General features: G+C 34.4%; 9 protein-coding genes and 1 non-coding gene across 18 annotated transcripts; 8 read left to right on the plus strand and 2 right to left on the minus strand.

The window, feature by feature from the left end:
- Positions 1–14,293: 14,293 nt before the first annotated feature.
- On the plus strand, positions 14,294–18,317 carry LOC132312059 (probable serine/threonine-protein kinase PBL10). 2 transcript variants are annotated; one of them, XM_059810291.1, is made up of 7 exons: positions 14,294–14,481; positions 15,983–16,077; positions 16,581–16,840; positions 17,156–17,294; positions 17,382–17,524; positions 17,626–17,773; positions 17,891–18,317. In XM_059810291.1, exons 2-7 carry the CDS (start codon positions 16,026–16,028, stop codon positions 18,208–18,210), a joined length of 1,062 nt encoding a protein of 353 aa, XP_059666274.1. In that variant the 5' UTR covers positions 14,294–14,481; positions 15,983–16,025; the 3' UTR covers positions 18,211–18,317. The 2 variants fall into 2 exon arrangements, with proteins under 2 accessions (XP_059666274.1, XP_059666275.1); XM_059810292.1 differs by lacking the exon at positions 14,294–14,481 and adding an exon at positions 14,500–14,778.
- A 4,271-nt stretch (positions 18,318–22,588) lies between these two features.
- Positions 22,589–30,161, plus strand: LOC132312060 (uncharacterized). The gene is made up of 10 exons (XM_059810293.1): positions 22,589–22,823; positions 23,125–23,200; positions 23,330–23,427; positions 26,672–26,773; positions 26,946–27,032; positions 27,539–27,655; positions 28,180–28,283; positions 28,913–29,052; positions 29,141–29,277; positions 29,403–30,161. The coding sequence occupies exons 1-10, from the start codon at positions 22,641–22,643 to the stop codon at positions 29,712–29,714; spliced, it is 1,356 nt and encodes a 451-aa protein (XP_059666276.1). The 5' UTR covers positions 22,589–22,640; the 3' UTR covers positions 29,715–30,161.
- Positions 30,162–31,858: 1,697 nt separating this feature from the next.
- On the plus strand, positions 31,859–37,533 carry LOC132312061 (serine/arginine-rich SC35-like splicing factor SCL30). Of its 2 annotated transcripts, none has more exons than XM_059810294.1 (9): positions 31,859–31,977; positions 32,657–32,855; positions 33,028–33,105; positions 34,779–34,943; positions 35,030–35,070; positions 36,080–36,158; positions 36,241–36,426; positions 37,010–37,141; positions 37,242–37,533. In XM_059810294.1, the coding sequence occupies exons 2-8, from the start codon at positions 32,665–32,667 to the stop codon at positions 37,131–37,133; spliced, it is 864 nt and encodes a 287-aa protein (XP_059666277.1). In that variant the 5' UTR covers positions 31,859–31,977; positions 32,657–32,664; the 3' UTR covers positions 37,134–37,141; positions 37,242–37,533. The 2 variants fall into 2 exon arrangements, with proteins under 2 accessions (XP_059666277.1, XP_059666278.1); XM_059810295.1 differs by having other exon boundaries at positions 37,222–37,438.
- Positions 37,534–41,364: 3,831 nt separating this feature from the next.
- Positions 41,365–58,842, minus strand: LOC132312062 (AP3-complex subunit beta-A). Its single transcript, XM_059810296.1, has 11 exons — positions 58,375–58,842; positions 57,896–57,972; positions 57,192–57,441; positions 53,468–54,097; positions 50,781–50,954; positions 50,085–50,211; positions 49,897–50,003; positions 48,051–48,251; positions 44,653–45,689; positions 43,563–43,832; positions 41,365–42,047 (listed from the first exon to the last, which is right to left on the minus strand). Exons 1-11 carry the CDS (start codon positions 58,588–58,590, stop codon positions 41,678–41,680), a joined length of 3,459 nt encoding a protein of 1,152 aa, XP_059666279.1. The 5' UTR covers positions 58,591–58,842; the 3' UTR covers positions 41,365–41,677.
- Positions 58,843–60,431: 1,589 nt separating this feature from the next.
- On the plus strand, positions 60,432–69,267 carry LOC132312063 (protein INVOLVED IN DE NOVO 2-like). Of its 3 annotated transcripts, none has more exons than XM_059810299.1 (7): positions 60,432–60,667; positions 63,941–64,879; positions 65,355–65,536; positions 66,687–66,776; positions 66,877–67,164; positions 67,683–67,892; positions 68,726–69,267. In XM_059810299.1, exons 2-7 carry the CDS (start codon positions 63,961–63,963, stop codon positions 68,960–68,962), a joined length of 1,926 nt encoding a protein of 641 aa, XP_059666282.1. In that variant the 5' UTR covers positions 60,432–60,667; positions 63,941–63,960; the 3' UTR covers positions 68,963–69,267. The 3 variants fall into 3 exon arrangements, with proteins under 3 accessions (XP_059666282.1, XP_059666280.1, XP_059666281.1); XM_059810297.1 differs by lacking the exon at positions 60,432–60,667 and adding an exon at positions 60,980–61,572; XM_059810298.1 differs by lacking the exon at positions 60,432–60,667 and adding an exon at positions 60,980–61,267.
- Positions 69,268–70,445: 1,178 nt separating this feature from the next.
- LOC132312065 (factor of DNA methylation 5-like) lies at positions 70,446–77,657 on the plus strand. 3 transcript variants are annotated; one of them, XM_059810300.1, is made up of 9 exons: positions 70,446–71,166; positions 72,341–72,532; positions 72,664–72,855; positions 72,984–73,175; positions 73,305–73,496; positions 75,171–75,307; positions 75,969–76,163; positions 76,307–76,510; positions 77,085–77,657. In XM_059810300.1, the coding sequence occupies exons 1-9, from the start codon at positions 71,013–71,015 to the stop codon at positions 77,322–77,324; spliced, it is 1,698 nt and encodes a 565-aa protein (XP_059666283.1). In that variant the 5' UTR covers positions 70,446–71,012; the 3' UTR covers positions 77,325–77,657. The 3 variants fall into 3 exon arrangements, with proteins under 3 accessions (XP_059666283.1, XP_059666284.1, XP_059666287.1); XM_059810301.1 differs by having other exon boundaries at positions 77,091–77,657; XM_059810304.1 differs by lacking the exon at positions 77,085–77,657 and adding an exon at positions 76,798–77,067.
- Positions 77,658–79,464: 1,807 nt separating this feature from the next.
- On the plus strand, positions 79,465–79,616 carry LOC132315536 (small nucleolar RNA snoR143). Its single transcript, XR_009483719.1, has one exon. It is a non-coding gene; the product is annotated as a small nucleolar RNA snoR143 (small nucleolar RNA).
- A 21,854-nt stretch (positions 79,617–101,470) lies between these two features.
- LOC132312067 (telomere repeat-binding protein 2-like) lies at positions 101,471–108,541 on the plus strand. Of its 2 annotated transcripts, none has more exons than XM_059810305.1 (10): positions 101,471–101,704; positions 103,450–103,598; positions 103,694–104,528; positions 104,647–104,856; positions 104,942–105,004; positions 105,109–105,188; positions 105,896–106,134; positions 106,762–107,082; positions 107,271–107,334; positions 108,104–108,541. In XM_059810305.1, the coding sequence occupies exons 2-10, from the start codon at positions 103,518–103,520 to the stop codon at positions 108,305–108,307; spliced, it is 2,097 nt and encodes a 698-aa protein (XP_059666288.1). In that variant the 5' UTR covers positions 101,471–101,704; positions 103,450–103,517; the 3' UTR covers positions 108,308–108,541. The 2 variants fall into 2 exon arrangements, with proteins under 2 accessions (XP_059666288.1, XP_059666289.1); XM_059810306.1 differs by having other exon boundaries at positions 103,454–103,598.
- A 3,167-nt stretch (positions 108,542–111,708) lies between these two features.
- Positions 111,709–115,535, plus strand: LOC132312068 (uncharacterized). 2 transcript variants are annotated; one of them, XM_059810308.1, is made up of 6 exons: positions 111,709–111,894; positions 112,025–112,111; positions 112,214–112,276; positions 112,391–112,492; positions 114,870–115,125; positions 115,210–115,535. In XM_059810308.1, exons 1-6 carry the CDS (start codon positions 111,811–111,813, stop codon positions 115,320–115,322), a joined length of 705 nt encoding a protein of 234 aa, XP_059666291.1. In that variant the 5' UTR covers positions 111,709–111,810; the 3' UTR covers positions 115,323–115,535. The 2 variants fall into 2 exon arrangements, with proteins under 2 accessions (XP_059666291.1, XP_059666290.1); XM_059810307.1 differs by having other exon boundaries at positions 111,716–111,894; positions 114,867–115,125.
- A 452-nt stretch (positions 115,536–115,987) lies between these two features.
- Positions 115,988–119,589, minus strand: LOC132312069 (protein FIZZY-RELATED 3). The gene is made up of 10 exons (XM_059810309.1): positions 118,892–119,589; positions 118,211–118,333; positions 117,968–118,072; positions 117,672–117,851; positions 117,516–117,578; positions 117,220–117,414; positions 116,929–117,030; positions 116,712–116,774; positions 116,523–116,591; positions 115,988–116,402 (listed from the first exon to the last, which is right to left on the minus strand). The coding sequence occupies exons 1-10, from the start codon at positions 119,402–119,404 to the stop codon at positions 116,349–116,351; spliced, it is 1,467 nt and encodes a 488-aa protein (XP_059666292.1). The 5' UTR covers positions 119,405–119,589; the 3' UTR covers positions 115,988–116,348.
- Between the last annotated feature and the right edge of the window lie 24,590 nt (positions 119,590–144,179).

Consider the following 144,179-nt stretch of genomic DNA (forward strand, 5'->3'; position numbering starts at 1 on the left):
GATGTATTAAAACCATTAAGATGCATGTGCTAAGGATCTTGAATAGTATAGAAGATTAAGAACAAGTCGTATACTGTTAACGAACGGAGAGAATTTAATTGCTTAATTTGATGTAGCAATGTAAATGACTGATTTATGATTTAAAAATCTATTTTTGGATGTATAATAGGGTCATGTATTTGTTATACCTTATTTGTGCATAGGTTGGTTCTTAATTAAGGAACTAATAAATTAGGTTTCATTAATTAAATGGAGGTTGTTATTTTAATTGTTGAACTGTTCTGCCTGTTCCATCAATTATTGGTTAGAGCTGTGGATTTTCTGAGTTATATTTTATCATTCTCAGATTTAAAATTGACACTTTACTATTGTTAATATTGTCAACTGTTGGACTGTATTAGGGGTTAGTTGAACTTTAAGTTAAATAAATTAAAGTATCAATGATATGGATGGATTCTGGATTTTAACTTGATGAAACATTAAACTTTGTCTCGTTAATTACATGGATGGATTCTGGGTGTTTAGTTGATGAATTGTTTAAATTCTGTATTTATCAACTATATGGATAATGTGGATTTATTTGATGTACTGTATAAATGTTGCATCGTTTACGGATCATTTGCATGTATGTACCGGTATGGGACGGTGGCATATGGAGGGAGGAATTAGATCAAAACGCTAAATCCTACCCATTCATACATATGGAATGGATTAATTAAAACAGTAAAATCCTACATGGTTTCATATCCTGTCAACTAAAACAGTTGAACTACATATTGGATGGTTGTTTATATTTTATGTTAATAGGAAGGATAGGGATTTAATTAAAACATTTAAATCCTGATTTTATGTCGTGTCTTGGCAACGAACAGTTGAGCGGCACTACATTGGTTTGGATGGGAATTTATATATATAAATTATGGTACCGCGATCTGAGCTTGAGTCTCATAGTCGACGGTTAGGGAGCGTATATGCAGTAGGATGCGTAGCTAGCTATGTTGGTTGAGGTATACCCTGTTAGGCTTAGGTAGTCATGCCCACTCAGGTGCGTTTTGCATGTTGCCTTCTATTCAGGTTGAGACCCTCAGCATAGTCTAGTGAGTGTCCTGTAGTGTGGTTATATATGTATATCTATTTACGGACTATATAGATATGGTTGAGACATCTAGGATGTATCTGCGTATCGGGTCTCTGTTTAGATTGCAGTTAGGATAGAACTTTTTCGTGGGTCTGACCCACTCTTATTTGTCAGGTAACGGATGGTTCCAGGTCTTAGAGCTTGTTCATGCTGAGCAGAGACGGATCTCATTCTTCCGACGACGTAGGAGTTTCTTCGAGATTTAGCATTGGAGTTCTTCAGTTGTTGATTTCGGTATTGGAGTTTATTAGGGGTCCATCAGATGGATTCCCGAGTTGTATTAGAAATGGGGAATTTGGATGTATCGGAATAATACTTTATTTATAAAATTTTATTATGAGGTTTTCAGTTTTGGATTATCATTCCAGTTTCTTTCAGCAGTTTTATTTATTCTTGTTTATCTTATCTGTATTCTGTGTTCGTTTATTACTAATTTGTTTGATATCTTCGGGTAATCGGGCGTGGGTCTGGCCAACCCGCATCTGGAAATTTGGGGGTATCACACCTGGGAACAGTACCCGCGGGTACATATGAACAGTAACAATTTTTTTTTTTTTTTGTACTCTTTCCTTGGGTAATGGTCCCCGGGGGTACTATTTTTGGTACCCTTAGGTACTCTGCCTCTAGGTACTATTTTTAGTATCCTTGGGTACTTTGCCCTTGGGTACTATTTTTGGTACCCTTGGGTAATCTTCCCTTGGGTACTCTGCCCCTGGGTACTATTTTTGGTATCCTTGGGTAATCTTCCCTTGGGTAATAGTTTTAGTACTCTTGGGTAATCTTTCCCTTGGGTGCTCTGCCCTTGGGTACTATTTTTAGTACCCCTGGGTAATCTTCCTTGGGGTATTATTTTTGGTATCCTTGGGTACTATTTTTGGTACCCCTGGGTAATCTTTCCTTGGACCCTTGGGTACTCTTCCCATGGGTAATCTTCCCTTGGTAAGGGAATAAATTGTACGATTTTCACTCAGCTCGTCACTCATTTAATAAGGGAATTAAATTTTACGAGTTTTACTCAGCCCAACCCTTTAGTAAGGGAGTAGGTTTTACGAGCTTCACTCAGCCCGTCCCTTTAGTAAGGGAATCATGATTTACAAGCTTCACTCAGTGTGATACCCCTCGGATCCGAGACACGGGTTGATCAGGCCCAAACCCGAGGGAATATCAAACAATTAAAGTATTTTAAAGCGAACACAGAATATTAAATGAAATAAGAAACAGAATAAAGATAACAAAAATATCTAATATCAAATCTTCCAAACTATAATGAATAAAGTGAATCTAAATCTCCAAAACCTCCAAGAGTACAACTCGAGAATCCATCTAGTGGACCCCTAAATAAAATCCCAACTAAACTGAAATAACTGAAAGTAAATTAAACTAAAACATCGAGAGAAGTCCTACGTAATCTGATGAATGGGAAACTGTCCTCGAACAGCACGATCAAGCCCTAAGGCTGGAACCATCCTATACTTGAAAAGAATAAAATAGTGGGTCAGGCCTACTAGCAAGTTCTAATCTAACTGCAATCCATATAGTGACCCGATACGCAGATACACCATCGATACCTCACAATATCTATTTAGTCCATACATATCCACACTAAGGACATTCACTGGACTATAATCAGGGTCTCAACCTGAATAGAAGGCAACATGCGAAAACGCACCCAAAGGTGGGCATGAGTACCTAGACCTAACAAGGTACACCTACTTACTATATCCAGCTACGCATCCACTGCATATACGCACCCTAACCAATGAGCCTGAGACTCAAGTTCATCTTGTGGTGCCATAATCATATATTTAAAGTCCGTCCGAAACTAGAGTATGTCATTCAATTATTCATTGAGGAGACATACAAAACACAGTCCAGATAGTCAATCAACTTATTCAGCTGATATGACTTAACTACAACCAACTAATCTAGGAAATCATTCAACTTAGCCAGTTGGTCAGACTTAAACACAAATAGGATTCAATATTTTACAATCCATTCCTTTAATCCGGTAGGCTAGGTCTTAGCGTTTTGAGCTAAACCATCCCTGGTATGCCACCGTCCTATACCGGTGCATACAATCCTCCATAACCATGTAAATTACAATATATAAATAATAATCTAGTAATTTACAGCCCAAACCATTATCCAAATATTTGCAGAAAAAGATTTACAATTCTAGCAATTGAAATCCAAACCATAATCCATCTAATTGCAGAAAAATATTAAGATTTCAACAATTAGCATCCACATCATGCATAGATCAAAACTATTAAATAGATGACCCTATCATGCATTTAGACTAAGTTTTCTAAACATATTAGATCCCACTAAATTGCCAAAATTAAGCTTAAGCAATTAAGTTTCTTTCTTCTGTTAACAGCATGCACAATTGTATATTTTTCTACTGTTCCATCCTCTAGCACAGAGACTTACACTATGTATTAAGAGGTTTTAATAACCCTTGAAATTGAAATTTAGAATCCCAGTATACTCCTAACACAGCCCAGACAGAAATAAATTCATCTAAACGACGCCCAGACAAGTCCAGAAAACACCAACGTGAGAAAGCCTGCTCTTAAACTTGTAGAGCAGGCTCCAAAACTAAAAGAGCAGGCTCCAAGATTTCTTGGAGCCGCCTCAAAGTGGGTAGAGCTGGCTCTACCTCTCCTAGAGCCGGCTCTATAATGGGGGGGAGCCGGCTCCCTCCTCCTGGAGCCGGCTTTCTCCCTCTCTGAGAGTTGTCTGCTGTGTCTACAATTCCCGCGACCTTCTTCTTTGTCTCCGGCCGTTGCCAACCCTTTCTGTTTATTTTAAAGCTGAACCTAAATGTCCTAAGTGTGTCCAGTATCATCCACATTCATTACTCAGTCCAATTTACGTCATTAAATTCCTTTATCGCTTACCGATTAAAACATGCTTAAAAAAACAATTACTATAACCAAACTTGCAGAAACCATCACCAAATTTATTTAGAGTATACATATGATTAAATTGACATATAAAAACATGCATGATTCAGTTATTGATCCATTAAACCCTAGAGCACATCTAGGTGCACAAAACACAAGCTAATGGGAATGAGGAAGAAAAGAACTTGCTTGTGATTTCAGTTATGAAATCTCGGCGTCGTGTCTACTGTTCCGGCAACACTCAACCACTGTCAAGCCTCCTCTGGCTCTAGATAGTCCACCACCACACCCCCTTGGTCCTCTCTATTCTTCTCCTTGACAAACCTTACAGTTCTATGTTCTCAACCCTCTGTTTTTACAGAACTCAGTTTACGTCTATGAGCTAAGTGTTTGATCGTAAACCCTAGACTTAAAGTATAATGGTTGCATTTATAGGCTTAATTCTAAAACCCTAATCCTTGTAATATTAGAGACAGAGCCCTAATCTTAATCCTAGTCAGCCCATACAACAAAACTACGTTTAAAATCTATGTCGGCTACACTTAGGTGACGTCCAAAAGAATCGTAAGTAAATTAATGTATTTAAAAAAAACTCGCGTAACTTAATTACACTAATTTAATAACCTAATCTTAAAACAGTGAAATACAAATAGAATAATACAACTAATAATTTACGAAAATAGCACACGACAATTAATAATTTAAATAAACCAAACAATGCACAGAAAACCATTAAATATCAATTTAAGTCAAATATCAATTAATAAACGCAAATAACTAATTAAACAACCAAAAATTAGCAATTAACCAAATAAACAAACAATAAAATTAAAATTAAAATGCCGAGACTATCCTTTTAAAATTAGGGGTATTACACTCAGTTCGTCCCTTTAGTAAGGGAATTAGGTTTTACGAGCTTCACTCAGCTCATCCCTTTAGTAAGAGAATTAGGTTTTTTTGTTACTCCTTTGGTAAGGAGTTTGTAATATGTTCAAGCTTCACTCAGCATGCCCTATTGATAAGGGAAATAATAATACAGGACACTTGTTATCATCCCCTGTAATACGGGGATATTGATTACGGGATTTTTTCGGCTCGGGTCCTTATAATACAGGACACTCATTATCATCCCTTGTAATACGAGGATATTGCAACTTTAATAAACGGTTATTTTTTACAAGCCTTACCCAGCTCGCCCCTTTAATAAGGGGATATTTTGCCCAAGCTTTATATGCTTGCCCTTTAATAAGGGAGTCAAAGTTTTTTACTTTCGTGGACTTATCCTTTATGCTTGCCTTGCTTTGTGGCTATGGTGGTAGTGACCTGTCAAATTTGAAGTTCACGTGACTAGGCTTGGTTCCAGGTTGAAAAGACCATCATTGGTGCTTGATGGTTAAAAACCTTATAGGACCACCTTGGACATGGTGGACTCATTGATTGTAGAAACTTTACTGGACTTAGAGTCCTTCCCGGTGTGTAGAGACTTACCAGGCTATGGTTTCAGAAGATCGGGCACTGGTCTTAGACGACGAGTTCCCCCGAGGGGTCGCTGAAGGAGAGAAGCTAGAAACCTAACTAACTCGATGTACCAAGGTTGGTACGTCGATCTTCTAAACCTTGTCATCATATGTAGATCGACGATTGATATCGTGTGATCCACTATTCTGCTCTCGATGGTGGGATCTTGGGTGATGACCTATTCTATAGACGTTTATACAGCGGACGGGGTGCCTGGTGCTGCAACAATTTATAGTTGTCTAAAAATATTAAATTGTGTTAGAAATGATTACTGAAAATTAACCTGCCATGGATTATCAATCCAAAATTCTGTATAATCTGAAGTCAATAGACAATTCCTACAAAGGAAGAGAGGTGACGACTGTCGTCTGGTAGGTGGAGGCTTTACTAGTAGGTAGAAATCCCCTTGTTGGTAGTGATCTTCTTGATAGGTGGAGACCAACTCACTTATGTAGGCGCAGAAGGACCAGGCCTTAGTCTTCAACAATCAGGCCTTAGTAGTGGGCTGCTGATAGATATGAGTTAAAGTTTGGTCTTAGACGACCAAACCTTAGTACTGAGGGGACTAAGCATTGCTAGATGGAAAACACCTCATTGGACTGCCTGGGCCGACGTGCCAAATTTTGATTATTATCAGCATAAACTGGGTGGTATCATGCAACCCACCGTTTTGCCCCCAATATGGTGGATAGGTAATCATGATGTAGAGACCCGTCCTTATATAAGAACATGGAAACCCATTGTCAACTGATGACTTGGAATGGTTTCCATGATCAGAAACTTTCGTCTCGCCGTCCGAGCCAAGTCGCGTTATGATTATTATTTCTTCAGAGATCTAATCGTTCCCACAGACGGCGCCAGCTGTTGATGCGAAAATCCTTACGACTCGGAACGACGGCGTTTATCTGAAAAATAAAGGGACGTCACCTCGAATGGCACTGGCGGGGTGCCAGCCGAGGACCCTCCGACGATCAAGTTAGTACTTGTAATTGTATTACATAATAATTATATATATTCTCTTTAGGGGTTTTTTTCTCGTACCTTCTTTAACGGCTTGGTGCCTATTTATGGCTGTCGATTGGAATCAAATTGATCCCATGGGAGATCCGCTTGTGCGAGATCAGAGGAGATCGTTTGTTGCCAGATTTATCGGGATAAGATTTACTCCTTTAACTTCCTCAAATTGTGCCAAGGTTATCCTCTCCCTGTTGAACCATGTCGTCATTCATTATCCTGGATAAGAAATGTCATCATTCTTATCCAAGGAAAATCTTATCTCTGATAACGAAATATGTCGAAGAGGTCTGGTGGATGGTCAAGGTAGGTTATTTTTCCCTATCATTAGTGAACCAAGTTTGGTCCAATTAAATAATTTAACTAAACATTAGACCCATATTTGATGGGTCAATTTGTCAAAACAAAAGTCCATGAAATTTTAATGTCTACACTATGCAATGCCTCGAAAAAAATCACAGGTTGAGGCCAAACATGAAAGAGGTGGTGGATGCATTGGAGTTGCTTTAGGAGCTCGAATCTTCCGAGTACAACTCCTCGCCGAAAACAGGAGGCTGTTGGTCATGCTAAGCTTGTTCGGACTCCAAAGTGTTCTTTTATTTAAAGTTAAAACGTTTAAGTGTATATATTATACAATTATGGTAAGTGATCGTGGGATCAATTTCTTTTGTATTTGTTTCACTAAATTTCACATTCCTTACCTACATTATTATTATTATATTATCTATTATTGAATAATACTCTTGAGAATTGCTAGTAGGGAAATAAATATATACGTGTGTATGTGTGTTATATGATGAAAGTCAGGCTATTGTGTTGAAAATTAAAGCGCTCAAACAATTTTTAATCAGTTAACATTTTTTGAAGAAATTATGACTGTCTTAAAAAGTTCAACTAAAATAAATTCATTTAAGTACCATATTAATCAAATGAATATAGTAAGATATATGCTCTTACTAAGGTATGTATCCTCTTCTTTCAAAAAAAAAGTGGAAGAAGTCCCGTGTGTTGCGACAGAGGTACATACCACATAAATGTGAAAATTAATTTATAAAATTTAGAAGAATACAAAAGCCCAAATGCAAGAAAAAAAAAAGGTACCTAGACCAATAAGGGCTTGAGTATTATTTACTTGTAGGACGGTCTCATTTATAGAAAATAATCGAAAAAATCTCATTTATAGAAAATAATTGAAAAACTAGGAAGAGTTGGTTTGGGATTGCTTTTAAACAATTTAAATTCGCTTTTATTTTGAAATTTTGTGTTAGGTGTTTGGTAACAATTAAAATTTGTGATTTTGTTTTGACCCGAAGTACCACGTAAATTTGTTGCAAAATATTTGAAAGCAAAAACATGAAAGCATGTTTGGTAAAAAGTGTTGCACATTTGAAAATTTTAATGGCTAGTTAAAAATGTCACTTTAGAAAAGAAAATTTTTTTGAACAAATACTTTTACTACAATGCGGGGAAGTAACCAAAAACATCATTTTTGTACTTTCAATTTTGGCCTCTTTTTTTAAAGCATTTCAGTATTATTCAAATTACAGCAGACATTACCAAACAAGTAAAAACAGTTACCAAACAGGCCTAGAGCTTTTGAATAGAGCTAAAATTTGAAACTTTTTTTTTTAATCTTCTTTTTTTTCCTTTTTTTTTTTTTTTTTTTTTTTTTTTTTTGTCATTGGCAAGAAACTCACACCCCCACTTTTTTCCTTTGGAAATTTGAACCCTCACCATCCAGTTTGGAAGGTGGAGGAGATATTAGTAGGCCATAAGACCCTTGGTCCTTTCTTATATTAAGTTACTGTTATCAACTATAGTAACAAATTAAAGTATATAATTGTAAAATTAGCACTAGAATTGTTTTTTAAAATATTATTAACAAAATGATTTAAAAAATAATTTAATTGTGAAAAGTACTTTTATAATGGGCTCAAATTGGTCCCTTTTTTTATTTATTTTTTTAACAACAACATCAAATTGGCTTGAGAAAAAAAAAAAAGACCGTGAAATAGGTGATTTATTATTATTATTTTAAATGTGATATGAGAAAGAGAAAGATAGTAAAGAAGGAGGAGGTGGAAAAAAGGTAAGAGTACAAAAAGACAGATGAAGAAAGGGAAAATGTAAAAGTATGGTATAGTTTATAAAAACAGTTTCAAGAAGTTAGAAAGTAGAAAAATGTTTTCAAAATATTGTAAAAGACAATTGTCTGAAACAAAGATTTTTTAGTAACCGAGCCTTTACAAAATAGTTTTCAAGCTATTACAATCAAACAAGTTTATACAAATTTTTTATTTACACCTCTTTAAAAATAGAATATTATTCTAAAAAAATTTGAACCAATCTAGGTGTCTTGGTGAAAAAGCTTGGTAGCTTTTAAGAGTATCTCCAACCGTTGTGTATATTTTTTGTATAAATCTGATGTATTTACACGAAAATTTTGGATTATTTATTTTTTGTTCTAGTGGTTGTTTTTATACATTTTGTGTAAAAATATATCCCCCAATAACAATCAACTAGTATCATGTCTAGACCCTACATAATTTTTATAAACCTACTTAATATAGGATTGATTCGTTAATGGAATGAGAAATAGGGAGAAGAAAGGAAATATGCCGATGTGGTTGTGTAAAATACACAACAATTATACACATTGGTGACATGGCAGTGTATCTTAACATATGGCTGAAGATAAAAAATTAAAAAAAAAAAAAAAAAATTATACATTTTACGTGACAGTATATATTTTACACAAAAGAATATTTTAACAGACTGCTGAAGATGATCTAAGTCTTGGAGGGACTAGTTAGCTAAAAGCACCCCTTAATTGATGGTAGTCAGTGTGTTACCATGTATGATAAGTGTAGTTCTTTACATATCAAAAACATATATGCTGCGGTTGGTGTGTATGAAAGGAATGTCCATTCCAACCATTTTTTTGTTTGGTATGCAATTTAAAGTGGGAATGGCCATTCCATTGGAATGAAAATCCATTCCACAACTAAACCTATTGAATAACCATTCAATTCCCAAGTAAATTTTTTTAAAAAAATCAATTTCCCAAAAAACCCTCATGTTCTAAGTCCAAAAATCACCACTATCTTCTACCACAACCACCTTTGCCTTTCACCACTACGAACTTTCACCATCACCCACCGCTTTCCACCATCACCATCGCCATCCCTTTTTGCCACCAACATCGTCTTCCTTTACGTCAGCCACCACCACCGCCACTACCTTCCACAGCCACCACAGCCACAATTTTCCACCATCTTTCGTCATCGTAACCTTCCACCACTGCTGCCACCATCGCCTTTCTCCACCCCCACCGCTTTATACCACCTTCACCTCCACCACCATTCACCATAGCTACCGCTTTCCACCGCCACTGCCACTACCACCGCCCCCATATTTCACCACCACTGTCGCCTTCCACCACCGTCACCGCCTTCTACCACCGCCACCGCCTTTTACCACCGCCACCGCTGTTTTCCACCACTACCATATATCACGGTTTTTCACCATCGCCGCCGCCGTCTTCCCCCACCACCATCATTTCCTTTCACCACCATTGCCTTCCACCACTACCACCACCACCGTCACTGCCTTTCATCACCACCACTACCATCGCTTTCCACCACCACCACTGTCATTGCCTTTCACCACTACCACTGCCACCGCCTTGCACCACCGCCACGACATTCCACCATTACCGCCACCACCGCCTTCCACCACACCACCGCTACCGCTACCGCTGCTACCACTGCTGCCACAGCCTTCCACCGCTACCACCACCTCCTCCACAACCTTCCACCACTACTACCACCACTGCCTTCCCCCATTGCCGCCGCCACCACCACCACCACCACATACAGTCTTCCACTACTACTACCACTACTAACACCATTGCCTTACCCCACTGCCACTACTACCATCGCCACTACCTTCCACTACTACCACCACCTTCTACCATTGCCACCTCCACTGTCTTCCATCACCACCTTCATTGGCTTCCACCATGGCCACATACACCACTATCTCTTTCCACCACATTACTGCCACCACATTCCACTAACATCACTACCATCTTCTGTCGCCGCCGCCTTCCAACACCACCATCTACACCACTACCGCTTTCCTCCTCCACCACCATCCACTACCACCACTGCCACCATTTATTTTTTAAAAATTATACAAGAATACTATTTTGTTAATTTAATTTATTTGTTACTAGGAGGGATATTTTAGAGAACTCAATTTGAAATTTATTTCATTCTAAATTTTAAATTGATACCAACCAAACAATAAAATGGTTATTATTATTTCATTCCTACACATTTCTCATTCTATTCCCACTTGCATTCTTTTCTATTCTTTTCATGCACATCAAACTCAGCAATAGAGTAATAAATATAGTGTATGTTTATTTTTTTTAGAGCTAAATCTGCTTCTATTTGTTATTTATTTTTTTCAAAAATTCATCAACCTTAGAATTCATAAGACAAAAGGAATAACAAATCGAATTAATGGTTGACAATGACATTTACCTATGCTTTGAATCTTATTGATCTTCTTCCTGTTGTTGTGATCTTCATTCTTCAAGAAATCCAACAGTGAGTCTTGCAAAGGTAATTTGTTTATTTTGTTGTGGTCTTTATTTATATCTAGTTTGGGAGAGAATCCATCCCCTTCTTTTTGAGAAAAGGGAGGTCATAGACTCATAGCATTAGTAAGGTTGGCAAAGGGGTGGGATGAGGATTTCATTTCCCATCTTCATATTTGGTGAATTTTTTTATTCCCATTCCCATTTAAAATTTCACCCCATCCCCATAACAAACCCCCCCCCCCCCCCCCCCCAAACTGATTAACACAACACTAATTTTTTTTTTTCTCAAATTTCAAAATTCAGCGCAACCAAGTTATAATTTTTCTTAACTTAGTTTATCTATATTTAATCTAATTCAGTAATATACATAATATATAAGGGTATTATAGTAAATGAACACCCTAAACAGGATGGGGTGGGGGGGTTTAACCTATCCCCGCCCCGCCGAGGTTTCAAAAACTACATTAATTCCCATTCCCAGGTTTGGGGATTTTGCCATCCCTAAACGTTTTTTTTTTTTCTTTCTTAGAACACGTATATCGACCTCACAATATACGCATCATTCAAGTCAATAGTGCGGTTCAAAAGCGAGACTTCAAGGACTTACCTCCCGAATCCCTCTCAACGCCACTATGACATACTCAATAATAGTAAAAAAAAAAATTATAATTTCACCAATTACATGACCACAATTTTTTTCTTAAACAATATTAGCTTTCTGAAAAAAAAAAAAAAAAAAAAAAAAAAAAAAAAAAAAAAGGGAAAAAGAACCCCTAAGCCACTCAGTAATTGAGTATCAGCATAAATTTTTTTAGCTAGGTCATATTGGAGAACAAAAAATTGTCAACAAGAATAAACATTATTCAACCATCCAATAATAAAAATACCAACATTGCATTATTGGTCAGTCCCAATCATTCAACCATTCAATTGATACCAATGGATGAATTATTTAGCCGTTCTAGTTATACCTATTAATGGAGCGGATCCTGATTCGAATTCGATCCAAATTCGATCCGATTAATTAGATATGGATTGAACAAAAAATTCGATAATCCGATTACAATCCGAATCCGATAATTTATTAGCTTAACAAATCGGATATGGATTATGCTAATCTGATCCGATCCGTTAATAATCCGATTCGATCCGATTAAAATTATATATATAAATAATTATTTATTCTCCTCTTCATCTAACTTTATAATTATATATGTTAGTAAATATGATTTTAATCCGAATTCGAATCCGATTCGATCCGAGTCCGAGCTAAATAGGATATGGATTGGGGTATTTAGTCCGGAAACCCGTTAGTAATTCAAATTCGATAATTCGTTTGCTTAACAAATCATATATGGATTTGATTGATCTGATCTAAATCCGATTCGTTGATAGGCCTAGTTCTAGTAAGGCAAAAAAAGGGTGTACCTTTGAGGCAATAAAAAGGGTCATTTATGTTTTCATGTATATTGGAGTAAAAGGAAAGAATAAATATGTTGATGAATGATTTCTAACACTTTTCCTGAAAACAAGGGCCGAAAAAGCATTTGAATTTTTGAACGACCATGGAGGTTGTGATTGTGGGGACCATGTAGGGTGTCTTGAATGGGTGCATGAGGCATTGTCAAGTTATCACATTGGAAGCGATATGGGTGCACAATTTTACATCACTTGAGTGTGAAAAGGGAAAATATTATATATATGTAAAAATTGTATGCTCCAATTGGTATGAAATATTTTGGGGTTAAACCCAAGAGCAAAACCTTGCAGGTTTGGATCTAAAGTGAACAATATTATACAATGTAAGGATGGTCACGGATCGTATCGGATTAGACATCAATCCTAATTCGACCTGCTCCCAACGGATTAAAAAAATTTTAATCCGCACCGATTCGTGGGATAACGGATCGAATTGAATCCGCAAATTGGGATTTTTTTTTTTAAAATTGTCCAATATTATTATTATTTCTTAAAATTAATATTGTTTATTTTTTAACCATAACCCAATAGATAAAATTTCAATTTATATAAATTAATTCATATATTTAAATGATCATTAACTAATACAGAGTCTATTAAATGATCATTAACTAATTAAATTAATTAATACATTCTTTGAATATATATATATATATAAATCTCACGGATTGAACCGGACTCGCGGATTCGATTGAATTTTAACAGTCCAATCCGTGATATATATATAAATCTCACGGATTGAACTGGACTCGTGGATTCGATTGAATTTTAACAGTCCAATCCGTGAGCTACGAATTCAATTTTTTTGAATCCGACACCTATCCGTGGGTGTAGCAATCCAATCCGATTCGCACGGATCAGATCGGATTCATGAATTATTTGCCCATCCTTAATACCATGTGGTGGAATGGCCTAAAGTGTGACCAATGAGGACATTGGCCCCTAAGAAAGGGTGATTATGACAGTTTTATGGGTGAGTAAAAGATACCGTACTGGACGAGTTACAAATGTACTAACATTATATTATGAATAATGCTTACCTACTCACTGGTGAGTATGGTGAAGTTACTCACTCCTTATATGACCTAATAATAAAATAACGCATCACATTTAAAAATTAAATAGTCCATACCTAAAAACACTATATACGATTTATTCAATGATTAATTCGAAAAAATAAAAAAATACGTAAATTATTTTATTATTAAAAATAATATGTTAGTTTATTATTAGATCACGTAAAAATGAGTAATTTTACCCTACTCATTGGTGGGTATTTACGCATTCTCCTTGTATCATTGGTATCCATGTTAAACAAATCCAATTTGCTTACATGATTGATGAGAATCATGAAATAGCTTTTGGTTCGTAGACCCGGCTTTGGTCAGTTTGACCTCTCTGAGACCATGGGATCTGTTGAATTCCTCATTTCCAATTGGTCCCAAGTCGCTTTAGTCTTTAAACAACCACTGCCTTAGTCCAACTCCAAAATTATGGGTTACTTTGAAATGTCACTTTAAAGAACCACGCCTTTGTCCAATTGAAGCGTTCGAAACACACAACACGTATATTATATATACATATATCTATCTACGCACTAGTACGTGTCTATATATATATATTCCACACTCGGTTTTGATCAATTAATGCTGCTACATTCAATTTTCTCAAATTATAATTTGACCCATCACATCATTTACATGAAATGCAACGGCCTGTACAGGCTTAACCCTTCCTTCCAACTCCAGAGTCTTCACGGTTGAGAGAGAGAGTCTAGCAAAGAGAGAGAGAGAGCCGCACTATATAAGCCCAAGGTTAGTTCTGGACTTGCTCGCTACAATCCTCCTCTTCTCTCTCTATATCTCCTCTACTTTGTCTCTCTGAAACTTTGGAGCTGGAGACCTTCCTCTCTCTCTCTCTCTCTCTCTCTCTCTCTCTATATATATATATATATATATATATATCTCCTTTACTTTCTCTGTCTCTGAAACTTTGGAGCTGTAGTAGTAATTAACAATTAACCAAAGGTGTAGATAGATTCTCTCTCTCTTCAAAAACTTAAGAGCGCTAGGCAACTTCCAATCAAAGCCAACCTATTGAATAAGGAGCAGGTCAGCTTATGCATTCGTTTTTTATCAAGAACACCAAGACTTTAGAGTTAATATGTATGAGCATTAATTAGTGACTTATATATATATATTTATATATTGGACACAGCTTTCAGATTTTCCTCTTTTTTGGCTGGCTTGAGAAACAGATACATAACAAAATACAGCTTTCAGATTTTCTTCTCTTACGATCATTGTTGAGAATCAAAAATAGATATTTTTGACACCCGGCCCAGATCTGCTTTGGTTGGTTCTTTTTCTAGATCTGTGCAGCTGATAAGCCCTAATTTTTGGTGATCATGAAGGGTCATAGAGGTCTGATGAAAAAATAAATAAATGAGATAAAATAAAATAAAATAGTTTGTGTTCGATCTCTTTCTCCAAGTTATATTTCTTGACAAAGAAAGAACCAAAAAAAATTGTATTCCAATTTCTGTCTTCCCAAAACTTCTGACCAGAATTGCATCTTTATAGCATTATATATCCAAATTGTACTGATTTGTGTATCATACTAGACAGTTAATTAAATAAAAAATATTAGTATAGTTAATTTGCTGGTTTGTTTGTTCACTTTTCTTACATTCAGACGTCACTTTTGGTCCCATCATGGCTAGCTGGCTAGGTCTCATTTTCGTCCGTACAATAATGATATGCCTTATCACATGTTATTTCATATCTTTACCAGTGTTATCCTTTTTCAGTTTCCCAAGGTCATCATACTCTTTATGTATATGTGTATGGGTATGTGTATGTGTATGTTGTGTGTGTGTATAGGGCCGAGTTAGTGTCGACGAGGCACATGTCTCCCGCATTAGCTCTGTCCAATATAAAATATAATAATTTTATTTATTTATTTGTTTATTATATTTATAAAAAAAAATTATAATATCCTTTCCTTTTTCTTTTTTTTCTTAATATTCATTTGATTTCTTTAAAAATGTAAATGACTCAAACTCTTTTTTTTTTTATCCTTTAAAAGTTTTTCTTCCCTTTTTTTAATTCTATCTATTCCTTTTGTATATGTAGCACCCCCCCAAAAAATTAAAAAAAAATTCTTTTTCCGGTAAGTCCAAAAAAATATTTTTCGGAGCCTTAAAGTAATAGCACCTTTGGAAACACGCAAAAAATATAAAATAAATCCTACCATTTATGATATAAATTGCAATTGATCCGAAACTCTGCTCGGTTGGGTCTGCTCTCTGTGCAGGTGAAAGGGAAAAGGGGGGCGTGAGTGCAGTTTTGAGTACTTAATGGGTTCTTGTATGAGTTCTAAAAGCAAAGCCGAGACTCCTCGTCACCCAGGTTCACACAACTTTTTCTCAAACTTTTTACTCAATTTTCTAGAACACGTGTCATATTTGTATTGGCCTGCATCACCTATCAAGAACCAACTTGATTATGATAGGGCAGGACCGCAATGAAATCAACACAATCTCGATAACCAGACCTTTTCAGTCTTTGGTATCAAGTGGAGCTCATAATTATGGTGCAGCAAAATTTGCTATCATATCACCAAAATTCAATGAATTCACATGGATATATTTAGTGCAAACTGCAAACACTATATATATATATATATGATACATATGTATATGTTCATGCATGAACCTAAATTTTCTATGAGCATAGCAATTCAATTCAATACGTCTTTTCACCTGAAAATTGAATTGCTCGTGGTTAACTCATAATCAGAGATTATGTAAATTTAAAAGTGATTTGAGTTTTGTTTGTTGAGAATTTCCATTTTCTGCCCAGCATTGTCGGGTGAATTAATGGATGTTTTTGGTATTGATATGCATGTGTAGGGGTGAATTCAATCTACGCACAATTGACTCCTCCGATGGAGGGTGAGATTGTAGAATCCCCTAATTTGAAGAGCTTTGCCATTAGCGAACTCAAAAGAGCCACCAAGAACTTCCGATCAGAAGGTAGTTCTGGTCTTGTCTTTAAAGGCTGGATTGATAAGAATACATTTAGAGCTACCAAACCAGGGACCGGCATGGTTGTAGCTGTGGAGAGACTAAACCCGCCACATAGTTTTCACAGTAGTCACCAGGAATGGTTGGTATGTACAATCTCTATTATTTAACATTTTTAGAAAGTTTACGGGGTAGTTATACGTGGTACCCCTAGACAAACATATAAATTCTCAATTTTTCATATATCAAGACAAATTGATTGAGAGTTTTCATGACTGTCCATTAGATAAGATACCACATAAATCCTAAAATTAGTAGTACATCTTAATTTGACCGCTTCTAGGTTATTAATTTCACATATGGTCAGAATCCTTAAATGAATTTTCCTAATCATTTTGGCTCTGAGTGTTGGAATTTGACCACTTCTAGGTTATTAATTTGTTACTCCTTTTCAAATACAGGCAGAAATTAATTATTTAGGGCAGCTGTCTCATCCCAATCTTGTGAAACTGGTAGGGTACTGTTTAGAGGACGAACATCGGCTTCTGGTATATGATGACTTCATGATTCGGGGTAGCCTGAAAAATCATCTATTTTCGAGTAAGTTCTTACTCCCTCTGCACCATATTAGTCATCCACTTCGAATGTGTCTGATTAAGAGACCCCAGTACTTGTTGGGATTAACAGGGGCTTCTTATGTTGAACCACTTTCTTGGAACCTCCGTATGAAGGTTGCTCTTGGCGCTGCAAAGGGACTTGCATATCTTCACAGCCCAGAAGCAAAAGTCATTTATCGCGTTTTCGAATCCTCTAATATCCTGCTTGATTCTGTATGTGAAACATTTCAATTTTTTTTTTTTCAATGCTTCTTCTGAAAGTTCAACAATATATATCTGTGGACGCTCATAAGAGTGTCATTGTTAATTGACAGGACTTCAATGTAAAGCTTTCTATTTCTGAGTCGACCAAGGTTGGGCCACTAGATAATGAAATCCATGTCATTGGTTATAAACCTCCTGAAGCGGCCATATGTACGGATGATGAACTGGCTTATGTATCGCCCGAGTATGTAGACACAGGTATTCTAAATACTCGGTGTTATTCTAATTCTCTAAAAATAGTTTTCTGTTTTCTGAATGGCAAACCTAATGTTCATTTCCTCTTTGATGCTTAATTCATTCTCTTCTCTTGTGAAGGCCGTGCAACTGCCAAAAGTGATGTATATAGTTTTGGGGTTGCTCTCCTCGAGATTTTGACCGGTGGACAAGCATTTGACAAGAACCGTCCACCGGGGGAATGCAGGCTTGTCGAATGGATTAAGCCTTACCTAGCCGGCAAAGGCAAAACAGTAGTCCGTGTGATGGATGCTCGCATCGAAGGCCAGTACTCAGTAGATGCAGCACTAAGAGCAGCTACAATTGTTAGAGAATGCCTAGAAACAAAACCGATGTTGAGGCCAAACATGGATGAGGTGGTCAAAGCATTGGAGCAGCTTCAGGAGCCTCACACAACGTGATCATTCCACACAGGATATGCAATTGTTTGGTGCGATCTAATGATTGTTGCCATTTTTGTAAAGTACACAAAGAATTACTTTTATATTTAAACACGATTTCTTCCAAATTTCTCTTTTACTTCACATTAAATTAAAAGTTACCTAAATTAAATTAAATTATCTGTGTCTAATTTTGTTTTGGTGTCTCTAGGTATTAACTTACAAGTTACATCTAATATTTCTCTAAACTATATGAATGTTGAGAGAGAATTACTTTTATATTTTGACAAGCTTCCCTCCAAAATTCCTTTTCTACTCCATTTACATTTACTTTAGCTTTTGATCTTTAACTTACGAGTCACAATTATTCTTTAAATTAAAGTATACGTTATTGTTGATGAAGAAGTACTTTTTATATTCAAACACGTCTTCTACCAATTTCCTCCCTTCTGATTTCTATATATTTGATAAGACTAATGATAGACCGTCTGACTTAAATGTCTTGCTTTTGATCGGGTCTCGTTCATCAATTCTTTCCCTCTCTCCGATTATGACTCTCTCTCTCTCTTTCTCTTTGATTTTGCATCTCTCTTGCAAATACAAACCCTAATCTTCAATCTGTATCTCAATCTTAATTATAAGTCCTAATAATTAGGGGTGACACGGATCTGATCGGATTAGATTAGGCATCAATCCTAATTTGATCCGCTCTCAACGAATTAGACAAGTCTTAATCTCCTCTCTCAACGAATTAGACAAGTCTTAATCCGCCACCAATTCATTATCCCACGGATCAGATCGAAACCGTATAATAACGAATCGGATCGAATTGAATCCACTCACTGATTGAATTTTATCTAAATTATCTATTATTATTATTTTTTTATTTTTATTTTTATAATTAATATTATTTATTATTTATTTGTCTTTTAACCATAACCCACTAGGTGTGGTCACGGATCGGATTAAGCATTAATCCTAATCCGATCCGCTCCCAACGGATTAGAAATTTTTTAATCCGCCACCGATCCGTTATCCCACGGATCGGATCTGATTGAATCCGCGGATTAAGTTTTATCTAAATTATCTATTATTATTATTTTTTAAATTTTTATAAGTAATATTATTTATTACTTATTTATCTTTTAACCTTAACCCAATACATAAAATTTTAATTTATTAATATTAATTCATATATTTAAATAATTATTAACTAATACATCATTAGAATACATGAGATTATCATTAACTAATTAAATTAACTAATATATTTTTTGAAAAAATATATATAAATTTCACGGATCGAATTTTTAACAGCCCAATCCGTGATCCGATCCGTGAGCTACGGATTTGATTTTTTTGAATCCGCCACCAATCCGTGGATGTAGCAATCCGATCCGATCGGCACGGATTGGACTGGATCGGATTTGCGGATTATTTGCTCACCTCCTATAACCCACTATATAAAATTTTAACTTTTTTATATTAATTCATGTATTTAAATAATTATTAACTAATACATCTTTAGAATCCATTAAATTATCATTAATTTATTAAATTAACAAATATATTATTTGAAAATATTCACGGATCGGATCGGATTTTTAATCATCCAATCCGTGATCCGATTCGTGAATTACGGATTTGATTTTTTTGAATCCGTCACCGATCCGTGGGTGTAGTAATTCGATCCGATTGTATCGGGTCGGATTAAATTCGCGGATTCAGGGATTATTTGCCCACCCCTACTAATTATGTCTTCTTCTTTTCTTTTCTTTCTTTTTTTTTTTTTTTTTTGTGTAAGTTAAAAAAATAAAGGCTTGCTGGAATAACAAACTTGAATGGAATCCTTATACTATATTTGGTTGGAGGGATGGATGAAAGGGGGGATAAAATAAGTTTTTTTGTGTTTGGTGAAAGGAAAGGGAAAGAGGGAGGAATCATTCATTTGTAATTTTGTATCCCCCAAAATTGGGAGGAAGAGTAGACAAAAAGCAGGATAATAACCAACAAGTTTTTAATTTTCATTTTTAACCTTATTACATAATTTGGAATGAATATATAATTTTAGGAAAATAATTGTGAGTGGAAAGTTCATATTCTTATGTGTCGTAAAGATAAAATGACAAGTGTCCAACGTTACAAAATAATAAAAATAAAAAATTTGAGAAGTTATTCGGGTTAAACCCAATAACATCCAAATCAAATCCTATTATAATTCTTACTGCAGCTCTATCTTTCTCACCCTACCAAAACCCTAATCGATCTCTCCCTCTCTATCTCACGCTACTTGCCCAATTCTATTATGTCTCTCACTCTCGGCTGCTTAACCTTCCATCCAATACCTCGGTTTTTGTCCATCACCGTATAGCCCTATAGAAGAGCATACAAAACATCAATTTGTGGCAACAAAAAACATTATATTAGGGGAATCATATTGGGGTGAATCGGATTAGGATAGGGGAAGTAAATGCTGGTTAATGAAGAGAAGCCTCATGGAGAAAGAAACATTGCTATGCAGTCTTCATCCCCGTGCATATTAACTGTTATATCAAATTTCAGAACAAAAAACTTTTGGGATTTACAATAATTTAAGAAATTAAGAATCAAGAAGACTTTGTTTGAGAAAATGCAATCAATCATTCGAGTAAGGTTGGGACATGGGAGGAGAGATGTTTAACAAATCAATAATTTATATTGGAAATTCCAATTCGTGGCCAGAGGTTGACTGCAACATTCAGAGGGATTGTGAAAGGTTGAGGCCCATTTGCAAACCCCTTACATTTATTTATTTATTTTCATATGATGTTTATACTGCTCATTGAAAACATCTTATTAAGATTTGATTTTGATCATATTGTTTCTTAAGAAAACATCATAATAATATCATATTACCATGAAAGTAATTGAGAAGTGTTTTTGCAAGCATGAGAGAGAGGGAGAGGATTACAGTTTGATTTGAATCATGTTGGGTTTATACCGAATATCATTTTGAATCTTTATTTTTTATTATTATTTTTATCATAGGACACTTGTCACTCTGTTTTTGCGACACATAGTATGAACTTTCTATTCACCAATAAGTAGGCAAGTATATTATCTATAATTTTATATAATTAAGGTATATTAGTAAAAATAATATAAAACTATATTTCTCTTCCTTTCAATCAAACAAAAATAATGTGTCACTACATCCATCATTTCTATTATTTATTCCCTCTACATTCTCCTCCTTACGAATGTCTCATTCAACTTCTCCTTCCATTTTTCTATCCCTACAACTAAATGAAGTATTAGAGCTTATTTGGAGTTGCTGTTATAATAGTAAAAGCGTTTTTATCAATAGAGCTGTCATAAAAAGTTCTACAAGTAAAAAGCGTGTTAGGCGGTGATACATTATGTCAAGCATTTTTTATACTTAAAAGCTATTTTAAAATTTGTTTGGTAACACTATTACTTAAAACACTTTTATTACTAATTTTACAATATTATCCAAACACTAATAAATGTGTGAATTACCCAAACATAATTTCAAGATAGGGCAGAGAAATTCCAATAAATCAATAATTCGAGAAACAATTTGAGAAGTATTCTTTATTAAACGGTTAAAGGTGCACTTTTATAGAGAATTTTTAACCAAAATCTTGAAATACTATTGAATGTGAATGAAAAATCTAAGTTGTAATTTTTTAGATAAATGTAATGGATAAAATATTTAGAATCTAGAATATTAAGAGTTATGTGTAAAAATTGTGAAATTGAACTATAAAAATTCAAGGGAATTGAACATCAAACCTGGTTAGCAATAACAATCCTCACAATATTACAATATTCATTTCTACTCTTAAAGATTTAACAACTCAATGTTCAGTAGAAAGCATTTTTTTTATACAATCCCTACTCCAGTATTCCTTAAAAGCACGTTTTTTTCTACCAAACATAAAATGTTAAATTAAACGCACTTTTGAATGCTACAAACGAAATCCCAAACATGCACTATTAGTATTTTTTTTTTTCTCGTATTATTAATTAGAGGTTTTAATTAGGACAATACTTGCTTAGATCATATTAGAAGGAAGTATGTGAAAAATGAATTTTTGGGGTTATAAAAAAAGATTTGGAGTATAAATTTTTCTCTCCTCCCATAATTTTTTCTTTTGCGGTTTTTAAATTTTTTTTTTTTTTCGGTCAGTCACATGATTGTTCCTCTCAACGGCTTGTGATACATCTTTAAATTTTAGAATGCCACCGGGATTTTAAACAAACAAATTTTGCTGTTAATTCCTACTTACCTGTCATATAAATAGTAAATGCGTACTAATACTTAAACTAAACACCAAATAAATATCTAGACCTATTTTCGTCTTTTCAGAGGAGATGAGGTTTAAGTAAACCTTGTTCTTCTGCTTCTTGTTCCTGGTTTCGCTCGCGACTGTGGAGTACAATCACCAATGGCGTTGCTTCAGTACGTGTGCTACGTGCCCTTCGCACGTGCGGTACGGTCTCGTGCCCTAACAATACCATCACGCGCCGTCGCTGTCCCTTCTCTGAAGAAGGTCTCGCAAGGGGACTCGCAGGTGCTCCTCGGCATGTCTGAGCAAGAGCTTCAGCAACTTGCTCTCGAATTCGGTCAGGTAACTTCAGAAAATGAAAATTGAATCAATATGCTCCGTTTGAATGCTGAGAAAATGCAGGTACAGAAAAGAAAATTAGTACCCAAATTTTCATTGCTTTGAACCCCTTACACAACAACATCCATTTTATTTCGCCCAATACATCTCATTGGCTTTGCTGAGCCGTATCTTTTGGTTTCAGAAACAAACAACAATTCTATTGTTTTTCTTTTTCCAACACACACACATTCAATTTTTACACACACTGTCTCATTTCAATTTTTACAGGTTTGCATTAAGTTTTTTATTTGTTTGATTTTAGCAAAGCTATAGAGGGAAACAACTTCATCATCTGTTATACAAGAGAAAGGTCAAAGAAATTCAGGATTTCAGTCAAAGTGAGCACTCTTTGTTTCTTTGGTCTGTTTTTTTTTTTTTTTTTCCCCCTTGTTTGGTCTGGTTTTGCTTTCCTCATTGAGAATTATGTGTGATAGTTTTAATTGTTTGTACTTAATTTTGGTGAACAGTACCTCAGGCATTCAGGAATGATCTTCAGGAAGCCGGATGGAGAGTTGGGCGGTCTCCCGTTCATGAGAAGGTCACTGCAGCTGATGGCACTATCAAGGTAAAATGGTTTTGTTATCTGATATTGGTCGAGGCGGTGACCAAGGATGATTTTATGTTTCTTGTTATTCATTTCAAGTAAGCTCAAGTATTTCTTTAGATATGATATTGTCATTGGGCTTCAAGCACCACTTTGAAATGAATGATGCAATTTTAGCTTTTGATAAATTTTCAATCACTTAATTTTGTTGTGAAATGAAGCCAATAATTAAACTTGGATTAAATAAGAGTCAAAGAAATGGTGGTTTGGTACCATTGTTTTTTAGTGTTTGAACACTGAAGAACAACATAGACTCATTACTGAGCTGCAAAGGATTTGATTGTAGTTAATTGATTGCCATGTTGCATCACTTTTGCTTTGAGATGTATTGGGAAGTCCAAGGTTGCTATATTCAAGGAAATTGAATCGGTTAAGACTTTAAATTAACCTTAAGCTGTGAGTGATTGCAAGGTTTTCAGCTTGCAAGTAAAACTTTACGTCCCAAGTATAATTCCATTGTTTTGAATCTTTAAATGCTTTATTATGAATGAAATCCATATCAATTTTTGGAATAAATTCCTGAAGCTACACAAACAGTTTCACATTAAAAGCAATAATCTTGAATTCCACTGAAATGGGATCTTGAATGAGATTCAGTTCTGCTCCATCAAATATTAAATCAATGAAATCTAGTTTGCTCAACATAAATTGGCTAGATAATGACTTGATTGATAACTATGGAGATGATGGAGCATTAAAGGCTGTCATGAGGGGTCTGGTGCTCAAGTGGCAATGAAGTTGTGGTGGGAAAGATGGTTGTGGATTTACTGATTGTGCTGGTGAGGGAAGGGGCGATTGCAAAAAACGGAGGTTGTTGATTCGACTGTTATACCATTTCATAACTAAAAAGAAGCTTTTTTGAGAGGGTACAAATGTAGAAAAAGAGAGAAATGTTTCCTGCCTTTTGGAATAAAAATGTTTCCATCCCCATTTTCTTCCACTTCTGGAAGAAAGGGATATGGTGGAGCTTGAAGGATGGGGCATTTCTCCTATAATCCTTCCCTCCTTTTCTCTTCTACCAAACAAAGTAAGGGCCTTCCATCCCTCCCCCTTTCCTTCTTCCCTCTTCCTTCCTTCCATTTTCCTCACTACCGAATGGGCCAATAACTAAATCATCATCATCATCATCATCCTTGCCTTTATCCATTAGGAATGGGGTTGGCCACATGAATTCTCTTTTTCCACTCTTTTCTATTATACACCATGTCTTATCTTAGATTTAATTTTTTGCAATCATTTTTAGTTGCTTCAGCCCATGTAAGCTTTGAAAGTTAGTAATTGAACTTCATTTTCTTCCCTCAAAATGGGTTTGTTTTTGTTCATTAAATTCAGGAACATAATCTTTTTTCTTCTTCGTACTTCTTCCCATACCAAACAACTCCCCTGTAGCCATTACCTAGTGCTTAAAGGGGTAAATAGGGTACAAACTTATTGTACTATTATGTGTACAAAGTGATTGTCTTCATATTCAAACCGATTCTCATGCTTGACAAGTTGAACTTTTAGCATTGTATTGAGCAATAATCCCCTGATGCTCCACTATAAAACATGAAATTTCTTTTTCTTTTAGGGCATTTTGAAGATCGAAAACCATCCTCTATAACAGAGCATTACTTAATATTGAGCCATCACCATATGCGGTAGTAAAAAAATAAAATTGTTTGGAGATTGTTAAAGTAATTCTATACATGACCTTGCAGATACCATGGAATGAGTTTTATACATATAACAAATAGCCTTACTTGAAATGACATTACAATTAGAATGGTATTATGTAAGAAAAAATGTGTTATAAATAAAAGTTCCATGTGGGGCACAGACCATGTACATGTGCAGTACTAAGATAAATCTTCCAAAAGAAATAGAGAAAATAATGTAATTAATATAGAAAATACCTAGACATCCAAAAATGAAGAAGTATATATCAAACTTTTTGATCCCATGGATAGTTAACTCAATGTGCAGTTATTCTCCTTTGCCATATGCTTCACGGACCCAAATGCTCTCCATTGAACCTGTATTATCCAGTGCTCATCTAAGAGTGGTGATTGCACCACTGTATAAAGGTGATGGGGTGGTGCAATGACCACCCTTATATGTGCACCGGAGAGGATCCTCTTCCATGCTCCACATGAGACAGCCTTCGAAACTTGATGGTTATTTTCCTAACACATATTACAAAACCTCTAGCCCTGCAACGAAGAAGATCATCCACAAGGCAAGGGACAATCCACTGCATGCCAAACAAATTGAGAGCACCATGCGAACAATTTATGCACCAGCTCACAATTACATGTTCTTACTATTGTACTTTTAGTGGTTGACATGGATGAGGGATTACTGGAGAAAATTTCAGTCTGTTGCATGGACTTCTTTTGTTCACATAAACTGGGACCGCCCTTTATTGAGTTTGCGAGCCCGCGAAGGTGGGTATTGTATACATAGGATTGCAATTTTAAATTTCATCAAGATATTGCTATACGTTGTGATGTTTTAATAACAGATTGACCAAACAAACACATCACTTCAATATATTTGAGAATTGAGATTATAACAGATGATTTAAAATGGGATAACGGGAAATATTGTCTGATATATTGCTATCTTTACATAAAAAAAGTATTCTCCTTTTAAGAATTGTTTTTATAATTTCCAAATAAAGTTTGATTAAGTTGCACATGTAACTTAATGGATTAAGTTGTCACTTAAATTTGTCCTTGTACACTTACCAAAATTTGTAAGAACATATGTAAAGATGCGTTTTAAAAATGATTAAAAAAAAAAAAGAGGAGAGAAACATACCAGCTGAGATACCGGATATATCTACTGAGATATCAGGAAATAACCGAAAATATAATGGAAATTATTGGTCAACTAGAATAGTAAATGTAGTCATTTATTCTGATCATATTCTTGTTGCTAAAAAGAAAATGACAAAGTGAAATTGTATGCACAACATCCATTACGACACTGTCACAATTCTGAAGCAATAAAAATTTTGTGGAAGGATTGTAAATATATTTCAATTTTCAATTATCCAGTCTCATGCAGATATAAATGGTTTTTTAAACTGGGAATATTTCTGTTTTACATGATCGTTAGTAACATTTCATTTACTATCAATCTGGTCTAGAAAATCTCCTGTGGGTTTTCTCTATATGATTTTATTGTCTTTTTCTCACAGTCTTACTATTTGACCTTGCAGTTATTAATAAAACTGGAGGACAACAGACTGGTTGAAACAGTTGGCATACCAGTTGAAGAAGATAAAGGTTCAGGTCGCCTTACTGCATGTATATCATCACAGGTGATATTATAACTGGATAATCGGCCTGTGACATTTTTTTTTTCCTTTGCTGGGTGTTCTTAAATTGAGTTAAATTTGTATATTTGCCCTTCATTGGCATACTTCTCATTTGTGTGATTTTTGAGTTATGTTTTTAGAAATATCTGGTCTTCCCTTTGCTTTTAATATCCAGGTGGGCTGCCCATTGCGTTGCTCGTTCTGTGCTACTGGCAAGGGGGGATTTTCAAGGAACCTTAAAAGGCATGAAATTGTTGAGCAGGTCTGTTTTACATCTTTTCTATGTTCTTTTTCTGAAGTCCATTATATGTTGGGGCTATTCAAATATCTCGATTTTTTCATGAGTTGGGAACAAATTTTGGTTAAGTTTAATTTAGATTGGAATTAAATCATGTCTTCAACATAAATAAACTTAGGGCTGCCATTTTGTTTAATTAAATTTAGTAGGATGCATGCCCCCGGTATTTGAATCCTGCACCTCCTTAGTGGCTAGAGATACCACTCAAGCTAACAGTTAGTGGTCAAAGGTAGTCCTGTTATTATCAGACTCTCATTGGGTCTCAGTTGTCCTTTCTGGTGATTTGTTTTACTTTCTGAAATGGGAGAAATGATAGTCAACTGTAATTATATAGCTTTAAATAGTCACCATCACTGTCCCACCATCGGTGGTAATGCTTTACTTCAAAATTGTGTCCTTTCTAACAAGCTTTTGAGTATTGTGACAATTATATAACTAAAACTTTGTGCTACTACATTTTATTTATGTAGGTGTTGGCAATAGAGGATCTTTTCAAGCATAGGGTCACAAATGTAGTGTTCATGGGGATGGGTGAGCCCATGTTGAACCTGAAAACAGTTCTTGAAGCTCACCAATGCTTGAATAAGGTGCGCTTACAATTATTTCATGAACATCATCTAGTTGTTGGTTGTAATTTATAGTGTGCTTTGTTTTTCTTTATTTAAAGAAAACAAAATTGAACCACAGTTATTAAAAATCTGTTTCTTTTTTTTTTTTCAACAATTACCTACACACACAATAAACATGAAATACTGTTGCTCTGATTCTTTTAAAGGTTTGAGAAGTGTTTTCTTCGATTTTTTTATATCTATTAAGAGATGCATATGTCATCCTACATGATACAACCTGGGATTGGAAATGTGGTAATAAAATCTCTTTGTCAATCATCCATGATAGGAAACTGAATGTGTTAAACTAATTGATTTAAATTGGAATTAGCCTGGGTACAATTTCATAATATACTGAATTGTCAAACTGGTTTGTCTTTCTATAATTACTAGGCATATTTCTCACTAAGCATACCTCCTATATGTTGTTAAGCTGGTGCAACAACTTTTAGCATTTGGGTTCTAGTCTCAGCTCATATGCAATATGTTCTCTTTGTTTCAAGGATGTGCAAATTGGACAAAGAATGATGACAATTTCTACTGTTGGCGTTCCGAACACAATAAAAAGACTGGCTTCACACAAACTTCAGTCCACATTGGCCGTCAGGTATGCCTTAATAATAGGTGATCAAAGTTATGTTGGTTGTGAGTAATCATGCTGTTTTTAACCACCTATTATATTTGTATTTTGACTTAATTATAGATTAATTACTATTATTTTTATTGTTACCATTGTTATTGTTTTCTCAATGTTTTGATCAATTTCAAGCTAAAGCAAGTAACATCTTGCTTAAAGGAACTACCTGATTGGGTGATTTCCCATTTGTACTGTTGGAGAGTCCACATAAATAGATAGAGAGCGCGGCAGAGATTTCCTCTCTTCCCTATGTGTCTTTTATGGAAGGGAAGGAGCTATGGGGAGCCAGTGTGTGGCAACTGGTTCAGCAGTGCTATTGAAAACAGCCGCCTGTGCACTCTCATCCCTTTTCCGTTTCTTTCAGTCAGAGTCTTAATGAATCATTTTGAATTACTGGGTATCACTGCCATCTTTCCTTCAAATGCTGTTCTCATATGCAAACTTCAGGGGGTTGTATTTGTAATTTTCTCTAACCATATATTAAACTAACAGAAGTGGTACATTTCCTTTAATGCTTTCCTGATGTGTTTTACGACTGCCTTGTTTATTTATTTATTTAGTTAGTTATTTATTTTTCCCTTTTCTTTCTTGTACATCAGCTTACATGCTCCAAACCAGAAACTAAGGGAAAAAATTGTGCCTAGTGCAAAATCCTACCCCTTGGATGCAATTCTGAAGGATTGCAGGGACTACTTCCTTGAAACCAGTCGACGGGTTTCTTTTGAGTACACACTTTTAGGTAGTGAAATTTTAGTTGCAAAATTTCTTGCCGCCTCCTTTCTCACAAGTAATAACAACATGAAAGTGACTGCTCTCTTTTATGGCAGCTGGTGTCAATGATCAAGTAGAGCATGCTATAGAACTTGCAGAGCTACTCCATGAGTGGGGCCGTGGTTATCATGTGAATCTGATACCTTTCAATCCAATAGAAGGTTCTGAATACCGGCGCCCATATAAGAAAGCTGTATGTTATTTTTTTCATCAAGCAAAACATACCTTTGGATAACGCTGTGCTTTGTTCCCTATCTTATTCTTGTCTCTTTGACATGTGCAAAAATTTTGAAGCTTCAATCTCATTATACAATGCAGGTGCTTGCATTTGCAGCTGCTCTAGAGTCCAAGAAAGTAACTACCAGTGTACGTCAAACACGAGGCCTTGATGCTAGTGCAGCTTGTGGACAGCTAAGAAATGAGTTTCAGAAGAGCCCTTTGGTTGCAGGCTTGGATAATCTGCAATCTCAAATTGACGTCCCTTTGGTTGCAGGCTCTGATGATCTGCAACCTCAAATTGAAGTCCCTTTGGTTGCAGGCTCTGATGATATGCAATCTCAAGTTGACGTCCCTTTGGTTGCAGGCTCTGATAATCTACAATCTCAAATTGACGTCCAAGTTGCTTGTTGATCTTGCAAAATTTTCTGCACGGGCTTGATGCCTTTGCTCAACTTGTGTAGGCTTTATTGTTTCATCTCCCTTCGTACGTAGTCGTGTTGATGAGAGTTTATACCTTGCTGGCGATGCATGGGAGACATAGATGGTGGAGGAGAGAGGGAAGGTGCTCTTTGGTTACTTGCTTGCGATGTCGGGTTCTTGATCTCATACAGTTTTAACAGGAAAATCATCATTATAAATGATAGTTTTTGTAAAATTCTTGAGCTTCTATTTGTATATCAATAGTAGTTGTTTCATTTGTAATGAAAGCAGTACTATCTGAAATTATTAGTAAATTATGTGGCACTGTCGTGTGAAAATTGAAGAATTCCTTTTTGGGCGCTAGAAATTATGTACATGAAACAGGAGATTTTTGTAAACCATGAGTTATACATGAGCATCTACTGTTTGTTCATTGTATTTGTACTGTAGTAATTCATTCAAAAGAAGTTAGGTAGATAGTAACAAATTTTGGGAAAAAAAAAAAAAAAAAAAAAACCCCTTTGAAGAGCACACAATGATAGCATAAAGTAAAAAGAACTTGAAAGGTATACAATGACAGAAAAAAGTCTACTGTTCTAAATGATTTTTTAACACTAATCAATGATTACTGAATTGATGATAGAGAAAGTAGGATTTATGTAATTGATTTTCAGGAATTGGAAAAATGTTTTGTTGAGTTGTAAATAAGTCTGAAAAGAAACTTGTATAGAGAATGGATTTTTTCAAAGTTATTTAGAAGGTTTTTATATATTATTATTATTATTATTATTATTATTATTATTACTATTATTTTCTAAAAAGGTTCTTCAACTTCTTCTCAATGAGCTTTTCCAAAGCTTTCAACACATTTTCAAAAATTGCCAAATGATTTTCCTATATTTCTTAAGAATTCTGTACAAACTTTGAGAATGGTTTTGGGGATGTAGGTAGTTATATAAATAAAATAAATTATTACAGGATTCTAGTCCATTGATACTTGATAGACCAAGTTAATTCAGACTTTTCAATTAAAAAAATGACCTCACAAGAGTATATTAATATATTATAAAGAAATCTAACAACGATCTAGATTGAACTAGTCTATTATGTGTCAAATGGTCCAAAATTATCTAATAATTTCTTATATAAATGTAGACAACAGGTCATCACCATTTATGCCATTTACACCACATATGTGACACAATTTTGTTATTGTTATTGTTATGATACATTGTCTTTGATTGTCAATTAAAAAAAAAAAAAAAAAAAAAGAAAGAATGAAAGTCAAGTGGGCCATTTCATCTCTAAATGACATTAATGTAGATCATTACCGAAGTACTGTTGTATAAATATAAACGGAATATTATTGTATTGAATATATATAGCTATGATTGGAAGCATTTAAACTGAATATTTTTGTGATTTATCATCTCAAGTCTCAAGTGAAAAGGAGATCCTAAAGAACAAATCAAACACACTAATATCTCCCAAAAAAAATTAATGAAAGTCTATTATCTAAAACATTATCCATATTGAAATGTAAAGCCAAGGTTAATTATACATCCCCAATCTATATAAATATAAACTGTGTTTATGTTTGGAATGATGAGATTTGGAATTTAAAATGAAATTTCTAGTGTTTGGAATCAAAGGAATTAAAAATGAAATTGAGTTTCATGAAATTTGAAATTCGTAAAGGTTATGTTTGGCAGTATTGAGTCGATATTTTGAAATTGGAATTTGAGAAAATTAAGTATAAATTTTGAACAAAACTTTCTCAAATCCCAAATCTAAGACACCGATTTAGTGCTTCCAAACATAACATAAGCATAATGTCCTCAAATTTTATAAAAAAAATGGTAGAATTTAGTTCAATTTGTGTACTCTATATATATATATATATATATATATATTTTATAATTAAATTCCAACTTATTCTAAATTATCAATTCAAGAATTTGGTATCAAACAAAGTGAATTTTAAACTTGTACCAAAAATCTTATAAAATTTTAATTATACACAAATAAATAGTCAAAATAAAAAATAAAAAAATTAACAAATAAACGGATGGGCTCGGCCCGGTCCGGCCCAATCAGAATTTGTGTGTCGACCTACCTAGGGCTTATACATGGTAGTTTGTGGAGTCCTTATAAGCCGGTTTGTGAAGACTTTGAAACGAAAGTTCGATGCTTTGAGACTCTTGTCGAATTTATCTTCTCTTGTCGTTGATTCTTAGGATCTATTGTTCTACAGGTAATCTAATGGATTCTTATATATATATATGTATGTATGTATATTTATATAATTGTTCTAGATGCATTTTTTAACCTTAATCTGAACGAGCGGAAGGTACCCTTTGATTTTTATCCGTTTGGTTGCTGAGAAATTGAAGGAAAATAAAAGACGGAATGTGTAACTGGATCCCTCATATTTTCACTTTATATTTGTTTATCCACAAACCCCAATTATAAGTCTATTTTACATTTTTCTCTGTAGCCAAATAGAGCCCTAGGGTTTGTTTTCTGTTGCATGGGACGAAGTTAGGTTCCAATGAACGATGCGTTCTTGGTGTTGTAGTAAAGATTGTTCTTTATGTAGTTAGAACCAAGAAGATTATTTCTTATGCCTGTTCAGCTTGTTGTCGTCTTGATGAAACATTTACTTGAAAAATACTTTTAAGCTTTTAAAATTCTTTGTTTGCTCTAGCTCATCTAAACCTGCTCATTCTAAAGCATATTTTTCTTGGTTTTTGTAATTATTCAAAATAATAATAATTATTGTACTTGGTTTTTTGTTTTTGGATAGTTTAATGTGATGTTTAGATCATAAACTTTTACTAGCTGTGTAGCAAGTAGCGATCTTTATTCATTATATTGTGTAATTATACCATGGAAGTCATTTTATTGGATGTTTGATGGTCGTTTTTGTTAAGGCTGAGCCATGCGGAGATACAGTCCTCCATACTACAGTCCTCCAAGGAGAGCATATGGAGGTCGAGGAAGAAGCCCCCCTAGAAGGGGTTATGGCGGCGGTGGTGGTGGTGGCGGCGGTGGCGGTGGTGGTGGATATGGAAGACGCAAGGAGCAGAATAATGGTAGCCTTCTAGTTCGAAACATTCCTATGGATTGCAGGTATTATTTTGTGATAGTTACTAAGCTATTATTGGAGTTTGATATTTATTAGTTCTATGTAAAGTGGATTCTCCGTTTGTTCTTTATTTTTTCTATGTAAAGTGGATTCTCCATCTGTTTTTGTTTATTTGTATATCTAGCAATCCACTTTAAACCTTATCGGTGCTTGCAGACCAGAAGAACTTAGAGTTCCATTTGAAAGATTTGGGCTAGTCAGGGATGTTTATCTTCCAAAGGACTATTACTCAGGGTGAGTATTTTCTACCAATGATTTTCTAACCTTGTATAGTCTTTTGTTGCTTCAGAAAAATTTGCCATTATTACGTGTTGCAACATCTATGTTAGTTCATATCATTGAAAATTATGGCTTGCTTGTTTTAAAGTGGATTGGAAGGAGACTTATCAAAAAAAAAAAAATTGTGGATTGGAAGGAGGGTGCAAGCAAGGCAAGCTGAACCAAGTTTTAATTATTGGACTATTCAAGCTTGATTTGGTTCAATATGGCTGAAACTCAAGTTTGATCTAGATCGGCTACCCTTGTTCAATCTCGGTTCATGTAGGTTTTGCTGAGTTGAGCTTGTTCACAACTCACAAGCCCTTGTTCACAACTCACAAGCCAGATGGATCCTTCCACCTTTAACGGTGCAAATTAGCAATCAAAAGATGTTTCAAAAGCTCTGTTAATCCTATTCCTGACTCATTTGCATATTACTTCACATAAGGATGTATGCTATTACTACTTATAAAAAAAAAGGATGTATGCTATTACAAATAAATAATGCTTCCAATGCTATTACAACTATATAATGCTTGCCTCAACTCTTTGTAATCCTAATTGAACCAGCTTAGTACTTATTGTGTGGTGAACTAGCCTGAATAAGGTTCCCAACAGGCTGTTTTAGATCTGTACGGAGTAGATTTATTTTTAGCAGCTTTAAATATGTGTGTAAGTTATAACTCCTCTTAACTAGCTTATTTTGACTTCAAAAGAAATTATAAATAATATGTTGCCATAGCTGCATCCATATAGAAGGTATTCCATTATTTTGCTAGTTTTCATGGGTTTGGTACTGTTATTCCAAATTTTCTCAATGGGTCTGAATGTCTCATTAAAAAATTATCACCGGGTAGGATAAATTAACACCGCAGAAGGGTTATCTTTTATTCCCTTTTATTTGCTAATTATTGTAGGTTTTTTGCTGTATTCTACTTCAGTATAATACTGGCATTCTTGATTGCCATATTTAAGTAGCATACACTGAAATAGGGAAGTTAGATATGGAAAATTTCTAAGTTACATTTTGAAATAAAGGTTTTAATCCTTCTTTTTCATAGCGAGTTTATGTTTTGAACTGGTTTCTCAGGGGGTCTGTTGGTTTGAAGTTAAAACAAGCCCAAGCCCCACATTTGATGAAGGCCTACTGTTTGTCATTGCTTAACATTATTGATCCTTCAAGGTGTTAAAGTAATGTTTCATAATGAAGAATCTTCCTTTTTGAAGAGAAAATTATTTAATTTCACAATCAATAGAAGTTTGAGGAAGAAGGTGGTTGACCAAAAGAAGACTACATGAGGAGATTTAACTTCCCGACAACATTGATTTGAAGTGCTTCATATATTTACGAGATTTTGAAGAATTTTCAAGTCACTTGCATCATTTGAAGTTGCCTTTCATACTTGATTTAGAAGAAAAGGTCAGCCACTAAGCTTGTGCTCTGGCTGCTTTTATGTAAACTCAGTTTCCACTTCAGTGTAGAAGTGCTCTGAAGCTGATATTTATGTATTTAATGAAAGGTATGCTAAGTAATAACATTGTTGCCGTACCTTTATATGCTATTATATTTGTGTGCTTCTGCAATGAGTGAATGCTCATATGCAAACTTAAAAGTACTTTTGATGAATCATTGTCAAATCTCCTATCAGGGAACCTCGTGGATTCGCATTTGTGCAGTTTGTTGATCCTTATGAGGCAGCAGAAGCTCAGTATCACATGAACGGGCAGATATTTGCTGGTAGGGAGATATCTGTTGTGGTTGCTGCAGAGACAAGGAAAAGGCCTGAAGAGATGCGCCAAAGAACTGGGGTCAGGTAATATCTGCAGTAGTTTTTCATTCCCAATGACCATACTGTCAATCCAGTATTGACATTCTTGTGTTCTATTCTACATTAAGCAGGGGGCCATCAGGCTATGGAGGACGGAGATCATCTTATTACGGTAAGTTTTTAAATATTTCAAATGTGCCTTTCTTAGACAACTTCCCCCACCACAAGGAGGAAAAAAAAGTGCAGAATACAGCGCTGAATTTCTTTCTTTGCAGAGTTTACACCTACTTTATTATAAACTAGGATCTGATTTCTTTGATAACTTTTATATGCATAGAGCAATTAATGTATAGAGCCCTTGTATTGATAGCTCACCAGTTTAGAAGCTTTACTTGATTGACTAGTTTCATTCACATTATCATGTACCATTACAGAATAGCTCTGGTCTCCTTTTCTTTTCTGGGCTGAAAGATTGTGAATAGTGGAGAATCATCTTTTATGATGAATATCCTCTTGGGGTTGTTACAATGTTCTTAGCAGTACTCTATGAGTTCAACTAATGATAGGATCACATGTAACTGAATTAGAAAAAAGTGATTGATTTAATTCATCTCAGGCTTAAAGGCATGGCTAGAGATGCTGCTACATGTCCTGACGTCCAAAATATCAAATATGTCATGGAAAACCTGCAAATGACTAATGATAGGATCACATGTAACTGGATTAGAAAAAAAGTGATTGATTTAATTCATCTCAGGCTTAAAGGCATGGCTAGAGATGCTGCTACATGTCCTGACTTCCAAAATATCAAATATGTCATGGAAAACCTGCAAATGTCTATGCCTACAAGATTGCCTTGGTCTTAAAATCCTTGTGTTGTACAAGGATATGATGGTAAATACTTGTTTAAAAAAGAAACTGAAAAAAAAAAAAAAAAATAGAAAAGGAAAAAAAAGTTAATTTAATTGTTTTTGTTTGAGTCCCATGTTTACTTGTTATACTAATAAACTTGATTAGAGTAATAGTTTGCCTTCATATAAGTGGGCCAGTTTTGTTGCTATTCTTGGTAGAGTTATATTTATGTTGTGAGGTTTAATGGAATCGTAATTCTGGGAGGAGCTTTTGCATTTGGAAAGTGATAATACTAAATTTCATTTTGCTTTGTATCCGATGTGCTTCAGCGCGCTCTCGGTCTCGCTCAGTATCACGTTCACGCTCCCCCCGGTATCCTTCTAGTTCTAGAAGGCGACATCGCTCAAGGTACACTCTTGAGGTTATAGACTACATGTCTCCTTTCTATGAAGTTGTTGAATGTGCTTGTTTAACAATTGTTACTTGGCAGGTCCTATTCTCCTGCTCCCAGAAGGCGAGCTGAGTCAGGTGATTACTCTGTTTCCCCAAGTAGAAGGCATGCAGACCACCCAAGATCACCAAGAAATCTTTCACAAGAACGAGATGGTGGCCACAGTCGTAGGTCATATTCTCCAGGTTATAATGGTGCTGCTGATCAAAAGCAAAATGGCAATGGGTATGACTAGTAAATTGAACTTTTTAGAGTTATAAAGTTTAATTCTATTTGTACTGCAATAGTTGTTGATTGAACTGTGCCCCACATATAGAATGGGTGCATGCTCATTTTGTACATTCTAAAAAATCTGTTGGATCCACTAAATGAAGCATGGTTTTCTTGTAATGACTTTCGATATCAAACCAACAATAGAACTTTCAGCCTTTAAATTATTATTATGGAAGAAAGAAGGCATCCTGAAAGTGTTGAATCAATTATACAATCAATTGCTATCCTACTTGTTGCATGATGTTTCAAAAATTCCACACCCCATCTCCTCAACACAAGTTACGGTTTAATTTCATCCCCGGCTTCTTGTGTGGCTGGACCTGCGACCTAGAAGCAGGGTTGTGAAATACTATCCAGTCTAGGGGAAAACCTAGATTGATGTTTTATTCTGCTTCTGTCTGTTGCCATACCTAATGAAAACTGTCTGGAATTGGTGTTAAATATGAATTTATGTGCTGCCTGCTTTTATTCTCTCTTCCTCTTTTTTCAGTGTTATGTGATCAGTGCACGTGCATTATTGACTATGTTTTTGTAGGAAATCTGCGTACGTGTCTGATGAAGAACAAGCTCACAGGAGGTCACCACCAGGACCAGCGTCAAGATCGCCTTCTGGATCAAGATCAAGGTCTGCTGATATGTCACCTAGGTACAAAAGATAAAAATCAAGGTAAAGTGAGAAGACCTTAATAGTCTCTGATTTATTTATTACTTGTGCATCTGATTGGGTAGATCGGCTTTTCTTATTAGTGACTCGAGACATCTTGCAGGTGGAGACTACAGTTGTGGTGATGTGCAATTGTGGAAAGAAGCTGAAATGTCTTGTATATCTTAAATACTTTCAGGATTTAGATTCGAATTGGTTTGAATTTTAGTTTTCAACCATATTTTGGTTTTAACTTTGCCATTTAAATGCTGTAGAGTTCTAATCTTTAACTTGAATCGGCGAAAGTATCCGGTTTGCTGATGTGGTGTTTTGGTCAGGATCGATACATGGTTCTGCAGTCTGCTCTGTTTTGAACATTTTCTTAGTAATTGGATAATTGTGGAACTTTTGAGAAATTCTTATATCTCCATGAATATATAGTATTATACGAACTTGTTAGGAGCCCTAAAAAAAATTTTTGAAGGCGGCGTTTCAGCTAGAGGCTCGTTCCATCTTGGTCAAAATAGCTCTTTTGTATTGAAGTTTAATTGGAGTTGGAACTAAAACATGGTTAAGATCTGACTTTCAGGGTACAGGAAGTTTGTGGAATTTGTTTGAAGTCAATAGGAGGAGTTGTGTGAAACAAACATATGCGTTTTAGATCGGATAAAAGCCAATCTCTACATGAAACTGTTCAATAAGCTAATGGATTGAACTCATCCACTGTTCAAACTGGATTCAGTATTAGCTAAACTCATTTAATATGCTAATGGATTGAACTCGTCTCTTTGTTAGGCAAATTTTTAGATGGTAAGGTAACCATCTGTATCCATCAGTGTCTACGGCTTAAAGTTCTCTAATATTGTTTACTTTGGAACTGAGCCATTGTCTCATGTTAATTAGAGTATACCAATCACTTATCCTCACTGGTACCCAACAAATTAAATTTATCCCGATGAGTTTGCTAATGAAATAGATGGCTCTCTCTGAAGTAAATTCTTCAAGTCCAACTGTCATTTATTACATATATCCATAGTTCCGTACAAATGTATATATAGAATTTATAAGCCGATAAATTGATGAAGCCAAAATGTTAACTAGCCAAGCCTAAGCAGCTTGCAAGCTAATCAAACTGTTAGAAAGCTGAGCTTGAGCTCAAGCATAGGCAAACTTGACAGCTTCCATTTCAACTCAAACTGACACATAAGTCTTGGATCGATGCAATTCATTTGAGGGTCTATCCTAGTAGTAGGAGTAGGATATTACACCTAAGTCACATAAAGCGAGAATGTAAATATGTTAAAGTCTAAACATTTTGAGAGCAGAGGAGCGTCCCGAGAGGGTCTAAACATTTATTTATGAGTAATTATGTTTAATAAATTTTTATTTTATTTTATTTTTTGTTGATTCTTATAATATAATATTATTTAAAAATAATCAGATATTTATCAATAATCTCATTTACTAATTAAATATATGAAATAGTTATATTTTTTTTATTTGTGCCAACTAGTAAAGGAGCAATAACGCAACTAAGTGGCAAGTATTTTTTAATTTCCAACAACCATTGGCGTGCCATTCCTTCACTACGCGTTGTTTACTTGGATTCTTACCCTAAAACAATTGTTTTTGCTTTGTGTGGAATAATTCGCACATAATGCGCGAATCACTAAACTGAAATCGCGAATTCTAAAATTTGAATTCGCGAATCCGTTCCCAAGTCGTCGATTCGCGAGCATAGCTTGGGAGCGACTATCTATTAAGCGAATTATGTGACTTAGATTATACCCTGTGAATCGGGAGAAAAGGTTGCGAGTGTGGAGTATTTCTACCACACATGGAGAGTTGAATTTGAGTGTCTTCTAGAAAATTATGAAGCATCATTAGAATATTCTAAAAAATGGGATAGTTTATAAAAAATTGGAGATTAGAGTGTTAAAGTGAGATTTGTAAATATTCGAAATATTTTGCAAGAAGATTCTACAGAATAAATGTTAGTCATTAATTATAACACATCCTACTACTAAATACTTGTATAAATAATTGGAGTCTGATTATCAAGTCCTAGCAACGAGGGAAAGTGATTGCCTTGTACAAAATGCTTAGTTTGTAAGCGAATGAGTAGTAGTCACGAGCACAGGATTCCAAAAGTATCTGTCAATAAAAATGCTATTATAGACCCATGAGGGTTCAAATAGTAAAAAAAAATTCATGTTTAGTATATACCATATCAAATATAGATTCCTGTAATTTTATTTAATTTTTAGTTGGTTAATATTTTTTGCTTCAAACCTAACGTTATTAGAAACGCTAATGTCGTGTTTAGAATCATCCAATCAGCACTTTAAATTTCAAATTAAAAGAAATTCAGTTAAAAATTTAAACTAAATTTTACTCGTATTCAATTATAATTTCAAATCCAATTACTTAATCCGTGTTTCCAAACATAACATAAGCCAATTTTAATGAATAATCATTTAAAATCTAAATTCATTATCCAACTCCATTATTAATTTGATTCTTTTCACATATACTATGTGAAAACGATAAAAATTAGTTTTGAAGTGAATGTTTGGCTCTGTCACCGACGAAAAATAGCATAAATTCATTATATATATTTATATATATATTATTAATGAGTAGTGATACACCGACAGTGAATTGTCTAACCGAATAATTTTTAATTAACTATTTATACCAAATACAATTAAGTGGAGGGCTTTACTTTCTTATTTATTGCCTAATTGACCAATTAAAGAAATAGTTTTAGCAATTCACTGCAAAAAATCATTTTCCATCATCAATTCAAGGGAGTTGATATTGTAGCCATTTTACTCTCTTTAACTAAAATTATCAAAAAATATCTCAAAATCACACCATGTTTGGCTTCTAAAATTTTCAATTTCATAATTGATCTCTCTTATCGTCTCCTCCCACCACTCCTCATACTAAGAATTGTAGCACAGCAAGACACGATTTTCCTTGTTAGTTATCTTTTTCATTTTGTTGATTTCATTATCCGACACATTATAAGTAATATCTTGATATTCAAGTTTATGAGCACTCAAGCTGCTGACGATGAAGACTAATAAGGAAAAGGATGATGAAAGGAGGAGAGCTCTCTAAATTTATTCAGAAGCATTTGAAATTTCAAACCTAATTTCAACAAATTACAAGAACCAATGTGTAAGAATAGATGAAAAAACAGAGATAGAAAATCAAATGGAAGAAATCAAGATGAAACGAAATGGAGACCGAAACCGAAATAATATTTATCCTTCGAACGCATCCAATCAATCCCACTTTCAACATAACCATAACATCTAACACAAGACCCACAAAATTTCTGGAATCTAAGAGTGACAGAGATGTGATGACAGTGATCTGGTAAGCTTTTAAGTCTTGAAGAGAAAAAAAAAAATAAAGAATGTTGGGAAAGAAGCTTTGATGACGTAAAGAATACAAAAGAGTGTTGATCGAAGGATGAGGTTTTGTTTGGTCAAGATGGGGACAGAGAATCTGGTTGTGATGACCTCTGTGGTTACAGAGTATTATGATCCCACGTTGTCTGGGAATGTGAAGTGTCATATATAAAGTTCAACACTTTTATATGACACAATGCGTTTTAAAGCTGTGATGATCAAGAACCCATCAAAACTCCAAAGTTAAACGTGATTACTCTGGAGTACCAGAATGGGTAACCTCTTGAAATGTCTCTGGTCCGAGGGAACCAAAAGCAAACAATATTATATCTAAATAAGATGTAATTTAAGAACTTTTTTTTATTTTATTTTAAGAGATTTGGAGAGTGCAGCGATGGAGGATTTGTTGGAGGGCGAATAAACGCTTGTCTGAATTCTGCTATCTGCTAGTCCCTGCCTTTGTAAAGGTAACACACACACAAGAATATTAATTAGAAAAACAAAAACAAATTGAAACTTGAAACATATTGAAACAAATACTTGATGAGAAAAAATAAACTATAACTCTTTTCCAGACATATTGTGATAAAATTTGAATTTAATGCCAATTATTTTTTTTCTGTGTTTCATAATACGGTCATCAACCAACAAGTCAATTAATCTAAATGTTCACCGTTGACAATAACAAAACAATTACAAAAAAAATGCAACTTGGTAAAATTTTCGGAAAGCGTACCAGTTGATGCAACATTAGAAAAGCAATTTCTTTTACCTGTCATTTTTCTCAGGAATATCATTATTGCCACATAAAAAACAAGCAGTATATCCACATCAAAATGCCACTCAATTTTATTTCAAATGCCATTAAGTATTTCAAAGTTCGAATACAAGAATACTCATCACAAAAATTCCCAAATTTGCCTATAATGTGTTAAAATACACCTCCCAGGCAGCTATGATGTCTAAATAAGAGAACTTCGATCCTGAACACCAAGGAAAGCTATGCTACAATAAGACAATTCTTATCCAAAAATAATAATACAATAAGACTATATACATGCGTGACATTTTCACTCGTATGAAACCACAATTACAATTCACTCTCAAATTTCGTAATTAAACAGTCACCCTTCCCGGATCATAAGTGGGTGAGAGAAGGCTGGATTAAGAAATTCACAATCCTGTTCAACAGATTCAAGCAAAATACGGTTTCTTCACAGTTGATTTTCACCGACACATTCAGTGGTTCAGAGCACTTACCTTCAACAATAACAGTAATTAAGCAGGGGATGGAGTTACTCAATATCTCACTGCTAAACCGGAGGCGCAAACCTGATGCATCGTCAAAGCCGGTACCAACGGGCATGTCCACAGATACGAGAAAGAGATTCGCATTACTGAGCATCTTTAGTGCTAGGCACTCGCAAATTACGAGAAATTTGTCTTTTACCAGTGAGCTATCACCCTGGTCATTGTTCTGTACCTCAATGTGATCAGTGAAGACACACCTGTTGCAAAGGATAGAACAAAAGTCAACCAAGATTCCAAATTCAGAAAGAGAAATAACGAGGGAGAGAGTACTTTAGAAATATGATTTTCCACTATATATATATACCAAGAGAAGGAAGATGTTCATCCCTTTAATTTCAACACTCAGGCTTTTTAGAAACAAGATGATTCCATGGATGAATTACCGTCTCCGACAATTCCCATGAGGTTATTATAACATATATCTTGCTTCATCCCTTTCTCCCAGCCAAGGGCTAGCAGTATAACTACTATACACAGAATTTTACATTATAACTCACATACAAGGTAATTTATAGGCCATAGTCTAAAATATAAAATGAGAACTTTGTATTTTTTAATTGAAGAAAATGGTCTACAACTTAACTTGATAAATCAAATTTGATCGAGTATACACAAAAACAACCAGACAACCTTTTTTTAGACCTGAAATTTAAGTTCCATTTTCCAAACGCTTCAAGCTAAAACTCGAGGCATTTGAAGTGTGAACAATACAAAGTGACATTAAATTAAAATGTGTCAATTCAAGTTGAATGAAAATTGGAAATGATAGGCCATTTAGATGAAAAAATAAGGACGGTCAAATCCATGCCATGTACACAGGTAACACAGCACTTGATGATAGTAATGTTTTAAACCTGGTCAGGTCCCTAGACCAGAGAAACGAATCCAAGGAGAAGATTTGAAGCTTGAGGTTCGGAAGATCTACCAACTCAGATACTAACCCAGTAACCTGGATACAAAATGTGGTTTTGGCCAGGACGGAATATTTATAGGGCTTAAGAAAATCAATTTTTTTTTTTTTTTTTTTTTTTTCGGAAAGTAAGGTTAAGAAAATCAAATTTTCTTTCAACTAAAAATCTAGTTCCATTATTGATTCATTGTTTCTTTACTAATTCATAAAATCTTTCATTTTCTTTACTATGATTCAATGCCAAGACAAGATAAAGAAAAACTACGTAGGTAAAAAATGTCTCATCAACATTCGACCTAAAGACCCATTTTAGACCTGCATGTATCATTCATATTTGAGCTGCTTTTTTTAGGGTAAATTATTTGAGATGCTTCTCTAACATTGATCCCCAATATTTTATTGAGAAAACACCTCCATCTCAAAAGCGAAGGCACAGCAAATGATTTTACCTAAAAGAATAATGAAAAGAAAACCTAGTATATATTTAAGAATTATTTGTTGGGATTAACTTATCAAACAACAGAAAGGAAAGAAAAAGTCTACAGCATTATATGTCACAACAAAACGAAAATGAAAAACTCACTAATTAAAATGAGAATTTGGCAAATTGTTTCTTCTAAAATTTTAGCTATAGATTTCAGCAGTCCTTCAAGAAAATTACAGGAATATATAAATTACAATGGGCACTACTTCAGGGGTTTAGCTACCAACTGGTCTTAAAATTTTCTCAAAGGAAGCGGTAGTGATAAAAAGGAAGGGAGGGAGAGAGAACTTAACTATTAATTCAGAGAAAATAACTGACCTCCTTGTATATTCAAACATCCCAGGGAGCTGAGATTCTTTGTTCACAAACACTTCCATGTCCATTGGAAGAGGTTTTACAAAATATCCAATGTCAGGCCGCAATTTTACAGGATGCTTCTTGTCATTGCACCGCAAGACCAGCTTTAGAGGTAACAGATGGTGATGGAAGCGAACCTGGAGAATTCTTTTTATGGTCTGACCAGCTTCCAGGGAAGTTATCTCTTCCATTGGAACTAGATTTGGCACATCACTCTGAGATGGCAAGGGACTGCATTACCAAGATGACCAAGTGTGGCATTAATAAGCCTCTAAGGAACCGAAATGTAAGATACTAGTAAGAAAAGTGACATTAGAACCACCTGAGTCACATATTGGACTCGAACAAATACTTGAGAATGCATCAAATCACTTCACAAAAATCTAATAATCCCCATCAGAGTAGGGGCATAGTATGGCAAATGAGAAAATCACACTTAAAAATAACAAGCTGATGCAGTATTTGGTTCAACAAGTGATATTTTAGAACTATCATGATGTGCGTTGTTGTGAGTGTAATCAGATTAAAAACTGTGACAATATTGAAACTAGCAACAATGATACTTAGAAACTCTTAAAATTGACATGAAATTTGAAACTCAGCCACATGTTTGTAATTCAATCAACAAGACCAACTCAAAAGAAAGACATTAGATTTATGCAAAATATATTTAACCTCAAGTTTCTAACATTTCCACCTAAAATATAATGAAGTCTAAATGAATAAAATTTTGTCAACTCGTAAGTTGTGGAGCACTGATATTTAGTACGAAGTTATCCAACCTTGCACCACAGTGACAATATTTCAGAAAAAACTCATGATTGAACCTTTATGGTCACCAGTTATAGTATTTGTATGTATGGACCATCAAAGAGGTCTTGCTACAAACTTTTTTGAGAATGAGTCAACATAGCAGACAACTGACGGATGATAAAATTAATTTTTATAGGAACATCATATCTAATTTGCTCACAAATACTTTACAATTCAGCCAAGAAATCAGAAAAAGAAAACCTGTGAATTTCTTATTTTAACTGTAGCATGAAATCACCTCTCAGTCGTTCCTGATGATTGGTCTGCAGAATCTAGAACTTTGTTAGGTTCCTCATCCAGCAATAATAGTTTTGACAAAGGCTCGGTGGAACAGTTCTTGAAGGAAACTTCTATACATACAAGCAGTGGAGATATATTCGAAATGTCAGATGAAAATGTATAATCCACACTCAAGCCATTTCCATTTGCAGGTTCTAAGAGAGTGTAAGATTTAGGTTTAACTCTACAACCAATATCCCCGACAGATATTCTTGCAGAAGATCGCTGGGTATGGTTTAGTTCAGACGAACTCTGACTCAACAAACCAGGGCTCTCATCCAGCCAAGATTCTAAAGTTCTATTAGACATCAATTCTCCAAAATTATCAGAGCCACAATGAGCATTATTCTCCACTGAACCTCCATTCTGATTTTTATAAGCATTACCAACATCTGAAAAGTGAATCAAAGGATCAGTATTGCAATCACCTGCGCTTGCAGCAACACCCTCATTACCACCACCACTGCCACTTGAGCCGGTTACAGAATCTTGAGAACTATAATCAGAAGTGCTTTCATCATCCAAAGATCCAGATACATTGTCAGGGTCATCTATTCCACCATATGAGTCACTATTGGTGGCTACCTCCCCTGATGCTGGTATTTGTCGAACAACGCTAGAGCAGTAGTGACTGAGCTCATCGTAAACCAAACTACAAGGCATTGGGAGAGGTTCATAACCTGGAGCTGCATGAAGAACTATTTGTGAAAGAGATGCAGGCAGATAAAAACGGTAATTAGTGGGTTCAGGTGGTGTTGGTTTGGTTTGTTGCCTAAATATGCATTCTGCAAGTATATGCGGCAGGTCCTTTTTTTGTGGTAGACATTTTGCTTCTTCCTCCAAATCATGGGAGACAATATAGCACAACAATAATTTCTTTATTATACGAGCCCGGTCACGGACATCATAATTCGAGTCACATTTGGCAAGTTCAAGCACATAGTTTAAGATTCGTCCAAATGTCTGCAGATCTTCCCCTTCCGCACATAACAGGACCTAAAAAAGAGAAGAAAAACAAAACAGTTGATGAAGTAAGGCAGAGGTGGCTTTCAAACCATCAGATTCAGAGGTGAAAAATATTTATTTTCAAGTCAATGACACGGTGAACAAGATATTTTTTTTAATTAAAAAAAAAGAAAGAAAAAGATAATGATTCACTATTAATTTAGCATTTACTAACACCACCACAACTTAACCAAATAAAGAAATTAGCACATCGAACCCTGCAGCTGAATGACAGGAAACTAATAATGAATTTGTAACACAAAAATAAATAACTCAAAGTTCCTAGTTTATTATTGATCCATACAAATTTAAGGAATAAGTAAGAGATTTTTGCTTTATCAGATCCAATTGTTGAAAATTCCAAGCTTAAATTAGCAATAGTGAAATCTAATCCAGATGAAAACTTAAAATCACTGGGCAACAAAACATGCCTATGAGGCTGCCAGGAACCCATCCGCGCTAACGTCACAGCGTCGCATGAAGAATATATGGCCCTCGAGAATATATTACTCAAGGAATTCCAACAATTTGTTTAATCAATACAAACTATGACCCCAATGTCACACATTTACTGTCAAATTCTAACCCTGTTCATAAACACTAAAAATTGATTATCAATCAAAAAAAAAAAAAATTCAAAAGTTCAAGCAAACACACACTCACTATATATATATTTTTCCCCCACCGGAACTCAAACACTCAACCTCCCCAAAGTGGGAAGAGAGCTTATACCATCTAGGCTAGAGCCCATTGGTATTGTCACTCAAAATTTTAATAGAACACAATTTTATCTTTTCCCTATGGGTAGGCAAACCATCACAGTCCCATCGTTGCCTTGTAATAGTTTCCAATTTCCCTGCACTCAAAGCTAATTTTCCATGAATTATCACCAGAATAAGAGCAAACAAGCAGAAAATTCCTACTATTCACTGAAAAGGGATTAGAGCTAAGGATCGCCAGAAAGCATCTCAAGGAGTTGAGGGAGCATCAAAGTCGACGGGAATTAAGTACCATGAAGCATTATGACTAAAAAATTGCACTACAGTCTACTGCCAATTAATCCATGCAAGTGATAAGCCTAACCAACTCAGTGTAATCTCGATATCTGTAAATATCAAAAACAATTGGCTAACCAATCTTAACAAAATTATCATCCCCAAGTTAAAAGGTTGTGCTTCCGATAATCGAAGGGACTAGCATCCCCCTGAACCAAGTTCCTACTGCACAAACCGTCACCAATGACTAAAATTGGTGACTAAGATTTACTTAGGGCCTGTTTACTAACGCTAAATATGAAGTAAAAGTAAAAATTATGTTTATTAATGTAATTTTACTTTTCACCTTTTAGAAAGTACTTTCAGATTTAATGAAGGAAAGAGAAAGAAAAGGATACTTTCTGTGATTTCTCCACTGTGTATAGGAATTACTTTTTCTACCGTAGCTTTACTGTAGCACTGTTTATCCCCCAAAAAAAAAATATCCCAAAATTATCGCATCATCTCCACCCACACTGCAGCCTCCTCCCACCATGGCCGCCGCCTCCTCCCCACCTCATCCCCACCATAGCCATTGCCCACAACCATCTCCCTCCTCTCTCATACACAAAGATTCTTCAAAAACCCATCAACAATATACCCAAATCAGCAAATCAACTTGAACCAGTCACAGAAAATAAAAAATCGAAAGCGCAAACCCTCGCTGCCGCATTCGTTGTCGTTGCTGCAGATCCGGCCACCACCATCCCTGTCGCACAATCGCCACCACCGCCCCTTTAGTCGATAACCAGTAGTAACACCAACAACAATGGGACCAGATTGATAGATATACATACACCATATACTTGAAAAAATGTCTACGACTTCTTTCCTAGCCAAATCCATCTCACCTTTTCTCACAAGCCCACCTTCAATCCCTCCAACCCACTTCACCAATTTCTCTTTGTGGCAACTTATCAAGCGGCCATGGAAGGTAAGCCACAGAGAGCCTTTTTTTGAGAGAGAAAGTTGACCATCAAAAATAAAATTAAAAATTATAATTACTAAACTTCTTATTTTTTTTGCTTTCAAAATATTGAAAGTAGAAAAAATTATTGAACACGATTCTGCTTTTTATTTCGGTTTAGGAAACCAAAATCATGATTTTACTTTCTTAGAAAGTAAAAATAAGAAAGTAAAAGCGTTAGTAAACGGGCCCTTGTAAAAATAAAATAAAATAAAATAAAAATAAATTGGTGACTATCTTGTAAGTCGAAACTGATAAAGAAAGTGGCAATGGGTTTTTAATTTTCCCTATTCTAATACATATGAAAATAGAAAACAAGGCAAAGTGAAAATAGTTCACAGTCTGAATCACCTTGACAGCAGTATTAAGAATCTGTAGCTTTGTTTCAAGTGCTTCCGAAGCAAAGCACCATGCAAGATACTTAAGTACTGTGGTTAACATCCTTGGAATAATGGGCCCAACAGAGTTGTACTCGCCTACCATCCAAATAATCATTGCGCGCGCTGCAGGCAACTTGATTGATTCCAAACTTCGAACCAACTGAATAATTACCTTCATAAAAATAAAGTATTGGACCATCATGAACAGCGCAAATATATCATCTAAAGTGTCATGGCGATAATACAAATTTGCCACTGATTAATCTGCTGTTGTGACCAAATCAAACCAACAATAAAAGAACTTGAGTCATTAAATTTATGATACAGACACAAATAAGGCAATGATACATGTTGCAAAGATGAAAGTGATAGTAATATTTTCCAAAAAAGAATTAAGAGTTAAAATGCAATGAAAAGGACAAAACTCCATAGATAGCATCAGCAAGGACACAAACAGAAACATGATGTCTTTCAACAACAGCCTCGAAAGAACCAATGAGTCGCTGAATGGCATATTCACTTGAAATTTCTGCAAAGACCTGTTGAAAGTCTCATTTAACAAAGGTATTATTACCAGTTTCATCATCTACGATGATGGTTCAACCAAAGTTTGTATCACTTATTGGTTTGATAAAATGGGAGCATTCCTGGCAAAATTTACAAAATTTATTCGAAGAAGACCAGAGCTAATTTTACAGAATATACAGCATATCAACCAGGAAGGCAAAACGCTGAGAAAAAAAATGCTAGTCAGAAGCAGGAAGCATAAGCAGCAGCTGTAAGAGCAAGAGACCAAATCCCATATTTGGTACCATCTCTGGTGTCGATTGTTCCCAAGTCTAAAGCCGTCCATTTTATATTTTTGTTTATTTAGCAGAGATTACTCTATTCAATATTTTTTGTTTAAACATGTTCATTAAGCATGGTGTTTCTCTAAATGATCCTAGAAGAAAACATTTTCATTTTTAATGTTGTTTGGTGATGAGTGAAAACCTATGACAACTTGGAATGAGACTTTTGCTTCTCATGGTTAATGGAATTAAATTGAAAATAAGTTTCTGCATATTTTATAACAACGCCATATGATGCTGTTTGGTATAAAACTTGCTTTACAGAAGTGCAATATTTATCATTTTGCATTTTGCATTTTGCATACATCACAGAATTTTTTTCTTTTTTTTAAAAATTGTGTTTGGAGGAGGAGGGTGGTGGGGTGCAAGGATACTGCACAAAAGTTGCTCACCTTTCATAAAAACCATAAGCAGAAACATTAACAATTGTTAAAGATGTAAAAGTCACAACTAGTAAGCAAGAATCTGAAAAGGAAAATATTATATATGCACAGTATCGTTATAGCTGCATTAATTTGCAAAAATGTACAGGAGTGCATCCAATAAAGAGTAAAAATGTGAAACAACACCCCAAAAGGACCACTAACAATGAAAGGACTCAAACTATAACTCAGCAAAGCTATAAAGGAGAAATGTATAATCTCCAAGAAAGAAAAAATAAAGAAAATAAATAAGAACAGAACCTGAAAAAAATTCTAAAAGTTTATTATCATATTAAAATGCAAACCAAATGTGCATTTATAGACACAAAACCATAACGCCATCAGAATAAAACTATTATGCTGAGGTCCACGTTAAGGTTAAAGAAAAAATAATGGCATTGAGTACACCTAAGTTCCACCAGACTTGGTAGAGACATATACACAAATAATCAAAAACGTATTACACCCTCGTTTTATAAACCCTTGCTTAATGAACCACCACAGTCAAATGAGCTTAAAAATAGAAGATAAATGAGAAAAGCACCTTCTCATGATCAGGCGGATCTAGCTTTATGATTGTTTTGATGGATATCATTGCTTGAATTAAAACACCCCCTTCTTCATCCACAGACCCAACATCACTGCTAAATTCTGCATTCATCGGAAGTTACTTTAAAGGATATAACAATTTTTTTTAAAAGATCCTATACAATATTATAGTTGGCCACTTACCCTGTCTAGTCAGAGCCAATAACCCTTCCAAGCATGTGTTTGCTACTTCTGGAAGGCGTTGTGCACATAACCCAATCGCAGCAACAGTATCAGCAGCAAATCTCCTGTCTGGATCTCTAATATAATCCTAGCAATGAACTAAAAGATAAGCATCAAGTCATTCACATCAATCCCAAGGAGATATATAATTGTAACTGACTGAAGTGAAAGTTGAGAACTAGAATTGTGAGATCCCTAATCAGATAATGAATGGAACTTAGTTGGATATATCATGCATTAAAGGACACCATCAACAACAAGATGTGAAGTAAATTAGCACAAGTTGAAGTAGGCAGGGCCAAATAATTGAATAAGTAACTAGAACGCTGATGAGAGTGGGAATGTTAATTCCCAACACACATACGAGTCGCAAAGTAATTTACAGAACTAAAAGAACTTGGCTTGTCATTGAACACACAACTGGCACTTTGCTTCCCAGATCCCAAATAAACAACATTTGAGGCAAAGGATTAAAAATAACATGCAAGGTTCTCAAAAAATTTGACTGTCTATAGTCTATATACTTAACTAGAAACTTATTTAGACAAGAAAAAGAAAATGTCCCCATTAAAAGCAATTACTTTGTCATGGCAGGTGATGGAAGATAATATAACCACACAAAAAAAAAAAAGGAAAAAGGAAAAAAAAAAAAGATACCTGGAATTCTTGAAAAATGGACAAGATTGATGAATCTGTGGCAATGGAAGAGAGAATTTCGAGTTTCAGAGCTTTTATATGATATGAATCTGAAGAACATATAAAGAAGTCCTCGAAGTATGGAGCAAAGAGAGAAGGCATTGCTTTTGCAAATACTTGAATGTTGCAAAGAACCTGCATAGGTAAATATATATATATATATAAGAAAATACACCAAAACCAATATTATTGGTATTGGAAACACAAATATGCATGACCTGTATCACCCAAGAACATTCCTTGTCAATTCTCAATGGTAATACAGAACCTTGAAATATTGCAGTTGGTATAATGCAAACCATTTGCAAAGCATAGGAATTAAAATAGAACTTACCGTGGGCAATATCTGAATGCATATCACAGCCATATAATGCAAACCATCTGAGTGTATTCTATCGGCAATATCCGACCCATATAATCCAAACAAGTCATAACATGTACAAAAAAGGGCCTGGCTTGGATTGGATCAAGGGTTAACCTAGTCCATTTCATGCCTACTCATATCCAAATCCAACTGGATCCATGACGGATTCTTCTTAACCCATTTTAAAATTATGATTTAAAATTAAAATCCAAACCTAATAAAATGGATTTTGGCTTGAATCTCAAATCAAACGCGGCCCACTTAATGCCCAACAGCCAATACCAATTCTAGTGATGCCATGATCCATACCAATACATAAAGTGAAAACAAGTGCAAAAACACTCCCATTATTTAAATTAAAAAATAAAGCAATGAACTACCAATGAGAACCATAAATACAAATTACCCAAAAAAATAACCAAATACGTGTATGCGAGTGTGTGTACCTGTGTCTGTTTATTAAAAAAATACAAAGAGGTGCTAAGCCACTTAGCCCATGCTTGTCAGCATGCTGTTTAGAAAGCTTTTTAAAAAGTCTAAGAGCATGCATAGAAATTGAATCACCAAGACATACGTACAAGTTCCATGCACTTATCAAATGTATAAGAAGGAAGCATAAAAATTACAGATTAAGAATGCCAAATTGAACAATTTAAAAATAAATAAATAAAAGAATTTTTGGAGTAAGCTCATAAAGTAGTTCCACAGAAAGCCAACAGACTATTTCTATGTAAATTCCAACTATTTAACATTTGCGTTGATTCTCTGAAGTTTTCTTAGGTAGAATATTAAAATATATATTAAGCAAAAATATAATGGCTAGTATTCACTTAGCAAGTTTTTAATTCTATTTTGCTGCTGCATTTTTTTAGTAAAGGGGAGTTGGGAAAGGAACCCTCAATAATATAAAATCTTAAAAAATAAGTGAGGGGGATGACTCCAAAGAAATAGATGGAAGTATTAAAAGTATTGGAGCTTTGTTTGATACTTTGATGTGAATCTAAAGAACATATGAAGAAATCTTCAGAGTGCAAAGTATTAACAACCATCTACTCTATAAGCTTAAGCTGTTAGACAGGGGGTACCTTTAATATTTATATCCTCTAACGCGCCCCCTCACATGTGACCTTCTTTTGGTCCAACACGTGCTTTTAAATTTTAATGATCAGGGTGACAGTGAGGTTTGAACTCGAGACCTTTGAATCTGATACCATGTTATCCTCTAACACAAAGCAAATAGAGAAGGCATAAGACATTAACAGTTCATTTCATATATGTGAGTTAAAACCCCCAAGCATTAAGCTCCTATAAAACCTATCTAACCAAGCAAACTTGTTTTATACATAGACTGTGTTGAAGGATTTAAATAATAAATTCAACCCTCTCTAACAACTTAAGCTTTTAGAGCAGATTGTGTTAACATGGTATCCGAGCAGGTAAGGTCTTGTGTTCAAACCTCACCACCACCCTTATAATTAAAATTGAAATACGTGTTGGACCAAAAGGCTGCCACGCGTAAGGGGGTGTGTTGAAGGATTTAAATATTGAAGTTAACCCTCTCTAACAACTTAAGTTTTTAGAGTAGATAGTTGTTAACAGACAGCATCTTCAGTCCACATTTTTCAACAATATTCAGCTCCATCTTTGTCAATCTTTACCTACTCTCAAGTGGTAATTGTATGCTCAATTGCCACAGAATTCTCAAATCACTAAATTGTGCTTCATATCTGGCTACAATTATTTTGCATTGCATGAAATAGCAGGAGAGTGTCAAACGTAAGGAATTGGCTGAAGGCCTGTTCTTGAACCATTATGGCAGAACAGAATGGACAAATTCATAGAATATAAAAGCCAGTGGTAAAAGGACCAGATCTACAGTATATAGATCATGAGTTATATTTAGAAAAAAGCCTGAAGTCTTAATTATTCCCAGCAGAATTACAAATGAGTTTACTATTAAAGCAATCCCTTTCAGTTCAAAAGTTTTTGCAGCCTTCATCCCTTTAGGGTAGGTGTTGTTGTTGGCTCGTTCACAGTCAAAAGGCTACCTATATGTGAATCATGTTTCTCAATTCCGATCACTTTGGAGGTTCTTTTCTTGTTTCCTTTGGAGTACACACTTTAGGCCACACATTTTCTCACTACCTAAACCCACACATTTCTTAATCAAAGTTAAAAGTATAAATCCAAAACTAATAAAATGAAATAGGATACAGTATATATATATGGGTGCAAAGGTTGAACGCCACATCAAACCAATGTTGAGGAAGGAAGTGCAACATACCACATATTTTGAGGGAATAGATGATCTCATGACAAACAGAAGTGGTTTAACAATTCTTTTGACATCCTCCCTTGGTGCCATAATCCAATGTACCCCAGCAGCAGCAAGTACCACTGCACTATTGCGACTCCATAATAAAGGCGAAGTACACTGCAGCAGGATCTTCACATCATCATTACTTTTGGCAGACGTACAACATGAAGAATCAAATCCAAAATAACTCCTATCTGGGTAGGTTGACCGTGATAAATATTTATCTGGCCCTTCAAGGTAACTCCTGGAGAGCATATCAATTAATTCAGACTCGTAGATCCCACTGCCCATGTCATCAGTATTTTCTTTTAATGCAAAGTTTGTATCTGAACCATCCTTTTCAGAATGGGAACTCTCGGTAGAACAGGAAGGTAACATAATGGATTCTCTTACAAGCCCATGCCTGGCAATTAAATAGCGCAAAAGTATCCCGATTAAGACAATCTGACCCCACTCTTCCGCATCAACTAGAGTCTCGCATAACCTTTTATAATTTCTTCCGATCAAAGACAAATTATTTGGACAAACAGAAGCAAATGCTGCAGAAGCCGCTCCAACTACAACAGGAGAGTTATCATTTAACAATACCCCAACAATCTGCATAAGGTACATGCATCTATTAGTAGATGTCATCAAGGCCTTTCATATATTATAACAAATATACAGACATAAATGACAATTTTCTGAAGGTCAAAGCACTGAGACTGCGGATGATAAACATAACAAGCCCGCCTCTTTCAAATTTAAATTTTCAAAAGAAAATGGAAATAGCCGTTACCATCAAATATTAGATTTTCATAAAACTTGACAGATGCGTAAATACTAAAAGCGCCAACATATGTTGAAGTGAAGAAAAAGTAATTAGTCAGTACATGCATGAATGAACAAAAAGTAGAAGTGAAAAATGGGGTGTGCAATGTGCCGTGCTGTGAATGTGAGGTGTACATGAGTTGTATTACAATGCCAAGATGTTTCAATTGTGAAGACGGTTTGTCAAGTCAGCAACAGTGGCAATATATATGGAGTTTAAGGCATTGATTGAACTGTAAAGAGCCAAATAAAGAAAAGAGTGAAAACACAGCGAAGAAAAGATAAAGAGAGAAGGAAAAATAGAGAGAAGTAGTTAGTGAGGGCCATGAGTGATTGTTATTCCTTTAGAAGAGTGTGTCTTCTTCTTAGCGAGTGAGCGTGGAATACCTCTCTTGGTAATTCTTTAAGAGTTGTAATATTCTCTTTTTTTGCGTAAAAGTTAGTGTGTGTGATTTTCATCATATTCTTCCGTTGTTGCCATTGTATATTCGTTGTGTCTGATCTTGGGCAGATCAATTCCTAACAAGTGGTATCAGAGTTGATACAAAAGGGATTAATTCGTAACACAAACACGTGCAAAATACAAAAGTATGAAATTTGATGCTTAGAGGGTTACGCTCATTTGCTTGTGGTGGGTTTGTGGTGGCAGAGAAATGCGAGATCCTTTGATGTTGTGGAGGCTCCAATTTTGGGCACTTAAGTTCTCTATTCTTCATTCTTTATTCTTTAGGGTCCATGGGAAAAATTGTAATTTTGAGCAGTATTTTGTGCATAGTTTGAAGCTATAGTGGACTTTTTTGGCTTTTGTGTAGTTGTTTTTGGATACAATCTGCTCTTGAGCCCTCTTAAATGAAATTTTCTTATAAAAAAATAAAAAATAAAAAATAAATAAAAAAAAACCTAGATCTATAGTGGTCTTTAAGTATCCAATGGACTGCATATCCATAATTATTGAAGGCACAAGGTGCACTAAGGTATTAAGGTCCCTTGGAAACTAAATGCTAGGCGTGCAACTTGAGCGGGCCACCCTGAACCCAACCTGAGCCGAACCTAATTTTTCACGGTGTTTGGCAACAATTTTTACAATTACGATTGGGCCTGGGGTTGAAAAATATCAACCCGAACCTAATTACGGTTGGGCTTAGGTTGTGGTGCCACCAATCCCAACCCAATCCAAACCCAAATTCTAATATTATATTTACATAATTTTTATTTTAGATATATTATATATAACATTCAAATTATGATCACTTTTTTCATTTCAACTTCCTTTGTTTAAATCTTAATTTATTGCATGCTAATACTTTGGAGAATTAATTTTCTAAGAATTATTTTGTAATTTTTAAAAAATTTGCATTAAGTTTTTAAAACCAAATTAACCCGACTTTCTAATGTGAAATCTCAGCTAAGTTGCAAACCTGAGTTTAAAAATTTAAGGATGGGTTGGGCTCGGGTTGATTAGTTAGGTTGGAGGTCGGGTTAGGGTCGGGTTAGGGTTGGGTTAGGTTGAATATTTCATATGTCAGGTTAGGCCTAAGTTGTACCTCCAACCTGCCTGACTTGCAGCCCTAGTAAATGCTAGACACAAAGGAGCGAGCCTCAGAGGATTAATCCGCGTGTACAATGAAAATGCATATTAAATACACGTATAACAATATATGTGTGCGTGTGCGTGTGCGTGTGCGTGCGCGCGCGCAACACAAGCCAGTTAAAATTAAAATGAGAAAATATTAAGATGGTTATCTAAATTAATGTGTGTGTGTGTGTATAAATATATATATATACTTTCAATTTGAAACGAATTATATCAATAAATGATTAAAACCATTTAAATATGCAACATAAAACTAGTCAAAAAAATTTAAAAATGGACTTTTTGGCATTTCACTAGAGACTAAATCAATGTGAATGTATCTTCTTAATATGCAAATGCAATACATAAATCAAATACCATTGTAAATGTGAAATAATAGAAGACTACAACCATATAGATCTTAACATATATCACTGTAAATATTCAGCATCAAAAGTAGTTCATAAACCCATTAACTCCAACAGCCCAATTTCAAATAACATTAAACAATATAATCTATTGAATACTACCACAATATAAAGCATGCCAATCGACGACTATTAGGGAAAAAACACACACACACACACACATATAATTAATGATAAAAAAATTAATAAAAAAAAGGAGTAAAGTGTGCTTTTTTAGCCTGTAACCTACTAAAAAGTGTGTTAACTAGTTTGGGGCTTTTTTGGGGCATAGGTACACCTTTGACAACTATATTCAAGTTGCAACCAACTTGTATAAATAAACAAGAGACCAATGTTTCCAAATCCTTTCAATAACTAAATTGGTAATCCATGAGAAAAAATGCACACAATTTCACTGACTACCTCTTCTCCACGACAAACACAGTAACACACACACAAATATTCAAGTCAAAACTAAAGATGGGACATGTTCACGACACTTTACAACATGAGTATCAAGAGCAACTAGTTGATGTTTTAAGTAACCATGTACTGTGAAGTGTAAGTCCGTGATAGACTGGGTTATTCAGGGAAATGTAAATTATATTCCATGAGCTGATCCACATGGATGGCACTTGTGGAATAAAGTTCTCAACTCAAAAATCAACCCAACTGGACGACCATGACTGTTCAAAGTTCTGAACCACATATTGTTTGAGTGTTAATCTCTATATTCCAACTCATGTGAAAGAACTTTGGAAGATAAGGAATGATACAGGAAACTAGATGAACTTATAACTATTCTATTTGTTTTGCCTGCCGTTACAAAAGATCTATGCCCTAATGATGACAATAATTTTAAAAACAAAAAACAAAAAAGACTTGGAATATATTAGCTGACCTCTTCAATTGTTGCACTATTTTCCTCTAGACGTAAATCGTGCAACTTGGGAAGAGCATTGGCAGCACATTTTCTAACATATACAGACGGATCTCTAGCACACTTTCCCACCGCCACCAGAACAAGAGGTGCTATTACATGGAGACGGATCCCTGCCATGGCACGTAGAGCCCATGCCCGAACTAATGGATTTGGATCTCCTAAATCCTTCTGGAAGCAATTAATTGATAGCAATGCTTCATTTGGACGCCTAGAATATAAAGTACCACAGAAGTAAGTCATATCAATACACCTTGCATGCCAATTTCTAATACACCATCATTTACAGTCTGGGTTTAACTAACTCAACAAAAAAATTATTTCCATTTTAAAATAAAATATAAAAACAATTTGTTTAATTCAACTGGGAGATGAGAGAATTCATGTCTCATTAATTGACATTGCATGATTGAAGATCGGGTCAGGAATGGTAATACAACCTATGCATTTATCGGGACCAATAAGAGACCAAAGAATGTTTTAATCAAATTAAGTCTCCCCTCATAAACTAAGGAATAACGTAGATTCAAACTAATAACGTACATAATCCATTATCAACAAGACTGTGTGTATACACATAAGTGCGTGTCTGAGTTATATAGGGTGACTACCGGAAGATCTAATTTTAAGAAGAGATGGTTCTGAGTTTACAGTGTGCCGCGTACTTTTCAGCATAATGCAGTAGGTACAAGTAAACTAGCTTCTTTACTTCCAGTGACTGAGATGCCACATTTTTAACAACCTGCAGTAAACAAAAAGTGGCTTCAAGACAACTTCAATGTTCTCAACAATCCCAAAATCAATTCAATTCATGAGATGAACTAGCACTTGATCTAATGCAGTGTTAATGGCATAGACAATAGTATCAAAAAACTCTCGCATTTTAGTTTCCATTTTCCAAATTTAATTAATGCATCCATATAGACTACCAAAACTCACTATTTTCTATCTAGATAACTTCAATTGTTTAGTTATTACAAAATTAAACTTCGGTTGATTGATTAAAAGTGAATCTTAGTTTAGTTGAATTGAAGAATTCTCATCTTGTGGAAACGAATACAGCCTAGAAACATAACATTCCATATTTTCTTTCTACTTTTCTTTTGAATTCTCAGTAACCAAACGTGGGATGATAGTATAAGACCTGAGGGAAGAAATTGGAGACGTCGAAGCCCTGGGCGATGAGAGCAAGCAATCGCTTGAGAGCTTCGCATTTCTCGGAGTCGAATTTGCTGTCGAGGAGTGGAGCGATGTTGACGTCATCGGGATCGTCGTAGAGGTGAGCGTCCGTACCGATCCGAAACACCATTGTCGTTGCTTTGCTCAGTGTCTCTGCCGTAGCACCGAATTGGTTGAACATTATTTAGGGTTTCGGGTTACCTGATGTATCAGGATTCTGATCTTCAACTTTTAGAGAGAGAGAGAGAGAGGGCTCATGAAGACGAAGTGAAAGCCGAAAGGAGATGAATCCAATAGGGTCTGTTTGGCATTTAGGATAACTATGTTCCAATCGCGGACTCCTTTTATCTAGCAACAGTTTGGGAAACCTTGCTCCTGGTTAGGGTGCAACTCTAGCGAATTGGGCTGCTGCAAGGTGGCGGGTACAAGGATTCAATTTGCAACTATGTCAAAGTTTGGTTACAGTAAATAATAGTAATAAATAAATATTGAATATTGGAGTATATAAATATATTAAAATTCTGAGAAAAATATTTTTATAAGAATTGCTGAGACCCGTTTATTAATGTTTTTACTTTTTACTTTTATTTTCTTCAAAAATAAAATCATAATTTTTTTCTAAATCAATTTTACTGTATATATGAGATGTATATATATATATTATCGCTGGACGCCGGAACGGACCACCACCAGGCATGGGAAGAAATTGGTGATGCAATTGACGCCGGAATGGACCACCACCAGGTATGGGAAGCAATTGACGCCGGAATGGACCACCATCAGGCATGGGAAGAAATTGGTGATACAATTGACGCCAGAATGGACGACCACCAAGCAAGGGAAGAAATTGGTGAAGAATCATGTTCACACACTCTCTCTCTCTCTCTCTATATATATATATATATCATCGCTCTGCAAATTTTTTTAGAGAGAGAGTGTTTAGATGAGGCCAAAGAACCTCTGAGGGTCAACTCTGTATATAGGTGTCATTCTCTAGATCAATTGCATTCACTCCACCCAACTTTAGGCAAATCAAAAGCCCATTTTACGCGCTTCTTACAATTGAACTTTAGGAAGCCCCTAGATCACTTAACGGATGAGGATTTCACTGACTTGGCTTGGTTGGTGCAAGATGGGATCCTGATGCTATTCCCATGGGCATATAGAAAAAGTATAGAGAGAGATTGAGGCTACTGATATTCACCTCTTAGAGACCATTAGAGAGAGAAACTAGAGAGAGAAAGTGTTTGTCTTCTCTCTCCTCTCATCGGATGTGACTCCAACTCCATCATCGGCGGTGGCGGTTTGTGGTGGTAGAGAGAAGAAGAGCAGAAAAAGATGGTTTGCGGCCGCCGGGTAGAGATGGGTGTTGATTTTAGAAAGTTTTTTTATTTTATTAATAATGCTACAGTGAAGTGAAGGAAGTAATTTATGTGAACAGTAGATAAATTAGAGAAAGCACCGGATTCTCACTTTCCCTTCCCTTCACAAAAATAGAAAGTACTTTCTTAAAATTAAAAAGTAAAAATATTTTATTAAACATAATTTTTACTTTTGATTCTCAATTTTAAGAATTGACAGTTAAAATCAGGAATCATTCATGTTACTACACAGGCCCTAAAGGAACAAACAATTGATCACAAATTTAAATATATATATAACATAATGTATATAAATTAGGTTAAAATATGAACTAAGATATAATTATCACATCTCTCGTAGATAAGTAGGCCTGCAAATGAATAGTGCTATTTAGGCTCGACTCAGCTTAAGTCTGAGTCGAGCCCGAGTCCGAGTCGACTTCATGAACAGTTCATTGCTTGATTCGGGCTTGCTCGTTAAACAAACAAGTTGAACTTGAGCTCAGTTTTTGGACTCGTTAATGAGTTCGGACTAAGCTCAACAAGATCACGAACAAGTTCGTTTAGTAAAATTTTATTTGATTTATTCTTAGTCAGTATAAATAATTATCCATTAAAATTATACTTAAGCCCATATCATAATGTTAGCCCTAACTTATATCATTCTTGCCGGCACATTGCATCCCCAATCTCTCGGTCCTAACTTATCTCATTCTTGCCGCCACGCTTCGTTCCCAAGCTCATATCTCATTTTTCATCTCTCTTCCTCTGGTGTAGCTAATCCACGCTACATCTTCATTAGTCGTGATTTGTGAGGAGATGGTCAGCAATTGCAATGGAGACAGAAAGAGAAGATCGATGAACAAGGTCTGAAGTCACTTAGCTTATAAAGTCAAGGTCTGAACTATATACATGGATTTATTTATATATACATGGATTTATTTATAAATCTGGTATTGTATATTTATCTAAGGATAAGATATATATAAACACACGAAAATGAGATGGATGTGTTTGGCCAAACGAGCCGAGCCCTAGCATGACAATACCAAGTTCGCCCGAGCACCCTTCTGTTTTTGACGACCCGAGCCGAACTTTGGCATGCTCGGCTCGGCTCGGCTCGGCTCGGCTCGGCTCGGCTCGGCTCATTTGCACTTTTTCTTTCCCGTTTGCCGTGTAACCAAACGCACTGTCAAAAGTTAATTGTCGTTTCTGGTAAGTTCGAGCGTGGAATGTATCGATCACAAAACAAAATTTCTACCACTAGGGTTTTTTACGGCCGTCATTTCTGAGTAAAAGCAAGCAATCCATCAATTTGGACGTAACCACTCTCTGTCAGGTGTTTTTGCTATTCTATTCCACCATTTTCTCAGCCGGCACAATTTCAAGGTTCGATTATGTTTTTACCCTCAGTTTGGTAGCTGAGAAAATGGTGGAAAAGAAAGCGACTTGCAATCTGAATATCTGTTCAGTCAGCGTGTTTGCATCTAATTAGAAGTATGTAATATCTCTCTCATGTAGTTGTTTATGTATATGTCACACGTTTTATCCCCTTTTGCACATGCATTCGAGTTCTTTCAAGCCATGCATTATTGTGTTCTCATCACTTGAACTCGCGGGAGTTGCATTTGGAGTGTTCGATTGTGTTTTTACCCTCAGTTTGGCTGCTGAGAAAATGGTGGAATAGAAAAGCAATTGCGAATCTGAATATCTGTTCCACTGTTGCGGCTTCAGGAAAAAAAAATTATGATCACCCAACTAGTCGATTTGTTGTGATCAGTGCAGGGTCTCTGTTTTTCCGGGTATAAACCAATAATTTCTGATATATGAAGCTTTATATTTCTTTTTTCTCTTCTGCATTTTCTGACTTACCAAACAGAAAATTTTGTTAAGTACAGACTCATGATATTGTAGTCTTACTCACACTTGCACTGTTTATTACAGTTTGAGGTCATCTATTGAACTTTGAAAATATATTTAATTTTGTTTAAAATGCTAGATATTGCATGATTTCTGTTTGTGGAGCAAGCACAGTTACGGTTCATTTTTCTTTGTTTTATTTATTTATTTTTTCAGTTTATTGTTCTCTTGATTGAAAGACAATGCCAGAGCATGATCATTTTGGAATTTTGAAGTACGATTCATTTTTCTTTGTCCTTATTTATAGATTTAACCTTCTAATAGTTAATGATCTTCGGAGACCAGTAATCTTTAATTAATAGAAATATTGATTATTAGTTTTCTTTATAATTTTTAGGGTTGAGTGAGAAAAATACCCCTAATGTTTACATTTTGGGCATATAACACTCATATCCTTTATTTTGGGTATACAAATCCGTTAAGTTTGAAAAATGTGGCAAAGAAGGGCTTAATGTCTATATTCCGTCAAAAGTAATGTGCGTTGTTTACTTATCAAAAAAAGAAGAAGAAGTAATGTGCGTTGTACATGACTATTTTTTTTTTTTTTGTTTTTTTGATAAGTAATAATGAATTAAAAAAGACGTTCAATAGAAGACGCGTCCCAGAAACATTAGAGAAAGTGGGGTCTAAGGCCCCAAAGAATCTAAAAAAGTAATTAAGTCATCAGAAGAGGAACAAAAACTCATCTTCACATAACTAAAGAGAGAACGAATAATAAAAAGTTTCAGTGTCGCTGTAGACGACTCCTTCCCTTCAAACATTCTACTATTTCTCTCCTTCCAACTACACCACCAAACACAATGTGGGACAGATCTCCAATAATTACGAACACTCCTACTCACACGGCAACCTCTCAAGGCATGAATCAACTCCTTAGTAGGACGTGCCATTACCCAACATATGCCAAACAGGCCAAAAATAAGATTCCAGCAATCGTGCGCTACAGAGCAATGCATTAGGAGATGATCAATTGACTCCCCGTCCTGCTTGCATAGGCAACATCGATTAACAAAACAATTTCCCCTTTTCCTCAAATTATCGATCGTCAGAATCTTACCCCAAACAGCGGTCCATACAAAGAATGTCACCCTAGTAGGAGCCATAGAGCGCCATATGGTCTTCCATGGGAAATCATAGGATACAAAATTAGACAAATATAAGAATAAGGATCTTACTTCAAAGCGACCGTGAGAAGAGGGAATCCATGTCAAATTGTCAAACTCCCAGTCCTGAAATGAACGCCGAAAATGAACATTCCACATAATCCCACTATTATCAAGCCGATAACAGTCAGCTACGATGGCATGTTTATCAACTGCAATACTGTATAGTCTAGGAAATGTACGACATAAAGGCTGATCCCCACACCAAAGATCTTCCCAAAAACGAACGCAACGTTGTTGTACATGACTATTTTAAGTTATAAAATTCCTAAAACACTCTTTTGCTCTCCCCAAAATGCCCTTTATACCATTTTATATATAAATCACATTTCCCTCTCATTTTGCAAACCCATAGGGGCACTTTAGTCTTTTTACACTCACTTAGTTTTTCACCTTTTTTTTTCAATTACATAAGGGCGCTTTAGTCTTCTAATCTCTCCACTGATAACAGGCCCTTGTTTGCACCAATAGTAAAGTTTAGGGACTCTTAAGAACCTATAGGGGGTTATATACCCTATATGCATACTATAAGAGTGTTTATTGCCCACAACCCTGATTTTATTTTGGAAAATTGTCTCAAAAATATTTTCAGCTTGAGAATAGAACATGCACACATCTAAAGTTGTGAACTTTTATATGAAGAAAAAAAAGTGTATTACAATTTTTACTCAGATCAGTCATTCTTGGAAGTCTCTATTTATATCTAGTTTGAAATATAAGAAAGCTCCTAATCTCATTCTTGATCAGTAATAAGATACCGTTACTTATAGTTCTTATATAATATATATGCATATGCAACACATTCATATGTATTTTTCTTCTTTTCTGTAATAGATTGACAGAAATTTTTCAAAAATCATTAACTAATTAAAATTGTTAAATTTTCACCACAGAATGAAGTTGGTTCCTAAAAAATTATGAATGTATAAAGATTATTAAGTTATAAAATATATTTTTAGAGTGTTAATTTTCCAGTTCTCTCTTTGGAATATGTTACTTAATTCAAATTTCCTTTTGACTTGTGAAATGCTTACACTCAAAACTGTTGTCTTAAATTTGTTGTATTGTGTGTTATGTCACTTTCCAGGTTTCCTTTTTGCAAATTTGATGGGAAGTTATACAGATCATAGCTCAGGAGAGGACACTGATATAAGTGAATCTGAAATTGAGGAGTATGAAATTAAATCTTATGAAGAGCTGAAGAGTGGAAGCAACAATGTTAAAACATCAGACAAGACATTCACTTGCCCTTATTGTCCAAAAAAAGGAAAGCAAGATTACCCATACAAGGAACTCTTACAGCATGCTAGTGGGGTTGGCGAGTCTAGTTCACAAAAGAGAAGTGCAAGAGATAAAGCAAATCATTTAGCATTGGCGAAATACTTAGAGAAGGATCTAGTGGTTGCTGCTGGTCCATCAGAACCTGTGGCTGAGACTGATCCCCTTGCAGATTGTGACCTTGATGAGATGTTTGTGTGGCCATGGACTGGAATCGTTGTTAATCTTCCAACAGAGTGTAAGGATGGGCGCTCTGTTGGGGAAAGTGGCTCTAAGCTGAGGGACCAGTTGATAAAGAGAGGCTTCAATCCCATAAGAGTCCAATCTCTGTGGAATTATCGAGGCCACTCAGGAAGTGCCATCGTGGAATTTAATAAGGACTGGTCTGGGTTCAGCAATGCCATGTCATTTGAGAAGGCCTACGAAGCAGATCATCATGGAAAAAAGGACTGGCAGGCTACCACTGACAAAGGATCTGATCTCTATGGTTGGGTTGCTCGTGCTGATGACTATAAGTCTAACGGTATTACTGGAGAACACCTTCGTAAGATTGGAGACCTTAGAACCATTTCTGATATCATGACTGAAGAGGCTCGGAAGACAAGTAAACTATTATCTAACTTGACAAACATAATTGAGGTCAAGAGTAAACACTTAGAAGAAATGAAGAGCAAATTCACTGAGACTTCAATCTCCCTTGGCAAATTAATCGAGGAGAAGGATAGGCTTCATCAATCCCATAATGAAGGTGTGTGCTGTTATAGTGCTTAACTTATTACTCGTTACTGACCTGAAGTAGGTTAAGAAAATCTAATGTAGTATACTTGCAGGTAGATCAAATATGACATTATTCAGTTGGTATGCCCATTTGATTCTGTTGACAGTTAGAATCCTAGAGAGAGTAGCCTATGTCTCTGCAACTATCAAGAAGAAAAGGCTTTTATTGTTTGAATTTAATACGTTAATCTCTCTCTCTCTCTCTCTCTCTCTATTTATATATATATATATATATATATATAGCCTATTAACTAACAATTATTTACGGTCACAATAGTTCTTGACATGCTTGTTTGTATCAAGAAGAAAAGACTTTTATTGTTTGAATTTAATACGTTAATTTCTCTCTCTCTCTCTCTCTATTTATATATATATGTATGTATGCTATTAACTAACAATTATTTGCGGGCAGAGTATTTCTTGACATGCTTATTTGTATTAACCAGAAATCAGAAAAATTCAGTTCAGTGCACGAGAACATTACCAGAAGATTTTTAATGACCATGAAAAAATCAAGTTGCAATTGGAAACCGAAAAGAGAGAGCTAGAGATGCGGAGTAAAGAATTGGAAGAGCGTGAGGCTCAAAATGAGAATGAAAGAAAAAAACTCTCTGAAGATATTGAAAAGGTGTGGCATTTCTGCTTGATTGTAGAAAGTCTTATGTTGAAAATTGCGAGTCTTTGTTTCTGTTTTTCTTTTTGCAACTGATGTAAATACTGAATAAGTAAATCACTTGTTGTCAATAATGAATTGTCCAGGAACTTAGTAGTCACTGATATCCTGAAATCCACATGTTTTCTCAAGTGGAAAAGTAACAAAATTTACCTTTTTTTCTCCCCTTTGTACTGGATTACTGATGAAATGACCAAAACAATGGAATAAAATATTGGTAATGATCCTTGTGTCAATTAGATGAAAATACTTTGTAAGGTTATACAATAATGAATTCCAATATGACCACACACAGTCAAAACTGGTAAATCAACAATTTTCCCCAGACCTTCAAAATGTAGTGTTCTAGCCGTCTAGGTTTATTTTATAGACACTTCATTGATTGGTTGTTTATATTGGATGTCAATGCAAAATAGGTCTTTCTTCTAATTCTGTTACAATATGGGATAGACTAATGTATCCTTGAGCTTTGTGTCTTATCCGTGAGGCATGTAGATTTACATTTCTATCACTTATGACTGAATGGGCATGACTCCCCAAACAGAGTTGCTTGTCACACACTGGTTTCACAGACAACACATGTCCATAAACCAAATACACACACACAACTTGGTCCTGTCATAGGTTGGTCCGTCGAGCATCATTGTTAGATAGGTGCAATGGCATCAATATATGATGATTATGATCTGGATGTGTATTTAAGGTTGAGAATCGTAGTGATGCGGATGTTCATAGCAGCGTGATCCTCATTAACATTGTTGGATAAATGGGATATCCTGGTCAGGGTAGTTGTTGCCTTGGCCCTCACAGGCCTTATGATAAGGTTTCTGTTACATCTGTATAATGCAATCATAATTGTTTATATATGAAAAGATTATTCGTCATATCAGTTTATTTAATTTGTGTTTTTTGTTGGTAATTTTACACATAAATACTACTACTACATAAACAATATCAGTTTTTTATAACACAAACTTATCATCAATAACTTTTGTTGCATATATTTGCTTCTGCAGCGGTATTTGGTTTTATTTGTCATGATTGTATGCTGTAATATTTTGTTAAATGGAAATGCTTGACAAAATGAATTTCGTTATTCTCTCAGAATGCCATGAAAAATAGTTCGCTTCAGTTAGCAGCTATAGAACAAAAGAAGGCAGATGAAAATGTACTGAAATTGGCAGAAGATCAGAAGGTTTGTAAATTGATACTGGTCATTGATTAATGCCTTTAACATTTCTGTGTCAAGTCAAACGTAAGATAACTCGAGGTATGGCTGTAACTTTTGATTTCAGAGGCAAAAGGAGGATCTCCACAAGAGAATTATCCAACTGGAAAAACAACTGGATGCAAAGCAAGCACTAGAGCTAGAAATTGAGCGACTGAGAGGGACATTAAATGTTATGCAGCACATGGGAGATGATGGTGACCTAGAAGTTCTTAAAAAGGTTGAGGAAATGCACGAAAACTTAAGAGAAAAGGAAGGAGATCTCGATGATTTAGAAGCATTGAACCAAACCCTTATAGTGAAGGAGCGGAAGAGCAATGATGAACTTCAGGAAGCTCGGAAAGAATTAATCAATGTTAGCCTTTTTAATTTAACTTTCTTATTTCCTATAATTTTGAAATGCCGAGTCTACTAATTACCTTTTCCTGCCCCTATTTTGGTGCCATCTGCCAATATTGATGATCTTACTGAATCTTGCCAAATATATGATGTGAATAACTAAAATGATTTTTGATAGAATGAGAAGCCAGAAAGAATATTTATACGGCCTTTTGGTAACAAATTTTAGTAATGATGTTAAAGGATGAAGAGATATATATATATTTGGTCCAAATGTAGGAACCATAAGGCGAGTTTAGTGGAATGAGTCGAATTATTTGATTTTTCCTCTCTTTATTATTTCTTTTATTTTTATTTGGGAAATTCTACTCGATTATGGATTTCACATTGTTGTTATGTCATAAAAATGACAAGATATCCAATGTTCTATGTGATAGAAGTATATAAATTTTGCTTTTTAGATATTTCATACTCTTTTACCACATGACAAAGTCTTCAAGCTTGTGAGGAATATCTAATTAACTTGTTTTATAGGGCTTGAAAGAAGTACCAAAAAACGCTCATATTGGTGTTAAGAGGATGGGAGAACTTGACAGCAAACCTTTTCATGAAGCAAGCAAGAGGAAGTATAACGAGGTAGAAGTAGAGGAGAGAGCTTCGGAACTATGCTCATTGTGGGAGGAGTACCTTCGAGATCCTGATTGGCACCCCTTTAAAGTCATCAAGGTCAATGGGAAACATCAGGTCTGCACAAGAAACTGAAACTTGGCAACCACATAGTAAATTTGCTCTGAGCTGTTTGACTAGCATAAACTTCATTTTAAAGGAATATGAAGTAAAATATAGGGTAAATCCGTATGCAGCTTGGTTGCAAGGGGTCAATTATTATATACAACCAGCCCCTCCCATCTTTAATGTGCAAATATAAACTAACACAAAATGTTAGGATTCCATTGTCTCTGGGAGGTAGAGGTCATGAGGCCATCTGGTCATATCCTCTCCATCCTGCACGTCATGTTAGGATAAGTGAAATTTGGAAACTGAAGCAACTGTATGTTACCAAGTGCCAATGTGGCATAGCTTATACTCTCTATATGTCTGTGTCTGTTGTGTTTGTGTGTGTCTCGAGATTCCAACACATTGAAGTATGCCATGTTTTAGAGCTAGTTATGATTATACCAGCATGATTTGTTAAATAGTAGTTATGATATTGCATTTATTTATGGTGTTTAGTGATTCTTTAGACTATCACCTAGAAAGCTGTTCATTTTATTCACAATGTTCAATTATCCTGGGTGGTCATATTGGGCCTTCATTTGTAGCTTCTAGAACTGTACTTTAGTTCTCCATGGCTCATTAGCTAAAATTGAGTTCCAACAATGCTGTACTTTTTGGTCATGCATAAAATTTAATTTTATTGTCAGAAGTGACAGTGGTTAGTAGGGTTGTTTTATTGTCATGTAGCCAAAGTTCATTGCCATTATAGGACCTGCAAATGCCGTTATGTCTGATTGTGCATTAACATTCTATGTATTCACTATGTTATTGTTTACTTAAAGATTGATGTTACTGGTCAGGAAGTAGTAGATGATGAGGATGAAAAATTGAAGGGCCTGAAGAATGAATTCGGTGATGAAGTGTACAAGGCTGTCAGAACAGCTTTGATGGAGATAAACGAATACAACCCAAGTGGAAGGTATATAACCCCGGAGCTGTGGAACCATTTGGAAGGAAGGAAAGCAACATTGCGGGAAGGAGCTGCCTTCATACTGAAGCAATGGAAAGTATATAAGCGCAGGAGGGGGACGGCTTGATGGTTGGATTAATGTTTGTCCTTGTGTAGTGGATTTCTGTCCATGCGTTTTCCACGTAGCTAGATAGAAATAGAATGGTTGACAAGCCAAATGCTCTTATGCATAGAACAACCACTGAAGGATTTGGTTGAACTGATATTTAAGATAAAACAGCTGAACTTTTTTGGCATGGTTCCTTGAATCCTTGTGTAGTCTCATCTTCCAAATCCATTGTAAATACAGTATTTTGCATGATGGCTTAATTTTTTTTGTTTCTTTTTGTAAGTAGTTTTTTTATTTATTCATTCATTTTTGCATCTTCTTAATTATTTGTATTATTTGTCTTTTGGTGGTTGTGCTTCAAATTTGTCTGATTAAAGTTGAACATGCACCAACTTTATATTATTGATTGGAAATTCTGAAAGATGTTCATTTGCTTGTCGTCAACCGTTATGGTTATTATTCTGGAAGCTGAAGCAGATATATATAATTCTTATTTATTGCTACTGAGGAATCAAAGGTACCACAATACTCAATTTGCCTTGCTGAAAAAAAAGAAAAAGAAAGAAAAAAAGGAATGGTACCACAGTACTTGGATAATTTATGGAACCAAGGCTGAGATATTAATTTTATTGTTTTTGCAATTATTTCATTTGGATGCTTTTACTTTTCAAGTTATTCAATTGAAACATGCAGCATTACGGTAATTATTGAAAAACGATACAAGAAAACTGAGAAGAGCAAAGATGAGATGTTTTAAAAAATTCTTAAAGTCGCCTCTTAGAAAGCATTTTTTATTTTTTATTTTTATTTATTTATTTATTTATCCTGACAAGTTAAGGGATGAAAGAATTGGACACCATTCATTCAAAAAGCTGGATATTAATTTAATTAAGTTATTGTGTAACGTACCTTAATATTCAACATATATTTTACTGATCATTTTAAACAAATTTTAATACTCTCTAGAATTGAACAATTGAACTCTTTAGTTGACCTCTAACCATCTTTTTCATAAAACAACTAAGAAGATAATAAAAATTATGGGAGAATGAACAATCTGATTTTGACTTTCACTTTATTTCGTCTTGTCTCTACTGTCCAAAAAGCACAAACTAGTAGTAACATCCATTTTCCTTCTTAAAAAGCCTGGTTATTGGGGCCCACCTCAATAACCAGGAATTTATCAGCGCCGTTGATGCAACGAGCATCCCATATATGTACGGTTGGGGAGTACTTACTACTGACCAGTGTTCAGTTTTGAGGCATAATGATTGGCAATTAGCAAAGCCAAATGGTTGGGTTGTGCAGTAGCTCCTACTGCGGCTATTCAATTCATCACACTGAAACCATTTCACGCTTGACACTTGTTCGCTTTTCAACATATATATATATATATATATATATTTTACACTCCACCATCAAGTCTCAGAGCTCATCTCTTAAAAGTTAAAATATTGCACCCTCAGGTTCCTATATACATATAAATTGTGTGTGTGTGGGTGTGTGTGTATATATATATATATGCATGTTTACATAACAATTTCTTCCTTCAAATTTTGGGGATAATTTTTAGTTTATTTCATCTTTTGTTTTTGTTGCTTCGGTTTACCTTTTTTTTTTTGGGAAAAATTCTGTTTTTTAGTTATTTAAAAAATGTGGTCTTTAAAACGATTTGGGGTTTGTTCATTGTTAATGGTTTTGTTTTAGCAAGGGATAATCTCTGGTTTTGATTGTAAATGAGTTATATATGCTTGTTTAGATTACAGTGTCTTTATTCAAAATTTGGGGATAATTTTTAATTTATTTCTTCATCTGTTGTTTTTGTTCCTTGACTTGACCATTTTTTTTTTCTCGTGGGAAAAATTTTGGTTTATAGTTATTTAAAAAATGTGATCTTTAAAGTGCTTTGGGGTTTTGCTCATTGTTAATGGTCTTGTGTGGAAGGTGTTGATTATAGAACATGTGATACTTGAAATGTGTGGAAGGTGTTGATTAAAAATGGGTTAAATTCACTTTAATTTTTATATTTGGATGTTTTTGCAGGCACTTCAAGTTTGTTTATATTCAAATGGCGGAATATTGCATTTTCAAGGAGGAGTTACAAAAAGCGCGAAAACTTGTTGTTAGGCTACATAAGGAGGTTGATGTCAAGAATGGACAGTTGTTCCTCAAGGAGTGCAAGATTGAGGAGAAAGATAGACTGATTGAATCGTATGCTCAAGGTATATGTCATTATCTACGTGAAAATAGTAGTGCTTCTTTTTCATATAAACATTTGGTGTGAAGGGCTTAGCTAAGGGCCTGTTTGGCAACCCTTAATTTGCTTTGTGATTTCGTTGCCAAATCGTTTAACAACACAAACAAATGGCAAAAACATGTTTCATAACATTTATTGCATTCTGCACAGTATCGAATCTGCTTCAGAAAAAAGGCCCAAATTTGGAAGCTAGAAAAATATGTTTTAACTTGTTTTTGCTTGCTATAGTTGAACAAGATTCTTTTAAAACATCCAATATTATGTGTAAATGCCATATTTTATACAGACATCCAAACATCTTTCTTTTTTTTTCTTTCTTTCTTTTTATAAATTTTTTGGGAAACATTGTGCAACAAATTGTTACCAAACATGTTTTTGTTTTGTAATAAATCATAGCACAACAAAAACATTGCTTCTGCTTTGTATGAAATTGAAATCACAAAACAGAAATAGTTGCCAAACAAACCCTAAATTTGTCATTCTTAATTTTACTAGTTGTAATGTAGAAGATGATGGTTTAGGTTCGGGTTGACATGGAGGTCTGTGAATTAGGGTGTTAAAGACAAGTTGAGGGTTCAAATCATCATTCATGAAAAAATAAAAAAATAAAAAATTAGAGGTTTTAGAGCTCACAAAGGCCCTCATTTGCACCCTGCTTTTTAAATTTGATAAAACTACAATTTTAGTTTAGAGAGTTGCAGCTTAGAGAAGATACGGGTGGCTGTTACTACAGTCCTAGTTGTTTTACACACAGAAGTTTAAGAGGATTGTGGTGGGAGATTGTTTCTAGGGAGCTAATTACTTTACATGTACAAGGAGGAACTAAGCCTCTGAGAGGTTTGTAGCAGAGTTCAGATTTCAGCATGCTACAATTGAACTTCTTTTGGACATTGAAAATACGACCTTTTTGTAAAAGCATATTAAATCCCAAACACTGCATGTTCGGATCAAAATTATAGTTTTGTTTGTCTCTTAGTAATAAGTTGCTTCAGGATGTATTCAATCTGGTAGCTCTGCTTTTCATAATACATGTTCATCGCTAGCACCTGTAAAAATGGATCTATACCTTTTATGTCTTGTTAGTTTGTCAGTTCTTTTTAATTTTCTATTCCACTTGACTTGTTTCCTCGAAATTGTAGAAAGTGAAAGCTTAAAATCAGAAAATGAGAAGTTGAAGCACGACTTTGAGCTTCAAAAGGAAGAATTCGAGCAGCAAGTCAAAGAACTTGAGCATTTGCACTATACTGACCTGGAGAAGAAAAATGAATTGCTATTGTGGTTGGAGCATAAGATGGAGGAGAAAGATATGCTAATCAAAGCATGCATTGAAGGTATGCCACATTTTTTTAGATGATAGTATTTATTTTGTATGCATAAATTGTAGTACCAAAGGCTAATTGTGTTTTATTTAATGTATTTATTCATATAATGATTTAAAATGCTTGCTTCCTAACACTGGTAGAAAGTGGAAGCTTAAAATCAGAACATGAGAAGTTGAAGCATGACTTTGAGCTTCAAAAGGAAGAATTCGAGCAGCAAGTCAAAGAACTTGAGCATTTGCACTATACTGACCTGGAGAAGAAAAATGAATTGCTATTGTGGTTGGAGCATAAGATGGAGGAGAAAGATATGCTGATCAAAGCATGCATTAAAGGTATGCCACATTTTTTTAGATGATAGTATTTATTTATGCATAAATTGTAGTACCAAAGGCTAATTGTGTTTTATTTAATGTATTTATTCATATAATGATTTAAAATGCTCGCTTCCTAACAATGGTAGAAAGTGGAAGCTTAAAATCAGAACATGAGAAATTGAAGCATGACTTTGAGCTTCAAAAGGAAGAATTCGAGCAGCAAGTCAAAGATCTTGAGCATTTGCACTATAGTGACCTGGAGAAGAAAAATGAATTGCTATTGTGGTTGGAGCATAAGACGGAGGAGAAAGATATGCTAATCAAAGCATGCATTGAAGGTACACCACATTTTTTTAGATGAGTATTTATTTTGTATGCATAAATTGTAGTACCAAAGGCTAATTGCGTTTTATTTAATGTATTTATTCATATAATGACTTAAAATGCTTGCTTCCTAACAATGTTAGAAAGTGGAAGCTTAAAATCAGAACATGAGAAGTTGAAGCATGACTTTGAGCTTCAAAAGGAAAAATTTGAGCAGCGAGTCAAAGAACTTGAGCATGAGCACAGTAGTGACCTGGAGAAGAAAAATGAGAAGCTATTGCAGATGGAGCATAAGGTGGAGGAGAAAGATATGCTAATAGAAGCATACATTGAACGTATGTCACATCTTTTTATATCATAGTATTTATTTGTATCCCGTAAATTTTACCATCAAAGGCTAATTGTGTTTTAGTTAATCTATTTACTCAAATAATGATTTATAACGCTTGAAAGATGGAGGTATAGGATCTGACTTTCTGAATAGACTACAAAATTAGATAGTAAGTTTTCATTTTACTTCCTGACAAATCAAGAAAAATTATGAATTTTGGATTTAGAAGTTGTAGTTTAATGGAATGTCTAGTCAATTATTTTATTCAAATATAGACAGTTATGTAGCTCAAGTGTCATCGTCCTAATAAGTTATTCCCTAAAAAATTGACCTGCCCAATATCTCTTGGTCACTGTGACATGATCAAATTAATTATAAGCACATCTAAAATCCAAGGACCCATTTGATTTAGGCCTTGGGGATGCGTCATGAGTACTTGTCACTTCTGAAACGGAAATAGTAAAAACATTTGTGGATATGTCATTTTCAGTTGTTAAATGGCTTTTGTTTCTGAAGGAAAAAATTGATCTGCTTTCTGAAAAATGTCTGAAAACTAGTCCTTCATAGGCCCTGCTAAAGGTGTTTTATCATATTACTCTTGCTTTTCCGGTTTTAAAAACGTAAATGGATTTCGAAACAACACTACATGGATCTTTATCATTTGGCATACACAAGTATGTATGGACAAAGCCTTTAATAAGTAATGCTACTCAAACAAAAGACTAAGCCGACTATAGAACATGGAAGAATAATGTCCAGAAGATAGTTCATATGAGTCTCACATGTTGCCATTTCATGAATATCCATTGATCACTTTACTTTCATTTTGGTTATCCAGCTTAGTTTCGCTTTGAAAAGCCAATTTTTAAGAAGTTCGAAGCAAATTTTGTTCCTAGATTTTTAGGAAGAAAATTGGCCAAAGATCTGACTTTCTCGTGCTAGAGGTGATTTTTTATTTTTATATATATCAGTGAAAAGATGTCCCTGTAACTAAAAGCATACTCAATTCTGGACACTACCATTTATGCTTCTGTGTGCATATGTATCTATTTTAATGAAGTTCTCTATTTTTACAAAAACAAAGGAAAAAAAAAACTACTTTGTAAAACCTTTCATTCCTTTCTATTTCATAGTCTCTGTAAATATTGCCATGGGTACAATTCAAGCTTCAAAAAGAAGTTTGTGAAGTTCTTTGCGAGACATCAGCATTACATCATTCTGAACAGGCTTAAAGAGTACTTATTTTTAACAAGATATATATATATATATATATATATATATATAAATGATACTTTGGTTAAGTTGACATCATTTATTTTTGTTATTAAGTTGCTATTGTACTCTCCGTTTCTATACTAAAAATTTGAGGACCCAAGAGTAATCATATGCCTATGGGATCAAGTTGACATATGAGGTGCTCCTGTAATTAGACATCTATTTAGTCTCTCACCTTACATGCTCCTCAATCAATTTTTTTTTTCCCAGTAAGGCATGCTTATCAATCATGCCTCTAAATTGGTTCATTCTTTTCTTCTCATGTTATTTGTTGCTTTCTTTGATTTTTTAGTTTATGTAGTTGACACTTGACAAGTGTACAGTTAACTAGCATAAACATATAACAGATCATTTATATTTGCCAGATATTTACTTTCCAAGTTCTTATTTCATATTAAAACAGGATTGAGTGAATTACAAAGCCTCAAAGTAGGATATGAAAAGCTGAAGCAAGACTTCCAATCTCTAGTGATAGCATTTGAGAATCGAACCAAAGAATTGGGAGAGCACGAGCACCATAATGACCCGGAGAGAACAAAGGTAAGTGTACTTGTCTTCCATTAAAATATCCCTTGGGCTTCCCCTTTATCACTTATAATCATGAAAAGGGCAGATTTGGATTAAGCTGTTTGGACCTGTCTGAGACTCACACGTATGCAACTTGTTCACATCTCTTGTCCAAATCGTATTAAGGAAAATTACAAATTTATGGTTGTGTTACAAGAACGAACATGAGTTCAAAATTTATAGAGATAAACTTATTTATGAAAATCTAGAAGTATTCCAGTATAATACACCTACCCGGTAAAAGAAAAAGAGATGTTCCATAATGATACAAGATGACTTACAGTGACAGAGCTAGGAGTTTAACACCTATTAAAGTTACTGTTTGGCTTCTTTTAACATGTATCAACGTGTCAAAATACTAGCATACTAGCTTCCTAATATAATGGTCAACAACCATATGTGTGCGGACGTGATCAGCTAAGCTAGCGCACTTATCAAAGTCCGTCTTTTGGCCTAAACGCTATCATGGGCTTATAAGTAAGCTGGGCAAGCAATATTATGCTTGTTAAATGCTCAAATTTCATATTTTTTAGGACCTTTTTTATTACATCCTATTATTGTATTGCTTTGAATTTGAATGCAGATCTTTTCTGTTATTATTTAAGCTTGCATAAAATTTGTATAGTTGATGCAGTTGGAAGGAAATTTGAAAGATCAAAACCCTTCAGAATGTAGTGATAGTTCTGGTATCCAGATCAAGGCTTTGAGAAAAGAACTAGAGGACAAAACAGATGATATGAGAGATTTGGAAAGCCTTAACAGAACTCTGATAGTTAGAGAGCACACGAGCAACATTGAGCTTCAAGAAGTCCGCAAAGAACTGATAAATGTATGACTTGACTCATTTTAGCTGAATTTTTATTTAATAGATGACCATAGCTTTTGTTATGCTAGAAAATTGAATTCTAAATTATATCTAACGACTGCAAATTGTTTCTCATTTGGAATTTGGCCTCATTTTTTGCCACCCAGAGTTTGCATGGTAAGCGAAGCAAAAGATCCATACTTGGAATTAAAAGAATGGGGGAACTTGATCTGCAGCCGTTTCGAGATGTGTGCTTGGCAAAGTTCCCTGGCGGAGGCTGGGAGGAGGAATCTGCTAAACTATGTTCCCAGTGGCAAGAGAATTTGAAAGATTCAAACTGGTACCCGTTCAAAATTGATCAGAAACAGCAGGTATGTTTGAATACCTCCCATCCGCACATTGAATCTTTATAAAGAAAGCTATCACTGATTGAACTTAGATTTGGTAGATGTTTTGCTTCAAGGAATGAGAATAGACAGTGAAAAGATTCTGGTTCTAAGAAGTGAAAATATTATTTCTTATCAAAAAAAGAAGTAAAAATATTATCTTCTATTTATTTTGAAAAAAAAAAAAAGAATGTGTGTCTTGGATGTCCCATTAAAATGAATGGATTATTTCTCATATATGCCATTTGAACATAGAAATCTGTGATTAATAGGGGGAATGCAGAAAGAGAGAGCCATCGCCGTGAATGAATCCATCAGTTGTGAAGATAGCTTCTATTTTCTTCGATGGTCCTGTTTAGTCGTGTACTAATAAAGATGGTATAGGACTCAATGAAGAGTGAATTGTCTTGGACTTTGAGTGAGTCCATTTAGATGCCAAAAATATATATATATATGGAAATTTTATGGTCATACCTCTTTATAATACACATATCATACAGTGATGATTGCATAACTAAATTACTCGAATCATTCTATGCGGATTTATGAATGCTGTTAGGTGCAGGAAACTATAGATGAAGATGATGATAAGTTGAAAGAGTTGAGAAAGGAATGGGGTGAGGAAGCATACAAGGTTGTTGCCAATGCATTGCTGGAGTTGAATGAATACAATCCAAGTGGAAGGTATGTAGTTCCCGAAATTTGGAACTTTAAGGAGGGACGAAAAGCTAGTTTGAAAGAGGCAATTCAGTACATCATCAAACAACGGAAGACTTGTAAACGTACAAGATTATACTAAAAACTATAATAATAATAAATAAATAAATAAATAAAAAAGGGGAGCATTTTAAGACTTGATGAACTACTTTCTTATACTGAGCCTCACACAGATTAAGTATGGTTGTATTTCAACAAGGAGACTTTATCAATGATGTTTTGGCTCTTACTGAAGTTCCTTTGGAAGCTCTCCTGTTTTTTGAGTCCTGTTCTTGTCTATAGGGACTAGTCTTTTGATCGTTTTGACAGAGTAGGAAATGGAGTTATAGGGATTGTACTCTCCTGGGGTATGCCCCTTGTACAGTGTAATCTTGGCCTTGGGGCTTGTTTATAGATCTAACTCTACTTACCAAAAAAAAAGGTGGTTTTTGACTTAGTTAACATGCTAATTCATATGATTTGAAGTTTATGAAATACAGATAACATATGATTCCTCTAGAGATTTATAGGTTCTCAATATGATTACTGAAAGATACTTTCCTAGCATATTACTGATAATGGTAAGAGTCACAAAGCCAAGCTTTGAAATGACAATTAAAGTTCCTTTTCATTTGTTGAAGTTTTGGCCCATAAATATTACTTTTTTACTTCTCTACAAGAGAGTTGAAGGATTTAAGTGAGGACAAAATGCATGCAAATCTACCCGTGATAGCTCAACTACCAAGGGCTTTAAGGTTAACTTTGGTTCGAGACTCATCAAAGATGAGGTCTGAACTTAAATGATGCATGTGATTTGTAAGCAATTGTTGGATTTTGTAAACCATCCAAAGTTTAAATTGGCTTCTTAGGTCCTTGATTCAAAACTCTCAAAAATGAGGCCTTTATTTTTTTTTATTTGTGATCCCAACCATTAATAGTCTGAAGTGACTTTTCCCATAGTATGAAAAAATAAAGGAAAATGATACTTAAGAGCATCTCCAATGCCCTCTTAAAGAGTCTTTTAGAATTAAAATATAGTAGGTGGATGAAAATAATACACTTTAATTAGCTCTTAAAAGACCTCTCATATTTTGAGATTGTCAAAAGTATTATCATGTATAATAGCTCTCAACAAATTTTGAGACATTTCTTTTTTGTCATACGGTGCCGTTTCAATATAGCATTTTGACACTATAGCTCCTTTTAAAATATAACTTTGGTATAAAAAAAAATAGCATTTTGCATTAAAGATGCTCTAAGCCCACATGACCAACCGAGGCATTGGGTCCCAAATCCCTGGTAGGCATCTAGCCATTTCAGGATACAATCAGGAAAAGGCTAGTCATTTTGATTAGTGTAACTAAGGCTAACACTTAATTTATATATATATCTGATTACTTCTAGCACGTAACCCATATATATCCGATTAGTTGTCAGTTCGGATCTGATGTGGGTCAAGACGCCTCTAACAAATTAATAATTAGTCTGTTGGACTTACCCAATTACTACCCTGTCCGGATCCGATGATAAGTCTGTTGGGCTTAAGTATAATGGGTCCAAAAATAAAATAAAAATAAAAATAAAGTTGGAAACCCTAATACTCCCACGATCCCATCGCCCACACACACACACACACATAATGTGTATATATATAAGCGCATACCTAATGGCTTTCAAGCGACGAGTCCTCCAGTAGATAGCCGCAATACCCAAAACCCCAACTCCTCTTTCTTCCCGGACTTGTTTCACTCTTTGACAGTGATGATCTTCTATGAATGTCAACCTGTCATGGAGGCTATGATTAGAAAGAGAGAGGCTTGAGTGGGTGGTTTTCTCTCTCTAAAGAGAGAGAGAGCTCATTCGATTTTGGTGGGTAGTGAGAGAAGACGATGAAGAAGAAGAAGAAATCAAGGATTCAGTGACTTAAGATGCCGCCCCCTTTTACACAAAAGAGGAAGGCTTTGGCGTCTGAAATCACCAAATCTGTCTTCTTTTTTCCTCTCTCTTCTCACTCTATTCTCTTTCGATTAGGGTTTTTTTCCTCCACAATGACAGACCTTTAAAAAAATTACACTTGATATGAGCCTCCATTAATACCCCAAATGATACGACATAGATTTTTTTATTATTTGTATGGTTTGTGTATTTGGGTTTGTGTTGTATTTGCATTTGTTGTGTTAATTGTAGAGAGATGTTTTGTTGTCTCTCTATATAACAACTGTGCATACAGAGAAAGCCTGATACTCCTTGAATTTGTACCAGATGGAGCTAAGAAATTGGCTCTGTTTGGTAACAGATTCAAGGAAAATCAGGCAGCGGCCAGACAACCGTAGGGATGGTATCCACAGATGAATTGTTTTTCGTTCAGTTTGTCTACTGATTCCATCTCATATTTCATTTTTTTTTATTTGTTTTTTTGAACTGGAGATTTTAGCATAGAAAAACCCTGCAAAACCATTTATTTTATTTTGAAGATTATTGTATAAATTATCATGACTAATCCCCAAATTTCGTATTTATTTTGTTCTTTTTAATGTTTGAATCTGAATTATATCATGCTTAGTTTGCCATAAGATTGACAGAGAAATCAAATTATTTATCGATGATCCAAATTCCAATTATCTTATATATAAATTGCTTTCCGATAACAAATTGATCAGATTACATTTTTAATTCATACACATTCACAAATACTGAGTGCACCGTGGATGATGCATGGATTCGATATTTATAAATGTATATTTTTTTAAATATGGATTTTTTTTATAAATTTTAATTGAGGTAGAATTATGGAATTGAATTTTAATTGAAGTAAAATTGTGTAATTTGAATTTTAGTTAATTTGTTAAAGAGAGATGAGTAGCTAGACAATTAAAAAAAAAAAAAAAAGCGTAGGTTATATGGTGTCTGTATTAATATATATATATACACGCACGCACACTATAATAATTTAAAAGGATAATATTGTCCTTAAATTAAACTTTTCATCTCCCATGAAAATGGTAAATAGCGAGTGTAAGCGTAGAGAATTATAAAAGACATTTGGGCCTTAAAATCGTGCATAAAACTTAGAAAATCGTAAATAATTTATAAAATGTCAAAATTAACTGTAATTTTTATCAAAATTGATTTTATGACTTTTGATTAATAATAGTAAAAATGCTAAAATTTAATTTAAAATTAATATTCAACAAAGTAATTAAATAATTATTTTCTTAATGATAATTAAAATTAATTTTTTAAAATAATTATATTGATATATTAATTAAGATAAAAAAAAATTTACAAGATTAAATAATAATAAATTATTAAATTTTCTTTTATTAAATTTTTTTAAAATAAATAGATAATTTGAGTTTTACAGAAAATTTTCTAAACATTCTTTTTTTCAGAAAACTAAACTAAATATATATTTTCCTTTTTCAAATCATATTGTTCATCCCACCACCAATGACGCAGCAAACTGCATTAAAACACCTCAGGTCTGATTGTAAGATTACTGACATAACAGACTGTTCTTGCTACCATGAGACATTAAAAAAAAAAAAACTAGTGAAACAGAGGAGATATTATATCCAATTGGACCGCAAATTAAGCTTTAATTTGAAGAATTATCTTGTAATATTTTCCATAAACATGCTCCAAGTTTTAAAAGGCAATTTAGTAAATCATACTAGAGCCCAAGGGACCATTTACTTTCATTCATGCCTTTGCTTCTGTAGCACAGAAGCTAGGAACCACCTGTGTGGATACGGGTGTAAATCCGATACGATATGATAATAGTATATATATATATATATATATATATATATATATATTAATCAATTTTCTGTAATATTATAAATATAAATGCACATGACACTTCCTTTCACAACACATAAAACAAGCATCTTAGTCATAACCTAATACATTTTGAATTTTTCTTATTAATTATGATATACTATTAATGTTATAAGAGTTACTTGTTAAAAATGTGTTATGAACTATCAGAGAAATCTTAAATACGTAGTCGAAGTATTAGATACGTGTTATAAATTAAAATATAAATTTTAAAATTATGAATACGTTTAAAAAATATTGAATAAGTATTCGAAGAGTATTGATATCCAACACGTATTTAATAAGGGTACATCACTCTCGTATACAAGTATTTGTGCTTCGAAAATAAGCAAATTTCACATTAAAAATACTAGAAGAAAAGTACCATTTATTAATTCTAGTTGTCTTTCCTCGGTGTGAAATAGGGTTTTCAAAATTATCCTCCAATAAATCTTCATTTAGAACATTCGTGTCATCTCTTGTTTCTTTTGGTCCTCTAATCTTCGACATCTTTTACTCTCTTATATGTATTTTTGCAACAATGATACAAACATACAGGGGCAAAAAGATAAAGAGAGAAAAAATAAATTTGTAAATCACTTTTTATTATCGTCTGTGACAATTATTGAAATAAACACTTTAAGATAATAATTTTATTCTATTTTAATATTAACAAAAAAAATCTTCTTGAATACTATTTATTAGAATTACTTAAAAATTCCATATTGGTTAGTATATTATTACAAAAAAAAAAAGGCCAGATATTCCCCAACTCTATTTTACCCTATATAATAAGCAAATGATGTGGGTGTGGCCGCCCTTGGGGGGGGGGGGGGGGGGGCCGGGGGAGAAGGGGGGTTAAATTGCACTGACACCCCCTTGAGGTTTTGGTCGAGACCACTCAGCGGACGATCAATGGCTTTTTTTACATTAACACTCCCTGAGGTTTCAAAATTGTGCATTAATACTCCCTCTAGACCTCTTAAACCATATGAAACTACATGTTACAAATTTAATTTCCTAACTAAATTTAATGGATCAAACTAACATCTTCATCTCTTTTATACATATATATAGTTTATATATAATAATTATTATACCACCATAACCACCGCCACAACATAAAAATAAAAATTAAAAATTAAATTAAATTATTATTATTTTTTAAGGATAAATTGCAGTGACACCCCCTCAGATTTGCCTAAAAGACAAGTAGATATAACTTAGGCTAATTTTGAAAAGTGATACCCCCCAAATTTGCTAAACTAAACAAAAACACCCCTAACGTGATGAAAGTATATATTTACCCTTTAACTTCAAAATTAATTACATTAACTTTATAATTTCATATGAATTAACCAAAATGACCCTCAACTATGTGTTTGGATCACTTCACAACTATCACACCCAAATACCACCACTATCACCACCAAGAGCCCAACCACCCCTAAATTAGGCTTCATCCCCTTTCTTACACACACACCCCAACACCCTATCACACCCACAACCAAATTCAACCCACCACCACCATCCACAACCACCCCCACAACCAATTTCAATTTAGCTTAAGTGTTGTGAACTGAGTTGTGTTCTTGATTATTGTTCTCGACTATTTTAGTTTTGTTTACTTTTAAAAAATAATAATAATAAATAAAGAAATAGATCTGTGATAAAGCCCAGAAACCCTCTGCAACTCAGTTACATAGCCGATTTATTTTCTCTGTTCATTCATCATTAGCAGACCTTCACCCCTCACCACCAATTAATTACAATGCCAAACCCCAAAATAATAATAATAATAATAATAATAAAAGGGTTAAGTGCACTAAACCCCCCTGTACTATGACCCAATTGCCAAAAAAAAAAAAAAAAAACCCTGAAGTAAGTAAAACTCCCTAAATTATCATTTTGTTGCACTCATTCACCAACCGTCAAGCAGCTGTTAACTGAAAAATGAAATTACCGTTTAGCCCTTACCCTTGTTGAATGATTTTCCACCTGTTATCACAGGAGTTGGAGGCCAAAGAGGAAAAAAAATACTGATAGAGAGAAAGAAAGGAGGAGGAGTAGCAATTTGCATCAGTTTTGCAATTCAACTATTCTTCCAACTCTTCAATCACAAACCCTAATTTCATTAATTCAAAAACACCATCCCCGCCATGGTAGATGGAGATCCAAGCATAAATTTGATCGTCACTTCGAGTCTTCAACTTTGTCTCTGTTCGATCAAATTTGAAGGAATTACAGAGGAGGTTTCGTGGGTTAAGTCGAAAATAAGGAAGTTACAAGGGTGGGACAACTACAATTGAGGGCGGCGAAGGAACTGAGTTCGGCGGTGAACATTCGAGCGAATATGGGGGATTGGGTCAGGTCTTCGTCGACATCATCGGCGCTGTTTGTAATAGCAGAACACTCTACAGCAAACCCATGAATATGTTATCACGGATAACAAAACAAACTGTGATACTCCCAATTTCATAATACGAATTGATCAAGTCCGCGCACAAAATAAGGGGATATCAAAATAATTAAAATATTTCAAACAAGCACAGATTACAAAATGAAATAAATAATAAATAATACGCTGAAAAAAACTAATAAATAATAATTTTCATTAATAATTCTCCAATGGTTACAACTAGGGAATCTCGTAACTCAAGGACCCCTTAACCAAAATCCACTATCCAAAAATTCATCAATAAATACTGAAGTAATAATATCCTACTTTGAAATAAAATAGAAAGAATTGATAAGTCCTCCAACTACGGATCCTTAACCTTGAGACTTGGACCTTCTAATAACCTGAAAAATAAATCGTGGGTTAGACTCACGAGCAAACTCTCTCTACAAGGCCTCTGAAAACCAATAAAAAGATCATCTCTGACCAAAGCCAATTCTAATAAAGTCTTTTATCTTTATTATACATATATATAATTAATTATATACAGTATAACAATCACATATATTACTAGGTTCATTAGTTCCAAAACCATTAATAATGATTAAATAATAATTATTCCTAAACCAATCTACCATTTCTTTTAAAGAAAAGTCTCTTAAACCTTGATTCCAACCTAAACAATTATTTAATCAGTTAGATAATAAATTATAATTAAAAGAATAATATAATTAATCCATAACCCAATAATGATTTAATTATTTAAATCACATATCCAATAATTATGCTTTGACAAATTATTCATGTATCCACCAATATTATTTTATTAATATACATAAAATAATATATTAACATATAATTACTAGATTATTCTAATTTAAGAATATCTAATCATAATCTAACCTATACATACAATAACCATAGATAAAATTTTAATCATCTAACGCATAACAATTTAATTACGCTTTGGCAAATCAACCATGTCATTATAAATATATTTATTTATATATTGACAATTTAACCATGCCTCCTTTAAGTATATTTATTTATACATTGGTAATTCAACCATGCCTCCACAAGTATATTTATTTATATATTGGCAATTCAACCATGCATCCACAAGTATATATATATTAATACTTTTAAACTAGCAACTCATTCATACTTCTTATGTATGTATTTTATTCATACAAATACTTAAGTAATACATTTACGCATTTGGCAACTCATCTCCAAACCTTAAAAGTTAATTTATCAACTAAATAATTCTTACATAAGCAAATTAACTTATCAACAAAACAACTCATACCTAGGCATTTCATACATATTATATGCATATAATTAATTTAATAACCAACCTATCCAGATATACCAAATAAGGCTAATAATATTAATCATCTTAAATAATATATACATATGCACACACATATATTAAATAATATATGCATATAACACATTCCTTAATAATCCTTTGATTATTTAAAATCATATATACATATATATTACTAATTATATATATATATATATATATATATATATAGACACACACACACATGTCCATCCATACAACTCATAAATTAATTAAATCAGATATACACATATATAAATAAATATGTATATATATATACCTCCTTCCATCACCAATGTATTAATTTAATTATATTTATGCAAATTAAATGATACTAAATATCGTTATAATTGATTTCCCATAAATACTTTATCTCGGTTTAAATAAATTTTCGATATCGTCTTATTAAAACGTAAATATCTCCTAGTAGAATGGAAATTTGATAATGAAATTAGTACCATTAGAAAAATGACGAAAATTCCTTAAATTTGAGCTCAATAATGACTCAATTTCGATTTAAAATGACTGAATTATGACCATTTAAATTTCGAGTAATAAAACAAGCAAAATAATAGGCTGAGCTCAATCGATACTGTGAGCGCGGCCGCACCGGATTAAAGACTAAAATGCTGACATGTGTGTGATAACTCCAGATTTCCGGATGCGGGTTGACCAGGCCCACGCCCGACTACCCGAGGATATCAAAACAATTAGTAACAAACGAACACATAATACAATTAAGATAAACAGGAAAAAATAAAATTGCTGAAAAGAATACTAAAATGATAATCCAGAAACTGAAACCTCAGAATAAATTTTATAAATAAGAAACTATTCCGATACATTCAACTTCTCCATTTCTAATACAATTCGGGAATCCATCTAGTGGACCCCTAATAAAAATCCAACACTGACAAACGAAGAACTGAAGAAAATCCGATGCTAAACCATAAAGCAAACTCCTACGTCGTCGAAAGAATGAGTAGTCGTCTCTGCTCAGCACGAACAAGCTCTAAGACCTGGAACCGCCCGTTAACTGAAAAATAATAGTGGGTCAGGCCCACGAACAAGTTCTATCCTAATCACAATCCAAACAGAGACCCGATACGCAGATACATCCTAAATGTCTCAAGCATATCTATATAGTCTGTAAATATATATATATATATATATATATATATATATATATATATTCACACTACAGGACTCTCACTGGACTATAACGAGGGTCTCAACCTGAATAGAAGGCAACATGCAAAGCGCACCTGAGTAGGCATGACTACCTAAGCCTAATAGGGTATACCTCAACCAATATAGCCAACTACGCATCCTACTGCATATACGCTCCCTAACCGTCGACTATAAGACTCAAACTCATATCGCGGTACCATAATTATATATATAAATTCCATCCAAATACAATGTTGTGCCGGTCAACTATTCGTCTCCAAAACACAACATATAATTAGGATTTAAATGTTTTAATTAAATCTCTATCCTTCCTAATACATAAATATAAACAACCATCCAATATGTTGTTCAACTGTTTTAGTTGACATAACATGAAACCATATAGGATTTAACTATTTTGGTTAATCCATTCTGTATGTATGAACGGGTAGGAATTAGCGTTTTGATCTAATCCGTCCCTCCATATGCCACCGTCCCCTACCGGTACATATAATGCATATGATCCGTAAATGATGCAACACTTTAAACAGTACATCAATTAAAATCCACATAATTCATATAGTTGATAAAAACATAATTTAAACAATTCATCAACTAAAAATATAATAATATCCATGTAATTGACGAGACAAAGTTTAATCGTTCGTCAATTTAAAATTCAGAATCCATCCATGTAATTGATGAGACAATATTTAATAGTTCATCAATTTAAAATATAGTATACATCCATGTAATTGACAGAATATAATTTACTAATTCTTCAATTAAAAACCAAACCAACATCCATGTAATTGACAGAAAATATGTAATTTATTTTTCAATTAAATCCAAGAAAATCATAACAAAATCTAATATGTATAAGACCCTATTATGCATCCAAAACAACTTTAAAAATCATACTCCAGTTATCTAGGTTGCTAAAATAAATATAAGCACTAAATACTTTATATCCGTCAACCGTGGCAGCATTATTTAAAACTTCCACACTGTGAATACTATTAGCATATAGAGATAAATTATGCAGTGTGGGTTCAATTATAGTATAATATCATGTTTAGAGTCCATGCTACAATTTGTTAAAATTTTAAAACAAGATTAAATAATTCAGTCATTCCTATTCGTTAGCAGCGTGCAAAGTTGTTTATTTTTATACTATTTATTCTATTTGCACTACGGATCAAATTATGCAATTATAGAGTTTAAAATCCCATGAAATTACTTTTAAAATTCTCATTCAAGTCCTTGAAACAATTCAGAATCCTAAACACGTCCAAAACAGTGCCCAAAACTGTTCCTGAATTCGTCAAAACAAGGGAAAACAAGGGAGCCTGCTCTCTAACCAATAGAGCAGGCTCTAAGCACCATGGAGCTGGCTCCCTAGCTCTTGGAGCCAGCTCTATGAAGGGGGGAGCCGGCTCCCAACCTCCTGGAGACGGCTCTCTCCTTCTTTGAGAGCACTAAACCCCTTTCAGCTCCATTTCTGATCATCTGCTCCGTCTCCGGCCTTTTCCTACCCTTCTGTTCTTCTCTAAAACTGTTCTTAACAGTCTAATATATATCCAGTATCACCCCCAGTCCTTAGTTTACAACAGCAAGAACTAATACAACGATTAAAACAATACCAATTTGTTATGCCTTAAGAACAGACGACGAACCTCCAAACTTGCAAGAATTATTTCAGACAAACATTAGACATATACAGATGATCACTTTCACATATAATACGCATGCAAAAACTCAATTAATATTTAATTAAAATTCTAGAAACCATCTACGTATGCACAGAACACAGGCCAAGGGGAGTGTGATACCCCTCGGATCCGAGACACGGGTTGATCAGGCCCAGGCCCAAACCCGATGGATATCAAACAATTAATATGTTAAAATGAACACGGAATACAAAGTGATTAAAGAAATAATATAATGAGCGGAAAGAAACTAAAATAAATCCTCAAATATAAATATTTAAATCTTAACAATCCAAACTCCATAAGTTTACAACTCGGGAATCCATCTCTAGTGGACCCCTAATAAAATCCCAAAATGCATGGAAGTAAAACTGAAGATAAAATCCAAATCTAATATCTGGAAAGAAGTCCTACATTGTCGGTAGAATAGAAGTCTGTATCTGCTCTGCACGAACAAACTCTAACCCTGGAACTGACGAGTACCTGAAAAATATAAGGGTGGGTCAGGCCCACATGCAAGTCCTGATCTACTACAATCCAAACAGGAATCCGATACGCAGATACATACTAGAAAGACTCAACAATATCTAGAGTAGTCCATATATGTATAAGTACACACTATAGGACGCTCACTAGTCCAAAAAGGTCTGTCTCAGCCTGAATAGGGATACCATGCAAATCGCACATACTGTGGTCATGTGTATCTGGACCTACCAGGGAATAACATCTCTGTCCAGCTATCTATCCTAGGCAATATACGCAACCTAACCATGGTCCTGAGACTCAAGCTCATACCATGGCCCATATAATAAATATATAAAGTCCGTACTCCTAATACAAAATATCATCCATCTGTATAGTGGTCTGATATATGTATAACAAATCCATCCTGAAACCATGGTAGGTCATTCAATTTATTTGATTGACATGACATAAGTAGGTGATGGACTTAACCTTTATGATTAATCCATACCTTAATCCAATTTGGGTAGGACTTAGTGTTTTGAGCTAATCCATTCCCAATATGACACCGTCCCATACCGGTTCATATACATCCATTTAAGTAGGACTTAACCTTTGTATGGTTAATCCAACTCCTTCCAAATTAGGTAGGACTTAGTGTTTGTACTAATCCATACCTAGTATGCCACCGTCCCATACCGGTGCATACAATCCTCCAGTTCCATAGTTAATAACACGGCATAAACATGTATCAACTAATTTCCAAAAGAAACATAAATATAGTTTAACATATTTACAACCAATTTATGCATCCAATATACCATTTAAATATCACATTACAGTGCTTTATATATATATGAAAAGACTGTACATGTAGTTCCTCCAGTTAATATAGTTGACGGAACAGTAATAAATACCAATCCACCATACTTCAAGATTTGCATATAAACAGTTTAACATGTGTACAACACATTAATAATCCTACATAAGGTTTAGAAATCCCTTTCCAGTCCCATTTTATTAAGTAAGACTGAAACCTACCGCTCCTCCTGCACAACCATATCTGATGCAATAATTGATAAATTTAAAACATCCATTAATTTCATTTAAGCATACTTAATCTTCTAGATAGATAAACATATGCTTATAACATAGTTGAACATGCTTGACAAATTTAAACATGCAAAAGAACCCAAAACTTTGCTCAAAGCAGTAAACAGTTTACAAAGATTTCAAAGACAACTTCACATATGCAGTTTCTTCGTTTAACCTTAGGTTGCTTCAAGGTTCAACATAATACCATTAACAATACCTCCAACCATTTTTACATCTCCGAAACTATTATACAACCCAATTTGACCCACTGAAACAACCTAGTCATCTTCCCATAGGTCCAGAAACAACCCAAAATCACGCAGAAGTAAGAAAAGAAGCTGGAGCCGCCTCCAGAATATTGGAGCCGCCTCCCTTCTTGGTGGAGCCGGCTCCTCCCTTATTGGAGCCGGCTCTACCCTTGTGGAGCCGGCTCCAATCCCTTGTGGAGCCGGCTCTCACACCCCTAGAGCCGGCTCCCTCCTTTGGTGAGCCGGCTCTCCTCCTTTGAGAGCCGTAATTCCTTCTCTGGTTGTCTTCCTCGCCTCCGGCTAAGTTCAAAACCTATTTAGTATTTTAAAACCTTGTTCCAGTGTTTATACACTATCCTAGATTACATGAGAAACCCCCCAACATGCATCAATAATCCCAATTAACCAAGCTTGAACCCAAGACACAGCATGCATCAGTTCACAGTTCTTTAAAAATTTGCACAGTTTGATTCACGAGATTTATTTCCGTTTGAACATGCATACAAGATAAATTTAATCATTAATCTGTTTTTAATCTTGGTTTAATCCTTAGAGTCTTTCTAAGCCTATACAGAACACAGATTAAAGAGATAGAGTGGAAACAGAACTTGCCTTCAGTTTCAGACTGTGGAACTGCAAACCTCTGTCAACTCCGGCAACGATGGTTGTCTTAACTCCCTCTGCTGCTCCTAATTCAATCCCCAACCTTCTCCTTGAATTCTTCCTTCAATCCCCAAAGGTTCTCTCTGAAACTCTCTACAACTCTCTGTTTTTCCCTCTCTGAAAACCTGATACGTGAATGCAGGTTGTGTGATGTTTGTTTGCTCAACCCTAAACCCACATGAAGAAATATATTTATAGGCTTAATTCTCCAACCCTAATCTGTATATAGCTAGAGCCCTAATGCAAACCCTTAGTCGGCCCATGTAGTTGTCCAAGTTACAATACACGGCGACTTAATACAACCTAGGTCGGCTACAATAACTCCAACCCTAACTGACATATACGTAAATCAACTTAATTATATAATTTAGCGTTTAAATAACTTCCACAGAAATATAATCCTAATCTAAAATAAATTACATTTAACTTAACCCAATTCAAAATAATCCAATAACAAAAACAATAATATTAATAAAAGAAAACAATTAATTCAAATAAAAGGACAAACAAGCAGATAATCAATTATCAAACAAATAATCCAATAAAATGACACATAATAAAATAAAATGTAATTAAATACAATAATTAAATTTCAGAACTGTCCATTTAAAATTAGGGGTATTACAGGGAGAGAGACAGAATATAACTTGTCTCTTGGTTTCGAATTTAAACCTTAACCATCTTCTTCCTAGGTTCTTCCGACGATCGTGACTGTCGTCAAGGACTCCTCTGCTCTGGTTCTAACCCTCGAACAACCCTCAACTTTCGTCCTTGGTCCAGCCTAATTCTTTGGCCAAAACCCTTATCCCCTTCTCTTAGTTTCTCTCTTAACACTCTCTGTTTGTGCACAAGGTTTTATTGATTTCTAACCCTAAGCCGACATCTAATGTAATATATATATAGGCTTAAGGAAAACCTAATTTTAATTCTTAGGGAAGACGGACAAGAAAAATAAAATAAAGCTACACTAAGTCGGCTAACCTGTGAGCATATATAAAACCCTAGAATTATATTACACCCTATATAATGAATAAAAATATAATTCAGTTGTTAATAATTATTATTAATCCACATATACATATATACCCATATATACATGTATACACATCCATGAGTATTAACCGTACCCATTTACTCCATACCATCCAATCTCATCCTTAATAAATTAAACATCTTAATTGAAACAATTTATTTAACCATTCAATTCAAGTCACCTATTTTATAATTTCAATTAAACAGACAATTTCAGTTAAACAAACAAATTAATTTAACCCGAACATCCACACAAGCATATAATTCAATAACCACAAAGAAAATCAATTACCTATTTAAACAATTAACAATTAAACAAATAACATGAACTCACATAAACACATATCCACATAAGTACCTAAAATATAATAATTAAATTTCAATTAAGTCCTTTTAAAAATTAGGGGTATTACAACGTGGTGCACTATGATTCAACGCTGCATTAACTCTAATGGTGCGCGCCGCACCAGATCTTTTCTCGTAGTTGCATGGTCCTCCATGCGCCTGCGCTGCACCAAATCCTCTATTCAATCAATCCACATCTAAGGCTTAGACTTGTGGCATACTGAATCTCCATGAACTCGCACCACGCCGAATCAATCCACATACATGTAAATACTCCAATGGGCTAAATTAGTGTGTGTACCATGATAATATGCACCGTCTCACACTGGATTATAACCCTATTGTTACTCCTGGATTATAACCCTATTATAAAATCCTAAAAAATATCAAAAAAATTCTAAAAAATTCCATAAAAATTCCAGAAACCATAATTAACCCTCTTGGGTCATAGATCGCCAATAAATTGATCTTTAAAATATATGCAACACATATATATTAATTAAAATTCAAAATTCCAAAAGAATAAAAATATAATATTTCATTATTTTAATTCATCAGATCTAACCATAACTTAATTAATAAATTTAATTTAAAGCCATGATACTCAAGGTGAAATATTTATGAGTTCTAAGAAAAAAGATAGAGAAGAACTCGCCTGAAGGTTTTGAAACGAAACTGACGTCCTAAGCTTTGATTGGCTCTTCCAATTCTGACGTCCTCTTTCTCATATCTAGTATCCTCCATGTCAGCCTTCTTTTCTTCTCTCTCTGTCTCTCTTAATTTTTCTAACGTAAAAACCTTTTCATCCTAAACCTTATGTGTATAATTTATGCACATTAAAATCCAAATCCTATTCCTAGTAGGACTACCAAATAAAAGAAATAATAATTATCAAATAATATAAAATATATACACACATATTATATAATATATATATATATATATATATATATATATATATATATATGTAGATTACCTTTCATAATTAATTATTAATTAATTAAATCATATCCACACACACATGTATATATATATATCAATAAATATATACAGATATATCCTTCCATAATAATTATATATATATATATATATATATATATATATATATAATTATGCAAAAATAATTATTTAAATATCTTTATAACCATGGGCTCTTATTAATTAACCCAACAAAGCTTCTTTCAAGCCCAAGATCACATCCATTGGTCCCACTCCTCTTTAAGCTTAATCCAATTAAAATAAAATAATTAAATTATATCTAATAATTACAAATAATTAACAAACAATTCACACAAACATAAATATACACAAATCAAATAAACAATTCAATCAAAGCATTGCACAAAGCAAAACACCATATCAATTCAACAAATATGATCATAAAATATAATCTAATTTAAATAAGACAATTAATCTAAGCACTCAATTAATTAAAATAAATTATTTAAAAATAAAATAAAAGTAATTAATTCCAATTAAATCAAACAAATCATTTAAAAATAAAATAAAAGTAATTAATCATAATTAATAAATCCTTTAAAATATTAAGGTATTACACAAACGCAATTGCAATTGAAATTTATTGATTGCAAAAACGTAGAGCTTGGATCTGCGATCTCTCAGAAATTAATCATACTACAGCTACCGGTGACGTCGGCGATATGCTCCTGGAGCATGGTTGACGTGAATCGGGCATCAAAGAGTACGGCTTTCTTTTTCCCCTCTCTATGTGTGTCACATCCCAACTTTATCCTTCTGTGTGTCGCATCCCTCCCTGTGTACTCGTCTTCGCATCCCTCACTGTGATCTTTGTGTGTGTGTGTGTGTGTGTGTATATATATAGGAGAGATTGATTATAGATTGAAATGATCGATATTTTTTCTGTTTTTGGGAAAGGTTTATTTTGAAATTTCTTCAATTTCCTAAAAAGGGATTTTTAGGTTTCTGATTACCGTCACCGTCGTCGTCATCGGAGGGTTGAGGGGTGGTTTTTGTTTGTGGGTTATTGGATTGCATTTAATTAGCAGGCAAAAACCTTCGACGATGGCCGAAATTTGAGTCTCTGCCTTTGGTTCGTGCCGGAGCTCGGCGATCCAACACATCTTTGCCGATGAGGATCAGTTCAACTTGAGGGAGAATTTCTCTCCGACGAGCGTAAGGGTTTTATGTTTCTCTCTTAATTGGGTCATGAGGGCTAATTTTATCCTTTTAAATTTTTTTGACCCCTCACGTGACGTAAGTGCTCTCATTTATGTTAAATTTATAACGGAGAGTTAACATTTACAACAAATGGAATAGTTTAGGGGGTTAAGTGTCTTTGTCATAGTTTATGGGGGTTTTGTGAGAGAAAGAAGAAAGTTCAGGAGGGTTTAATGCACTTAGCCCTAAAAAATAAAAAATAAAGAGAGCAACCCATTTAAAAAACCATCAAGCTATCACTGCCGGATTTTCTCTCTGTTATAAGTCTTCTCCGGTTCATTCTGCAGTTTTCATCGCCGGGCAGTTTCGTGTAGCATTCAAGCTCTTTGCGTCGCTCTATCACAACCAGCCTGTCTCCACTGGCTCCATCAAGTCGCTATTATCCGAAGCTACAAGCTCATGGGCAAACCTATCCACCGCCACAGCTCATCGCCGTTGTCGCTACTTCACCGTCGGGCATACTCGTCATTAACAGTGGAGTCTTCCTACGGAGAGCCAACTGTGGAGTACGGCTATGGAGATTTGATCGGCGAAGGGGACTGCAGAATGGACCGGCGCCACCACCATACGACTACCGCATCTTCACCCACAACTTTTGCCGCTACCGAGATAAGAGGGTTGAAAAAGAGAGACGAGAATCTATGTTTGGCCAAAATATAATTGAAATTAGAAAGATAAGAATAGGGTAATTTGGTCATTTTATAAGAGAATTAAAATATATTTTAGGGCATATTAGACATTTCATGTTAATTAAGGCGGTGTTTGGCTCCTTTTTTATAAAATGGGGTGTCATTGTTCAAGTTTGAAAACCTGGGGGGTGTCTTTATCCAAAAATGATCTAAGTTATATCTACCTGTCGTTTAAGCAAACCTGAGGGAGTGTCACTGCAATTTACCCATTTTTTAAATAGATAACTGTACATTACCAAACCACCACCACCACACTCAAACACTACAGTAGAAAGAAAAAAAAATGAAAATAACCATGGCCAATTTATACTTATACGTCCCAAACACCACAAGAACCACCACCACACAAAGACAACACCACCACACCATAACAATAATACCAACACACCTAGACGCTACCAGAACCACCACCATAATAGAGAAAATAAAAATAATTTTTTTGAAACACACTGATAATCTAGACACCACCATAACCACCACACTCACACCCAAACCATACCAAAAACAACCACCACATAGTAGAAAAAAAAATTAAAAATAGCCATGGCCAGCCTAGACCCACCACAACAGGATAAATAAAGCAGTCATGTTCGAGATCGAGAAGAGAGAGGAAATGTCGGTTACTAGGTACTAAAATGAAACCTGAAAAAAAAAAAGAAAAGAGATTTAAAAATTAAGGTAGATAAATAGGCTTAATGATGATGGTATTTTTGTTAATTAACAGGGCTAATATTTTGTAAATTAATTGAATTAAATAATTAGAGACAAATAGAACATTTGAAACCATAAGGAACGTCATTTTTTAAAGAGTCGCTGACCAGCATATCTAGGGTGTCAATGCAATTTACCCAAAATAAAAAAATAAAAAATTAAGGTCTTTGGCTCCAGAGACCCTCTTAAAAATTATCTTAGAATAAAAACTTGATTGAATAGTAATGTTCGAGGAGCTAACTCCTAAGTTAGGACTCTTAAATTCTTAATATATATATGTGTATTATATATATATATATATATATATGAAGATTCTTCTTCACAAATCCCCATAAAACATGTAATTATCACACACGCTACCTAAAAATAAAGGGACTATAATATATACTGTAGTACCAACCAGTAACCTTCACTTCATTGGATGAGTACTTCAAGAGGAGTCAATAATTAAGAAATTTTAAATTTTAAATAATGATCATTCATTATTTAAAATGTCATTTAAATTTCTATTCATGATCAATGAGTTGGACCAATGACATGCGTAGATGCTTGGTCTAAGTATTTATTATAATTAGTACATATGATTCTTGTTACACCTTAACTTGTAGTAAAATATATATATATATATATCTATCCTAGTTACTGCATCATGTATTAATTATAATTAGTACATATCATTCTTGTTACACCTTAACTTGTAGTAAAAAAAAATATATATATATATATATATATATCTTAGTTACTGCATCATGTATTAATTTTCTGGAATGATGAACTGATTTTTAATTTATTGCTCGTAATAAAACATAGTTTTAAAAAATTACCAATTCATGTAACAATCATACCAGATTGCTTTTACATATTTATTTACATATTACAAATATTATATTAAAATCATAAGCACATGATGCCACATGACAAAGTTATCCAGAAATTGTTTTTTATTAACCCTGTTGCTGACATGGCATTTTTGCCAAAAAGACATGATCGTTTTTTACCGGGAGCGCCGGTTACGGGTGTCAAGTAACATACAGGATAAGAGTGGACAAGTCTATGCCACTCGTTTAGGTACTTTCGGGGCTTGTTCGAACCGGTCCAACTAACCCTTGTAACTGACACCGTTAATATTCTTGGGCTCTTCTACTGTTTTTACATCGCTGACTGGACAAACGGCGTCAATTCAATCAACTTGTGGATGTGCTCATCGATCTCCACCTGTCACAAGTTTAATGTTTATCTCACAATACAAATAGGAGAACATATAAGGCCTTGTTTGTTAGATGTGTTTTGTTTTTATATTTTTGTTTTCTCGAACATTTAAGTTTGGTAAAAATTATTTTATTTTGCATAGTGTCAAAAAATTTTATGAATTGTGGCAAACAATCGATATTTTATTGGGATTCATGTTTTATTTGTGATTAATGTTTTGCACGAATAATTATAATTTATAATGTTTTCACATTTTTGCTTCAAAATATCACGTAATAAATGGATTTTACCAAACATACTTTCGATTACTATTCAAATTTCGAAACACTCTATAACATAACACTTATTTATTTTTGGATTAAAATAAAATGCCAAAAGCGAAACACATGCCAAACAAAACAGGCCTAAGTGATTCAACATTAGGTTAAATTGGGGTAGAGTTTCAAGAGCCATAAAACTCTTGTTGTTAGTTATTAAAATCAAAAATTTATTAAAATATCTTTAAAAATGATATTTTGGCTTACGTGTCAAAGTGAAACCATTACGCCCATAAATTTGAAGTGGGGCTCAAATCCAATCCGAAATTTAATTGTTTCACATGAACAAATAGGATAAGGATCTTCTCTAGCACAAGAGAGGTCCAGTATAATATTCAATGGTTGAAATTACATCATTACTAGTGAGTTCCATTTATCAATTCAATCTCAAATACTAAATATTGTGTTGGACCTCTCATGAGAAAGAATCTTTATCCGAGCAAATAAGCCTGAATATCATTAATCTGGTTTGAGCATTGGTAGATACGACTAGTAATGAAAAAAATTAAAGATAAATTAACTTTGACATTATTTTAGACAAATTAAAGATAAAGTAACTTTGACATTATTTTAGACAAAATGAATACTCATGGACTCCGACTTTGAAACTTAAGTTTGAAGTCCATTAGAAACGTGTTATTTATGTTTTTCATTTTTGTAGACTTTGCTTATGATTTTATGAAGTTTATTAATTGGATAGTATATTAAATACATGTTGTTCAGTACATATAATGATTATTGTGCTTTCCTTGATAAGATTTGACTAATTTATAATTTGAATAGAGGACTAGACTTTTTAAAGTCCAAACTCCATGATAAAAATCTATGAGTGAAAACAACTAGCATGTCAAAAGCTGTAAAAGAATGCATGTTTGCCTTCTCCTTTACGGTGTGCTCAATTAAGTGCGTAGGAGGGAAAAAAAAAAAAAAGTATTATTAGTTGCAAAAGAAAAGAAAATAAAATTGAAAGATAATAGTATTAATCACTCAATTTGTGTTTCATAAACTACTTGTTTTTGAAGGGTGAATCAGAAGATTATATGAAGGATTGTATAGTCAAAATTTCGTATTAAAATTCATTTACAGCAGACCACATGAATTAGGCAAAATTTTACACACTTTATTAGACCAAATTACATTATTAACTTTGATGGTTTCGTATAAAGTTATTTTATTGTATATTGAATTAATTTTTTTGATTTTTAATATTGAGATCACTTTAATCTTGGCAACGTGATAAACCAAAATTTGTGCTCCTGTCATGAGAGGCCTCAAAATAATATTATTTAATAAAAGAAATAATTATAAGAAAAGATAACAATATCCTTTGTTAAAACATGGTTTAGAAAATATTCTATTAAGAAATACTTCAGATGGAACGTATTCAACGAAATTACATGTGAATTACAATCTGTAATATCAAGTTTTTGTTAACAAATTAAAAAAACTAAATTGTAAGAATATATCCTCTCTCTCTAAGTTTATATACCACGCTCAAATTATAATGAAGTTTCCAGTGCAATTGTCATTTAGAAGTTCAATAAAATATTTATATTGTTCTTGCTAAAATTTACTTTAGAATATTCGTGGAGAATATATTTGTTGCTTTTGGAAAATTTTAAATCACCATTTACTATCACAAGCTTTAGAGAACTCTTAACACAGCATCAACAATATAGTAACACTATCTTTTATTATTATTATTATTTATATTTTATGCACAGAAAGATAAAACAGAAAATTAGTGTTGAGCAAAAAATTATTAGGTTTTTCGTTTTCTTTTTAAAGCTTTCTTCCTTTTGTTTACTCTCATTAACCTTCTAGGTTGTAGTCTTTGGTAAATAAAGGTGGAGTTTATCCATTTCATTATTAATAGCGCAATGAGGCAAATTTATTTGTAAGTTTATTGGGATATACTTCTCCGTCCCATAATAAGTGCACACCTTCTTTATTTGTTTCTTGGGTAAAGTACAGCCACATCCCCTGAGGTTTGACAAAAGGACACTAAGATGAAACTTACCTATTTTTTCGACAAAGACACCCCTAAAGCTTCAAAAATGGACAAAGACACCCCTTTATATGAAAATTGACTAAACTACCATTTGACCGTTTAGGAGACTTTTTTAACTTTACAATTTAATAAATTGGACCAATCTACCCTCATGAATAATTTATGCATACAAAAAAGTAAAGAAAAAAAACTTTATATTGTTCACTTTTTTTTTTTTTTTTTAAATTTTATTTACTTTATAAATGTCCCAATTTCTTAAAAATGTAGACGTCTAAAATGATTTTTTGATTCAATACATATATTTTAAATAAATTATATTTTGTTATTACTTCTTTTTTTTTTCTTTTGTATTTTTAAATTAAGATACTTAATTCTTTCATCTAAAAAAATTAAACCAATATTTTTTCCTTAAAAATAAAAAAAATATGGTACCAATATAACTTTATGCATTTTAAATTATATATCAAATATTATGCATTTCTCAATATAAAAGAAAATAGGTACCAGTATAACTTTATGCATGCCTTTGTCTTTTTTTTTTCCACCCCCTTTGTTTTATTATTTTTTTCCCTTTGTTTTATTATTAATTTTTTTTCCCTTTTATGTTGGGAAATGCATAATATTTGATATATAATTTAAGATGCATAAAGTTATACTGGTACTATATTTTTTATTTTTAAGGAAAAGAGATTGGTTTAATTTTTTTAGATGAAAGAATTAAACATCTTAATTTAAAAATAAAAAAGAAAAAGAAAAGAAGGAATAACAAAATAAAATTTAATTAAAATATATGTATTGGATTAAAAAATCATTTTAGACTTCTACATTTTAAAGAAGTTGGGACATTTATAAAGTAAATAACAAAAAAAAAAAAAAGAAAAAAAAAAGTGAACAATATAAAGTTTTTTCTTTTTTTGTTATCTTTTTTGATGCATAAATTGTTTATGAGGGTCGATTGGTCTAATTTATTAAATTATAAAGTTAAAAAAGTCTCATAAAAGGTCAAAGGGTAATTTGGTCAATTTTTCATGTAAAGGGGTGTATTTGTCCATTTTTGAACCTTCATGGGGTATTTTTGTCCAAAAAACAGATAAGTTTCATCTGAGTATTATTTTACTAAACCTCAGGGGGTGTGGCTGTACTTTACCCTTATTTCTTTTAAATTAGGGGTGAACAAATAATCCTATTTAAAATTAGGGGTGAACAAATAATCAGTGAATCTGCAAATTCGATCCAATCCAATTCGATCTGTGCAGATTAGATCGGATTGCTATACCCACGGATTGGTGATGGATTAAAAAAAATCGAATCCGTAACTCACGGATCGGATCATGAATTGGACTGTAAAAAATTCGATCCGATCCAATCCATGAAATTTATATATATATTTTCAAATAATATATTAGTTAATTTAATTAGTTAATGATAATTTAATGGATTATAAGGATGTATTAGTTAATTATTATTTAAATATATGAATTAATATAAATAAATTAAAATTTTATCTATCCAGCTATGGTTAAAAAACTAATAAATAATATTAATTATAAAAATAATAATGAATAATTTAGATAAAATTCAATCCGATCCGATCCGATTCTATAATGGATCGATAGCGGATTAAGATTTGTCTAATTCGTTGTGAGCGGATTGGATTATGATTGATACCTAATCCGATCCGATCCGATTTGTGGTCACCCTATTTCAAATAAAAAATTAATGCATTGTTCTTATACTATTCTCAATTTATCCTTCTTGCATATTATAAAAATAAAATATAATAACATCACCAGGACCATAGATATGATAATTAATTAACTATCAATATAATAACAAAATATTAAAAAAATAATCCTTCTTAAAAAGTTAAGTTCCTTAAATTGGGACGGAGTAATATGCTCATTAAGTTGCAGGTGCTGAATAAGAGGTTTTTGGGATGAATTTTAAGTGTTCAACATTCACTAATAAGTGATTATCTTTGTTTAAAATTTTATCCTATTATAAGTGATAAAAATGATAATAGGACGGTAAGATGTATAAAATTTCATCTTCCTTCTTTATAAATTTTTATCGATAAAAAAAAATGAGCGCGGAAGAAAGGGGAAAGAAAAATGGACTTTTATAAAAGTTTTAAATTATTAATTATTAAATTATTGATGGTATTCAAATCACTATCTCTTATTTGGTAAGTGAATATCCACTTACCATTGGTAATTAAAAATTACATGTCAATTTATTATTGGTCTACATCATATCACATGTCAATTTATTATTGATCCACATTATTAATGAATATATTATAAATGAGGATCTAAATATTATCCATCGGATATAATATTAAAAAAAAAAAAAAAAACATAACATAACCTCTATTATCTAGAAATGTCTCATCCATCATTCTTCTTTCTCTTCCATTCAATTATTATTATTATTTTTTCATTCCTATCTAATGAAGCATACAAGTACCATAATTTAAAGGAAAATGATAAATACGGCAATGGTTGCATAAATTCTTTATAATATTTTAATTTAAAAATAAATAAAAAAGGAAAGAAAGAAGAAAATGCAAAGACGGAAATGAATTCAAATGAGCTGTCCACGTGGCAAAAGTTTTATCTGAGAGAGAGAGGGGGCGGGAGAGAGAGAGAGAGAGAGAGAGAGAGAGGTGGGGAGGGACTGAAGGGGGGTTAAGGCCTAAGAAGTGGACCAAATCAGAGAGGTTTATGGTTACCTGCAATGGCCTTGACATAAATACCCTTTTACTGGCTGGTCCGGTTCTGTGGCCACAACTATAAGATGATATAGGAGGGGGTTTAACTGTTCAAGCTCTGTGTTTTTTGGGTGGTTTTTAAACATAAATAAAAGGGGTTTTGTCCTTGTCCACCATTCTCCCATTCCATCCCATCCATCTCAGAGAGAGAAAACTCAGAAAGAAAGAAAGAAAATAGAGCAATTCAAATTGTTTTCGTGACGTAATTTCCAATTTTCTCAAACAACTCACCAGCGAATCTGAACCAAAATTTCATCCAATTTCAACTGGAGAGAGATTTTCTTAGAGGTAAGCCGATCGAATTGCTTATTTACGTAAATGATTTTTTTATTTAGTTAATCTGTTTGATCGTCTTCGTTAGGTTCTCGTTCCTGGCATTTGATTTCTTTAAATTTGGCTCGAATTAATTTTTTTGGATGTTTGATCTGATCTTATGCTGGAATTGAAGAAATCGGATTGGAAATGCTTGTTTTTTTAATAAAATTCCACTTGATGATATGGAGATCTGTTCAGATTTCACAAAATTGGAACTGATACGAAATTCTGATTCATTTCTAAATTCATTAGTGTTCAGTGCAGCCAAATAGTCGATTTGGAATTGGATCGGCAGTTCCAAGGTCCTAACCTGTGGCTTGCGTTTAGTTGTGATTCGAGTGTTTATTCTTTGCAAATTATAGATCATTTGTGGTTTTTGGAACTTAGTTCTTTATGAATTCATTGGTTTACACAGCGATGACTTTCGGCTTTATTTTGGAAACGCCGAATTCTGTGAAACGAATACTATTGTCTCAGTTCTTGATTGATTTCCTTGACGGTATTACGATCTCAATTTTTATATACGTAATGATCTGCTCATGGCAGAAAGTTATGAAGAACCCTGGCTTGTGTCTGCAGTTTTCTTGTCATTTCCTTCTACCTCATCATAATTTATGGTTGGGTTGCCCCTAGATCTTTGTGAAAAGAAAGGTGAACACTTGCGATTCTATAACCATTATGGCTCTGAGTTCTCTCTATCATGTAATTGCGAATATTAAAAATGAATCTTAGTTCTAGTTTATCTCCTTGGAAAACATAAGGTCGAAGGTTCAAGTCTTCGTCACAAATAAACATGAATCCCATAATCTTGAAACTTCATTATTTTCACATATCTATAATGCATAAATAAATACTTGTTAGATATAAATACATCGGTTCACGATATCAAATCTTGTTGAGATTAAGTCCAACGTATAGATCCTTTAGCTACGAACTAATCTGCAACTCTTATCAACAGGCAAAGGTGGAAACTGGTTTATCTCTCTTGACCTTTTGCACACATAAAACTTTTACGTGTTATATTATTAATTCCTTTTGCACACATAAAACTTTTACGTGTTATATTATTAATTGTACATCATTATTGATGGAGTATATGCACTTTTATAAAGGCAGAGAGGACCAATTTTCCTTTTAGTAATACAATTCTATTTTCCATTAAAGTAAAGAATAAGAAAGGAAAACGCTTCTCCAATAAATAATTACCAAAAAGGTAATTATAAGTTGACAAAATTATGTGTGTGTGACACTTACAAAAAAACAAAAACTCAGAGCAGCAAATGTTTCCATTTATGAGTTATAATGTCATGGTAATATTGTTTGTATTGACATCTTCAGCAAGTCAGTTAAGGTGACATTAGCACATGGTCTCTATGAGTATTTTTACTTTGAACCATTAATTGTCTTTGTTAAATTCATCTTTGCTCAAATTAGCCGTTCTCTCGTTTGTAAAGATCTTATCTGTGATAGATTCAGAAATTTAGTTTTGAACTTCATCAAATGTGGCAAGTTGTCGTAACCATAGCCTGTATAATATATATATATATATAGTTATTTATTTATGCTATGGTGGTTGAATAACTCGCTACCCATGCTACCCATGTTTCTTTAATCATCAGATCCCCTTGGTGTCTCAGTCTAATAATACGCATTTTGAAGTGATATATGAATCCTATGTTGATGCATCAGTTGTTTTTTTTTTTTTTTTTCTGGTGTAGACAGTGAAGATCTGCAAAGAGTGGTTCATTGCATTTGATGAGCTCTTATTGGCATGTATGCCTGAGATATGGTGTTCAAAAAGAAGTCAGGTTATGGTTTTAATGGCTACAGGGTCCCTGTTATACCAAGAGCTCCCAGATCTGTAAGAGTAAGTTTGATTGTAATTATGGGATTTTCTGGTGATCCCCATTATTTTTATGTTCTGAAGCACTAATATTTATTACTCCTGCTTCTTGGTTTTAGAGGAGGGGTTTGCATAAGAAGGCAGTGGAGGATAGCGAAATATGTGCATTTGAATTACTGGCAGCTGTAGCTGGCAAGTTGTTGCAGGAGAGTGATAGTTCTGCCTCTAGTTATGCAGAGGGAGGAAAAGATCATCTTGGCATTCATAAAGTTGTTGTCAAACATGAACTGGAGGGAGGTAAAGCATTGAGATCAGAGTGCATTGATCAGGGAAGCTGTTCAGAGGGTGTCTTTGCCTCTGGACTTGCAGTTCAAGAACGCAATTCAAAGTCTACACTTAAAGAATATCCACATGCTGGGAGTAATTCTGTTTTAGGACGTGCTTCTCTTATTACAAGTTCTGATTTCTCAAAAAAACTTGGTTGTGATGTGAAGTCCGAAATATGTGAAAGCAAGAATGCAGCCAGTATAGTAGAGGGAGGCTCCCCTCGTTATGGGGAATCATCTGATGGTAACATGGAGAATGGGATTGAGAGACAGCTAGAGGTTGATGGGAAACAGACTGGAGACTTCATTGTGGCTAATACCCGCCGTTCGAAGGATCCAATGGAAATATGTATGAATACTAATGCTTTGGTTAATTCAGATGGTAGTGTACAGTTGCCCTTATACAGGGATTCTCTTCCTAATGCTTCTTTTCCCAAGCATGGGAATAATGTAAAGGTAGGTATTAGAGATGATGACGAAAATTTAGTTGGGTGCAATCAACCTAGCACCAAGATTAGGGCCTTCAGGCCACAATCACGTATAGGTTACCGAAGAATAAGGAAATTGCTGACATCCAAATACTGGAAAGCAGCTCCAAAATTGAAAGATTATGAACTTCCTAATACTGGTAAGTGGAGCTTCTTGGTGTGATTATAGTAATGGTCTTTTAGCGTGTGTTTGTGTATGTATATATTGCAGTATATTTAAACTTTTTGTTACTAAGACGATGATTTTGACATTTTTAGATGGGGGAATGAAGCCCGTTTACCGTAACAGGAAATTCCTTTACTCCCGCAAAAGATGTCAACATGAAGCTCCTTATAAGAGGAGGAAATTGTGTAACTATAACTCTACAGTTGCATATGATAGGGCGGCAAGTAGTGAAAGCATTTCTAATTCACCTGAGAAGGGCATGAAGGCAGCCAAGAAAGGCTCATCTGGAATCTTACATAAAGGTCCTTTATTTCTTTCTATGTTTGGATTAAAGTGTATGGTGTTCTGCAGTTTTCCCAACTTTTCTTTTTTCTTTCTTTTGTGCAGCCAGTGGGGTGTCATCTTCAGTTTTAGGTCATCAAGCATGCTTTCAGTCCAGGGATTCTCATGGTACTAGTCTGTTTTTTTCGATGGAATGATGTACATCTACTCTTTTAGCCCATTCTGTTGTGGCTTCCAAGAGTTTCTTATATGCACTATGTTCCTTTATTCAGTGAAATTCAGCATTAAGTCCTTCAAGGTGCCAGACCTTTATATTGAGGTCCCAGAAACTGCAACTGTTGGTTCACTGAAGGTATGCAATCTTTCTTTGTTCTGTTTTTGGTAAATATGGCACATAGATGCATTAGCTCATGCATCACAACAGGCGTAAAGGTCCTGTATTCGAAGGGCTCTCCTATCAGTTGGCAATATGATTGGCATGTTAAGCTTTGCTGAAGTTCTTTTACTAGTTCTACTATTACAAAACTATCTTCTTCCTTTTTTTTTTTTTTTGTTTGTTTGTTCGTTATATTTTGATTCTCATTTTTACCCTCAACTTGAAGGACTTGACTAACATCCATATCCAACTGTATTGTTCATTATGTTTTACTGCCTTGTCAGCTTTCCAAATAAGGTTGAGATCCACAATTTGATGAGTTCCAGTATAATATGACCATTTGTACATTTGATTCTCATTCTTTTCTCAAAACATGCTATGATGGATTTGCACCATCCATATAATATGGTAAAGGGAATGTTGAAGATTTTAGGAACTGTTTGTTCTACTAATATGGTTTCATCTTTAATGTGAATCGTGATCTTTTTATAACACGGAAATGATGTTGTACAAAACTATATGTTAGTTGGTTCCTTTTTTGTTTGTCCTTCCCTCTTGGTGATGAGGAATATGCCCAAAGTTTACCATGTTGGTAAAGAATTTGATCTGTAATTTTGTTTTGGAGTGAAGAAGATTTTTTTGAGTCTCACTATTTATTGTGATGATATGTGATTTTTCCACAGAGGAAAGTTCTGGAGGCAGTGACTTCCATCCTTGGTGGCGGATTACATGTAGGTGTACTACTTCAAGGGAAGAATGTCAGAGATGACAACCGTACTCTACTACAGACTGGTATTTCTCACAATGACAACCTGGAAACCCTGGGTTTTACATTGGAGCCTAGTTCTGCTCAAACTTTACCTTTGTCTCCTAAAGATCCTCCTTTTTTGCTACCATGTGGAGGACATGAACACTTAACCAGGTGATGCATATGTGCCATAGATAAACTTTTTTCTGTAGTTGTAATTTGTATTTCTTCAGCATCTATGCATCATCAGGACAGAAAATATAATTGTTCCTTCTCAAATCTCTCTCTCTTGTTGCCTTAGTCACATTTCTCATCTTTCCCCCTTTTTTTTTTTTTAAATCTAATTAGTGTTCTCATTTATTATAGTTTATATATATATATATTGACATCTGAAGTTGAAAAATTCTATCTCAGGGAGTTTCTTTTGTTTTTCCTCATTAATACTGTCATTTGTTTTTTGTATTCATTGTATCATCCAAAGGCTTCCATTTTGTGTTTCTCATAAATAAATAATTGATGTAAGTTTAAGAAATATATTAGGTTACTTTCCATAAAGTAAAATGTTAAACTTTTAGTTATAGTGCTAAGAAAGTTATTTTTATTATTTTATTATTTTTTTCTCTATTCCTGTTGGGAGTTGCTGTTGTTTTCTGGAGAAACATAATGTCAGTTGTAACTTCTAATGTAATAGTGATTTTTATTATTTTATTATTTTTTCTCTATTCCTGTTGGGAGTTGCTGTTGTTTTCCGAAGAAACATAATGTCAGTTGTAACTTAATATAATGTTGCTTTATTTCCAGGTCCCCAGGCAGTCCCATTATGGATTCAGATTTCGCTAATGTGTCATTTGATCCACCTCTCGTGACTGATTTGAATAACCATGGTGAGAGTAAGCTTGAATTGGTTCCCTCTCCTGTTGTTGGATTAAAAGACGAAGTAGTGCCAGATTCCAGAGCCTTGGTCTCCATACCCGCTGCAATGAGTGCTGAGGCACTTGCTATGGTTCCCATGAACCAGAAAACTAGACGATCTGAACTTGGGCAGCGGAGGACTAGGAGACCCTTCTCTGTTTCAGAAGTAGAAGCACTGGTTGAAGCTGTTGAGAAACTTGGAACTGGAAGGTGTTCTAATAGACCATCACCTTTTTCTGATCATTATTCCTATTTTACTAATTCCCCTACCCCCAAACTCCAAGAGAAAAGTAGAACTCTCTTCTTTTCTTTTTAATTTTTAATTTTTGTTGTTCAGCAAAGTGAGTTTTCTATGGGTTTAAGAGGAAGGAATCCTGATTATTTTTTTGATTCTGCAGATGGCGCGATGTTAAACTGCGTGCTTTTGATAGTGCGGATCATCGAACTTATGTGGACTTGAAGGTAAGAAATCTATCTGCTATTTTTTTTGTCTTTGTACAACTGAGCAATAATTTAGATAATTAGAGGGGTGCATGTGGCATGCGTGTCAGTGGCAGTTATCTTTAGCAAGAACACACAGGGTAATTGTGAGATTGGGACTGGGAGGTAGAGGTTATTCTTGAGAATTGAAATAGTGACCGGGTATCATCAGCGCACATGAATATATGTGTGCTTCCCTGAAATATGAAGAAATACAGTATATACGATTCCTAAATGTCTACAGAGCTCTAAAATTGATGCTTACCACACCCTTTGTCCCTTCCTATATTTTATTTCCAGAGATGCAATTCATAAGGCAATTCTGTTTTTATAAAGGAAAAACAGAATTGAATTGTTTTGCCACGCTAGAGCATGCAGTGTTGATTGTTTCTGTTAAGCTGGCAGGTTCTTTTTCTTCTTCTTTTTTTGGCCATATTCATGTTTTATTTGTGAACGCTGCTATGTTACGAAGAACCTTACACATTGTTCAACTTCACTTTTGAGTATATTGAGATTTTTCTTTGGGAGGATGACCAATGGACCTGTCACCATACGATGATAAGATTCAACTTTCTTTGAATTTCACTGCTGAGAGAATATACTTTTTAGGTGCAAATTAATAAATTTGCTATCGTATTTCATAAGTGAATCTTGTGCGAATCTGAGTGCTAGCGGGAAAGAGTTACTTGATATTTATCTGAGCATGGTAATAATAGTTAGTCATCACATTTTGGTTTGTGGGTGTATGCAGGATAAATGGAAAACATTGGTTCACACGGCGAGTATCTCCCCCCAACAAAGAAGGGGAGAACCCGTGCCCCAGGAGCTATTGGACAGAGTCTTGTCTGCCCATTCTTACTGGTCTCAACATCAATCCAAGCAACACAACAAACATCAGGGTGAACCTCTTAAAATTTCTTCGGAGGCCCCGATGGGGGGAATAGATGGAGTTTGAAAGAGGTATCTAATTGTTATGAATATGATGTAAAAAAATTGTGACAGGAACAAAGAAAAAGGAAGTGTAAAGTCAATAATTTCCATGTAGTATTCTCACACTCGCTGGGAAAGAAATTTCTCACTCACAATGATTCATTGCCAGCTCTCTCCTTGTGGAGACACTGGCACTTGTAAATTGATTCGACGGAATAAGAGCATTCTAACAGAATCTGTAGGTGTTATGTTGATTTAATTGATTCCATTCTTTTACCGTTTGTTGAAACTTTGAGAATAGAAGAACCGAAAAAAGGAAAATGAAGAATTGAATGGTACTATGTACATTTATTGTATTTTGATTAAAGCATTTCTTTTGTTTGGAATTTTATATGTTGTTGGTGGTGTTGCTCTTGTTCTTGTTAGTGTTGTTGCTGCTGCTGTTGTTCTTGGTAATCATATTTTGTGAATTTACGTGGACGATTCATGCAAAAAGTGTACATTTCACATAGAAGGCAGTAAGAAACCTCTTAGCCCTCAAGTAAATATTAATTACTGCAGATGCCTTATGTGATGGTGCATAACAGAGTAATGAGGGTGCCATTTTATTAGAGTCTGCTAACTACTCAAACCATTTGAATCAAACTTTAGCGCCTTAAGGTCAACAATTTCGTTTTTATAACAAAAAATCATCTAGTAGTAACAGATTCAGGGCTTGCATGGGGTGGTAGTTATTGCATTTGAATCACATTAATTTGAGTGATGATATTCAGAAGGACTCATGCATTGGAGACGCCCAATTAGGTCACATAACGGATGGAGAGCCGTGGACCCTATTTCCGTTCAAACTTTTCGTCGGTAAAATCATTATCAGATGTTTGTAAAACACAAATCACCATTGTTTTTTTGTAAACAAATTTCAGATTTGAACATAATATAAAGAATGGTGGAGGGTGGCAGTGACTCAGTGAAGTCATTATAGTCTTTAATTAATCAGAAGTTGGCGGTGTGATCCGTTTGGCTGTCACCATGTTGCACCATGTGATGCGGTTGTTAACTCTGCTGTCTGATGCGTGAAAAAACAGCCACATGAATGATTTTGCTTTGGTTTCTGTGATTTTGCGTTTATAGCAGACAATGTCAAATGACCTCTTCATCCTCTTTACTTTATTTTATTGAAAATGTTTAGTAGTAGACACAGGACTGCACGTTAAAGACATAAAATCATGTCAACTATGATCATGAATACTTTAGCCTCTCCTTAGAAGATATATATATATATATAGCCTAACGTAAAAGAAATGTGTGCCAAGTTACCAACCAAGAGACCCGAGCACAATTGGGTCACCAACCTTTCCGTTCATCAGACACCTCCAAAAACCCTCATGACATAAGGGATGCCTTTCCCTTGATTTTAGTATGATTTGTGGTTATGGATGTCGTATTGAGTTCTGGGGGGAGCATCTCTTTTCCAAATTCGTCCCACAAATAAAAAATTGTTTTTAAATCCGCATCGACTCTGATATGAGTTAAAGGCGGCCAATATACCAAATTTTTTTTTTTTTTTTTAATTTATTTTTAAAGAAAAGAAAAAAGAAAAACAATTAAAACTTGAACAAATTCAAAGATAAATTTTGTATAGTTTAAGTATTGACAAATACTTAACAATCATAATACCACAAAATTGTTACAATTTAAAATTATAATAAAAGAATACTTATTATTAATCTTGGTGTGTTCGGAGCTTGGTGGCTTTCAAATTATCTTTCCAAATCCACCCTTAACCATATTAATTTGATTTAGCTAGGTTGATTGGGTCACCATACATTTTAAGTAAGAGTAAATATGTAACTTCACTCCCATCAATTTTGGAATTCAAAACGTATGTATATTTTGACCAAAGTTTAATATGAGAGTGAAAGTTGCAAACCTCTAGAAATTTTGAGAGTTATTTATCCTAGAAAATATGAAAAACAAAAAGTAATAGATTAGTTTGAGTGCTCAATGCATCTTACCAAGTCCTTTTAATAACTGAAATGACAAAATTATTTTTCAGAGAGTGGAGTGTTACTATACGTGTTCTAATTATCATGCCGTGTGAATGTGTAATTTATATTATTTTGGGTAAAGTATAAAATAAATTTCTGAGCTATGTTTAAATTTACAAATAACTCCTTTAAAATTTTTTTTGTGCATAAAACTCTTTAAATTATCATATTTAGTTGCAAAATGTCCCATTGTCTTGACTAGTTTTATTAAAAGACCATAGTATCATTTCTTATTAAATTACACTTTATTTATTTTTCTTGTTGAAATAAATTATGAAAAAAAAATCATACTAATTTGATAAAATATTCTCCATTAAATTTGCATAATTTTGCCTATAATTTTTAAATTAATTATTTAAACAAAAATCTTAAGTAGAAAATTTTGAAATAATTTAAGTAATTTATTAATTTTTCATGAATATATTGCATAAAAAAGAATATATTTTTTATTTTCGTAATTTATTCAATTTTCATGAATATTGTATGAAAAAGAATGTATTTTTTTAAGTGTGTATAATAAGTTAATCATTTTAGAAAATGGTAGCTACTAATCTATTTATTGTTTTTCATTTTTTGATAAATTGATACTAATTGTAAAATTAAGGTAAATGGTATAATTAATTTTTGAATAAGAGAAACTATAATAAAAAATAATTTAATAAGAAATGAAAATTGTGGGGGTTCTTGAATATGAGTCAATATTATAAATAACAGAGGGTGATATCTAAATACAAGATACAATGGAGCATCAACCAAAAAAATCTCTTTGGGTTTGTGCGCCTAGGCTCATATTTATAGTTACAGGCCTTTACATGAGTTCTGAAGTCTCTCGAGACTTTTCTCAGGGTAGCCATTATGACCCTACAGGCTTTAATAAGGATAATTTGGTGCTTTGGTTCGAGGATAGGTACCATTACATTAAATGCATATCTTTTTGAAGGCGGCGGTAGCTGATATTCATTAATGTAATTAGCAGCATTGCAGTCGAGGCACGTGGGCTCATCATTCTTTTGTTTGTCTAGGCATTTAGTATCCTTAGTGATACCGGACTCGAGCCAGGCCTAGTGACATGGGGTGTGCTATGTAGCCTTGCGGGCTAAATTCCTTACAACAATTTTGATAAGTAAAGGTAAAATAATCTCTTTGTAATTGATTTGTTCTTAATTATAATAAATTAATAGTTGGGGGGTTATTTACAAAAAAGAAAAAGAAAAAAAAAAGGAAAAAGAAAAAATGGTAATAGTTCACTCTGCCCTAGTATTTATTTTATTTTATTTTTTTAATTTTTAAAAAGGAAGTGAATTGGAATTGAAAAAACTTTGGTGAATATTATATCTTTAAAAACATTTCATTTTCCTAAAACCATTTTTTTTTTTTCAATTTTACTGTGATTGTTTTCTATATTGAGGAAAAAACAAAACCCTTTTCGAAGTCGAAATTGCAGTAGGGTTTTGGCAGCGGAGAAGAAGAGGAGGAGGGGATGAGTGGGTCAGGAATAGGATCACCCGATTTCTTCTACAGAGAAGCTCAGCGCCTGGGTTATGTTGCTCGCTCTGCCTTCAAGGTCTTCTCTTCTTCCCCATTTCCTTTCCACCTTCTATATATGTTTTCCCCTCATTTTTCTTCACAGCACACATACATACACACACATATGAGAGCGACATGTCTTTAAATATTCTTTTTGGCAAGTTCAGCTGCTACAGATGCAGAAGCAATACAAATTGATAACATCTGGTTCCTCCATTCTCGACCTTGGTTGTGCTCCTGGTGCCTGGCTTCAGGCATTTTTTCTCTCTCTAAAATTGTTTGATGTATTTTGAGGGATTTATCTTGTTTGGTTGGTTTCATGAGATTCATGGAAATGTTGTACAACTTCACTACAGGTAGCTTGTCAGAGCTTGGGTCCATTGAAAAATGGCGGGGTGGTTGTGGGCATTGATCAAAAGGTGATCTTTTTACTAATCTCAGTTATAGATTGCATACAAACATGTTAAAGTTTGATTATTTAGAACAATAATTCCTGGGTTGTTTTTGAAATTTTGTGTGGATGTGCAGAACAGAAGGTGAAGGTTCCTTCTATGCACTGTGATGCTAGGGTTAAAACTGTTTGTGCTGATGTTATGAACCTTCCCAAAGACCAAGTCAGGTTACTCTCTCCTCAGGTATGATATCAATACATATATGTTGAGCAAATTCATGCACTTGGTTTTCAATGTTCACTTGAGGGCCTATTTGGTTGTCCCCTTGAAATTTGGATTGAACTGTGCATTTTTTACATAGCACTTGAACGAAGAGATTTTTGTAATCTTGTAGAGGACTAACAAAGAAAATGGAGATTCAATCATTTCTCTGGGTAATCTGCACATTTTACGGTTTCTTGGAATGACAGACAAAGTTCGATATTTTTAATATATTATATTTATAAGTTTATTGCCAATTTCCTAAATTGCTCCATTCAAATGATAGATTTTTACTTTCAAATTCTATGCAAAAAGTGAACGACACATTCAAATTCAAGGGAATGCCCAAACAGCCCCTTAATTGTTGAATTTGCTATATCTTTTGAATTTTGATGATTATTTATTCTTTGTAAGAATTAATTTCCCAGTAATATGGTGTAGTGATCTCTTGGTACTTTTGAGTTTTGATCCACTACTTTACTTCTAGTACTATATCACATTTATGAATGATGAGTATGTATACTATTTTGAGTATCTGGGTAAACAATCATGCAAATCCAAACGGATTATTTGAAAAGGCATTATTGGCGCTTAATTGACAGTAATAAGATGTAGTGAACACACAAAGGTGCACCTATTATACCTTGGGTAGCATAATTCGCAATATCGAACCTTGTTTATCCTACTTTACATGTCATCTCAATAAAAATGATCCTTACGCATACAGGTACATATAGTGGTATTATTGAAAGGGCTTCTTCAAGTTTAACTTTTACCCCTTAGTGATGGGAAAACAAACAAATTTCGTAGCATACTTCCATCTGTGTCATATGCTCTAAAAACCCTGCTCGCTTCTTCGTTCTGATATATTGAATTTTTATCATTTACTTGATAGACCAATACATTAACTTCTTCTTCATCTCCTCCCTCCTCATAAGTTTGTTGCCTGCAGCTTACAGTTATGTTTTAGACTTATAAGAATTAGATTTAAATTTCATAGACCAGATTTAACTCTAGAACAAGTTGAACAACTGATTAGTTGCGACATCATTCTCAACTTCTGCTTTTGTTTACTGAGGTTTTAATTCTGGTCTTTTGAGGAATCTTATGATCTTCAACCTTGCCAGTCAACTTGACTCGGGATCATAAAATTACATTCTTTGTTTTCTGAATTGATACATCTAGATACACTTGGATGCAAAGGTAAAGAATCTCCAAATATTTTCAAACACACCGCTTCCCAATGCAACCCCATGCCACACACCTTGGAAAATCCTCTGATCACAAGAGTCATAACCATACAACTGATACAATTGTCCAAGACCTTTACAAAGGGACAGTTGCTTCAAGTTCGCGGCCTGAGTAAAACTCATATAATCCACAAGTCCACAAGTATGCTTCCTGTGGAATATTTATCTCATTGATTCTTGTTGGGTAATATGCTGAAGGTCAATCTTGACATTGTCCCTAAGGTTAATGAGTTTACTCAACCACATGTTCAGGAAGTTTGAAATCGTGAGGCCTCCCCACGCACATTTGTTTGCTTTAATATTTAAGAAGTTCAATGATGTCTAGAAACTCCATATGGTCACATATAAGTTCAGATAGTTGGATTGCAGGGGAAGGCTTCCTATCTTTTAAATGCTTGGCGCACTAGCATTTTTACATTAGAAGTTTCTGTATATTCCATCTTGATAAGGATTATAGAATTACACTAACCACAGAAGAAAATTCCTTGAGTAATGTTTTTATAACATTCAGTGTGGAAGGATTGAGTAGTTTATATGGATGAACCTGGCTAACGTTTTTGTTGGGGAGGTTTATATTTCCATAGTAATAAGAGAGTAAAGAAGCACTGTTTGTTATCTCTTTTGGTTCTTCAGTGAAGCAGCATCCATCAATTATTGTATTGACTCATTTCCCTAATAAAACTGGGTTGGTTCGGGGAGGTTTATATTTCCATAGAGTAATAAGAGAGTTAAGAAGCACAGTTCGTTAGCTCTTTTGGTTCTTCAATGAACAGCATCCATCAATTATTGTATTGACTCATTTCCCTAATAAAACTGGGTTGGTTCTAAATTCACTGAAATGGTTCCTCACTGAACACTTGGGAATTGTTAAAGCAGTGGAATCTCAGCTTTGAGGAAATGCTCATATGGATGACATTTGCTTTTGATAGACTTGATTTCTTGTAATAAGCTGGTTGGGAACTGAAATATTATTGTCATAAATTCTCGTCTTCGGAACTCAACTTTAGTTTATCCAAGGGAAAACTAGACTTGGCATCTCTCTCTCTCTCTCTATCAAGTAGAGATCTAATATGATCTAATATGGTCTTGTTTTACTTATTTGGTAGAAGAAGGGATTTTCTGTTATACTCTCGGATATGTGCCCCCTTGTTTCTGGAATCACAACTAAAGATGCAGCTTTATCAGCTGAGTTGGGGATGCGAGCACTTGACTTAGCTGTTGGAGGGGCTGCATTAGCTCAATCTAATGATAATATTCAATTGGAGGAGCAATCAGATAGCCCCAGTCCTGGACAGGATGATAATGGTATCCTGCGACCCGGTGGCCACCTTGTCATTAAGCTTTTAGAAAGTGAAGATGTGCAAGGTAGGTATTGTTCTACGGAGCAGATAATATTTCTTTCTTGCTGAGTTTCTATGTGCTTTATGACCCTTTTTGTTTTTTCTACAGAATTCAGCCGGATATGCAAACCACTTTTTAGAAAGGCATCGTGGTTGAGGCCTAAAGCTACGAGATCTTCCTCCAGAGAAATTTACTTGATCTGTCAAGGTTTGCGGCAGTGAGTTGTAAGAATGGACTTATGTTCTGATGGCCGGTGACTGGAATTTAGCAACCAGAGAACCACATTAAGAAGTAATATATTTTGTAACTTGAGTAAATTGATCCTGCTTGTTGGATGGGTGCAACGGGGATTTAATTCCCGCACTTCTGTTGCTCAAACCATGAACAAAAATATTTGCAAGAATCTTCCTTAATGGCTTGATTATGTTACCCAAGTATTTTAATTGATTTGCATACCTGACTAATTCTTCTTGTGTTCCAAAAGAAAATTACCATTGTTTTAGAAGGATTATATAATTTTTCCAGAACATAGTCATGCGCTCAAGCCATTTCCATAAAGACAGCAGATTGAAAAACATAGAACCAAATCTGCCAAGCAAGATCGAATTATGAAACCCCATTCCCCCTAAGGTTCAAGCTCCATATGATCAACGACTTTGCCCGAACTATGAACCCCATTCCCCCCCAAGGTTCAAGCTCCATATGATGAAAAACGACTCATAGCTTTCTGTCATGGTCAATGCTACCAACGCGATACAACAGAAAGGTCAAACCTCGCCAGTTTAAGGAGACCTTGTTCTCAAGAAGATTCTTGCTTGCATGTCAAGATGAAGCAAAGGGGCAAGTCCCTTTACATACACGTTTTACTTCAATAGAGAAGACTTCATGGCACAAACAAACACACAGAAAAATATAATTGCATTGATGTAAGGAGCTCTACAATTTTGAAGACTTGATCGCAACAAACAAAACATTATTTTTTTTTTTTTTAAAAATCAAATTTTAAGAGGGGGAGAAAAAGAAGACAACAGACTTTACAAGTTCTGTATATAAATAAAACCCTTTGAAAAATTGCTACTGCACAGAAATATCTGCGAGGAAAAAGAAGACAAAAAAGACTCTACAAGTTCTTAACTGTGGTGTGAATAAAAACCACTTTAATTATCTGCACCTCTCCATTCACTTTGAATTGATTCTGAAATATAGCATCTCCATTTACAAGATAATTTAGCTATGCACAGAACATGCTATCGGATGTGAGTTCTTCCTAAAGACCAAAGTCCCGAGTCCTTGACTGGTGCCTGAAATGAAAAGGAAGATCAAGGACAATTCTGTTGGGAGGGTGGTAGTCAAAAAAGATTCCAGTGGGACTTCAATTTGATCAAGATAACAATTTTCATCGAATATATGGCTTCACTTACCGGTGTTTTGATGGATGGAAAGACATTCCAAAACCGCAGTGTCTCATCCCCTGCCCCAGTTACTATTGTCTGCAGAAACAATTTCAGATGGACGATTAATTTCTTGTACACTGTAACTTTCATACCCATGGAAAAAGGAACTCTTCCAAGTTCCAACACATGCTTGGATAGAAGGATGCGAAGCCATACCTGACCATCAGGTGACATGGCAAGATAGAGTACCCGTAAACTATGGCCAGTGAGAGTTGCAACCTGTCAAAGATCAAACCAAAGGTAAACATACACAGTCGACCATATGACTAGAGAATTGCAAACATCTGAAGAACAAGATTTGGTACCTAAAATCCAAATGTGCACAAAAACATAAGCATAGCAAATAATTTATTAATGGGCTAAAACCTAGTACCTTTGCCATTGAAGGATATTTCCACACCATAATTTGATTCTGTGAATATCCATGAGTGCTAACAAGCTCATTCACATTCTTGCTCCATGCTAGATTGCACACCTGCGGGGTGAAAGAATGAGTTTGGTGATAATGTGGCATCTAATTAGCATAATCTTTGACAAGATTCATGCTTTTTCACTGTGCACTTAAACAAATGGAAACATGCTTTGGGAAAAAATTTGATAGAACTTATTTGCTACTAAAACCAGTTGGTAAATAAATGTATTATGAAAAGTTAAAATGAGAAACCTGGCTTCCAGTGTCGACACTGTTTATTTGATTTCCGTTTGTAGTATTCCAGAAGCGAATGCACCGATCAGCTGTTCCACCTCCAGATGCAAGAATGCCACTTTGATGGGGTGACCAAGCAATGGCCTTTACGGCAGCTGTATGCTCTGTCAGTTTTAAGATTGGTGTCTGAGCACTCTGATTCCAGACCAAAAGCTGTTCATCACAATATGACAAACAACTGAGTTAGTGTTCTTTTTTGTCTAACGGCAGATTTGGTATAGGCAGATTATTTAATGTTATTGATGAATATGTACCTGATTATCATTCCCACCCGATGCAAGTTCCCTGTCATCATGAGACCATTTCAGCCCACATACCTGAGGGATTTAAAGCAAGGTCAATGTCCGAAGAGTAATATAAGTTTATACATTTTGGATTTTACACCATACGAGATTCACTGTAGGATTTACCTCTGATTTGTGACCAACAAGCTTGCTAACGAAGTCATTTGAGACACGAAGATCGTGCTGAAGTATGTTGCGGTCTCTGCTTCCAGAAGATAATATGCGTGAACTCCATGCCAAGACCCCAGTTCTTGTTTGATGTCCGCCCATAGTTCGGATCCTTTTGCACTGAGTCCCATCCCAAACCTAACAGGACATAAAATGTTTGGTGAATTGAAGTTCATTGTAGCCACATTATGAAAGTAAACATTGGCAACAATGTAAACATGACTGTTTACTTCACATCAAAGGCAACAAACTACCTGAACTTCACCAAGATTTGTTCCAATTGATATGTAAGAGCCCTCCCTGGTCCATTGGACTGAGCACACACCATCACCAGGCCCCAAGTCACATAACTTTGTTACCTGAGAAAAAAAATGAAAATGTCAAACCACATTCTCCTTTTCTTTTTAAATTCATTTACTTTGGAAACACAGTTAAGAGAAAGTCAAAATTTGTGAATGTTCCAAATGTTGTGAGTCCAGTAATAAATATCATCTTACTTTGCTAGTTGATGCAGTCCATAAATAAACACATGTGCCCAATCCAACAGCTAGGACGTTCTGCGATGACCAGTCCACAAGGTTCAGGTAGAAATCATCTTGAAGTGATGGTGCATCTAGAACCTGCAATTATTTAACTTTTAATCAGAACATTTTTCCAATTTTAAGTTTGTAACTGTATATTTTTTATGACATCCATTTTTATTTTTTGTCAATTTATACTGAGAAATATTGTTCATTTGGGTCAAGTTTCTATGATTTTTCTTTTATTTTTTAGTTCAGTTACATGTATATAATTCCCTACAGAACTACCGCACATATATCAACAACAAAATCCAGCTTGATCATTTGGCCTAAGAAGCAAGACTCCATTTTGTTTCAGAGAAATGTAGGAAAAACAAGGAAATTGAAATCTTCACTCAATTGAACCTACTATAGTTTGATTAGAAAAATGAAATCTTCACTTAATTGAACCTACTATAGTTTTATATTACACACATTGAGACATACATTTTGATGGCTTACCACAACTACATTTCTCTTAGCTCAAGCGACTCTTTCATTCTTTAGAATCAAAAGCAACAGTACCACATAAATTTCAAGACACTGTTTTATTTTTCTCAAATTTCTCAGCAACCAAACACATCCAAATAAACAGTAAGAGCCAGAGCTTATGAGAACCTTATGGGGTGTCTTAGGCACCTTCCGCGGTGGCTTTGGCGGCGTTGAAATCTCGCAAGAGGACCCACTATCCTGCCCCAAGATCGACGGCGAGTACGGCGAATTCGGCCCCGAACTGTCCGTCTTGAACCGCAACATATTCTTGCTGGGAGTCATCGGCGAACCCACCTGACCTGCAGGAGAAAAACACCCAAAATCAGACCCGAAAAGCTCCGATTTCAACAACCTCGAATACGCGTCGTTCCCTCCTTCTTTCACCGGCGACCCCTTTTCGATGAGACCGAATGTGTGGAGCCGTGACGACGACCGGCACGGTATGAACCTGTCGCTGCAATTCCCCGACTTCGACGGCGATGACAGGTTCGATATCGTCCGAGGAGACATCGTCCTGGGTGATTGGAGATTCGATACGGTCCGAAACGAAGAACCCGAAGAGGGTTCGAGGCGTAGTGAGGATTGGGACATTCCAGCTGGGAGATTAATCCCGCTTTTTCGTCTCTGGTTCGAATCCATTTTCTGGGATTTCTTTGATTTTTCCAATTCTTCTGAGTTCTTAGATCTTAGAGGAGATGAATTGGTAATGGAGATAGAAAAGGCCTCTTTGTTCAAGCAAAGAGGGCTTTTCTAGGGTTTTTGGGAGGGACACTGTGTGCAGAGAATGGGGTCACCAACGGTCAGTTTGGTGTGGGCTTATGGAACGCTCTTCTTGTTTGGAAAGGAGAAAATGGGATTGGTTTTTGAACTTTTATTTAGGTCTAATCTTCCAACGGTCAATTTCGTAGATGAAGCTCACGTGAGCTCTCCAAAGTAGCCGTTGGCTTGTAGTCCTATGGTTTCGCCCACTGTACATTACTTTAGTAGGTATGCTAATTTTTGCACTTTTAAAACAAATGCACATATAATAATAATGTTAATTCATTAAATTTGTTTAATTAATTATGTTGTGTTGGTATTTTGAAGTTCAACTCAATTAAATTTGTTTAATTAATCGTGTAATGATTGTATCAGCTTAACCTAGTTAATTGTAACCTATTTTAACTTAATTACAATGGGCATTTCTATCATGTCAATATATATTCAATATGAATATGGTATTTGGCTTTTTTTAATTGTATTGTCCAAATTAATTTCATTTTGAATTAAATCATCTATTATCTCACATTTTCCATCATATTTACATTTTATAGTTAATAAAAGACTTATACGATTCACTTGTATTAAATAGGTTAAATAGATTATTGTCAATACATTACCCCGTTATTAGATGGACATAATGATAATTGTGTGTTACTTTTTTAATAAACCATTCATGTTCAAACTGACCTATTTAGTAAAATACTCATAGATCAAGATACGATTATGAATCGTCACACAACTGCTACCCCAAATGTATTATAGGCATATACATTATATATATAGAATATCTATACATAAGTTAGACATGTAAACAACATGAGTATAATTTCAACAACCCTCATAGCCTAATGCCGCCACATGGGAGTAGATATTGGTTGAGCTAGGTTTTGGGGTTCAATTGTCCACCCCGATCATAATATATATATATATATAAACTTTCTACAACTATCTGAAATTATATATAAAAACTTTCTACAACTATCTGAAATTATGTATTTTGATTCAATAAGCATGCCAATCGAAATACATAATCAAAATACATGAGTCTTTGTTGGTCGGCTATCTTTTGGGATTGATTATCGAGGCTGAGGCCAGGGTGTTTATGTTTGATTCTTAAATAGATTTAAGATTTAATTAAATTTTTTTTTTTCTCCCGGCAATATCAAAGAAAACAAAGAGAAAAGCAAATACAAATAAACAACCAACACCAGAGAGAAAAACCAAGAAGAAATGACCAAAGCATCACGCGCAGCGAGAGCCACAATCTGAGGAGGAATAGGATCCAACACCCAGTGTGTTCCCACACGGTCACGAGATAATTCAGCAAGGACATGGCCTTAAGATTTAATTAATTGCCCATGCTCATTTATATATAAGTATATTGAATTCATCTGTAATTTAATCATCACAATAGATAAGTATATTGAATCCATGTGCAACTAGGGATGACCAACGTAATAAAATTAATACTTGTAATTCCTAAATATTTAAACAGTTAATGAATCCCACATTGGTAAAATATAATATAACATATTTCTTAATAATAGACTTTTTTGCTACTTATGATTGCCGGGCTCAGTAGCATGAGCTTGTGACCAAGCGGGGCATTAAAGTAGTTGATTGTGGTGATTGGGCTCTAGTACAGGTGGGTGAACCATCGTCTAACTTTCATAGCTCAAGCCAGGTGCGCACCTGGTTCCCTCCGGGTTAGAGAGGGCCCAACCCACCATGGGTCGGCTAGCATGCAATAGATGAATTGGTGCACCATACCTGGCGTATAAACTTTAATTTCAATTAGTATTAAAACTTATATAAAAAATGTCATCACAATGAATCTATTTACGTAATAGATCCGTGTTTAATAGTATCTCTCTTATTTTCAAATAAAAGATAGATGGTTCTACACTTTTCAACAGCTTCGTTGGAGATTAGTGTTTTGAAAAAAAAAAAAAAAAATTATAAAAAGATATATATTGGGAGTTTTTATTTGCGCTCCAAAATAATACTGCTCCACTTCTATATATTCATACATGAAATGACAAAAATAACCTGAACTATCCAATTCTTATTTTGTGTTATCGATTCTCTCTGTATTCCAAATATATAAACAGATATATACTATATATAATTTTGGTACATTATATTGAACATATATTCGGTTTCAAATACAGAAAGGAAGATATCAATTAGAAGTCAACCTTCAATAATTCTAGTATACTTTGAAGCTTCAACCAAATATATATAAGAAGTATATAGGATATGTAATTGTGGTACATTATATAACATATATACAATCTCTAATACCAGAAGAAAGAGATCAATTAGAAGTCAAACTCAATAATTTTGAAAAACATTCAAGCTTCAAAGTTAAATTATACCGTCCACAATCAGTTTCGACTAAAGTTCACAAAAAGATTTTCTTAATTTTGCTGTTAATTCTTCTTTCTTTTTTCAAATCCAATTGTGCTTTTGTTCATATGGGTTCAATAAGCACACAACCATTGTTGCAAATTGCAATCGAAGAATCCACTCTAGCTCTCTACAACAGCTCGACGCTAATTACATTAAATTATAATAATAAAATAAAAAATTAAGTAGGTTCGACTTTTATTCTCCTAGTTGAAAACTTAATTCTAACATTTTTATAAGTATTCGCCTAAATCGAACTTTATATGTTTGATTTTCGTTTTTTTTTTTCTTATTTATTTACGTATTATTGTAAAAAAGGAATGAGAAGACTAATGAATTCGAAGTTCACAAAAAAAAAGAAGAGCAATCTGGAGAGTTTTTTTAACAAGTTTTGGAGTTAATGCTAATAATATACATGGTTTTTGATGGTTCTATTGGAGTAAAAAAGAAAGCATTTATAGAGAAAGCAAAAGAGTTAGAAAATATAAGGAAGAGAAGATGTTGTTGGAGGTAATAAGGTTATTCTTGTCATTTTATCTATAAATATATAGGAGTAGAGTGCGTGATGATGATTTTGGAGTGCCAATAACATTTCCCTATATATTTACATTGGTCCAGCTTAATGCTGGCCTGGCCCAAATGGTTCCAAAAACACATGCAATTTTCTCTCTCTCATTCAGAAGCCCAGTCCATTCCCAGTGGATTCAAAAGACCGTTAGACCCTTCTTTTTTCATAGATGTTTGTAAGACATGTTTTTTTCAGAGTCTACAAATTAAAAATATAGTATATATCGCAATAATATTATGGAGAGTACTACCCAATAATAAATACTCTGTATATATATTAAGAGTTTTGATTTGACAAAAAAATAATAATAAAAAAAATTGACACGGTTGAGTATTCTCCCTCCAACGTTTGGTGTGATGACTACAACCATGTGATGACAGTGATCATCCCCTCATCTCATAAAGCTTGCTTATAAACATTCAAACTCAGCAATGAATGCCTGAACGTGGTGACCGTTTCAAACCGACTCTTCTCCATCTCAGTTGATAGTGAGTGAGAATTAACGTCATATATATATATATATATGATATACTCTCTAACTGCCCCAAACAAACGGGTCAACAGGAGTGATCAAAAATATATAGTAGTAGCAAAAACTATGCATGAGCTTTGCTTACCCCCCCTGAACATGATTAATTTATGTACTGATACATATAATGTGATGTACTCTCTCCGTCCAAAAAGAAGTGTTTTTTTTTTTGTGAACGGTGAGTCACGGTTCACCAAGAGAGATACTCTTTTTAGGACAAAGAGCATTATTTGGCATAAACACGAGTATCTAAAATATTCTGGATCATTCATTGTTACAGCTTGATGATGTATGTGTATATATATATATTGGCAGATCCAAAGCCATCATAACAACAATATACAACACTATAATTTAAAAATGGTCCTCTTTCTGGTAATGAAAAAGTAATGATATTATGAAAACCCGAGAGATTGAGAGATTTCCCATGAGAGGAATAATGGTAAACATTAAATTTACGTCAGTTGACAGTTTGAAATTCCATCAATTAATTGTTCAAACATATCTTCTTCTTCTTTTTTAATTCTCATGTATGTGTTTATATATATTTTTATTACTACTTGATATTTTGATAAAAGATTCACAACGCTCGATTTTGTATTGTCCAAGATCAGATTGAAACGAAGTCGATCAAGAAAGGAAAAAAAATTCGGGGTCTGAATACATAAATTAAAAAGTAGTGTTAGAACATATGTTTCATATAATGATTGGTCTAAGACGTGTCTTTAATCAGGGTGATGGTGAATTTTGAATTCAGAGATTTAATTAGGGTGACTAGTTTACCCTGCCTGCACCCGTCCTCCACCCCGTCCACCGGACGACATCATTTGAGCTCTTACAGGAGCTCCTTCGGCGATCACCGGGTGAAGGCAATCCATTGATAACAGAGCAATTGTTATCAATGGCTATGTGACTCACTCTATTGTATGTTTGGTCTGTTGTTATCAATGGATGTTTGAGGAAGCTTTGTTTGTTTGGTTAGTATCTGCTGCCACTGTTTGGCTGTGCATTTGCCAGCTGTTTGGCTCTAACTGCCCTCTTTGTAATTATCTTTATACTCTATAAGGCAAATTTCACAAAACTCCAAATAATATCACTTTTTTGATCAAATATCTCCAACTTATTTTAGAAAATTCCCAACAGTATGAAATTTGATCACATTACCTCAATTCTGTGATTAAATGACGAAATTAACCTTCTCATATACCAATTTATTTTAAAAAGCAAAAACGGGTATTTTGCCAATTACAGAAATAGCCTTAGTGTAATCAAAGCACAAAAACGATGGCGTTTTATTCATCATCACACTTTTCTCTGCACCTCTGCCCCACACGGTGTCGTCTGCGACATCTTCGTCGACGAAGCCAATAACAACCACAGAAACGGTTCACATCACTGAACTCAATTTCAGGTCTTCTCTGGAAGAGCTCGTGTTCATAGAAAACCCATCTCTGGTTGGGTCTCTTGGTGGCGAACTTGGTAACTTGACGAGTCTAAGGAGGTTAGTTTTGACAAGAACGAATGTTTCTGGGAGTATATCAGATGGGTTTGGCAATTTAATTAACTTGGAGCAGATTACAATATCCATTTCTCGGTAGTGAAGTTTCGAAAAATTTGGGGAAGTTGAAGAAATTGAGGGTTCTTAATCTCAGCAACAATGGGCTTGAAGGGAATGTCCCAGAATCACTCGAAGGACTAATAGAGCTCTTAAAGCTCGACCTGGGTTGGAATCGATTTTCTGGGAAAGTTTGAGCAATTTGAAGAGTTTCGGTAATTGTGGAGTTCCTCTATTCTTAGCAGAGACGCCCAGATTGAGAGAGGTGTATCTAAGGAGAATTTATACATATATATACATATACATGTAATATATATACACACACAAAACCTTCGACGAACACCATCGTCGCCGAAAAATTCATTGCTGACAAATCAATCGATTTTGATCCACAGTCGAACACATTCGCCGCTGCAAGGCACAACCATGATAATTAATCTTTCACAAAAGAAAAATATTAAACAAAAGTTGTAATTTTTTCCAAATAATCCAAACTTAATATATGTTTCGTGGTCCCAATCCGATCCTTCCGGCAGAAACACCTTCCACATCCGGTCTGTACGCTCCAGATTCACCAGCGGCACCTTTATCAGCCGGAGCTCCGATTCTGTGCACTCTTCGCCGCCGAAGAACGGCTAAATCATTATCAATCCGGCGATTTTCAATTTTTCGAAAACTTTGTCTGTTGATTTGACCATCACATGGTGTGCAATGTTTCCTTTTACTAATTTGGTTTGTTAATTGTGGTTTCCGGATCTGGGTGAAGGTGAGATGGAAGATAAGGGCCATGTGAATAATATATATACATATACATATAATATACACTCACAAAACGCGGTCGTGTGAAGGTGAGATGGAAGATAAGGGCCATGTGAATAATATATATACATATACATATAATACACACTCACAAAACGCGGTCGTTTTGTGCTTTGCTAAGTTAAATGTCACTAGGGCTATTTCTGTAATTGACAAAATACTGATTTTTGCTTTTTTAAATCAATGGATATATCATAAGGTTAGTTTCGTCATTTAATTACAAAATTGGTGCAATGTGATCAAATTTCATAGAATTGGGGGTTTCCTAAAATAGGTTGGGGATATTCGATCAAAAAAATGATAGTATTGGGAGTTTCATGAAATTTGCCCTACTCTATATATATATACTTGTTTGACTTTCCCAAATTAAAAAAAAAAAAAAAAAATTGAATTCCAGATCTTTACTTCTGATATTATGTTAACAATCATTTACTATAAAAGCTTAAGTTGTTGCATATGATACAACTTTTAACATTTATATCTTTCAACAGTTTCCTACTTGATCAATTTCCATATAACAAGCAAATTTCTGAACCTTCACTTAGGGAACAATTAAACGTACTACTATATATATATATATACATATATAGTAGTGATCTCTTACTCTCCGTAGAGTAAGAAAATTCATTCGCATTTTCTATTGAGACCATTAGATCTGATCTAAGTGTCACTATAAAAACTCACATATATATATTATTTCCTTTTAATACAAAACCGGCCACCATCATTATTTCTAATTTTCAAATTTAATATTTATCAATATAACAAGCAAATTTCTGAACCTTGACTTAATTATGGTCCTGTAAAGTAGCACCATTTACACGAATTTACACCATTTACACGAGGATTAGGTTATTTGTTTTTGTTTTTGTACTTTTTATTATGTGACATTTCGAAAAATAAATAAATAAATGAATTAAAAAGAAAAGTGGTTTCCTGTATAGGAGAAACAAGGCAGGTGAAAGTAAAAAAGGATGTAAGTGCAGGATGTGTGGGGCTGAGGACATTTTAATTTCCAATTGGAGTAAGTCTACAAGGGCTAGTTAGGTTCTGCAGTGTCCTCTCCTCGTTCAATCTTTCAGCGAAATTTCTGGGTTTTTTTTGGTTGGATACATACATCATTTCAAGCCTACTATTATATAAGCTGCCAAAACTGTGTATAATATTTTTTTCTGGCTTAGTAAGCTTAATCATTGTTATGTTTTTTTTAGAACAATGGTTGTCTTAGGCCATGCAAGAAGGAACTTCCTTCTTATAATGAGGTGGCCCAATAAAACTTCAACAGGTGTTAAAGTTTAAAAAAAAAAAAAAAAAAAAATGATGATTACAGGAAATAAAAACTGATCATTCCTTCTTTCTCTCACGCAGTAATATACATTACTTCTGTGTTTTGAATCTAAAATCAAACAATATTTTTTCACTTTAGTGAATCGAACCATTTCAGTTGTGAGATGAATTGATCAATGACGACGTTTTCATCTCAGGACAAGTAGTTCACCATTCCAACGTTGATAGCCTTCGAGTCCGTACTCCTCTACATCGATGTCGTCCTTTATGGATAGTGATGGTAGTGGGCTAATGTATCGCTCGTGTTCATCTTTGGTGGTGTTGTTTTACGACTCCGGTAATGGGTTCAACTCCAAATCCATGACGCCGAGTTGAAATTTGGAACGATTTCATGGAGTCTGTACGTCGGTGGCTTTCCCGACATAAGAAGAGCCGATTGAATAGCCTTTAGATACTTCTTCAAGTTTTTATTGCATGTAATTATTATTATTTTTTCTTTTAAAACTTAAATACCTGTTAATATTTTATTGGACCACCTCATCATAAGAAAAAAAGTTACAGATTAAGGCAAGCATTCTATTTTTTAATGGGAGATAATCCAAGTGTCCATTTCTGAATCTCTATTTGAAAAGAGGAGGAAATGCTACCCGAACTAAATTCAAGCTCTAATTAATATAAACTCTTATATATATATATAGTCCTATTTTTTTTTTTTTTGTACGTTGTTGTTGTTGTTATTATTATTATTATTATTATTATATATAGTCTAATTGTTGAAATTGGAAAAACCAATTTCATATTAGATTTTAGAGAGGGTACAAGGGGCACGACAATATCGGGTAGCCCCCACTTTTAAAAAAAGAAAATTCCATCTCCAGTGTATCAATAGGGAACAGTATATCTTGATTCTCTTTCTCAAGGTTTGTTTGTACTGTGTAGTCATTTTCTCATAAAGCTTTTGTTTTTATTATTAGAGAGAAAAGGCGAAACCAAGTATGATTTGACAGACCAACAAAGAAAACAGTGGTTCTCTACATCTGAGTTAGGGATTGTTTTAAGGTTCTTAGCAAACCTCCGTTGGAGATGTACATTAGTTTTCTCCAAAGCTCACTAGTCTGCTTGATGCGCACCGCCTTATTGTAAAGTGTTGTGATTCGGTGCAATTTGTGCAAGGGGCAGAGCCAAAAAAAAAATTTAAGTTAGGGGTGAATTTGTACTATGTAATTAAGACTTAAAATTTTTATAAATTAATTGTAATATTATGATTTTATTTAAATAATTATCATGGCATATATATTTTGAGAAAATTAAAAAATAGGAAAAATACAACTTAATAGTAGACAAAAAATTGATATTAGAAATTAAAATATAAAGAAAAAAACGATGAGTTACAGTTAAAAAGAAAAAAAAAAAGATAAAGAAATAAGTATTGACAAAGAATCAAATATCCTTCGTCAATTGTTTCAGTTTTTCAAGAATTTAATTTTCGAAAGAAATTTTTTGAGTATTTTGATTTCACTTGAGAAAAGATATGTTGGGTTTTAATCAAATAATTTACATGTATAAATCAAGAATATTATAATTAATTAAAGAGATAATTTAGTCTCGTACTTGATTGATGATTAACGCATATATACTTTTAGATTTTGGAGGAAAACCTTATAATTCTTTGTGATCCTGCAAAATATTGGAGCGCTTTACCCCATTTTGAAAGTTATCTTTTCGATAGGGTTGAATAAGGGTTTAAAACCCTTATATATAACAACAATAGGGGAGGACGACTTCTCTATAAATAAATATACCTAAGCCTCCCTTCATATCATTGGAAATTTAGATATAAATGGTTAGAATTAAATTATACCAAATAAGTTGGAAAACCACAATCCAACTGTATAAAACCATACTCTCAATTAGACTACCAAATTGAAAAGTACAACGTAATCCATCAAGTATCAATAATTACATTACAATCATATTTTAGAAAACGTAGTGTATAGGACCATAAAATAATTTTTATTATATATAAAAATTTTCAACAATCTCTCACTTTGTTCACGCACTCCAAGTTTTATAAAAATGACGCTATGGATTGCAACACACTTTAGAAAGTGTGATACCCCTCGATTCTAGAATCACGTGTGATCAAGTCCGAACACAGATCCGAGGGATACCAAATAATTAAGTATATAAACAAGCATGAGTGCAAAAAAATTAAAGAATAAATAATAAAATAAGCTGAAAGAAAACTAAATAATAATCCTTAAATGTTATATAATCCAATATTGCCAAAACCTCCAATATTATTACAACTCGGGAATCCATCTAGTGGACCCCTAATAATATCCCACCTGGAAAATAAATAACTGAGTTAAAAAAGAAAACCAAAATTAAAACATAAGTAATAGTCCTATGTAGTCAGAGGAGTGAGTGACTGTCTCTGCTCAGCACGATCAAACTCTAAGACTGAAATTGTTGAACACTTGAGAAAAAATAATAGCGGGTCAGGCCCACGAACAAGTTCTACTCTACTACAATCCAAACAGAGACCCGATACTCAGATACATCTTAGACAACTTAATAATAACTAAATAGTCCATAAATATATATATCCATACTAATGGACTCTTACTGGACTACAAGGCGGTCTCAACTTGATTAGTAGGTAATATCCAAAACGCACCTGAAGTGGACATGAGTACCTAGACCTAACAGGGTACACCTCTAACTATCATAGCCAGTTATGCATCCCCTTACATATAAGCTCCCTAACCATCGATCCTGAGACTCAAGCTCATATCGTGGTACCATAATTATATATATAAAAATCCATCTGTGGAGGGAAAAAATCCCCTCCAATAAGAATATTCCACGTCATCACAGATGTAAATCTATCTTCCAAAGGCCCGTCATGCTCAAGCCCAAATTGAGTGTATTTTTAGCCCAAGACCACTGTTATTTGTCTTCCAACCTCTATCAAGGCCGAATCAAGAGGTCATCAGCCCAACTTGTTAATATTTAACATCCGGTCCGTTATTCAAGCCCAGCCAGATCAAAGTATGTTCAGCCCAGTTCTTCAAGAATGCACAAGTCCTACCAGTTGAAGGATTTACCATAGAAGGAAAATTCTAAGATAGGAAGTTCTGTACAAGGCAAGTTCTATGTATGAAAAATTAAACAATAGAAAGAACTCTATGAGTAAAGAATGTTTATATAGAAAGAATTGGAGGACAAGCAACTCGAGTCCTACCATAATTTTACAATCTTTTGTATATAAATAGAGGCTTAGACCTCCAATAAAGGGATCAAGCAATTCTACGCTTTTCTATACACTATTCTTATTTATTCTTATTGTTTTTGAGTGAGTTGTTTGATTTTTCTCAATCATTATTGGTTGAGCGGAATTTTGTACCTACACCATCAAAACCCAAAATAATGTCATTCAACTATTCGTCGACCTGACATGAATATAAGTAGGACTTAACTTTTATAGTTAATCGGTTCCCTTATTTCAGAATAAGTAGGACTTAGTGTTTTTGAACTAAATATAATCCACAAAACAATCTAATAATTGATGACATAATTATGTAATACAATCATCAATTACATTCAGAGATAAGCATAATAACAGTCAGACAATTAACTGAATTTATTACTGCTAATACATAATAAGCATTATATAATATCAATGAAATTTCTTAGAATAATTTCAACTATGAATTAATCATTAAATCAACATGCAAATTTAACTGTAATTTCGTATTGATTACTTCCATCACATAAGGGTATAGATTTAAGCATTTTGGGATTTTAACAATGTTCAGTGTAGCCATTTAAAACCCCCACCACAGTCTAAATCACTTTAGAAGACCCCAAATACCCAAAACAGTAGCCAGAACCCATTCCCGTAGGGTTTCCAGCAAGGGAGCTGGCTCCCCCCAAATGGGAGTCGGCTCTTAACATCATGGAGCCGGTTCTCTCCAAGAGAGAGCCGGTTCTCTACCTAAGGGAGTCGACTCCCTTCTCCATAGAGTCGGCTCTCTCCTCTGAGAGCCGTATGAATTTCTTTTGGGAGCCGACTTTCATCCCTTGGGAGTCGGCTCTCAACCTGTTTTGCATTATCTTCCTCGTCTCTGATGAATTCTAATCCCTCTGTTCTCCATTGTTCATGGTTCTAAAAGTCTGAACTATGTCCCGCATCATTCCAAATAATTTTATACAGTTGATATGCATCTCAAACATAGATTAAATCAAGCTTGCATATAATAAAATTCAGAATAATCAAGAACACATAAACAACACATAAGAACAATTTTAAATCAATTTAAGTATGCAAACATGGTCAATTTAATCTCTGATTAATCCTGGAATTAACTTAGGCATGCATAAATCACGAGTCTAGGAGAAATAGTAAGATATAGAACTTGCTTTTGAGATTTAGGGACTAAAATCTCAACGTTGCCCCGTTCCTTTTCCCCTTGGTTCTCCCTTCTCTCCTTACGGTTCTCTCTCTCAATTCTCCCTTCTTTCTCTCTGCCTCCACAATTTTTGAATAGGGTTCTAAAACCCTTGGCAGATATATAACAATATATAGGCTTTAATGAAAACCTAATTCTAATTACTTAAGGGAAAAGAAAAGAAAAATAAAATAAATACCTAATATATATATCGGCACCCTACTCAACCTTGATATCATATACCTATATATATATAAAAACCATTAATTATATAATATATAGTATATACTGAAAAACACTATTACTGTAACTATTAATTATAATTAATAATTAACAAAACTTATATACATATATACCCATATATATATGTACTACTATCCCATTTCCACTTTGGTATAGGTAGTGGCTGTAGAGATCCTGGCGGCCTCTGATGAGCTATCTTGACCATTTGACATGTACTACATTGAGAGACAAAAATAGTAATGTCTTTCTTCATACCTACCCACCAAAACTGCCGCTTCATATCCTGATACATTTTGTCTCCTCCTGGATGAACAGAAAACTTAAAATGATGAGTCTCAGTCATCACATCTTTTCTCAAATCTTCAGCAGAGGTACTACTAAAGGCCCTTTATACCTCAAACCCCCATCAGTCCCAACATAGTAAAATGGAACTCCCCAGAAACTATCTCTGCAACTTTGTCAATGCACTGCTGATCCGTGAGTTGTGCCTTCAGAACCTTGTGAATGATAGAATGTGTAACTACCATGCAAGCCATAAAAGCATCAGACAACTCATCAACTATCTTCAAAACATTCCACTCAGTGGTGAATAAAGCAGAAAGACTCGCATAGGGTCGGTGACTGAGTGCTTCTGCCACCACATTCGCTTTTCCTGAATGATACTGTACAGAGAAATGATAATCTTTCACAAACTCTAACCATCTGCGCTATCTCATATTCAGCTCCCACTGAGTGAATAAATGCTATAGACTCTTATGATCACTAACTAATCTGAAGGACTCTCCTAACAGATAATATTTCCAAATGCGTAAGGTAAAAACCATAGCTGCCAACTCCAAATCATGTGTTGGATAATTAAGCTCATGAGGCTTAAGTTTACGAGATCCAGATGAAATTGGTCGTTCCTCCTGCATCAAAACACACCCAAAACCTTGTAAAGAAACATCTGTGTAAACCATATATTCTATCCCGCTCTGTAGAGTAGACAGAACCGGTGCAGAAGTCAACTTGCTTTTTAGTTCATCAAAAGCTTGCTGATAGTGTTCATCCCATACGAACCGTACCCCCTTCTTAGTTAAGTGAGTAAGTGGTCCCGCTATCTTCGAGAATCCCTAAATGAATCTACGATAGTATTCTGCCAATCCTAGAAAACTCCAAATCTTAGTAGGCGAAATAGGTTGTCCCCACTCTCCCACTGCCGATATCTTGGCTGGATCTACCGCTATCCCCTTCTCTGACACTGCATGACCCAGAAACTTCACCTCCTGCTGCCAAAATTCACATTTCTCGAATTTGGCATATAACTGGTGTTCACGAAGCGTCTGCAACACTATACAAAGATGTCAGCATGATCGTCCTCCGACTTAGAATAGATCAAAATATCATCAATGATCACGATGACAAACTGATCTAAGTAAGCCCAGAAAACTCTATTTATTAAATCCATGAAGACTGTTGGTGCGTTAGTCAATCCGAAAGACATGATACGAAATTCATAAGAACTATATCTAATGAGAAACACTGTCTTAGGAATATCTTGCTCCCTAACCCTAAGTTGATGATATCCAGAACGCAGATCAATCTTAGAGAAGTATGTAACTTCCTTCAACTGATCAAAAAGATCATTAATTCTGGGCAAAGGGTACTTGTTACGATATTAGCCTTGTTCAACTCCCTGTAATCTATACACAGGCAAAGTGAACCATCCTTTATCTCTCAAACAAAACTGGTGCTCCCCAGGGTGAAGTACTCCTATGAATAAAATCCTGGCTGAGTAATTGCTGAATCTGATCCTTCAGCACTCGCAACTCCACTGGCGCCATCCTGTATGGTGCTCTAGCAATAGGTGTAGTACCTGGATCTAAGTTAATCACAAAGTCTGTCTCTCAACTAGGTGGCAACCTTGGAATCTCTTGAAAAACATCCAACAATTCCTCTACAATTGGTATGCTATCCAGTGACACAGTAATCTCCTCCTCCATTTCCTCCTCCACATAGTCCATTAGAGTATGGCATAGCGACGACGTATATATCCTGACCAGGTATGGTGAAAATAATAGACCTATCATAACAATTAATTTGGGCATGGTAGTGAGATAACCAATCCATCCTAAGTATCACATCATAAGTGTGCATGTCTAGGACCAAAAGATTTGCTAGAAATCTGAGTTTACCAATATCTAATGTCACAGGCCCATCACTCTCATGTAAAATGGCAGTATCGCCTAAAGGTGTAGAAATACTATGAGATTTATCGCATACTCGCGTCGTCATCCTAAATAATGCAACAAATGATTTAGATACAAATGAATATGTAGCACCTGTATCAAATAGAACATGACCCTGTGTATCATGAATAAGAAACATACCCTCAACAGCCTGAGGTGCCTAAACATCATGTAGCATGGGGTTGTACACCCTGCCATAATGCAATTGCTGCGGTGCCTGTCCCTAAAGCTGTGGCGGTGCTGGTAAAGCCGGATATGCCTGTCCCTGAATCCGTGGGATCTATGGAACTGGTAAAGGTAATAGTGCCCTCTGTCCTTGCTGCACATGTTATCTCTGTCCCTGTCCTGCTTTAGGACACCACCTGAAAGTATGACCAAACTTTCCACAAGTGTAGCAACTACCTTGGAAAGTGCCAAATGGCCTCCTCTGTCGGTTAGCATGAGGCTGACCCTGTCCTGCCTGTGGTCCCCCATCTTGCTGCCTCTGAACAAGTGCCATATTCCTGTGAGCATCTGAACCACCCTTGTACTTCTTCCAAGACTGTTGTCCCTGGAATTTGCCCTTATCACTGTGTCGGTGTCCATTGCTATTCCCTTTCTCAGCAGACTGATTAACAGAGTCTCTGTCACCCCGCTTCTCACCCCTAGCTTGTCTGAAATCCACAGTTAACTAATACTGTTGTAAAGCGGCGTCTACCACCTGAGCATAAGTAGTATAGGCTGAACTTCCTGTAATAACTCGCTTAATAGACCACATAAGTCCCTTAATGAAACTATTACGTTTCTTCTTCTCTGTATCCACCTCCTCTATAACAAAAAGAGATAAGCGCATGAACTACTGCTCATACTCTACCACTGTCATGTTCCCCTAATCTAGATTAAGGAACTCTGTCTTCATAGCTGACCTGACAGCATATGGAAAGTACTTCTCATCGAAACGAGCACTGAACTGATCATAGGTCAATGAAGTCCTCTCCTCTGCGGTGGTAATTGACTCCCACTACTAGAGTGCATCTCCGACAAGTTTGAAGGTAGCAAGCATCTGCTTCTGAACTTCTGTGCACTGAACCATTCGAAGATATTGCTCGATATCCTTCTTCTACTGGTGAGATGTTTTCGCATCGGTAGAGCCTGTAAACTCAAGTGGGCTCCTTTTTGTGAAAGAACTCCTAGCCTTTTCCCAAGGATCAGTTTGAACCACCGGTGCTGGTATAGGTGCCTGCTGAACCTGCTTCTATATCCCGAGCAACGAGGTCATCGAGATGAGGAGGATATTCTGGATCTCTTCCCTAATCCTGAGTATGCTGAACTTCTTCCTGCTTTACTTACAACTGACCACCATTGACCCGAATCCCAGGCAATTGTTGCACTTCCTCCATTTACTGACGCCGTAGGAGATATTGCTAGGCACGTGCCACTCTCATTTGCTGCCTATTTCCTTACATGTTCTGTCCTCTTTTAGCGTTAACCATTCTGTTAACACAGAAAGACATACATCAGTAAGATTTAAACGGACCGTAAAGGAATACAAAGAATCCAAAACTTAAGCTCTAAACAAGAGAATACGCTATGCGGAAGTCTTATTACGAAATAACCCTAGAGAAACTGAACCTGGAGTGCTTTGATACCAACTGTGATACCCCTCGATTCTAAAGCCACGGGTGATTAAGTCTGAGCACAGATTCGAGGGATACCAAACAATTAAGTATATAAACAAGCATGAGTACATAAGAATTAAAGAATAAATAATAAAATAAGCTGAAAGAAAGCTAAATAATAATCCTTAAAAGTTATATAATCCAATATTGCCAAAACCTCCAATATTATTACAACTCGGGAATCCATCTAGTGGACCCCTAATAATATCCCAGCTGGAAAATAAATAACTGAGTTAAAAAGAAACACCAAAACTAAAATAAGTAATAGTCCTATGTAGTTGGAGGAGTGAGTGACTGTCTCTACTCAGTACGATTAAGCTCTAAGACTGGAACTGTCGAACATGTGAGAAAAAAAAAATAGTGGGTCAGGCCCATGAATAAGTTCTACTTTACTACAATCCAAATAGAGACCCGATACGCAGATACATCCTAGACAACTCAACAATAACTAAATAGTCCATAAATATATATATTCACACTAAGGGACTCTCACTGGACTACAAGGCGGTCTCAATCTGACTAGTAAGTAACATGCAAAACGCACCTGAAGTGGGCATGAATACCTAGACCTAACAGGGTACACCTCTAACCATCATAGCCAGTTATACATCTCCCTCTATATACGCTCCTTAACCATCGATCCTAAGAATCAAGCTCATATCGTGGTACCATAATTATATATACAAAAATTTGTCCAAAATCAAAATAATGTCATTCAACTATTCGTTGACCTGACATGAATATAAGTAGGACTTAACTTTTATAGTTAATCCGTTCCCTTATTTCAGAATAGGTTGGACTTAGTATTTTGAACTAATCCATCCCTAATATGCCACCGTCCCATACCGGTGCATATAATTCACAAAATAATCCAATAATTGACGACATAATTATGTAATACAATCATTAATTACATTCAGAGATAAGCATAATAACAGTAAGACAATTAATTGAATTTATTACTGCTAATACATAATAAACAATATATAATATCCATGAAATTTCTTAAAACAATTTCAACCATGAATTAATCATTAAATCAACATGCAAATTTAACTGTAATTTCATATTGATTACTTCCATCACATAAAGGTATAGATTTAAGCATTCTGGGATTTTAACAATGTTCAGTGTAGCCATTTAAAACCCCCACCACAGTCTAAGTCACTTTAGAAGACCCCAAATACCCAAAACAGTAGCCAGAACCCATTCCCATAGGGTTTCCAGCAAAGGAGCCAGCTCCCCCCAAATGGGAGCCGGCTCTTAACATCATGGAGCCGGTTCTCTCCAAGAGAGAGCCGGTTCTCGGCCTAAGGGAGCCGGCTCCATACAGAAGGGAGCCGGCTCTCTCCTTTGAGAGCCGTACGAATTTCTTTTGGGAGCTGGCTCTTAACCTGTTCTGCATTATCTTTCTCGTGTCTGACGAGTTCCAATCCCTCTGTTCTCCATTGTTGATGGTCCTAAGAGTTTGAACTATGTCCCGCATCATTCCAAATAATTTTATACAGTTGATATGCATTTCAAACATAGATTAAATCAAGCTTGCATATAATAAAATTCAGAATAATCAAGAACACATAAACAACACATAAGAACAGTTTTAAATCAATTTAAGCATGCAAATATAGTCAATTTAATCTTTGATTAATCCTGGGATTAACTTAGGCATACACAGAACACAAGTCTAGGAGAGAGAGTAAGATATAGAATTTGCCTTTGAGATTTCGGACTAAAATCTCAACATCGCCCTGTTCCTTTTCCCCTTGGTTCTCCCTTCTCTCCTCACAGTTCTCTCTCTCAACTCTCTATTCTTTCTCTCTGCCTCCACTGTTTCATGAATGGGGTTCTAAAACCCTTGGCAGACATATAACAATATATATATAGGCTTCAATGAAAACCTAATTCTAATTACTTAAGGGAAAAGAAAAGAAAAATAAAATAAATACCTAATATATATATCGGCACCCTACTCAACCGTGATATCATATGCCTATATATATATAAAAATCATTAATTATATAATATATTATATATACTGAAAAACACTATTACTGTAACTATTAATTATAATTAATAATTAACAAAACTTATATACATATATACCCATATATATATGTACTACTATCCATGGGTAGTAACCGTACCCATTTAAATCTCTTATCCAAATAGTCCATGAGACCCAAACGGTTGGTCCATTACTACTGTCTAAGCCCAACTCTTAAAAGAAATAAAATATAAAATAAACCTTTAAATTCTAACAATTAAACTACACATAATAGACATCATCAAATAACAGATAATTCAATTAAAACATTTAAATTCAAGTAAAACAACAAATTACATTTAACCACTTACTTAAAATAAACATATAATCAAATCATCAATTAAACAATTAAATAATTCATTCCAATAATTAAACACTTAAACAAATACCAAATAATCAAATAATGAATTTAAAACTGAACTAAAACCATAAAATAAATATCGAGACTATCATTTTAAAATTAAGGGTATTACAAAAAGTCGAGTGGCCATTCATTTTGTTTTATAAAAAATACAATTATCGAAATAAATGGATTGATATTTTATAACACTCTCCTCTATAGACTTACTCAATAGTGAATCATGAATGTATAGACAAATAATATATTAATCTTAACAGTTCCATGATCTCAAAACCGATTTTATCTAGGATTCAAGCAAATATAGTGGTTTTTACTGTATTTCATGAGATGTGCAAACTGCATGTGGTCTAAACGCACATCTCACTATCTGTCCTGCTTCATACCATTGCAGTATATCACCTGAATATATTACAGCAAATCACCAACCTTCTATTTAGTATGAGGGTTTACCGATATGGAGCCAATCCCATATCTACCCCAAGCTATCCTTATGGAGTGTGAAACACTCCCACAGGCAAATTTGAATATTTATGTTTGGATTTACCAATGAGGTGTCAATCTCACATTTAATCCAAACAACCTCATGAGTGAAATACCACTCTTAGACAAATTTTATGTTTGGATTTACCGATATGATATCAATCTCATATCTAACCCAAACAACCGCATGAGTGAAATATCATTCACAGACAACCTTTAATAATTATTTTGGATTTACCAATATGGTGCCGACATCACATCTAGCCCAAACAACCTCATGAGTGAAATACCGCTCTTAGGCAAACATAATAACACGTGCATAAACCATATATATCAAGATAATAATAATGATGCATCATAATTTTATTTTGGATGCAAATAACTGTCACCATAAAGTGTAAACTGGAGGAAAATAATTGTCATGTAGCATATATAAAAGAAATATCGGACATCATAGCATAATGACTCTCGAATACCTATCCGAATCACGTGCTTTATAAATACTTAATTATCTTCGGCTGAAAACCTTCAGTGAGAGGATCTGCAACAATCTTTCTATAATCATATGGGAAAATCTTAATGGCACTTAAACCTTTAACCTTCTTACGCTTGAAAATGTACTTTATGTCAATGGGCTTACTACGCTTGGTCACCCTTAAATTTTTTCATATACTTAATTAATATAAACCTTTAGAGAAAGTCCAAGTATGCTAGTAATATGATCTCTATGGACCTTAATGCCAAGGACATACTCTACATACCCCATGTCCTTCATGTCAAAAACTTTACATGAAATTCTCAATATCATGTACCACATGAATGTCATTGCTACATAGCAAAATATTATCAACATATAGAACAAGGAAAACAAAATGACTCCTACTAAACTTGAGATATATGCACTTATCCATAACATTATTTTTGAACCTACAATTAGCAATCACTGTATCAAAGTTCAAATACCACTGCTATAAAAACTTGTTTAAGCCATAAATGAGCGATACTGAAAGATTGACTCTTAAAGAGTCCTTTAATGAAACTGGAGAAAAAATCTAAAAGAAATCAAGACTTAACTTTTGCTTAAGAACTTAGCCATCAATTTTATTTTATATCCATTATACACCTCAAAATCACCAACTACAACACACTTCTAAGCTCTAGAAGATCTCCTAAGCTAAACAGACTTAAGAACTAAATTGAAAACTGAAAGAAAAGCCTGCAAAGGAAAAACAACTAATTGAGTGGGAATATGAGCTTTAACTGAAACCAAAAAAGAAAATGGAATGAAGCCTGAAATAAATAGAATGATTGCTAAAAATATTTTTTTGCAAAAGAAACTATAATATCTTAAACTCTCACTGGATTCACCACTCTCATTAAATATGTATGACATATTCCAATAATCTCTATAGGTCTACTGGACAGTAAAAATATTCAATCATTTAATCTTTCAGGATACCTAATAAAATAATCACTGATAGTGTGAGTATCAAGCTCATTGATATTTGCATTATATAACTTTGTTTCTATAAGACATACCCACACTTTTCTATTTTCTGCAACTTTATTTTATTCAGGAAAATTAGGAGTGGCGTACTGTGGCATAATGCCTTGCTCTTTAAATATGCACTGAAAGTACTACGATTTACACCCTTATTTCCATTCTCTCATTAAAACTCACTACTTTAGTCCGATCTTAAAACCATAATTTTTATACCAACTATTTTCAACTTTAGTCTAGTAGATTTTACACATATCAAGTGTTTCGGACTTCTGGTGGATTAAGTACACAATCATACCTTGGGAACCTATCAATGAAGACAATGAAGTACATTTGCCGCAAACGAGCTATATTAAGAAATGGACCGCAAATGTCGGTATAAATATAATTCAAAAGACCAAATGACCGACTAGTCTAAAAAATTATGTTTCTTAGCATCTGTACTTTGACACAACCAACACCTGAAATTTGTGGTCCAATAATCTCATCATTGACTAGGTGTTCAAGTCTCTTTTGAGAGACATTCCCCAATATCCTATACATAGTATAGATGAATCCTCTTTAACCAAAGCACTATTTTATTCGGAAGGTATCGAGTATATAGAAAAACAAGAAACAGTTAGGATCATACCCGAATCCATCCACCATATTGTGATAACCCTCGATTCTAAAGTCACGGGTGATCAAGTCCGAGCACAGATCCGAGGGATACCAAACAATTAAGTATGTAAATAAACATATAATACAAAAGAATAATAAGAAATAATTTAAATAAAGGCTGAAAGAATTCTAAAATAAAAATCCTTAAAAATGTTAATTAAATAATCCTCCAACAGAATTATTAAAATCCTCCAACAATAGAACAACTCGGGAATCCATCGAGTGGACCCCTAATCAAATCCCAAAACTAAACAGTAAATAACTGAAATATAATCCAAAGCTAAACCATGAAGGAAAATCCTATGTAGTCGGAAAAATGAGTGACTATCTCTACTTAGTACGAACAAGCTTTAAGCCTGGAACTGAAGAACACTTGAAAAATAAGAGTGGGTCAGGCCCACGAGTAAGTTCTACTTTATTACAATCTAAACAGAGACCCGATACTCATGTACATCCTAAACAACTCAATAATAGCTATATAGTTCGTACACATATATATATCTATACTAAGGGACTCTCACTGGACTACAAATGGGGTCTCAACCTGAATAGAGGTAACATGCAAAACGCACCCGAAGTGGGCATATGTACCTAAGCCTAACAGGGTATACCTTTACCATCATAGCCAGCTATGCATCCCACTGCATATACGCTCCCTGACCGTCGACTCTGAGACTCAAGCTCATATCGCGGTACCATAAATATATATTTAAAATCCATTCTAAAACCAAAATATGTCATTCAATTGTTTATTGATCTGACACAAGATATAAGTAGGATTTAATGTTATGATTAATCCATCCCCTTATTCCAGAATAGGTAAGAGTTGGCGTTTTGATCTAATTCATACCTAATATGCCACCGTCCTATATTGGTGCATATAATCCATACATCTAACAATTGATAATACAGATAATAATTGTAAACATCAATTGATCCTTAATAATTATAATAGAAATATATAAATTAACATGCTTATTTGATACGTACTACTCCGCAAAATCTAATAATTGATAATATAGATAAAATTTGTAAACATCAATTAATTCCTAATAAGCATAATAGAAATATATAAATTAACATGCTTATTTTATGCCACTGAGACATGATTTAAACAATATTATACATAAACCAATTGCTAATTTAGAGGTAAGCAACTTGAATCATTCGCATCCAAAACCAATATGCAATTTTAGTTAAGAATTTCATATTGTTCCATATACTAATTCACTATGGTTTATTATGCATTAACATGCTCTTTGGAGTTTTAATATGACCTTAGACATCACTGAAAACCCCTAGTATAGTTCCTAATTGAACCTGGAATTTCAAAATCCAAGCCCAGAATCAAAATTTCGTCAAAAATACAACAAAAGGGGGAAGAGCCGCCTCCCCCACTAGGGGAGCCGCTTTCCCCTTGAGTGGAGCTGGCTCTCCCTTAAGGAAAACCGCCTTATTGCTTGGTAGAGCCGGCTTCCCCTTGTGGGGAGCCGCTTTATTGAGTAGGGAGCCGTCTCCCTTCAAAAGGGAGTTGGCTCTCCTCATGTTTTCCCTCTCTGCGTCTTCACCGGCGACTTCCAGTTCATCTGTCCTCCATTGCTAAGGTCCCTGCTGGTCAGTATTAAGTCCCAATGTGTTCCAGAAATAATTAAATTCATTATGCGTCAATTAACATCAATTAAAACAAGCATTTATGCAAGAAAACTTAAAATCAAGCAAATACCAATTTGTTTAAACACATATCGATTTGATAGAATCTAACATGCATAAAAGATTAATTTTACCATTTATTAACTCCTGGAATTGTTTTAGGCATGTAAAGAACACAAGTCAAAGGGAAGGAGTTAGAAATAAAATTTGCCTTTAGGTCTCAGTTTGAAACCTTGCACCATCGTCTTCCTAAATTTTTTCAGCAATTCCTACTGTTCTCAACTCCTCTGTTGCCCTTGGTTCCACCCACGAACAACACTCTTTCCTCTTCTCCTTGATTCAGTCTTCGTCTTAGCCAAACCCTAGTCTTCCTCTCTCTGTTTTCTCTCTGACCTCTCTGTATCTCTCTGCCACTAGGTTTCGTGAATAGGGTTCTAAAACCCTCGGTAGACTTATACAAGTATATTTATAGGCCAATTAACTTTATTCTAATTTTAATCTTGTGAGGAGACGGAAAAGAAAACAGATATAAACTATAAAATAAAGTCGGCGATTACAGACATATAAATAAAACCCTAAAACTTTAATCAATTTAAAATTTTAAAAAATAAAGCAAAATAAAACAAGTAAAACATTTATAAGTCCACATCAGTACATGATTTCAATATAAACAAATTAATCAATTTAAAATTAACACAAATAAACAAATTTAAACAAAATTAAGCATTTAGACAATTACCAATTAACAAAAAACCAAATAAACAAATAAAGAAATTAAAATTACAATAAAACCATAGAAGAAAATATCGAGACTATCCTTTTAAGATTAAGGGTATTACACATGTCTATACCTATACTGTTACCAAGTTAAGCTCAAATATTAACATATAAATTTTCTTTCATGCTTTGTTTTTCTTTTTCACAACAATGACCTTTTTTTTTTTTTGTTTTTATTTTTTTATTTTTTTTTATGTCTTTTTATTTGTACAGAACCAACATTTATCATTCTATGAGCAATATCTTTTCATGTATTGTTCTGCCTTCTTTATTCTGTTTAGCCTTATACACTTTTTACCGCCTAGTTTCTTCTTAAAACTATTCTTGTTGTCATGGCAAGATAAACTGACTCGATTTTAACACCTTTGAGTCGTTCCCCTTCAATCACACAAAGTGCTAATAGCTGGGTAATGCTACATTTAACTTCTTGTGAATTATAATTCACCTTGAAAAAACTGAAAAAACCTAAGCAGAGAATAGATCACCATGTGAACTAATAGCTTATTATCAAATATGATTCTTTACTACCTCAGATCATTAACTAGCTTGCACATCATATAGATGTACTCACTCACTGAACCATTGACAGCATATCTAACCAACATAAACCATGTCAGATAATAGTATTGTAATTATTTCTTAATGCCCATTAACTCTTTCTTGATAAAATCAAGAAGCAGCAGTATCAAAAACCAAAATACCACCCTGAATAGTATCACCAATAGAAGCATAAATTAACCTAATGGCATGGTAGTACCTTTAGTCCACATAAAAATGCAACAATTTTTCTACCTAAGAAGACTCTACACTGGGCATACAGGTTTCTTCCAAAAAAAAAAAACACAGATGTAGTCTAAGAAACCCAATATAATATCAAAACGTGTCTTCTAGGCAAATATAATTTTAACCATTCAATGATTCATTCCCTATGAGCTATCTTTAAATTGCGGAAGCGTCTCTAACCTGAATAAATGTTATATTGAATAACACCACATAAACAACATATAAAATAATATGTCATAGCTTTAGGTATTATTACTTTAATTTGTGCTTGGGGTTTTAAGCCGAATTTCTCAAGGTGTTTTATTATTTGCAAAAATCATCGACCCTGCGGGAACAAATAAAATGCCATCTAAATCACCTTTTGGCAGAATTTTAGATTTTACTTTACCCCAAAATATGCGATAAAATCGCACATAGACCTATTTGATTATACTTGAATTATTGCTAAACATTTCCACTACCTTTTGGCAAAAGGGTTATTTAGTTATAATCCAAATACTCTCAAATATTCTACTTATTTATCTTACACTAAGACATTGATTACCTTTTGGCAGAACAAATATTCTTATGTAGGTAAGTGCATTGTAAGACTTTAAGAAGACCAATACCTTAAAATTTCAAAAAAAAAAAAATAATAATAATAACT

This window comes from Cornus florida, unplaced genomic scaffold (genome assembly GCF_030987335.1).
Source record: "Cornus florida cultivar Cherokee Brave unplaced genomic scaffold, ASM3098733v1 CherokeeBrave_3.0.0_Hap2_Chr06, whole genome shotgun sequence".
Taxonomy (NCBI): Eukaryota; Viridiplantae; Streptophyta; class Magnoliopsida; order Cornales; family Cornaceae; genus Cornus; species Cornus florida.

Bases quoted from the DNA above. Each gene is read 5' to 3' on its own strand.
- LOC132312062 (XM_059810296.1), bottom strand. From the start codon at position 58,590: ATGTTCAACCAATTCGGTGCTACGGCAGAGACACTGAGCAAAGCAACG. The intron at 50,004-50,084 runs GTAAGTGGCCAA...CGATGAATGCAG, and splicing joins ATTGGCTCTGACTAGACAGG to AATTTAGCAGTGATGTTGGG. The intron at 48,252-49,896 runs GTGCTTTTCTCA...ATTTTTATGAAG, and splicing joins ATCCGCCTGATCATGAGAAG to GTAATTATTCAGTTGGTTCG.
- LOC132312059 (XM_059810291.1), top strand. From the start codon at position 16,026: ATGGGTTCTTGTATGAGTTCTAAAAGCAAAGCCGAGACTCCTCGTCAC. The intron at 17,295-17,381 runs GTAAGTTCTTAC...TGGGATTAACAG, and splicing joins GAAAAATCATCTATTTTCGA to GGGCTTCTTATGTTGAACCA. The intron at 17,525-17,625 runs GTATGTGAAACA...GTTAATTGACAG, and splicing joins CTAATATCCTGCTTGATTCT to GACTTCAATGTAAAGCTTTC.
- LOC132312061 (XM_059810294.1), top strand. From the start codon at position 32,665: ATGCGGAGATACAGTCCTCCATACTACAGTCCTCCAAGGAGAGCATAT. The intron at 32,856-33,027 runs GTATTATTTTGT...CGGTGCTTGCAG, and splicing joins AACATTCCTATGGATTGCAG to ACCAGAAGAACTTAGAGTTC. The intron at 33,106-34,778 runs GTGAGTATTTTC...ATCTCCTATCAG, and splicing joins CCAAAGGACTATTACTCAGG to GGAACCTCGTGGATTCGCAT.
- LOC132312060 (XM_059810293.1), top strand. From the start codon at position 22,641: ATGGCGTTGCTTCAGTACGTGTGCTACGTGCCCTTCGCACGTGCGGTA. The intron at 29,053-29,140 runs GTAGTGAAATTT...CTTTTATGGCAG, and splicing joins TTTTGAGTACACACTTTTAG to CTGGTGTCAATGATCAAGTA. The intron at 29,278-29,402 runs GTATGTTATTTT...TATACAATGCAG, and splicing joins GGCGCCCATATAAGAAAGCT to GTGCTTGCATTTGCAGCTGC.
- LOC132312068 (XM_059810307.1), top strand. From the start codon at position 111,811: ATGAGTGGGTCAGGAATAGGATCACCCGATTTCTTCTACAGAGAAGCT. The intron at 112,112-112,213 runs GCATTTTTTCTC...ACTTCACTACAG, and splicing joins CTCCTGGTGCCTGGCTTCAG to GTAGCTTGTCAGAGCTTGGG. The intron at 115,126-115,209 runs GTAGGTATTGTT...TTTTTTCTACAG, and splicing joins AGAAAGTGAAGATGTGCAAG to AATTCAGCCGGATATGCAAA.
- LOC132312065 (XM_059810300.1), top strand. From the start codon at position 71,013: ATGGCGGAATATTGCATTTTCAAGGAGGAGTTACAAAAAGCGCGAAAA. The intron at 71,167-72,340 runs GTATATGTCATT...TCGAAATTGTAG, and splicing joins GATTGAATCGTATGCTCAAG to AAAGTGAAAGCTTAAAATCA. The intron at 76,164-76,306 runs GTATGACTTGAC...TTTGCCACCCAG, and splicing joins TCCGCAAAGAACTGATAAAT to AGTTTGCATGGTAAGCGAAG.
- LOC132312069 (XM_059810309.1), bottom strand. From the start codon at position 119,404: ATGGATTCGAACCAGAGACGAAAAAGCGGGATTAATCTCCCAGCTGGA. The intron at 117,415-117,515 runs GTACATATTCAT...TGTGATGAACAG, and splicing joins CGGGTGGGAATGATAATCAG to CTTTTGGTCTGGAATCAGAG. The intron at 116,775-116,928 runs GTACTAGGTTTT...GATCTTTGACAG, and splicing joins AATATCCTTCAATGGCAAAG to GTTGCAACTCTCACTGGCCA.
- LOC132312063 (XM_059810299.1), top strand. From the start codon at position 63,961: ATGGGAAGTTATACAGATCATAGCTCAGGAGAGGACACTGATATAAGT. The intron at 65,537-66,686 runs GTGTGGCATTTC...TTATTCTCTCAG, and splicing joins TCTCTGAAGATATTGAAAAG to AATGCCATGAAAAATAGTTC. The intron at 67,165-67,682 runs GTTAGCCTTTTT...CTTGTTTTATAG, and splicing joins CTCGGAAAGAATTAATCAAT to GGCTTGAAAGAAGTACCAAA.
- LOC132312067 (XM_059810305.1), top strand. From the start codon at position 103,518: ATGGTGTTCAAAAAGAAGTCAGGTTATGGTTTTAATGGCTACAGGGTC. The intron at 104,529-104,646 runs GTAAGTGGAGCT...TGACATTTTTAG, and splicing joins TTATGAACTTCCTAATACTG to ATGGGGGAATGAAGCCCGTT. The intron at 105,189-105,895 runs GTATGCAATCTT...ATTTTTCCACAG, and splicing joins CAACTGTTGGTTCACTGAAG to AGGAAAGTTCTGGAGGCAGT.